The 121,896-nt window shown below is 39.3% G+C and overlaps 3 long non-coding RNA genes across 4 annotated transcripts; 2 read left to right on the top strand and 1 right to left on the bottom strand.

Annotated features, from left to right (window-relative positions):
- Positions 1-5,419: 5,419 nt before the first annotated feature.
- LOC135412912 (uncharacterized) lies at positions 5,420-44,276 on the bottom strand. Of its 2 annotated transcripts, none has more exons than XR_010430026.1 (5): positions 43,947-44,276; positions 39,546-39,631; positions 34,298-36,190; positions 7,335-9,127; positions 5,420-6,706 (listed from the first exon to the last, which is right to left on the bottom strand). It is a non-coding gene; the product is annotated as an uncharacterized LOC135412912 (long non-coding RNA). The 2 variants fall into 2 exon arrangements; XR_010430020.1 differs by having other exon boundaries at positions 9,046-9,127.
- On the top strand, positions 32,561-41,734 carry LOC135412926 (uncharacterized). The gene is made up of 2 exons (XR_010430033.1): positions 32,561-34,511; positions 41,514-41,734. It is a non-coding gene; the product is annotated as an uncharacterized LOC135412926 (long non-coding RNA).
- Positions 42,347-83,871, top strand: LOC135412921 (uncharacterized). The gene is made up of 4 exons (XR_010430031.1): positions 42,347-42,852; positions 74,802-74,904; positions 82,829-82,927; positions 83,538-83,871. It is a non-coding gene; the product is annotated as an uncharacterized LOC135412921 (long non-coding RNA).
- The last annotated feature ends 38,025 nt before the right edge of the window (positions 83,872-121,896 follow it).

Raw genomic sequence — 121,896 nt, 5'->3', positions numbered from 1 at the left:
ATGTCATGAATGTTACACATTGTCCATGAATTTTAACACACTGATTGTAATAGCATCCTTTTTTTAATCTCGCATTTAAGCAAAAGTTCTGTAAACTCATTAAGCTTACTGTGGATATTTTTTTTCTTTTATGAAGTTGGTAATTAACATACCACTGGGTCTTCCAAAAGAGATGGGAAGACGATCAGGTAGAATTCTGAAAACAGTATGGCAAATGGTCTAAAATATTCACTCTGCACCAGCATCTGGCTGTTTGGCAGACCCCAAAGACAGTTGTGCTGGCACCTTTGAAATTCCCTGTGAGTCCATGTAGTTGCCCATGGTTACACAGCAGCTGGGATCTGGCTTCCCTGCTACCACATCCCCCCCACCTCCATTCACCTTTGCTGCCGTAAACCACATGCCCTTCTGCCCATCAGAGATGCCCATGTTGCATCCATTTCCCTCTCTTATTTGCAGACTAGGTAGAAGAGAGTGAGAGTTTACCCTTTCCCACATCCTTTTGTCTAAATCCGTATTGGTGTAGTTTTGTTCACATTTTACACTGATTTTTGTCTACTAGATTCTCAGTTTCTACAATACTGAGCAGCTTTCTGTAGCTCTAGGCAATGCTGACACAAGTTGTGAGAACAATATGATTAAAAGCAGCTAACTACCCAGCTGTTAGTCACATATCTGACAAAAATGTAATTTGAAAAACTCGATGCTGAGTTCTACCCTTCAATTAAAAAAACCCAAACAACTGAATACTGTGACTTCTATAAGTCTTTAATAACAGCAATTTTATTTTGAAATTTTGAGGGTGTATTGGGTTGGCATGGCAAGGTTTTGGTAGTGGGGGGGCAACTGATGTGGCTTCTGTGAGGAGGTGCTAGGAACTTCCCTTGTGGCCAGTGGATCCAATGACAGCCAGCTCCAAGATGGGCCTGCTGCTGGCCAAGGCCAAGCCAATCAGCAATGGTGGTAGTGCCTCTGGGATAAGTGCCTCTGTTTAAGAAGGGGAAAGAGAAAACCAGGGGTTGGAGCAGCTGGAGAGAGGAGTGAGAATATGTGAGAGCAACAACTCTGCAGACCCCCAGGTCTGTGAAGAAAGAGAGGGAGGAGGTGCTCTAGATGCTGGAGCTGAGATTCCACTACAGCCTGTGATGAAGACCATGGTGAGGCAGGCTGTCCCCTTGCAGCCCATGGAGGACCCCATGATGGAGCAAGTGGATGTGCCAGAAGGAGGCTGTGACCCTGTGGGCAGCCCATGCTGGAGCAGACTCCTAGTAGGACCTGTGGACCCATGGAGAGATGAGCCCACACTGGAGCAGTCTGTGAAGAATCTGTGGGAAGGACTCACATTGGAGAAGGTTGGGGATGACTGTCTCCCATAGGAGCAATGCCACACTGGAGAAGGAGCAGGGAGTGAGGAGGAGGGAGCAGCAGAGACAACATGTGATGAACTGACCATAGCCCCATTCCCAGTCCCCCTGTGCCGCTGAGGGGGAGGAGGTAGAGAAATCAGGAGTGAAGTTAAGTCTGGGAAAAAGGGAGGGGTGGGGAGAAGGTGTTTGAAGATTTAGTTTTTATTTCTCATTACCCTACACTGATTTGAATGGCAATAAATTAAATTAATTTTCTCCAAGTCAAGTCTGTTTTGCCCAGGATGGTAATTGCTCAGTGATCTCCTTGTCCTTATCTTGACCCACAAGCCTTCCATCTTATTTTCTCCCCTCCTCCATCCAGCTGAGCAGCAGAATGATAGAACAGCTTGGTGGGCACCTGACGTCCAGCCAAGGTCAAGCCACCACAGTGGGAAAAATATCTACTATGTGACAAATCTTCATAGAAACTTTTATTTCTCCATGAGAATAAAACCAGTTCATTTGAATTAGGTTCATATTATAGATTCAATGCAAATTTCCTTTGGAAAAAGAAAAAGATGCAATTCTTTCAAATTCTTGAATAACGATTTTTTATACACTTTTGCCTAAGTGTAGCTGTGTATTGCCAAAGGATTCCGTTTTGGTTTAAGGCCCTACACTCAGTTTGGAATGTTCAAAACTATTATAAACACTGGGACCCTTGTATCAGATCTGTGTGCCAACTTACCAGTTTGTGCAGATTTCCGCAAACTGGGGATAGGAATACTTGATGTGTTGCAGGCCACGTGAGGAGGCTGGAATGCCACCTTAGTGGATGTTACTGCATGCAGAAAACTTCCTAACTTCAAAATGTTATGGATTTCCTGGCTTTTAGTGCATTTCTTGACAATCTTTCATCCAGTTTTCTTTTTAGAAAGAAATGGTACCTCTTTACAGAGAAAGTTATTGAGTGTCACTACCTCACTACAGAGCCAAAAGCATTACAGTGAAAATACAGAATCTTGTTCTAATTTATTGTTAAAAAAAAAAAAGGTTTAGTTTTATTCACAGAGCTACAGAAATACATGAGCTTTCCATCAGATGGGATCAGATTACCATAGAAGGACACTCAGAAAGAAGGAAAAGAAGGGAAATGAATGCCAGATTATTTAAGCAGAGAACGTAAAATAATTTTGCTCATTTGTAGAAGTGTGATTGTTCGCTCAAGTAATAGTTTTTAGAAAAACATTGTCCAACAACTTACAGTAATTGTTCTTTGATTGTTTTTACAGGCAAACCACCAAAGAAATATGACCAGCCAAGGCAATTGTCTATAACTCTGGAAACAAAAGTGAAGAAGCTGTTTACTGGCTTGCTTTTTGGTTTATTTATGTAACTTCCCAGAACATGAGTTGCTGTCAGATGTCTTTTGTAACCAGGTTTCACCTTTGATTCTCTCTGCTTATCCAGAGAGATATATAAAAGATTTCATAGAATCATAGAATCATAGAATCGATTGGGTTGGAAAAGACCTCTGATATCATTGAGTCCAACCCTTGGGCCAAATCCAGTCCATTTACTAGATCATGGCACTCAGTGCCACGTCCAATCTGTGTTTAAAAATCTCCAGGGATGGTGAATCCACCACCTCTCTGGGCAGCCCATTCCAATGCCTGATCACTCTCTCTGTAAAGAATTTTCTCCTGATATCCAACTTAAATTTCCCCTGGCGGAGCTTAAGCCCGTGCCCCCTTGTCCTATTGCTGAGTGCCTGAGAGAAGAGACCAACCCCCACCTGGCTAGAACTTCCCTTCAGGTAGTTATAGACGGTGATGAGGTCACCTCTGAGCCTCCTCTTCTCCAGGCTAAACAACCCCAGCTCCCTCAGCCTCTCCCCATAGGACTTATGCTCCAGTCCCTTCACCAGCCTTGACACATGGTGCCATGTACATTGAACAACTTAGTTTTGCTGAGATCTTGTGTAAATATTTTTTGTAGATTTTCCCTTCTTCAGCATTGCTGTGGCTTAGATAAGCCCTCTCTTGAACTTTGTGCAGAACTCATTCAGTAAAGACTTATGTTAAAATCACTCACCCAGAATAAACGTCTACTAGCACTAGATGACACCTGTGATCTTTCATGGAGGTGTCCATGGGGTGGAATATGTTAGATAATGCATGTGTGCATCCCCCACACCTCTTGTAAAAAGAACTCAGTATCTGTTGAAGATTTTGAAATATCAGTGTTAGTAAAATTCTAATCAACTGTCCTCAGCAGAGGAACCATGATCTTGTATTTCTATTGTTAACAGACATTCTCCTCTAATAGTTACAGGCCTTAACTTTCTTTCAGAATATCATTAGATTTTAATATAATTTATCCCATGTACTATTTGGCACCTCACTGAGGTAAGCTAGGCTCAGTAGAAGGAGAGAGAGACGTAGCTCAAGGGTGTGAATTTTAATGCACCAGTACAAAACCCAATCAACCTAAGTTGTAGGGCACCTAGATTGCTAACTTAGTCACTTCAGTTACAGTACTAAAGTTAAACAGGATGAATCACCCTCAGTAAGGTTAAAGTCAATGCAGATATAAACCCACTTCACCACTCGCTGGCATTCTGGGGTGTCACACACTAAGCTGATGTGAGACATTATCAGCCCTGAAGAGAGGGCGGTTTATGGATATTCCATACTCAGTGAAGCACTGTATGAAACAGCAGCCTGATGCACTGTGCCAGATCTACAGTCTTCTACTAAAAACATTTCTCTGAGGAAGGCCAATATTCCTGACCTTGCCAGGTATGGAACTATTGGTTTTAAATTTCTACTGTGTACTTTCATTCTTCACCAGAGTCCACAAAGAAAAATTTCAGTAAAAGTATTCATTGTGTAAAAATGAACTCTGGCTTATTAAAATATTCAGTAAGCTAAAGAATACTCTAGAAGACCAACTTGAAAGTCTGATAAGAGCCTGTGTCACATCAGCAACGCTGTAGCTGTCCCGTGGTACAGGAAGAGCATGTGGCTTTTGGTGAGCGTACTTAGCTTACAATATTAGATGAATAATTGTTCTAAACTTCCCTTAAAAAGAGATGCAAGGCATAGCCTGGAAAATGTCACAAGCAGTAAAGCAAATTTTTGATCTATGAGCATATGAAAAAGGCAAAGTGTGTAATAAAGACCTTTTATTTACAATAAAGTGATTTTTTTATTGTCTATAATTTTCCCATTTAATTGTTCACAATGAAGGAGTTAATGCTGAAGAGAGGAGTTTCAATTAGCTCACACCAAAAAGTCAGAAAGAGAGTTTGTCTTCAGAAAGGTGTATCACTATCCTGCAGTTCCTGCAATCAGTGCAGTGTCAGACATGTGTCTCCTGAAATCTCAAATCAGCTTACCGAAAACACATCTACCACGGTCTTACAACAAATCATTGAGGAAGCAAATTTATGCGATAGTGACTGACTGTTACACAATTAAATGTGATGGCATGAGGTATCAGAATAACATGGAAAATTTGTCCGTTGCTATATGTTATGTAAGGGATGATTCATCCCTGAAAATATCTCAGAGAAGAGGTGCAACTCAATCATCTTCATGCCAACTGCACCTCTGACATGATTATTGCTCCTTTGAAAGCAGCTGAGTTCTTTTCTAGTGGCATCATTAATTTGTGCTATTATAAGGCCAGTATGAAATTTATGAAGACGAGTTGGCATATAAATACACGTCCAGAAGGAATGTGAAAAGGAAATACGTTGAAGTATGCATGATTTCAGGCATCTATTTCATTGAATAGGGCATGTCTTGAAAAGAACATTTATGAAAATGTTCCAAATGGTGATTGCTGGGGCAATGGTGGGGTTTTTTTCCCATTTTTTAAATGTTTTGTTAGCTGCTGTCGTTGGCATGATGATAAGGAAGAAAATGAAGAAATGTGAAAGGAGAAGAACAAAACTGACAGCTCATCTTTTCTAACACTGATATATATATTTGCTATTCTAATATCCTATAATGCATTGTTACAACGGGAATTTTGATTGGTTCATCCATTCACACACTTGGAGTCCGTGGATTTGAATAGTCTTTATTGGAACAGAACATTGTAAGCAACCAACATAAAGTCTGACCAGGCAAAAATTTGACCTTGTAAAGTCTGCAACTGGACTACCTTTTTTGACTTCAACATAGATCTGTGCTGGAAATATGCTGGAAAACCCAAACAACTATTTTACTAGTTTGATTGCAACATCCTAATGAAGTTTTCCTGCTCTGCTGGTTAGAGTGTCTTTAAGATTATCTGACCAGAAACTGGAGAGAGAAGAAATACCATCAGACAGAAAGCTTTAAGTTGCTAATGCTTTTTATAAATGTTTTATAAATGTGTCAGAGAATCCCATGACCCACTCCCAGAAAACCTGTAAGAGAGAGAAAAGTCACCCTGTGTAGCATCAAGAAAAATGTAAACCCCAGAGAAATTCCAGTTAGGTTCTGAAGTTCACGATGTGTCAGGTGGACCCTTTGTATGAGGCTGAATCACAGTCTAACAAAACAAAGCTCTACTGCATGAATACCACGGTAATTGACATTATCTATTTATCACTGCTTGCAAGGGCTTTTTTTTCCAAGAGATATACTGAACTCTGATTAGAACCAGTGATAGAAATTGGGGAGCATCGGTGTAAATATTTCAGGCATACATTTTTTTAAGGACGTAAGAAGGGGTAAGAAAAATTTTCACACTCTTTTTGCATCCTGCTGGGGTATTGATCAACCTTTTGTATCTTGAATACTGTGGGCCTCAGCAATAAACCATATCAGTCATTTTAGACTAAAAAAGCTTCTGGCATGGGTCAGAAAAACCAGGCAACAGATGCTGCACACATAACTTAGAATGTGTTCCCCACAAAAGAGTGAAAAAGTTTAAAAGCCACAAAGGAGAAGTGCGAGGAGATAGTTACCTCCTTGCTCAGTGCATAGGTGTGGATGAGTCAAGTGAACACACAGCACGAAGCTGGCTCTTAATTTTCCCAGTGCACAGGCTTGTGTTTATTAGTAATTCCTCCTCACTTTTGTGCAGGCACCAAGTCTGCACTCTTTAGCTGGCTGCCAGCAGGATGGTAGATTGGGCTGGGGAGGGAAGGGCTGAAGAAGGGAACGTGGGAGCCCTTGCTCTGGGAGGGTGGCATGGGGCTGTCAGAAGTGAGCAGGCGGTGCCGCAGACAATTGCAAGGAGGGGGGAGAGTACACACTTCTCTCGTGGCTCCCTTTGATGCCTGGATCAGATCGTCTCTTGGACTAGCAAACTCTAACACCTCTTCTGAAATCAGCTCCAACTGGTGATGAGCTACATCTGGCCTGTGAAATGAAAATAGCAAAACCTTTGATTGAGTCCAAGTTAAGTGGATCTTCATCATCTGCTCAGTCAACTTTTGCCAAGATGAATGATACTATGACAGTATTCTAATAATTTCTGAGGTGGATTCCCTCCTTTTTTCATCCATCTGCAAAGAACAAACTGCAAACACTTGGAAAATTTACTGCTCTCTAAGGGAGAAATTTTGCTCTTTTTGAACATATCCATGGCATTTCACTGAGTGAAATGGAGCGCTACCTGGAAGCCTGGTTCAACATAAAAGCACAGACCTCAGTGTTGAAAAGGAGATCAGACTTTTAAAAATGTCACAGTGCCTGTTTTTACATCGTTGATATGTCAGTGTTCTTCCTATAAGAAGTTGTTATATTTAACTGGACTTGGATATCTTCTTTTCAAAGAGCTTTATCTGTGGATAAAGTGCCCTGACAGAAAGAATACTCTCCATTTGCCACATCTATCACAATGCAAATAAAAAGGTATCTTTACTAATACATTCACAACTGAGGTTATCAAACAAACAGAAACTTTGGCACTTAAGAGTGCAGCTGTACAATGATCATTCATGTTATTCTGAAAATTTGCTGGAAAGCACTGGATTTCTGTACTTACCATACAGTGCATTGACTGTCCAAGTGCGGAAAGTAATTACTTAATGGCTCCAACATAATTTTCCGTGTATGTATCAGTATTTCAGTATATCAGAAGATATTCAGCAGCCATGCAAAGCAGACACCCACAGCTTGCTTGCCACGGTGCCTCTCTGTGGCAGATACAGCACATTGGGACTCTGCTTCCCTCCTGGCCTTTCAGTTTCAGTGTAGGTCCTGTTATTTTTCCAAATGAGATAGCCAGATATCTACATAGTGATAGGAAAATTCTGCCAAATCCTAGATATGGGAGACTACGACCCACAAAACTTGTCTCTCCCTCTGGGCTCAGGGAACAGTGAACTTTTCACCTGCCCCAGTTCTGCAGAGCATGCAGAGAGCATTTGCTTCACAACACACATTTAAGTAAGTTAGGGCAAGATTAAAGCTACAAGAGGTCAAGCAAAGCAATACGGATGGCTTTTTGCCAGGAACCATGGTAAGACCTTGTTTATCTCAGCTCTCCACTTTAGTGAAAAGTAAGAGTTTTACCACCCTGCAAAACAGCAGCCAAGCTGGCATTTCTCTTTCTCACTGTCCCTCACAGTCTGATGTCTGCCCTGGCTGGTTAAACAATACTAGCTCTTTCCTGACACAGGAGAGTAGAATAATGCTGTAGCCTGTCACAGATTTCAGTAATGGGATGTTTCTTTTCCCTGCATCAAGCAAAATCATGTTGAGCTTTGTTTTCCTTGAGCTGATGAGCACATTTGACACATCTTTGCCTCATATCCATCCTCTCACCAGCTTTAATTCCTCTGTTTTTCTCTCTTTATTTCTTCTGTCTTCTGTTTTTTTCCCCCCTCCTTCTCTTTGTGTTCATTCTTTCCTTATCTCTTACTTGATTGCCTTCACCTTCTTCAGACCCACCTGCTGTCCCTATCTGTCTGAGGTCATTCCTGAGGTGCTGCTGGTTGTTCCTCTTCTGTGGGAACTACAGTCATGGGCTTATATTTATTTCCTCCTGCCCCAAAGGTGGATTGCAGCCAACTTCCAAGCTTGTGCTATTCTCTTCTAAAGGTGCCTTGCTGCAGCCATGTGTCAGCATTTCTCCTGGACCATGGTGATTTTATTGTGCCATGAGCTGAGATACCATCTCACCAGAGAGTGTATAGTTATTTATCAGTGTTAGATTTGACCCAAAGTGCTTTTGGGGATCAGTTGGTGGCTTTGAAGATGAGGATAAATGCTTTGAAGGAAGGAATGATAGTTTTGAGCAAATCAGCTTTCTGTTAAATTATAATCTGCTATAATGCAGTCTCCAACAATGACCATAGAAAATTATCTTTTCTTTTCTTGAGTCTGACCTTAAGTAGTTGGAAACAATAGTACCAATATATGGTTAAATAGATAGTTATGTATTACATTTTGTTATGAAGATGAAAATACAGAGTGAAAATGTTATCACTGGGATTATTCAGAGTCAGATTTTAGAGGGAAAGACTAGTAATTAGTCTCAGTTTAATCGCTAGTGGGAGATAGTTCACATTACCAAATGATTTGATGTTTCAGCACAAATGACAAACTGTGTTCAGAGAGGTCCAAGACTCTGTCAGCATGGCTGGAGACTAAATCACCTTTCCTCTTTATAGTAGATTGGGTTGTCCTTCCAAATCGGGGTTAAGGTCATTGGCAGGGCAGTCTGGGAATGAGAGCACCTGTCTGAAATATACCTGGACTGCGGATGTATTCAGAAATTCAATTTCTGATGCTGCCAGTCCCTTGACCTTCACAAGCACATGTGCTTACCAAAACCTATGAAAAGGAAAAAAAAGAAAAAAAAAGCCTTGATATTTTTATTTGACTTGAGCTTCAAACTCCTGTGAATAGACCAGCAAGAGCTGCTGGATAGCATACATTACAGAGCCAAAAATAATCATGTGCCGTGGAGAAAAAGTACATGCATTTTATCTTAATTCTAGCTTAGATGCTCTGTTTCCCTTCTTCACATGCACAGACAACTCTGCCTGCAAATTATTTCAGGTCCTCTCATGGTCCATTGACGACGGCTAGACATTTGCTAAAGTCCTTGAGCAATCATGCCTTGTAGTAGATACACTGAAATTGCCACATCAAACAGACAAGCGCAGGAGTCCTAAATACACATTTGAGCATTTTTCCCTACAAGTTGATGTTGGGAGGGATGCTTTGCATATGCTGATGAAGTACAGACTCCCAACTGCCTGGGGAACCAGTGTCCCTCGCAGTTGAACGGTGGTGGCTGCTCCCGGGGGGCTGCAGGGCTCTGGAGGGCCGTGCTCGCGGGGGCTACCTGCTTTAGCTCCGTGCAGCAACAGTGAGAGCCATATGTGGAGCTGCAGGAAAACAGATGCTGTTTTTCCATTTGTGAAATCAAGTTGTTGGAAAGTAGTCAGCTTTCCGATGTACAAGAGAGAGCTCATCTGATCAACCTGCAGAGACAGCGTGAGCTTGTTTTTTTAAGAAACATTTGTCAATATTTCTAAATTACTGGTGACTTAGAATAGTGAAAGAAATAATGGTATGGAAATAATCAGCTGATAAATGGCTTTAACAATAGGCAGGTTTTTGATGACCTGTGATTTTCATAAACAAAGGAGCTGTGCAACCTGGATTTTGACTGCTAGATCTGTTTCCAGGCATGCATCTCTAGATCAAGTGTAGGTTTACTGTTTTCATTATACAACAGATATAACCACTCAGTTAGATTTCTTCTTACCATTAAACAATAACATTATTCCCCTAGAATAAAATGAGACAGTGTTGTGTTCTCAGAGAAGCCTCAAACATGTTTGTGTTAAATCCAAAATAAATAGCTTTTGTTGGTTATTATCAACCAAAAATGTGTGCTCTAATAGTTCTTAAATAAAAAATGTTTATAATGTGAAGTGATTTTCTAAATCACTGTGGCATAGTGAAATATAACTCTGTGTAATTTGTCATCCTTTAAACATGCAATTTATCTTATCAGAAATGCAAAGATTTAAAGTATCAGCTGGCTCCAGTGGCTCCAGACTCATAAAAGGCATCTTTTCTATTACTCTGATTAACAGGACAGTTTAAGATACTTGAAACAAACAAAGAAGACTTACTGGTAAATAGCAAACAAGGACTAGTGTTCTTTTACCAGGATTATGCTCTTTAAGACTGTGCCAAGATCCCTAGGATATTTTGTCAGCATGTTAGGATCCTTCACATTTCTCTACAGTGTATCTATTTTCCACTATTTCAGAGCTATGGAAATCTGTCCTAACTTTAGTATCAAATCTACCTCTTTTCAGAAATATAGCCCTTCTGTTAATTGTATAAAGAATTTAGGATATTAATTGCAAAGAATTTAGGATATTAGTTGCTCAGAATTACATCTTGGATGTCTAAAATAGATGGGGTAGGAAGTATGTAATCAGAAGTCAGACTATTTTGAATTTGTGTCAAAGGCAGAAGTTATGCTAAAGCTAACTCCAAAAGATTTAACTGCATGCAGATTTTGTCCATGTCTTTGGAATTTCTTTAATTAAATAAACTGTGTCTCACTGTTGTGACGCAATCCTTGTTAAAGGTGAGGATCACTGTCACACCAGTGCAGACATCTCTGTTCAAACAAGGAGTCTTTTACAAATTGTAAAAGACGCGCCAGTTCAGCTTCCTTTGCCTTGATTCCCAACCAATAATATTACACAAATTGCATAAATTAAGCTAATTCCATGTTAGTCCCTGGCACAAACAATCTTCTAGCACAATAACAATTTCTATAGAAAAGATAAAGATCATCTTTGCAGAGAATGAAGAATATCCAAGGTCAGTGAGCATCAAATGCTCACTTGCATTCAGAGAGCAAGGAACTTCCCACTGACTTTCCCTCCTCTAACCAGCAAGACAGGACGTGCACTCTGGGAAGGTCTGTATGGAACTGTATGTGAGTTTATCTTTTTCTCTCTCTTGAATACCTGCATGTGCAAACATGCTTAGAACTACAAAAGGGGTAATGGCTTAAAACTGAATGAGGGTTGGTTTAGATTAGATGTTAGGAAGAAATTCTTTACTGCAAGGATGGTGAGGCACTGGAACAGGTTGCCCAGAGAGGTTGTGAGTGCCCCATCCCTGGAAATGTTCAAGGCTAAGTTGGATGGGGCCTTGAGCAACCTGCAAGGTGTCCCCGTCCACAGCAGGGGCGTTGGAACTAAATGATCTTTAAAGTCCCTTCCAACCCAAACAATTCTATGATTCCAAGATACTGTAAGGAGATACAGAGATAGGACGCATGATACATACTATGTCACCATTCTTGTTACTTCTAAAAAAAAAAAAATATAGCTTCACCCTTTTGGGGGAAAGGAGGAAAGAACAGACAGAACACATCTGGCATGCTTACTCATGTGCTGTTGGATGTTGGTCAGATGTTAAGATTAAGAAAGCAGTAGAATATAGAGCAACAAAAAGTCTGTAAAGCCCAGATTTCTTCAGTTGCACAGACTTCTATATCTTCACATTCCTACAGCTCCAAAAGCAAATCACTCCCATTCTTGTGGCTTTGTCAAATCAGAAGGAAATGCAGACTGAATATTCAGAAATGTTTTCTTGTAAGTGATACACCTTCATCCAAACTCTCAGCTCTTCTACCTCAGTCAATTAAACATTTGATGAAATTGTAACGCATACACTTGCCTTAAAGAAGCAATGTCAGGCATAGGCTATATGCCTTATTTCACAAATGGAAGACACCACCCCATCACCCCCTCAAAAAAACATACTAGCCTGGATAAATAAAATCTGATGGAGGGAATTTTCTGAAATTTTGTTGAACTTTGCTTAAGTCAGTATTTTTTCATTCTTTATCAAATGATAGTAATGCTATTCTAGGTAATGCACACGAATAGCCAAACTTCAGAATTCAAAGACATTTTAAACTTCTGCCTAATTTTTTCTTTCATTTGGAATTGCTACTTCTCCTCAAGTGGAGGCATAGGTTAAAAGAAAAATCAAAGTATGAATTTGCTCCCCCATATTTCATAACCTCATTGACATAGCAAAATGAACTATGGGAGAGTGGGGATTTGAAAAGCAATGAAAGGTCTCCAAAAGCTGTCACCTGCGTTTATTTTTGGTAGAAGAATAGCTTTTCTACAGCTGTTTGACCCATCTTGAAAATTGTGTATCTAAATTCCATGAGTCCCTGCTTATCTGTTCAGCTACAGTTCATACAAGCATCCAGACTTTAGTTATGTACTCAAACTCATGGACATGCTAAGTCCATGGAGGGTCACTCATCACGTTTTTTTCATAGATATAATTCATGCTCAGTGAAACACAAAACTCTTGAGCCAACATGGCTTCAAGTCTGGTCATCACTTTGGTTACACAGAGAACAGGGGAAATGTGAACCAGTCATTCACAGTGTAAGGTGCATTTTCCCCTGGACAGTGATTTCAGGGCTCACTTAAAGGGAAACCCACCTGTCACAGTGCAGGACAGTGCTGGATTCACTCGTGTTAGACCCTCTCTGTACTCTCAGCCGTTGAGCTACATTGAGTTAGCACTAGTTTTACCTAACCCAATACCCAGCTCCATGTGGGACTGCCTGAACATACAAAACCATCTGGGGTCTGATACATGTCATGCTTGAGACTGCATAAAATGCACTGCCCCACTCTTGCCCACATTACTTTAAAAAGGGCTTTTTCAATGGCAATTATTTACATGATAAAATATCTATGGCAATTTTGGAGCTGTGGAGAAAGTAGCTGATGGGTAAGATTAACAGGACTTAGAAAACTTTTTCTATAGAAGATTAGCTTTTTTTTTTTCTCCTAAAATGTATCTCAAAGTCCAAATCTTTTTTTTTTTTTAGCAGTTACTGTTTTTTGCAGCCAATTACAAGTCACTTGTAAATGAAATAGAATTTAAACTATCCCATGAATGAGTTACTACCCTTGTGTCAGACTGGGCTAAGCAGGGTGGGTAGATAGAACTGCTAACCTCTCAGTCAGACCACTGCTCTGTGAGTCATCAGTGCCAAGTTACCCCTGATGATTAATTCTGACTTATAGAAATATTCTTGACCTTGACTGCAACTCTTAGATTTTGTTTCTTATTGTTGTATGTGCATGGGGTTGTTTGGTTTGCTTTTTGAGTTTTTTTCTTGTTTTAACTTTATATCATGTTGGTTTGGTTTTTTTTTTTCATCTAATAAGAAAAAAAGGAAAAACAGTTTGAATCATGTGCCCTGTTGTGGGGACCAAGTTAATTAAAATCCTGATGTATATATACAGCTGATACTCCTCACCCTAATGAAGAACATTAATTCTAGAACATGTGTGGCTGTAGTCACATTGCTACAAATTACTGGACTCTTTCCTTTATCTGTTTCCAAGAAAGTCTCCCCCGGTTAGTTAGGAAAAAAGAAAAATATGATGCCTTAGTTCTAAGCAGCATAAATTACATGCATCAATCAGAGGAAGCTTAAATTAAAATACACATTTGGCAAACAAATATGAATATGTTGATCTCATCTGTGAATCAAAATGATTTAATGCCAGTACTGACCCCCCACTGATCAACATGAAGGTCACTGCAAACTGCTTGATTCTCATTGAGAAATGTTGTTGTGTCTGTTAAAGATGCAGTTTTATACATTCCCTAATGCTCAATCTAATCGGTAATTCCAATGTAGCAGAATTGATTTATTTTAGAAAGAAAATACAGAATTCATTTTTTTTTATTTATGTAATCCAAAACAGATAGCTAAATTAAAATGTTAAAAAAATACATGTGGTGTATGGGTCTGGGATGAAGGCTTTCCAAAGTGTTTATGATGTTTTCCAATCTAGAGGAATACTATTTGTGAAATAGAATGCTACACCTTTCAGATACCAAGTGATCATAAATCAGTCTTCCCTTATCATCCTGTTCATGCTTTCTGGCTATAGGAATAACTAGTTTAACTCAATTATCAGACAAAATATTGCTCTGAATAATCCAAGGCCAGTTGGGTTGTCACTGCTCTCAGAGGTCTTGTGAAAACTGATGAGTAGGGCAAGCGGTTTTATGGAAAACTCGAACCAGTCTTTGCCTTTTATAATGTTTTTGCCAGCAGTTAAAACGTCTTTGAAGTAGGGCTGGAGAAAGTCATCATGGCCCCAAGGTAGAAGGCACTGGGAAGAAGGGCCACACCATGGGGTAATGATACACAAGTTCAGGAGCTCCTATCACTCAGTTTTGGTGCAGTCCCTGATGGGAGCAGAAGCAACAGGGAACAACAGCAGAATTCACCAATGGGGACAAAGTCCCCAGTGAGGCTCAGAGGACGAGGTCAGTCCAGGAAATGTCTTCCTGCAACAGATCCAGTAGATAGAACTCATGATGTTTAGATACATTCATGCATGTATGAAATGGGGTTTTCCCATGGGTATGAATGTTTTTACATGGTCGTTTGTGAAAAATTGCACTTTCTAAGTAAACATTTCACACCTCTGTAACTGGGGACTACAGCAGTGGTAAAAGCCAGCTTCTCAGTTCTGCTAAAAAACAGAGTCCTTTTTTGGCTACAGTGTGAAATTATGACTTTCAATATCCAAGACTAAACATTTTTCTTTCTTATATAATTCTTGCCTGTCGCTCTACTTAAGAATTATTTCCATCAGAGGATTTGTTCTATTTATTTTCCTCTTCTTCTCCATGTGGAGCTGACACATTCTGCACTGATATTCAATAATCATGTCTTACCTTCTAAAGCATCCAATAGCCCATCTACAGTGTGAAAATCTGTTAAAGCAGACTCCAGTTTTAACTATCTACTGGGAAAGATCAGGAAGGGACACCTTAAAAATGCATCTTGACAGGACCAGATCAAATGTTCACTAAGGAGAAAAATAATTTTGAAATTCTTGTTCGTCTTGAACAAAGCTTAATTCATTAATCTTTTGCATTTAGATGAGAAGAAACAAGAATTCACTCATGTTTTTGTTTAACAAAATAAAACCATCAAAAGCACATGCTACTGCAATGTTACAGTGCAAGCCAAGAATGAGCTGTTTGGATCTTTGACTTTATTTAGGTCTTACTGGCCTTGAAATGCTCAAAAAAAGTATTGCAGAACAATGAGGGATAATACTTTTGAGCTTTTCCTACCACATAAACACACACTACATAATATAATAAACCATAAAATTATAAGAACTGCATGTTTGTCTTTTCTACCTCCCATTTGCTATTTTAGGTAGTTTCCTGCCTTAGTCCATCAGTCAAAAATCCCTGAGAAGTCAGAGGTAGTTTCTATTATCAACTGGATATAGAAATATTATGTATCTTTCTATAAAGAAACAATTTTGTCATTATCAGCCCTTCACACCTCTACGTAGAAGGTAAATTGGACGGCCCCTGTTTGAGTGAGGTATCTCTGAGTTCTAGGGACTAAAAACACTAATGTTTGCTTTGGAAGTTGGAGAGCAGGTAACTATGGCTCTCAGGGTGGTCTCCAGAACTTGGTTTCAGACCAAGGCATTTTGTAATAGCAAGCCACTGAAACTGTGGACTGCATAGCTAAAAGTCCATTGTAGATACACCTCAGCAAGAAGTAGATACACATGATACGCATGTCCATTCTGCACTCTGAGGCAGAAAGACCTTTTCAATGAAGAAATCAAATACAAAAATCCACCTCTTACGACAGAAGTGCAGCATTGCTGGACCACTTCTTCACACCTCCAGTTACTTCATATTAAAATCTGCTGGGACAGGGCAGGTATCACCTTACCACAGTACCTCAGAAAATTTCAACGTCCATAAATTCCAGCACTTTTGACAAACCTGAAGGTCATGAAATTTTATGTAAAGGAACAATGTCCTTATCTCAATTTTAATTAAAAGCACATATCATAAATGTACATAATGCACTGGGAAAGCTCTGTGTCTTTGAAGTAAAAGCTTCCCCATTACCAAGCTGTCAGAAAAATTTCAGCATTGATTATTTGCTAAAAGTCATTCTTTGTTGTCTGTATGGAGCCTCTTTGGTTTAAACTAATCCTACCTCTGACACTGAGGAGTGAGCAGGCCTCACTGTTCACCAGCATTCATGTGTCATTGATCTCAAATGAAGTGTAAAGACACAAACCCAGCTCTAACAGGACAATGGTGTGAACATGGCCATCTTCTCCGCTGCGGCATTTGCAGAGCCAAGTAGACAAGCAGAGCCTGCCAAACTTAAGACATTTTTTTTCCAAAAACTTTATTTTCCTTCTCTGAAGAAGAGAGATGACCTGAGAGAGCATCCCTAACATGACGAAGATGGATCAGAAACTGATGGTACTTCTGCACTCAGTGATGAAGTTTGGTGCAGTCACACACAGAACTAGATAGTCCAAAAGATCTGACCACTGAAAGTGAAGTAATCCTTTGGATAATGCTGCACATTGGAAACCTGTGGCCCTTACCATTGCTTACACTTTAACCAGTATCCGTACCAGATCCATATAGGAATTGCATTCCTGTTGAAGCTGAAGATAAAGTGCCAGTAGCCAGAGACATCATTTCAACATATAAATGAAGAGAAAAAAGACAATGTAAAGTCAATACTAACTTGCAGATGGGGCATGATGCTGCTAGTGAGTTTGCTTCATGAAATTCTATATCCTTGTCATGAGTAAAACTACTGTAATGTCAACTGTCTTTATTTTTTATCTGCTACAGTATGAACAAGGAATCTTTTCCCCATATCTTTTTAATTTCTTTCAGAAGGTTATCTTTTAGCTATTATTTTAATTTTTAGTAAAATTTCAGACCTCTTTCAAAGCAAGCTTTTTTATCTTTATTTGCAAGAGGAAGAAGAAAGGCAGATTTCATCTGTTATGATATCAGTAATTATATTAGCATTATATTAGTAATTTTTTGCTGAACAAATGCATCAAAACTAAGATCCTTTTACTCAACAAGTTCACTTTTGGATGAGTTTCGACATGCTTTCTCTTAGCTATCAGTCATAGATTTAGTCAAGACAATAAATCGTCACAAAATAAACATTATCACTTGCAACATTGATGGATATTTATTTATCAGTAAAGAGGAACGTTGCTCTTTTAATATATGCAGATTAGCTCCTAACTGATAAACAATTTCCCAGCTTTGCAGCTAGAACTGGTTGATCAGAAATAGATATATGTGTCTGAGTGACTTGACCTTCATCTATTGATCAAGGGTAGTTGGCAAGAACTTAAGTAATAGCGTTCTTGGCTTCGCACATCACTTTCATATTGATAGGGTGAATTGTTTCTGAGTCCAATACTTATCTGCTGGTGAAATACGGGAACATATGAATCTAGTCAGTCACACCCAAAATATTGTGGAAACTAGAAGCAACATATGTACTTCCTTGAATTTCTCCCCCTGTATTTAGCATTTGGAAATGCAGCGACTCTTTGGAGAGGCTCTTGTTCAGTATTAGCTAATATGTGGCATACCCTGTTACAATCTGGAAACTGCTTAAACCATTGGGGAAAATCAGCTGGTTCTGTGACAACACAAACCAAAATATGTCTCCCAGCTAAAGCTTCATTCCCAAGCCTTTTAAAATGTCTCTGTTAAAACTACAAAGGCAAAATGAACTCATCTTCGTAAATGCATTAAAAAGAAGGAAATTGGATCCCTCTTCCCTTGGGGTCCAACGTATCCTGCTAACAAAGGTTAGTCATCTTCCGTCACCTTCATCCTCAAACAAACTGTTCTGTAGAGTGTTTCTTGTGCATTGCTGGGGAATAAACAAGCCTTCAGCACCCCACCTGGCACCCACACGGCATGGTGGAAGAGGAAGAAATGCTCACTGTAGAGTCAGCTTCTTCCCCCTTCCTGTCTTTCAGCAGAAGAACATCACCCTCCTTCTTCGAAATATATAGAAAATATTTTTATTTGGTCCAATCTCTCACTGAATACAAATCAGGGTAAATAGCTCTGCAATGGCTCTACAGCTAAGAACTATTATCTATGTATTTTGATCAGTTATAACAGTGAAGGTCTATAGACTGCAATTTCCTGTTCTGAAGTGCTAAAACTTATGAAAATAAACTCCAAAGCTTAGTAAGCATCCTTTAATCAAATAAAATTGTCAGTATGAATATACCTATGCTAGCATAACCTTATAAAAAATGTTTGATGGTAGTTTTTTTGCGCTGTGAAATCAAAAACTGCAGTACACTTCAAATTATGAAGGATAAATTTGATTCATCAGTGATGCTTTGTCCTTATTTTTTCCTTATTTATACTCTTTTTCTTCCTTTCTGTCTGTTTTACAATGTTTTCTCATCCTTCTTTGCGTAATCCTCACCATTTTAATTATGTCTGTTTTATAAAATCATGTCTAATTAGAAAATTTTAAATTCCTCATTACAGCGCATTCTCATGCAGAACTTGAAATAGGAGTGATTATGAACTGTTCTAATAAGCATCAGATTTGCACTCTTTAAAAGACTGGAATTGTTGTTTATATCTGTATGCACATTAGTTTACTTCAAGATGTGTTAGATTACATTAATTATGTTTGCATCTGCAACAGAGAACATTAACAGTCAATGCAAACCTCATTCCTCCGAATTCTTGAAGAGGTGGGGTTTTTTTTGTTTTTCTTCTTGACAACATGTATTTGTCATTCAGGGAAAATTTAAGAGGGATGAGCCGATCTTGCTGCCGGAACCTGCAAGACCACTGTTTTTCATTGTGCTGCAGACTAAATGTAAATACCTGCACCTTTTGAAGAAGTCTGTTAAAAAGTTCTGATTTTGCAATTAGCCATACTTTTATTTCACTTCAATCCTGATCTGTCTCAAAAGCAGGCAGATTTATTGCAGCAGTGTCCCCATGTGGGCTTCTAACAAAACAAATGTGACCCACCGAATTTTGACTCCAGTTTTGATGAAAACAACTCCTTGCTAAGCAAAATACAAATAAATAGTTTTGATAGTTTTTTAACCAAAGTGATTTAAGTAAGAATTGAGAGAAAATAACTGTCAGCCAGTATCTGGAATTAGCCTTCTGGTGCCTCTATTCTGCCTCTGCCTGCTTATTTCAGGCTGCACAAATCCCTGTAGCCAGCAGACATAACCCTGCTGTTATCAGAGGCAGCATGTCCGTTACATACACAGATGCACATCGGGCATCCCAGCTGACCCACGGACACGGTTTTCACAGACTTCTAAGGCTGGCCAAGTGTAGAGAAGAATGCAATATTAAGCAGTTAAACTCCAGCTCCTTAACACTTGCTGTAAGTTTATAAACAGACTCAAGACATAAGCAAAGAAACTTGCTTTAGGGCTCATGAGAATAAATACATCTTTTCAGATCCTTCTAGCCTATGGCCAGAAACGAAGATACTGGGTAAAACGGTCAAATTATATTTCTTTTCTATTGTTTGGCATTTCCATGGCAAAATCTTTATGTTGCAAATCGTACCAGAATCGATCATACCACTGAAATCAATGGGATAAGTTACAAAGCAACTTGCTGCTCAGAGGATCCAAGAGCATAGCAGTCTAAACCTTAATTAGCACTGAAGAGTTTATTTAAATATTTTTACCATATTTGCCTCTTTGTGAAACGTCTGCAGTCGGACCGTAATTCCACAACATTTATTTGTTATTCAAAGCAATTTGATGAATAATTCTGTAATAATTTCTCTCAGTATATTGCGAATATTCAGGATTTGAAACATGAATTGTGATTGCTCTCCTAAATCAAGTGCTGTTTTACTATTTCTTTGGTGAATGACAGTCTTAGCATCAAATGAATGACTGGGGGGGAGGGAAAAAAGAGAATTAAAAGTGAATATTATTCAGAATTTTCATAAATTAACTCTTATGGTGGGCACTCTTGCCATGGCAAAAGCAAGCTCATTTATGAGAAGCAAATATAAATGGCAGGCAGGCATATTGTTAAAACATATTTGTTCAGCAGTAGTACATGTAACCTGGAATTATAGTTTTTAGTTATTAGATGTGCTATAGTCTAAAATTTGACGGAAATCAAAGAGGGGAAAAGACAAGTAACAGGTCTGAGGAGGCATTAAAAAAGAATTCTTGCAAAGGAATTCTCACAAAAGAATTCTCTGTACAGTTAAAATCAGTTTAGGTATTCCCCTCGGGCTCTGGAAAACAGACATTACAACACTGCACTCAAGAACTTCAGTGTTTTATGCGAATGCAGACACATACACACTCTAAATGCAGTGACCTCAGAGGCGAAGGCTCATGTTTGGAGGCTGACCCTTACCTCCTGTTTGTTAAATTACTAATCCCTGCATGTTTCTTCAGCAAGCCTTCCACTATTTTCTGGATGACTGAAAACCACGGCTTGGCTTAGCTCTTTTGAGTTTGGCCTGTGAGCAGTGGTGATATGGTGATGCTCGAGGGTGCAGCTGACACCACTGCAGCTCCAGAGGCAGAGGTGCTTCTGCTGGGTGGGCACCAGGCTTAGCAATGAGCCTCCCACCATCACCTACCCTGGGGAGGAAACAAACTGCAACTATTTCTCCTAGACATTCCTGGGCTGCATGAAAAGAAACATGATGTGGTGGTTTAACCTCCTCAGTTGGACAGAGGAGAGAAAATACAATGAAAGGCTCATGAGTTAAAGGCAGGGAGACATCACTCCCCAATACTGTCACAGGTGAAAGTACAGTGACATTTCCACTTGTGAATTAAAATAAATTTATATTTGATTCCACTTACGAATCAAAATAAAACCAGAATAATAAGAAGTAAAACAAGCCTTAAAACACCTTCCTGCTACCCCTCTGTCCTTCCTAGGCTCTACCTCTTACCCCCCTGCGGTGCATGGAGACAGAAGATGGGGGTCCTACAGCACGGGTTCTTTCCGTGGGGTGCAGTCCTTCAAGAACAGCCTGTTCCAGCACAGGTCTCCCAAAGGGTCACAAGTCCTACCAGGAAACCTGCTCTATCATGGGCTCCTCTCTCCATGGGTCTGCAGGTCCCTACCAGGAGTCTGCTCCAGCATGGGCTTCCCACGGGATCACAGCCTTCTTTCAGGCATCCACCTGCTCGGGCATGGGGTCCTTCACAAGCTGCAGGTGGATCTCTGCCTCGCTGTGGACCTCCATGGGCTGCAGTGGCACAACTGCCTTACCATGGCCTTCACCATGGGCTGCAGTGTTGTCTGACTCCTGGAGCACCTCCTCCTCCTCCTTCACTGACCTTGGTGCCTGCATAGTTGTTTCTCTCACATATTCTCACTCCTTTCTTCTCTGGCCACCATTACTTCTGTGCAATAACATTTTCCTTATTAAATATGTTATCACAGAGGTGTTACCACCATTGCTGATTGGCTCAGCCTTGGCCAGCGGTGGATCTGTCTTGGAGCTGGCTGCCATTGGCCCTGTTGGACAGGGGGCAAGCTTCTAGAAGCTTCTTAGAGAAGCCACTCCTATAGCCCCCACTGCTCCCAGAACCTTGTAATGCAAACCCAATACACATGACTAGCACATCGAGTGAGATGATTAACCCCCTCTGCTCTGATCTCATGAGACCCCAGTTGGAGTGCGGTGTCCAACTCTGGGGACCCCAACATAAGAAGTACTTGGATCTGTTGGAGGAAGTCCAGAGGAGGGCCATGAAGATGATCAGAGAGCTGGAACACCCTTCCTATGAAGACAGGCTGAGAGACTTGTTCATCTGGAGAAGAGAAGGCCTAGGGAGACCCTAGAGCAGCCTTCCAGTACCATCTGGTCCCATAGACTTGTGAGGATCCAAGTGGCTCAGCAGGTCACTAACTGTTCCCTCGTGGATTATAGGGGGGCTATTTGGCTTCCTGCCTCTGTCTACCAGTTCCAGAAGCCAGTTGTCCTGAGGACAACCTGTCTTACTGTTGAAAATTGAGGCAAAGGTATTAAGTACCTCATCCTTTTCCTCATCTTTTGTGACTATGTTCCCCCCCATGTCCAACAAAGAGTGGAGGTTTACCTCGCCCCTCCTTTTGCTGTTGATGTATTCGTAGAAGCACTTCTTGTTATCCCTAACAGAAGTTTCAAGACTGAGTTCAAATTGTGCCTTTGTCTCTCTAATTTTCTTTCTACATGACCTAACTATATTCCTAAACTCTTCATGAGTAGCCAGCTCTTGTTTCCATAGTCAGTAAGCTCTCTCTTTCACCCTAATTTTCTTTAAAATCTCTCTGTTCAGTCAGACAGATCGTCTTCCCCTGCGGCTCGCCTTTTGATACACTGTGACAGCCTCCTCCTGTGCATTCAAGACTTGGTTCTTGAAGCATGTCCATCCCTCCTGGACCCCTTTGTTTTCAAGGGTTGTTTCTCAGGGTACACTCTGAACTAGTCTTCTGAGTAGGCTGAAATCTGCCCTGTGGAAGTCCAGGGTAGAAGTTTTACTCATGGCCCTCCTTGCATCCCTGAGTATGAAAAACTCTATTATTTCATAGTCACTGTGCCCCAGATGGCCTCCAACCATCACATCTCCCACCAGACCCCCTCTGTCTGTGAACAGCAGGTCTAGTGGGGCCCCACCCCTGGTAGGCTCATTTACCAGCTGGAGCAGGAAATTATCCTCTACACACTCTAGGAATCTCCTAGACTGCCTCTTCTCCACTGTGTTGAGTTTCCAGCAAACACGTGGCAGGTAAAAGTCGCCCAAAAGAACGAGGGCTGGCAATTTTGAGACATCTACCAGCTGCTTGTAGAATAATTCATCACCCTCATCAATCTGGTTGGGTGGTCTGCAACAGACTGCCACTAGGATATCAGCCTTGTTGGCCTTCCCCTCGATTCTGATCCTCAGGCATTCAACCTTATCGTTACTGACTTCAAGTTCTACAGTCAAGAGACTCTCTAACATACAGAGCCACCTCTCCTACCCTGCCTATCCCTTCTGAACAGCTTGTAGCCATCTATAGCAGCACTCCAGTCATGTGAATCATCCCACTATATTTCTGTGATGGCGACTACATCACAGCTTTCCTGCAGCACAGTGGCTTCCAGCTCCTCTTGTTCATTACCCATGCTGTGTGCATTGGTGTACACGCACTTCAGCTGCGCTGCTGATTTCAGTCTTAACTTAGGCTTTCCACCCTTAGGCTTGTCTCTGGAGAGCCTGGTTTCAACCCCTTCCCCCTTCGAACCTAGTTTAAAGCCCTCTTGATCAGCCCTGATAACTTAGAGGCTAGAGTCCTTTTGCCCTTGCTAGATAAATGAAGCCTGTCTGACTCTAGCAGGCTAGGTACCATAGAATTTGCTCCATGGTTGAAAAAGCAAAATTCTGCTGGCAGCACCAATCCTTTAGCCACCTATTGATGAGTTTTCCTACTCCTCTCCTCATTCATCCCTGCTATTGCAGGAACTGAGGTGAACACCACCTGTACTCCTGTCCCATTAACTAATCAACCCAGCACCTTCAAGTCCTTTTTAATTACCCTGGCACCTCTGTCATTAATGTCATCACTGCCAGCCTGGACCACCACCAGTGTGATAATAATCAGAGGACGGATTAGCTCAGGGAGTCTCCTAATAATATCCCTCACCCAGGCTCCGGGAAGGCAGCAGACTTCCCTGTGGAATGGGTCCGGTTGGCATATAGGGCCTTCAGTTCCCCTCAGAAGGGAGTCACCTACAACAACTACCCTTCTGTTTTTCTGTATAGCTGTGGTTACAATCTGTCTGTAGATGGGGTGCAACCGGGAGACCCTCCAGACAGATCCTCTTCTTGACTGCCCTCTGCCTGACTCTCTGGGTCCAGGACCTCGTACCTGTTCTTTAAGGGAACCATGGGAGGTGATGGGGGTCAGGAGGGGATTCCTTTAACTATTCGATTGGGGACCTGTTTCTATTCCCCCCCATCTACTTGGTTTGCTCCGTCTACCTGACGGCAGGAGGGGCAGGGCTTCACCATCTCCTGCTGGACTTCTTTTGGGGCCAAAAGGGTACAAATCCACCAGCTTATTTCCCTTTCACTCTCTCTAATACTTCTTAGCCTCTCCACTTGTTCCTTGAGCTCTGCCACTAAGCACAGCAAATCATTCCCCTGCTCACATCACACACAGGCGCCTCTCACACTGTCCTCAGGAACTAATGCCAAGCTCAGTCACTCTGTGCAGCCGGTGACCTGGACAGCTGCATCCTTCCTGGGGGTCCTGCCTGGGTTAGCACAGTCCCCCTGAGAGCAGCAGCAATGGCTTTTGCTCATTGGAAACCATTGCTGGGTCGAGTTGAGTTGCAGGGGAAAAAAAAAAAATAAAAAAAATACCCACAGCCACACACCTACCTCACAACCCACCAGAGAGAGCTGGAAGGGTGGCTGTGCCCTTCCCGCCCGCCCTGCCTACGCAACCCACCACACAAAATGCCATACCTCTGTTTGCCTGCTCCAGGTCACCACCCTCCCTGGAGCAGTTTGTATCCCCTGGAAGCAACCTCGGCTCCACCCCCTGGTCAGCTGATTAGGCCTCGCAGGACGGCTGGGCCCTGAACTAGGAAGAGAAAATTGCAAGCACCGGGAAGATTTTGCGAGTGTGTTATCTGAGGACTCTGGCAAGTATGGCCCCACAGCACCTGGGCCCTTCATGACTCCACCGTGCTGGGATGTGAGGACCCTGTAGCCTGTGCATCCTCACAGCTGTCTCATGAGCTGGGAAATTGCTATCCTTTCTACTTTACAGGTTGGCAGAGAAAAAAAGTTTACTTAGGTAGGGTTTCAGGAGTCTGAAGCCAGGAGAAATTTCTTCCTGAGTCAAAAGCAAATCTGTCAATCACAGGAGACATGAACTGTAGAACCTGCTTGGGCAGGAGAAGATACTGTGTCTGAACATTCACCAGTCTGCTGTCAGGAAATAAGCGAAAAATGGCCAGATCAGACTCATTTGTAGTTCTTGAGCTCACTGTTAAAGGCAGGGCTGTATGAAACACCCCACTGTTTTTATTTCTGTAGGACGAACTGGTGGAAAAGCTGATTTATTTTTGACTCTTTGATACTCCTTTTGGAATGTCCATCAACATATGACCATTTCTGTGCTGATTGTGGCCATTTTCCCTAATAGTTAGACCCAAGGAGCAGATGGCACAGAGGGCCACAGCTTTGTCAGGACATGAGGAAAGCAGGAGACCAGGCACTGCACCTCTGTGCTAAGGGAATCCAAGGGCACCACCCCCAAACATATGTCACTCATCATGGCTAAATCACAGATGTTTTCCCCTTCACCAGGAAGCCCTAGGTTAAATAGGTAGCAGCATGGTAAAGCCTCTTTCTGCACCTTCCACCCTGCTTCTGGGAAATGAAGCTACTGAATGACAGAAACACTGTTTAACTGTTTCTGAAGAGCTTGGTTTTGAGGTGGTGTTCAAGTGTCTTAGCAGTGGGTAGGGCAGAAGTCCTCAGTTAGTTAGGATAGATGCAATATAATAATAATGACAATAAAAACCCAACATCTGTCACACGTCTGAGATATAGACTGCTTCACTACATTTGTTGTAGCAAACATATCAATAGACACGTTCAGGTAACTGGTGGAGTGACACAGTAAATGGTGCCTAAGAAATTAGGAATTTCTTTTTTATAAAAATCCTGCCCTGCTATAGGATTTGCCTACCAAATCCAAAAATCCCATCCTGGAACCCAAAGTTCCAATTCCAATTGCCTAAAATTTGCTTACTCAAATCCCATTTTAAAAAAAAAAAGTTCAGAAAGGAGAATGCTGCATTGTTCACCAGTATCTCTTTTGGCAGGGAAAGCCAAAAGTGCTATGATCAGTGCTATGATGTTCTATCCAGGCTGGTTGTCAGCATTGGTCCTCACAAAGCCTGAGCAGTAATCTTTCACTTCACTTCAGACACTGGTTATTAATGTTAATTTAATAGTTGGTTTTGGCAGTGCCATGGTATGAAGGGGTTTGTCACTTGTGTGAATAAAAGTTGTGGGGTTTGGATTAGGGCTTCCTTTGTACTTGCTAAAATGCAGGCAAATATTGATGCAAGGGCTGGGCAACAGGCTGCTCATTGTGAGCTGCAAGATTGGCTTGTACGCAGCTCCCACAGGGATTTTCTCTTCATTTCTAGTAGTCGTACTTCATGCTGAGGAACAGTGTTTGCTCTCTTAAGTGTTCTCTCAAATTCAGTATTATTACCTCCACTGCCAAATCAGCCATTTGCCCAAAGTCACGGAGCGGACAGCTTTCAGACTGTGAGGGGTCTCTGGTGATGTCTGTCCTGTGCTACCTACAGGCAGCACTTCTCTCCTGGACACCCATGGGCACTAGATACACAACACTGCATATTCTTTTCCTTCTTGCTTTCAGAAAAGCAAAAGGAAAATAAGATCAGAAACTTTGCTTATAACTGGAACCAGGATTTCAAAGTCAGAAGTTTAAATTTAGGGTCTTGAATACACACGGGGACATTCAGAGGAGATCCTGAGTGTTAGAACTTCCCATGGAAGCCCGTGGTACCAGAGCTCTGCAAAACATGCTTCAGACTGGATGTGGCCCAGGACTGTTTGCACACAAAGCTTCACATGCTTTCAGAGCACATTAAGGCAAACAGCCTTCTCACAGTTTAGATGTGATTTACGGTCAAAATGATGTGAGCCACAGAAAAAGGTATGACCAGGTAGCAAGTCCCTGCAGCAAACCAGTGACTCTGGGACTGCTGAGGACACAGAAACTGAAGAAACATCTCTGACAGCCTTTAAAATGTGTTACATGATGGTGCTTGTGACCCTGCCTTTGCCCCAGGCTATGCTATAGCTGCTAGAATTTCAAATCTCTTTCAGTGAAGGCTGAGTGGTATCTGGGCAAAGAAAAGAAATAAATAGGTTTGGACATTCCACATTTTCCATTTGGGGAAAGTTAACTTTCCTCAACTTTTGTTCCCCTTGGTTTATTTTATTTCTTTTTCTTTCTAATATTTGAAAGTTTTTTTTTTCACATTTAAAAAGTCATATGATTACTGGTATCTCAGGTTACAGAATGTCAGGTTACAGAATCCCAATGGCTTAAAATGGCTTCATCTGTAAAGGCTGGAGACCACCACTTTGTCGTCAAGGCCTGATAATACTCAAACATTTCAAGTTCTCATTTGAATCAATAGGGGCATCCACATTTTCTGAGCATACTATAGTAAGACCTAACACTGACTTTGAAGTTGAAGGTCGAAGTTTTTGTGTTAAAAGCCAGATGTGGCACAACCAACATGACGGTAGCAGAGAATGTCTTGTACCATATTCTGGTTTAACCTTGTTCCTTTTGTCCACACCTTTGGTTTTTTTACAATAAGTGTTCTTGGTAGATGTGTGTGGAGAGGGGGCAGGAGGCTAGAGGAAGTGTTTTTTTCCTTTTAACAATAATATCCTTCTTCCATAAAAGATATGAAGCAGAAGACTGAACAGAAAATCTAGCTATTTTATTGCCCCAAGGCATTATTCATTTTCCTGACACATTATGTTTTTAATTAAAATTGCACATGAGTTAATTAAAATGTTCATTCAGCTTTTTTTTTTTTTCCTTGCATGGGTGCCTTGTTACTCTCCCAGCATTTTAGTAGAAGGCTGTTACATTTCAACAAACTGCTGGCTTTATCAGCTCAGACTTCTACTGACAGACTGTCATGTTCTCTACACCTTTTTATCTCAGATGTTCTAATTTTTTTAAATACCTTCTCTAGTGTGGAGGTTGGTTTTTTTACAAAAGTATTATTATTATTTTGCTACCAGCACCTTCCACTAGTTGTCTGATAGTCTCCTTTATTAAGGAGACGTTGTCAGGAACGGGCAGGAAGGTTTCACAAATGGGAGTCACTGAAGTGTTATCCCATAAGAACCAGGGAACATTGTCAAAGCTCACTCTTACGGAAACTGCTCAGATTAATCTGCAATACAAGTACACAGTAACTTGGGAAGCAACACTAAAGAAGAGGAGCATTCAAAGAAAATAATCCTCAAAATCCTGCAGACACCTTGCTTACATTGAAATATGTGGAATCCTTCAGATCTATCCATTACACGTACTGAATTTTTGATCACTAGTTTGGAAAAAGGAAATGCTGTAAGACAGACACAGACTTTTGTCCACCTTGTCCAGTCTTAAACTCTATTTTCAAAAGGTTTAGAATGATCTGAACAGTTTGAGAAAATGTTCCTTTTAAGCTGAAAATGTTCTTGGTGGTATATTAGGAAGGGCAAGAGAGATTTCTTAGGCTGTGGACTAGTAAAAGCTGCTTTACTCCGTTTTCAGGGAATTTATTTCTATCCTTTAAATTCCCAAGTCACGAGTGGAAGTCTGTCCTGATTCCTTTATCCTGGCTACATAATATGCTGAAATGCAGTTATTTCCCCCAAGCACCACCAGAATTCATTTTGGGAAGGGAGCCACTGTAAAAAGTGTTCTCTGCCCCAGGTGTCAACCAGCTCCTAGAAAGGAAGAGATTTCACAGGTGGGTCATCTCTGCATTCCACAGAGGTTGTAAACATAAGTGGTGCACTTGTTAAGAGTTATCCTTATTGAGCATCACAGTTTAGAAAGACATATAAGACCAGTAAACTATAGCAGGGGTAAAAGATAGAAAGCTCACAAAGCAAATGTTTTCTGAATAGGTGTACAGTAAGCTGTTGTGCCTTTGATGAAGCCTTCAAAGCTTGCAGAAACACATCAACGTTTGCCACTAACATCTTGCATCCCGGCTGCTGAGCCACCACGTGCGTGGACAAAACGGAGCTTTCAAGGGAAGATTTATGTTATGTGTAAGTGCCATGCACGCCTTCTAACAGCAACACTGAAGCCAAGTTTAAAAATCAGACCTCAAAACAACAGCTCCCATAACTCAAACGGAGAAGGAGGGATGGGCTGAGAGGTTCAAACTTTTGTCTCAGCTAATATGCATTAGTGCCATTTGCTTTTTTCACACAGCATGAGTTAAGGACAGACTGTCAGCTGTAACTTCGAGCTTCCTGGATGCTGTCAGCTCATTTCACAACCTTCATATTCTTCATATTATTGAAGTGGAGCTTTTTACATTTTATTCTTTGACTTCTCGTTGTATCTTCATAAGAATAATGTGATTTTGAGGGAAGTGTTGAAAGGTTTGAATGTGGTAACTAAACATTTACAAAAGATCTTTAGCCTGAAATATGTAAATATATTTCTGTCAGTGGTTCAGATAGCAGTGTTTAATTTTGCAGAAAAATTGCAAAGGTTTCTTTTTATTTTTTATATTGAATTTATGTTTTGATGAAAAGCACTTCAGGAAGTAGAAGAAATTATTTATTTTTAAAACTCTCTTAATATGGCATCTTAGACATTTTGCAAAAGGTGTGAAAGATAAGGTTACCAGTCAAGAATAATGTTTTACAACATCATTACCCTGATAACACCCAAAGCAGCTCTCTTTGAATCATATAATTTGATATATATCTATATTTTGAATCAAATAATATCCTCCTTGGTTATGCTAATTTTGTTGTGTAGGCATCAAGAACTGCTTCACTGAAAGTCAGGTAAGAAACCCTATTGCTTTCCAAAAGATCAAGATTTGACTGGTTTGGTTTCAAACATACCTTGATATTTCATTTGTTGTAAGACTATACTTAGTTCACAGGTTATTAAAAATTCACTCCTTTATTACTCTATATTATCTGCACATTGAGTAGAAAAGAAACTCCAAAATATTTCTTTGCAACTTATATTGAAATTTCACATTAGTGGAAGTTTTCTTGCAGAACACAAAAAACAGAAGAGGGGGAGAATATACCTTATGCCTATTGTGCAGCCATATGTAAGCACAGCAGAAATAGCCAGTGGCTGGTGCATTTATCACCATTCCTAGGCACAGACTTGAGAAACCTTTACTACTATGTGGAGTTCTGGGCCCCAAGATTTAAGAAGGATGTGAAGGTCCTTGAATGTGTTCAAAGGAGGGCAACAAATCTGGTGTGAGGGCTGGAAGGCATGTGCTGTGTGGAGCGGCTAAGGACTTTGGGCTTGTCAAGTTTGGAGGAAACAAGAAGACTGAGGGGTGACCTCATTACTCTCTCTTCCTGAGAAGGGGAAGTGAAGAGGGGAGTGAGGATCTCTTCTCCCTGTACCCAGTGACAAGATGCGTGGCAATGGTTCAAAGCTGCACCAGTAGAGGTTCAGACTGAACGCTGCAAGCATTTCTTTGTTGAGAGGGTGGTCAAACACTGGAACAGTCTTTCTAGGGACATGGTCAATGCCCTAAGCCTATCTTCTTGCCATTACCGTTTTCCACTACTTTCTGACTTGTGCTGTAGGGTTTTTTTTTTTACTTTCCTGTCTCTATTCCCAATTTTTACTAAAGTCTTCTGGTCCTAGTAAATCCCTAGCCCTTCACAGACTGAGCACCTGTCCCTACCACAGTCACCTGTGTAAAATTTTTACAAATAAGTATCAGTAAAACTGAAGCATTTCATAAAGTTGCATTATTTTTACCAAATTTTTCATTTAGGAATATTAAAAGGTTCAGAACAAAATGAATTATTTTTCTTCAGCTCTTTTAAACACCAGTTTGAATTTGTGGGTTTGTAATAATTAGTTCTTCTTGGTTTACAATGTTCTTTAACACCAGTGAAAATCATTTTAAAAACAAAGGGTTTATTCCATATTTTTTTAACAGTTCATCATGCTACCAACATTTCAAAAACACTGATTTGGAGATGGCCTGGAACATTTTTCCAACATTTTAAAAAGGCTCTAAAATTTAAAAAAAAATCCCTTTTCTCCTTATTTTTACACCCTGTAATCTGGGTACCTTGAACTTCCCACATAGCATCAACCTTTTGTACTTTCATGTAGGAAAAGTCAATGTTTAATCATAAAAGAGTTTGAGAGTCTATATTAAGAATACAATCTAACTTGGTATCTGCTGTTTGAGATCCTGCACGCTATGAATTTCATACAGTAGGAATTAAAATCTGGTATAATTTCATGACCCATATCACCTTCTCCCTCACAGACTCCAACTGTGTGAAGTTATTTCCATAAAGAAATGTGGGGATATTGTAGGAAGCAAACTGGATTTACCAACAGTGCAAAGCTGTGGTGAATATTACATCTAAAGCCAACTCCTCTTATTATAGATATGTTTAACACTTCCTGAAAATTCCCTTCAAAAAAGTAACAGTAATTTTCATCAGCTCTGGGAAAAGAGTCATCAAGTATCTCCAGGTGTAATGTATTTTTAGTAGAACTACCCAAACTGTTAGCCACAGTTGTGAACTCCGCTGAGGAAGTCTCTCGGTGCTGCAGTGGCAAGCTATCTGCCCACAGGCAGTTTGAGTGCTCCAGATAGAGGTGCAAGACCTTAAAAAAAAAATCTAAAGCCATGCCATAAACAGTAAGCATTTTTAAAAATCATTTTTCCCCAGTTTGGAAAGGAATGGAATAATAGAAAGAGAAACAAACTGTTCTGAGAAAGGCGCAGCCTGAGGAGGTCAGCTTTGCTGCAGGGTCATTGATCCTCCCCTGCTCTACCTCTCATTTTCTCACGTAGGCACTTACCTAATTCTGGACCTGCAGAAGCCCCTTGGCTTTTCTCTGCTCATGCTCTGCCTCCCTCACTCCCTTTATGCTTTCCTAGCAATTCCCAGGAAGTTGATTTCCAATAATCACCTAATTTCCTGCATGAAGCGGCACAGGACGCCCCAAGACTCCCATCATCTTGCATGACCACTTTTAGCATGCTCAGACTTGTAAAGTCCTGCTGCTTTCTGCCCTTGTAGACACAAAGGTTAACGGAGATTAAGCAACTTTTCTTAATTGTCAAACTCCAGCCATGAAACTGGGAAAAGAGGATTTATAAGAAGGACATTTACAGCCCTCTCACGTTTCCCCCCATTAAGGGGCAGATCTGAGATGAGAAGTCCGGACTGGCTCCAAAAGCTGAGCTCTGTCAGAACAGACTCCTTTTAGAGATAGTTTCCTCTCCTAGAAATATAGGAGAACAAAAGAGTAAACAAACAAAACTCCAGCCATGTTGGACACATTTCCTGCATGCTCAAAGATCATCCTGCCTAAGCACAGTAGTATTGACAGCCCCTGGCCAGGCCACAGCAACACCATCCAGTCCTGCTGGAAATGCAGCAGGTGGTAACCTCTGCAAGGGAGATAAAGACTTGGAAATGGCAGTGATTTGTACCCTACAGAGATAAAGCAGAGTCACTGTATTTGGTTTTTTTTCTATTTGTTCACTCAGCTTGAGTAAAGCCAGTTGGGGAATTTTTTGTTTGCTTTTTTCATTTTACTGCTCTTATTCTTCTACATCATACAAGACTAAAACCTTGCTATGAGTGAAAATATGGAGCTGAAAGCCTTTTTTTCGTATGCACAGAGTGAGAGTTCCACTGTGCAGACTCGCATCTCTCTTCGCCTGTATGAAGATGCAGCAGGGCCAAAGCACAACTGTCACCCCTTGAACTCTCAAGCTGGCAGTACAAAATAGGTTTTCTTCTACACTCAGTGAATTTGGGGTTTCTATGTATATATTTCTATCTTTTTACTTCTCAGTAAATATGGATGGTCTCAGACGAATAGAGAAATAAGGCAATAAAATATCTGGTTTGCTGTCCTAAATTTCATCTATGTATAATTTTAAGGCCTTTGCTACATTTCTTACTCCCATTTATTCCCCTCACTCTCATCAGTAGGTGTGGATAGCAGGTTTACCTACTGACTTGCCATTGTATTTGTTCAACAGCTCTAACTCAATGACATCATTTATTAGAAAGATAAATGAGAGCAATTAAGCATCATGGCCATAACTGGTGAAACTTTCTGCAAAGAGAGCATTATTAAAATGACAGAGTGCTTGTCTGTGCCTGCCCAAGGTGTATGATTCAGCCTTTCTCCTTTGCCTGGTGGAGTGACCCCCAGCAGCACACCTCATGTGCATTGTTTCTATAGGGCTATATATAACCTCTCCTGTAAAATAGCAATGTCTATTGATTGATGTCCGTTTAATTTTTAAGAGCCATCTTCCGCTATATTATTTAGAGTTAAACAGGACAGCTATTAAACATTACACTTTAGTTCATGTTTGTTAAACTACTCACTTGAATAACCTCCTCAGATGCTGATAAATGGCACCTTCACAAAGAAGAGCTGTTACTTTTTCACATAATATACTGGTGTTTAAGGCTTCTTATAGTACATCACATGCACAGCCTCACTCTGTCATTCAAAACCCGAATGACATTTTATTAAAACTGTGTTTCTTTTTAATCCTATCTGGCTAATGTTTCCAATAATTTTTAATACTGGGTTTGGAGGAAGGAGGAAAATTGCCCTGAGGAGAGGAAACTCCATTCTGCCAAACCAAACAACTAGGTTTCAAAATAGGGCTTGTTTCCCTTAAAAAATTCAGTTCTCTGATTTGGGCAGAAAAGTGGCTGTAAAAGTGTAGAAAGAAACAAACAGCAGGAAAAATAAGACCATCAAAGGAAAAAAAGTAGGAGTAATACATGGAAAGAGAGGTAAAGATGGTCAAATACAGTCTGAAGAAGGAAAAAAAAAGCAAGAGAGAGAGAGGAACTAGAGAAGGTGCTCCAGACTTCCTCCAGTATCACCAGGTTATAGGGCTGAGCTGTAGGACAGCAGCCTTACCAGTTTGAGGCATCCCTGCCTGCTCCTGCCTTCCTGCAGTAGGGATGTGATCTGCAACCCAGTGTCAGGAAACCCTATCATCTCTCATGGGACATGATCCCGGCATGGGAGCCCTGTAAGGCTTCTTGGGAGTCCTGGTCTGGCTGCAGACATGCTATATATGTACTGAGCATATATATGCATTGAAATGCATACAGATGAAGCAGCTGTGATGGCAGATCCTTGCCCTTTTTAGATGTCATAAAGTAAATGTATTGCACAGGCTGTGGTGTGGCTGGCAAGAAAATGGAGACAATATCCCTCTACTCTTGGATCCAAACACTTCATTTTATAGAGCATATGATTTACCTGTGGTTTGTATCCTTGTAGGCACTGCCCAGAGCACGGTGCCCAGAAGCCTGTTTCCAACATGGTTCCATTGCCAGGAATGTCAGGAAGGTTGAAATGGGAGCCAGGACCAGTGGGGTAGTGCAAGCTGAGGCCAGCTGCACCCTGGCCCCCAAGGGCTGTCTGGGAGAGGAAACCTGAAGCAAAGCATCACTTAGAGGAATCTCTTCCAGGTGTGTGTGGAGGGAGACAACCCTGGGGTCTCAAAGCCAGAGAAGAAAAAGAGGCAAATTAAGGCTGAATTTGAAAACCAGACAGATACCTACTTTGGAAAGATTTTGCAGATATGTTAAGCAGAATTTAGAGTAACCTTCCTCTGAAATGCTGCTCATTTTTCTAGATGGCAGGATATCCTGAATGCATTTATTGCCATCCTTTCCATCCCTGCCAAGCCTGCAACAGTGGTGAGCCTGTAGTATGAAGGTGCAGAGAAAGATGTAAATGAATTAATGCTTTATTCTTTAAGGGTGTCTTTAAGAGTTGTTCACAGACTTGAAAGGTGTCAAAGGTTAAGGAGAAAACATACAGAGGGGTGCTGGGGAGAGGTGATGTGTTTACAATGCCAGAGAAGGCATGGAGGGCAATGGGATAGGGGTAGCCAAGATATGTGAAGTAAAGAATATATTTTTATGTGCTCCAAAACATGCCTAAGTGATGAGAAGGACGATGCTAAAACAGACACAAAATTAATCACCTACAGAAGGGATATATGAATAACCACGCCAGGTCAGACCAGCAGTCCATCTAATTGGCCTCTGACATGTCACAGCAAGATTTAAAAACCAATATTAAGTCATCTCCTGCACTAGGAAATAATGTCCTAGCCAGGATGAAAGGGCAATCAGTGTTTCATACTGTAGGATAGGAGTACTCATACTCTTAGGAAATAATTTATTCTAATGTAATGTGACTGAATGCTCTCAATATCCTCAGAAAGGCTTTATACATTTACTGAATCCTGCTGATTTTTGGCTCAGTAATATCTGTGAAAAGAGTTACACTAGTTATTAAGGAGTTACATAAAGACAACGTTTAACTTTGATCACTGTTAAACTATCTGCAATTCAGTTTCATGTATTGCTCCTATTTTATGCTGTGTTTGTGGGGAAATTGTTGCTTCTCTAACCTCCACTTTTTGCTTACCCATCCAATAGTTATCTTTCTCTTCAAGGAGCCAGAACTTCTTTGTTGTCTATGGTCAACACTTTTGTTTGCTGTTGACTTAAGCCAAATAAAAAAGCAAACTCAACCCTTGTATTTCATGACAGGAGAAAACTAAGAAGAGGGCAGTGGTTGTTGCTGTTATCAAGGGTACGTTTGCCATGTGGTGCTATAAAAATGCACAACCCCATAATATCCATCCTTCCTGTTTCCTAGAGGAGATGATATGCTGGGAAAAAAATGGATTCTACAATGAAAGCCAATATACATGGTCTGTATTTCCCCAAGTGTATCTGCATCTTTAAAATCAGATAGCCTCTGGCATGCAATGAAATCAGTGCACCCGTGTCAGAGATGAACAGATTAATAAAGAAAACATCTTCCTTCTAGGGAAATACATAATATATATATTAATTTTAAGTTTATAAGAAAGTTCTCACCTGGTTACTTCTGTCATACCCTTTAACCCTGGATGGCGCCTGTCACATCTCACTTGACCTGCATTATAGATGAGTTCCTAGTCCTCAAAGACTGGGGAAGTTTCCACTCTCACCTGTGAAAAAGTTGTAGATACATAGATGCTGAAGGATAGGTACTGCACATGGGATAACCCAGTGCCCAGCTCTAAAATGGGATTGTGTATCTTGCTTTTTTCATCTAGACATCCTTCAGCTGAAAGTTTTCTTCTTATTGCTGTGAAAGAAAAAAAAAAAGGTTGGATTATTCTTTTTCAGAAACATGTTGATAATGTGAGCCCAGGATAGGATGATTTGTCAACAAATTATAACACAGGTTGTTTCATAGAGAGTTCATTCAATAACAAAATTTCATATGTTAGTACCAAGCCATCACTTTATCACAATACATTTCTCTTGCAGTTAGAATTTACCCTGTGCAGTTAGAATTTGTCCTGCACAGTGAATAGATTTTCATTAAAAGATTTTAAATAAACCTTATCTTTTCTCAGTAACAATGAAGAGAAGTGGGTGTCACATTTTGCCTTTCACCTCCATCCTTGTGCATTTTGATGTAAGGCAGCAGAATGCCTTATTTAATTAAATAGGAATCTGGATTAACTCCAGCTGTGGGCCATGCAATCAGGGCTTGTGTGTGTTCAAAAAGGGGTGCTTTCCCTGGCTCATATTTCATTCCGTCATGGAAATCTGCTCTCACTCAAACCTGTCCACATGCTGCAGCAAGTGGTCTTCCCTCCCTTCTGAATCATACACTTAGGCACCCCCCACTACAATTCTTTGAAGAGAAACAAAAAAGCAAACAGCTTGGCTTGTCCACTTACACTAAGTACTATTTAATGATGAGGGGCTTTGCTTGTTCATGTATAAATCTAACATTTATTCAAGTTTATATTGTCATGACTGTAGGATCTCCTGTATTGTTTTATTCAGATTCTCTCCAGATGACCAAAATTTAATTGTCTGGTGCCAATCTCTTAAGATGAGCTTGATGCTCAGAAGTAGTTTTACCTTTCCTTAAACAGGCATATCACCATCATGAATGATAGGCACACTTTCAGTTCTTACTACTTCTCAAAGTATTTTTGCTACCATTCAAATAATAAATTATATATAAAATAAACATGATAAATCTGACTGAAGTTGCAAATCTTTTTCTTTCCTGAGAGAGGAAAATTATCACAGACCCATATATGTATTTTGGAGAGAGTCTACTACACTCACAATATCTATGTGTTCTCAAGTCTGAATATGAGTGTGCAAATGTGTGTATAAATTAATGAACTGACACATCCATGAGAATTTGTGATCATATTTGATTTTCAATAGTCTTTCTGAGTATGCACTTTGCCCCTTTAGATGTCATCATCGATCCATGGTGGTGCTTTTGACAGAATATGTCTCAACCAACAGAAAAGACAATTGTCAAATGATGTTGCTCATTGTTCATTTTCTTAGACTGGAAATCTTTTTGCAGTAATTTGATATGGCAAGTTTTCTCAGGCTATAAGCAGAGATTCAGACTACAGATGATAATGAAAACTAAATCAGAGTTCACCATGCATAAAAGATTCTGAAACTTTGAATTTTTAAAATTTTGTAGCTTGTGTGGAGGTTACAGATGGGTAAACTCAAAACGTTTGGCCTTACCACAATATTAGATTTTCTGGCCAAACGTCACCTGCCAAAACAAACTAGAAATAAATAGCTCTCCATTTTCAGCAGAACAGAGCCATTTTCCCTCCCTTTTTTATTTCTCTTTTAGTCTTTCTTCCAATCCATCAGCATGAAAAGACTGTTGAATGAAATTCTATAAATACATCCAATTATTTTAGACTTTCTAATAAATTCCCTCAAGGACATTGTAAATGGCAATTTTGATCACCATAAATTTCCTATTTGTTGTATAGGAATATATAGTTGCATGTGGCAGGATGTTTCCTTGTATCCCATAATGTATCCTGTAATGTCTCTGGGGGAACTGAAATTTTAGATCTCTCTTTAGTTCTTTGTTGGGGTTTTTTTTTTAAAAACAAAGAAGTAAAATTTTTCTCATTTTCTTTTTTCTCTTCAGGGTGTTATCTAATTAATTTCTTGATGTTGTTCTTCACTGATTTTCCACCTACCCTTCATGCCAGTCCTTACAAAGAAACTAGTCATTATGGTACTGTCTCTATAACATTTCTCGTCAAGACAGTGGGTGAGAAAGTTTTAATGTCAGTTCTAGAATCTGCTCTGATGAGATTCTAATTAAGTTGCCAGTATAGAGAAAATTAGAAAATCACAGCAGTTTAAAGCTTAACCTTCAAGGAAGCTTGAGCAGATATGAATAACGTTATTTCTGAAAGGCAGTGTGAGTGCAGTTGCGGGCGCTAATGTGAAGCGATGCATGTTCAGTACATCATTTTTCCACACTGTTAAGTGGAACAAGTCATAGCGCAAGTGTATGTTTAAGTGCTTGAGGATCGAAGATATACTCTTATTCTTGAAGGAAAATGTGGTGACAAAGGCAGTTTAAATGAAATCATATGGTCAAAAGTACCCTTATACCTTTTATTTGTCTCCAATCCAGGTCATGGTTGGGCTGCACCTACATCATTTCACTGTTACCAACTCTCACCAGCCATGAACAACAACCAGACAAGTTTGTATGACATCTGAATATTTGAAGTAAACTCAGATTTATGATTACACTTCTATCTAGTTTCTCATTCTGGATGGAGAGCTGTTTGTCTCAGATTTTACATCATGTTCACCATTCTAATTTTAGCAGCATATATATAAGTTGTGGCAACTACATATATGCTTGCATTCCACTCATTTGGAGATGAGGACATCTAAAGCAAACTTTAAGTGAAAACCTGCCCATCCACATTGTTATGTATTATCATTTTATCCTTCTTCTGAGTGAATAAACATTGGAACTGCTCTGTACAGATATCTCAGTGATAACTTGCAGCTTTAACAATACTCCAGATTTTTGCCTCCACCTCTGTTTTTAATACTGCTGTGGTTTTCAACTGAAAAACCAGTGCAAGTCAGCCAGGCAATCCCATGACAAACTCCACTAAGGACTTCACAGTTAACAAAACAATGAATGAAACATCATTCTGGCACACAGAGCAGCTTTCTGCTGTCTTCTGCCGCCTTTGCTTTTTTTTTTCCCCAAGTGGAAAAGCAACTTCAAAAACAAGGTGCTGTCATTTTAGCAAAGGAGAATTAGGACTGTGAAAGGATGAAGTGTCCTTGCACAGAAAGACTGCAGCTAAAATTGTATCAATATTCCTGTTATAAACTGATAAACACAGAGCTCCGTGAGGTCAAGTTGTACATGCTTGAGCTGACATGCCAATCTGCCAGCAGTCATATGGTTCTCATATGGCGACACGCCACAGATGCCAGGAAAATGTGAGAAGTTTCTGGCTCATTTCATTTCACTCTCCTGAATGCCATGTTTGCCTGCACACACACACACACACACACACATACACACACACAGAGTAGATTTTCTATTTTAAATAGAGCTGTTATAGCCCATGTATTCCCATTTTCTTAAAGGATATGCGATAACTCACCCAAACTGATTCCTGAGACTTCATAGCAAGACTTGTCTTGGAAATGAGAGCAGTTTTTTTTTCTTACAAGCCTTCAAAACACTCCCCTAGCCATTTTTAAATGACATCAAAAGACAGAATTAGAAAAAGAGACAGACAAGATAACAACACATCGTATGTGGATGCATTTTGCACTCTTATAATATACATTTAGGGAAAAGAATCTGAAAAGTTTTAGTTGTCTCAAATGAGACGTCTTCTAATCTCTAACAACATTAAAACAGCTCTTATTAACGCTTGAACAGCAGCAAGTATTTCTTTCTTTGGTTCTGTTTCTTCAATGTCCATTTTTGTATCAAAAATATAATGCCTCTATCTCATGGACTGACATGATAGTACAGTAACAATTGTCTACATTCATGTTTGGTAAACAGACCACAATTATTCATTGAGTATATAATGCACAATTTACAAATTGTTGAAATATGTATTTCCACATCAGACCATCTTTCAAGCTTTTACATTCTTTTATGTCAGGTTCAATTGTCTTCAAGATGAATCGTTTTCCTTTTCCTTCTTATAAACTGTTACTAAAGGGAAAAGGCTAAGACAAATATAACTACAGCCATTTTTAATGAAAAGACTTACTTCTACAACTGAGAGCATACACTCCACCCATGCCTCACCAAGTCCTGCTACTGTGATTTTAAATTAACTTACTTCAAGCTGTTAATGGAAAAATATAAACTGGTTTTAGGCTTAATACATGAAAAACAAGAAATTCACAATGTATGTGTGTGTGTATGTGTGTGTGTGTGTCTCCACACACATGCAACTGTACAAGGAGTGGTGATTTCTCCATGCAGGACCATGTTTGAAATTAATTCACCTCTGGCACCTCACCTACCTTTGGTCAGAAATCCACCCCTTCAAAAACATTAAAATACCACATTTCTGACAGCCTCAAACACTTCAGATTAGTCTATAGGGAAATAATTTCTGGTTTTCCAGTATTAAGTCTTTCCTCCTTAGGCTCACACTTTCTAAAAGTTCAAGAACAGTAACTTTCTCATGCGTAAAAAGGCTAGCATTTGGTAGTAGTAGCCTCTAAATTTACAAAACCTGAACTAAAAAATTCAGAAAATTCTCTGTGCTCTGAAGATGTGAACATTTCAATAATAAATATTTAGATTTTTTTTTTTTTCATTTCCATTTACGTGTCACTTGTAAATTGAGAGAGGAAGACAGTAGCCTACAGTTAAGGAAAAGCAGCTTTGACTCCTTGCTTGGCCTAAAGTTTCCTGCACAATCCTGCTCATTAGTCTCTAATTAACTTCCCCCCCATCCCCTTCCCCAAACCTGTTAAGGTTTGGCACTTGACCTATAAATGTAGGGAACCAGGAATGCTTCTGATATTGTGGGTTCAAATTAATGTCCTATCTGCATCCTGGTGCTGGAGAAAAACCCTTATCGTTCTTGCCAGCACCCTAAGTCTCATGGAAGAATGAGTGCAGATGCCAGTGAGAGCGTAGTTGGGCTTTGGTGCAGTCCCACATCTTGTCAACAGGGAGGCCATGACCTCAGGGCAGGGCATGTCACATACCAGAGGTCAAAGTCTCAGCTCCTGGCATGCCTCACGTGGATGCACAGACAAAAAAAAAATAAAATGTGATATGAGAGTTCTGCAAATCCTGACATGACTTCTGTTAAGTATCTGAAAGACAAATACTAGTTGTATTAAAACTAAACCAAGTAATTTCCCTACTAAGTCGGGGAGCACTACTGGAATATGCTTCAGTAACAAATTCCTATTTTCCTTCCCTCAAACCATAGTTTTAACATTGCTTGCATAGGTCTTTCTATTTTTTTTCAGGGTCTTGCCTACCTTCTCAGGCTTGTCAAGGTAACTGCCCCATAGAGATTGCTTCAAAAAAAAGGGCTGTTCTCAATAGAATGATGAAACATTCCTGAAATATTTTTACTTGCAAGTATCATCAAAAACCAGTATTATGTGAAACAAGAGTCCTCAGTACAAGTTTGGAGTTTCCTGTTCATCTTTTTCTTGAGGTCAATATCTGTGAAAAATGTCAGAAACACAAACTTGGATCTACAGTCTTTTTTAAGAGGTCTTTTTTTTTTTTGGCCTAGTGTATTTACTCAATGGACCCTTGTTACTGCAATAAAAATAATAAAGAAGCTGAGGAACAGAACCCCAGTTTGTTTGTTGCTCTCTAAAACACATATATTTGCACAAATGTTTTGGAATAAACATTTGTGTTTGTGCTTGCGCAGCAATTAACAGATTGTAAATACCATCCAAAGTAAGCCATTCTCTTAGACTTATTGCATACACAACCCCTACTTGGATTTTGCTACATAAGACTTGGGTCCTGATTAGATTTCACTTTCCTTTTATAGTTAGCCATCAGTGAAGATAAAGGAGTTCTTAAATGCAGTCAATCTGATTTAACTCAATGTACTTCCTCTTGAGATTATATTAATGGAATAAAAACAGCAGCAGTTTCAAATATTGATTTCAGCATTGCAGACATTGTATATTGTGTATGTGCTATCAATACTATGACCTCCTTCCAGTGATCAGAACAATTTCTGTCCCCAAACAAATGAAAATATTAGAACGTAATTCAGACGACAACAAACATTGTTCATGTAGCTCTATCTTAATACTCGAATCATAATTTTTTTTAACTTAATTTGTCAAGTTCATAACTATCACTTGAAACTTGCTGACAAGGAACCTGATAACACATCATATCAAATTCCATTTTACAACTGTTTCCTTGGAAACACAGGCATAAAAATGGGCCATGCACAATGGAACGAAATCAAAGAAATTAAAATAAACCTTAAAGAATTCCCATTAATCAGAAACTCTTTGCTTTGTTAAAATTAATGAAAAACCAGGGTTAATGAGTATTACAATAAGAACATCATTGATCCCACATTGCCATAGACTTGTTTTGGTCCCGATCCATCAAATCACTTTAACATGTATGCAACTTTAAATGCATGAGATATCCCACTCAACAGAATGAGTCATGTGCTTAAGGTTATTCATGGACTTAAGAACTGCACAAGAGGTGGCTTTGTCTCCAGAGGCTCACTGGTTATTAGAGAGAGCACATATACACAGACAGATATATATAGAGAGATATATAGATATATATATATGCACATTGCAGGCTATGCATACCTCCTTGGAAGCCATGCTCAAGAATAAAAATAACATATAAAATCCTCAAGTCTTCATATACCATAAGCTATGACTTCTGATTATTTAAAACCATGAGAAGATAACTGGATAAAGGTAGGAAGACATTAATTTTAAGAAATCTGTTTATATAGGGGTATAAATTTTATTTAACATAAAAATTGCATGCCAGTTCAAGAAGAAAAATGACTTTTTGTTGACCTTTGGGATTTTCTTCCATAGGTTTGAAGTGACTTTAGAGTAAGATTATAGGTCACCTGATAAGAGAACTGTGCTGAGATTTACAGCTACCTTTCTAAAAATTTCCTGCCCATAAAGTTTAGTTTTGTAAATTATCAAGCAAATCAACGGTTTTCCTCCTTTTTATTGTAATCATTATGATAAAGATGGGTATGTAGATTTTTGTGCTTGCATTTGAGACCTAGCGCATCAGATTTATATGGCAGGACTATCAAAATGTAGATATTATGCTGTCAAATATATTCTTTCTCCAAGTAAAACAGTTACTATGTACCAGATAACATGTTAATTCTACCACTCCTAGGATTAAAAAAAAACAAACAATCTGATCAGAGGCTTTTCAGAATACCATTCGTCTTTTTTTCCCGTCTACATTTAGGTAAAAATGTTAAGAATAAAGAGGAAATTTCCCTTGGGGAGTTTATTCCATATTGTACATCGAAAAGTATCTTCTGTCTTTCTGTAATATAAGTGGTACCAACAATTCACTACTAACTGATAACAAAATCTGGTTATTATGTAGTATGTTCAAAGATTTCAGATCTCAAGGTATTTTGCAAAGGAGTTATTACAGTCTCATTTCTACAGACAACAAACAAACCAAGTTCTCATCAGAATTATTTATTCCCCACAGATCTTAGATTTGCACTGAGGTATTTTAATTTCACAGATTTTTCAAGGATCTCACAGCAATCGGACTGTAATGGATATCTTACTTGACCTAGGTGCAATAAAGAGATAAAACTTAAGCTTGCAAAGGGAAAGATATCTAATATAAAGAAGAAAATAGGTACCAAATGCTGTTGAAAATGAAGCCCCTTTAGTGTGAGTGCTTCAATTTCAGCATACAAGTCCTGAGACAAGGAGAGAAAATTCATAAATACTTGAATGTTCACTTTTTCTACCTTTACTCTTTCCCCATATAGTTAATAAATGTTAAAAGTACTCACATATCTCTCATGAAACTTTTTTTTTCCAGTATTTTTGCCTCATTAGCAGAAAATGTGGAATATTTTAATCACAATTTTGTATTCATGAGAATTTATAATCAGATATCATATAGTTGATATTTCTTTGGTAGTATACATCCAACTTTCCAGAGTTCACTTCCAGTTTTAGAAGTTTTTTCTTATATCTCTTAATGAAACCAAACCTTCCTTCCCCAAAAATCATGACTATTAATTATTTCTTGAATATTATCTATTCTTTGCATAGCAAGTTGACCCTTAAACTTTTGAGATAAAAGCTATCTCTCACTAAATATTTGTAAAATGTCTGCTAACCTTCACATCTTCTGACACAAGTTAATGCATAAGAATTTGCTTTAATCATTTCAAAACTCCAGAATCTGTCTCCTTTTTTTTCTTTTTTTTCTTTTTTTTCCTATTGTTATGTTTACTTTCACTTCAACAGCAGCCAGCTGCGGCAAATCTGATTTCCAGAGCCTTGGGATAAATGACTGAAGGTGTAAAACATCTCAAAGTCTCTTGAAATTGAGTTATTTACTATCTATTCCCTTATTCTTGCGTAGAGTGGCACTCTATTATTAATGTTCTCAAATGTTTTTTTACTGCTGTTTTCCTCCCATGATTTCTGGCAAAATTTGTACATATAAGTGGAATACTGTGTGATTTTTGTTAAAGTTAAACTTAAATCAGGTATATATAATATGAAGAAAACCACGAAATGCAGTTGCTAGTTGTCACTGTTGGCATAAATTCAAATTGGCCAAGAAGGGACGCATGGGAAAGTGTTCTTCTTAACTGCCCTCACAGTTAAATGTGAATGCAGTTTCAGTGTTTGCTAACTAAAGGTTTAGAACAGGATTTGAAACTGTTTTAATAGAAGTCAATAGGAATTCGTGCCAACTGTAGAGAGAATCCTGAGAGTGCCCAGTTTCTTTATTTCATAGGACCTAACTTTACATAAAGTTTAATGCTCATTCTTGGAGATCTTCTGTGAACCAAAAGAATGTTATTACTTGCACAGTAGAGAAATACCTTTGTATTTCTTGGTTGCTAATAGGTGGCAACAGCAGGCAAACTGAGGGTTCAACCCATGGATTTAATTTTAGCAGTTGCTAAAATATGGGTACATGCTTCAATGAAGAATGTGTCTTCTCACAACTGCACATGGCTATCACTGTTTATAGCAAAAGTTACTGGTACTCAGAGATAATTTTGTGTTGAGAGATGTGCCAAAATCAGCATGTATATGCTTGAATATTTCTGGAAAATTGCAAAATTAATCCCAGTTGAGTATAGGATTTAATATAGAGCTGCCGTCTCCTACCAGGGACTAGAGTGTTTCTTTTCTAGCATAGTGGCTTTTGGTCTCTTTCTAGTTATTTTCAAATTTTATCCTACACATTGTGCCAAATAAGTGAAATGAACAGTTTCAGAAGGCTTTAAATTATGTTAGTAACTAAATATGTGTACAGCAGATTTCTGTAAAAATCATAAGGCCTTTTTTCCCTGGAAGTCCAACAGAAAAGATTTTAAGGCTCCTGTTGGACATTTCAGTCTTTTTTTGAGACTTAGTTTTACTGAGATTTCTGTTGGCCCTCTTTCCTCGCCTTGTTTCTTCCTCTTCAGCTGAAAGCTTTATATCTCAGGAGCATGTAACATTCCCCACCTGTGTGGGAACTATCAGCAGTGTGGGAGCTGCCTTTTACCTCCTGATCCCAAAGCAAATTGCTTTTCCAAATTCTCTGTGAGTTCTACAGGGTAATGATGTGGCTGCCCAAAATCTGTAGAAGGATCTCCAGTGTAGGATAAAATGATGTAGACCATCAGCAAAGAACTTCCTATGTTTAATCCTACAAGACTCCAGACCTCTTGGTATGACAGGAAAGAGAACTGCAGTCACTGTCCATGTAACACCATCAGGAATCTCCCCATGCAAAATGTGGTTAGTATCAAATCACCAAAATTACACAGATAGACTTTTTTTTTTTTTTTAAAATCCACTGCCTCTCACGTCTCTTTTGTTACTTAGTTTCTGAACCTTCTTCCCCGTCTCTGGGTCCTTAAGCATTTAGCTAGTCACACCTTAAGGAGAGTGATTCACGATGACTGAGAAAGTCAAAAGTCACTAAATTACCAAAGGAATGAAGTATTAAAATAAAATCTCCCTAAAGGTTGTTGATTTCTAATTTTATGTACAGAGAGGAGGGGCGGTGGGGAAGGTTTTGCTTTTCCCTTAATTCTGCCATATTGTCTGATTCACAGCCGGAGACAAACTGAAATGGCCATCTGGTTGATGTGCATACAAAAGGAGTGGTTTGCCAGACAAAGAAAGTACCTTTTATCATACAAAGCAATGCATCTCCTCTTATCAGGCTTCCATTCTGTGGCTCTGGTGGAGCTGCAGGTAAGTAGGAGCAGACCCTATATACCACCTAGATGTAGCCCCTGCTGCTAAAATAGTAATGCAAGGACATAACAGTCCAAGGGCTCTGTGGTACATTCATAACATGAAATATACTGCAATCAAGCTGAATATTTTCAGCTCCTGGTTTCTGATTTTAGCTAAACCATTCCGAGTTCACTAATTTTCTCCTATCACAGGAGCAATTACGGCATTTTATGTTCAAATAATGATTAGAAATCAGGCTGGGACCACTGTGTAAATGGACCTTTCTAAATAGGGACATGTTTTTTGTAGCTATTTAATACTGTCCACAAATGCATCTGTCTACTTTTTGGGATGGTAATTCTGTGTCCACATGCATAAAAGAAAAAATTGCATAAAAAACATCCTGGTTTTGCCCAATATCAACTTTTGCATTTTTAATCAACACACCTGACTACTTTCAAATGGACACTCCATACTAGTTTGATTTAATCTATATTTTAGTTTATAATGCTAATTGCAGTGTATACACCACTCAGACAAGACATGTCCCAGAAATTTTAAAAGAAAAATTGACAGTAGAACATTATGATAGCCATTCTGCTTTCATGGTGATAGCTGAACAGAGGAATGCAAGAAATTCATGTTAGTTCACATGCACAAGATATCTGCTGTGTTTATGACTTATTTTCCCCCTCTATGAGGTACATTCATTAGATGAAAGACAGTCATATGTATGAAGCACTGGCATTGTTGATCAAAATCAATCCTTTATTTCAATTTTCTCATCCTCTCCTCTCCATTTAAACCTCCTGCTCTTGATACTGGGCTCTGTTGACCTCCTCTTAAGGGGGTTTTTCATTGCCTTTGCCGAGATGATAACTAGGGAAGTAGAACATCCCATTTCCCCATAAAGCTGTCCAGGGAACTGGAATGGAAATTGCCCTGAACTGCCAATGGAAGAGACTCCACTCCTGAGAGTGAGTTGTTTGATGCTGATATTCCCCTTCTCCTGATTTCCTTTCATTTTAAATGATTTGTAAAAAAGATTGAAGCAACATGTTTTTCTAACTAGAATGAGGGTCAAAGAGATAAAGCAGGCAGACAAACAAAAGAAGGGTAGGGAGTGATCCCACATTTCTAGGCATTGTTGGGAAGTTCATTTCCCTGGTATGTGGCAGGCATGGCAATATTATTAAATGTTCCCCAGGCAACAATTGCTAGGCTCCAAATTCTGTATTTTTATTCCAGAAAAGAAAACATTTTCCTTTTACAATCAACTTCCCTTCCATCAATACATAACAAAATAAAAGCTGTTTCATTTCAGACAGTGACTTTCACTGTATTTATGCTGTTGTGATATAAGGTCATATTAAAACAAGGAACAATCAACTTAAAGATTTATCACAGAATATGGGAGTGTAATTGCGGAAAATATTCCAGTAAGATTTTACAGGTCCAATGCATTATTTTGAAATAAATGTGCACAAAGGATGTCTTGAAAGATGTTACTGAATTGTAAGTGTCAGTCATGCAAGAAGTAGAGATTTAAAAGCAGTCTTTGTATTCACAGGTCCATGACACAAAGTCCCTATTTGGAATGCGATGAAAGAACATTCAAGGACAAAAGCATTTCTGGCCCTAAATTTCCCTTCACTTCATTCAATTATCTAGAAACCTATCCTTTTCTTCTCCTCATAATATATTACTTTAAATTTCTATGCATTAAGTGAAACTTCCCTTTGCTGGGGAAAGCCCTCCAGATTTCTCAGCCATACAGTGGCAAATTTCAATTGGGCCAGGCTTTTTTCCATTGATCTAATGCACGTGTGTATTGAAATTTGCTGTGTATTACGTGTCATGCATTGTCACCCACTGAACAAGAAGTAAACCCATTCATTATACTCAAACCAGTCTCTAAAGGTGATTTCACATTCCTCTTCCCATGCAGGGACTCCTTCAAGCCTCTCCTCCAACAGGAAATAGTGTCCTTGTAGAGATCCTCTGAAGATCATGGTAGGAGAAAACAAACTCTGCAATAAGGGCTCTCCTCGCTGTAGGTGTGGGCTGGGGCTTGTCAACCAAATTACCTGATTTGGACTTTGCCCTCTTTACCACAGGAGCAAAGCAGACTTCCCTGCTAGTCCCTCTGTGATCATCATGAGAAATGATCAGAAAATAAAATACAGTGAGGAGGTAGCTGAAGACAGAAAATTACCAGGGTTTAGCTACAATTTAGAGAGATCCCAATTCGGTGTTGCTTGTAGCAAGTGCATTATTTTTTCAAAATAATCAAGTTCCAAAATCTTAGTGACCAATGTCTAAATGTCTCACCATGCAGGTTGGTTGCCATAATAAAGATATCAGGTATTCAGATGTTTTGACAAGGTCCACACAAGAACCTCAAGCTTATAGTATTGTATTTATTATTTTACACTGTTATATCAGCTCTGTTTTGGAAACTGCATCATAGGAAATGCCCCTGCGATACTCAGATGTTTCCCTGGGTTGTTGTTCTGAATGAACTGGACACTAGCAGCACAGTCAGCTGTGAGAAGATTCAGTTCTGGGAGAAGTTGTTCGTACACCTGATCTGCTGTGCTCCCTGTTATCACATAACAGGAAAAAGCAGTGCAAGACCTTATAATCCCAATCAAACTTCTCAACTGAGAAAGCAGAAACCCTCGGGAGTTTATCTCTAAAATTCCCTCCTCGTTCTTCTAGCAGCACCTCTTTGTTTGTCAGATCAAGGTTTTGCCACTACCTCTTTATCCAACCCCCAGATTGCTGGAGCAGCAAAATACCATTTTGCCAGGTCAAAACAATGGGCTTACACTGGGCCATTTCTGTCACAGTCTCTTGGCACCTGTGTACTCGTGAGAGGGAGCATAGCTCTTCTCCCATGCATGCAAAAAGTCACGTTGGTAGAGAGGAACAGAGGTAGCTAGTGCAAAGGCAACCTATTTATTTGTTTTCCAGGCATAAAATGTGCAAGCCAGGATGGTCAGCTATATGTGCAAAATCAGTCAGATGGAACAGAAACCTGGAGTTTAAAATGTGACCCATGCTCCACACCCAATCAAAAAATAAAATACAAAAAAATTGCCTTTGATAACGCTCTGTTTTACAGAGACGTATGTACCAAGCACTTATTCAGACCCAGTGAAGTTGTTGAAAAGACTCACTGCTGTTAACAGACTTTGAACCAGGCCAAAAGACTTTCTAGAATATTTCATGAGTAACGAAGCTAAAAATGAGTAGCTGGAAAGGCTAAGGGCGACAGGGACATTTTAAAATGTGGTGGTAGAAAACCAAACATGCAAGCAAGCAAACCGAGAAAGACAGTGACCATCTGCCACACGGAGCAGGGACGCAGACGTCGATCCACTTCTTGTACCAAAACAGGCCAGGAAGATCTTGGGGCAGGATCCCGCGGGCAGGAGGAAGGCTGCCCTTCACTTCCTCTGTCACCTCTCAGTGTGTCCTTCTTGCTTCAGCCTGGCAATAGAGCTTCAGCCTGGAAGTTCTCATGTGCAAGGTTGAAAACAGTGACAAGCACATTACTTTATCTTCCTCTAAAAAGAAAGAAGCCATAAAAATTAAGGACACCATAAAAAGACACCATAAAAAATAAGTATAAAAAGTGGAAAGAATTAGGAAAAATAAAGGAATGGATATGTGTCTTCATCACCATTTTCAGATAAGCTCACCTAAGACCCTTGGCTACTCACACAGTTGTACAAATGACAGAAAACACCTGGCAGGTACCACTCTGCCTGTATGAGGGAGGCAATTGGGCATTTGGAGCTGCTGGTGGTGTGGGTGTTGGCCAGGGAGTGACAGAGTGCTGTAGAGTCTGACCCCGGCAGAGTGATCCTGTAAGGTACTGATCCACCCTGTCAGGGCTGTTGGGATTCTTGCAGGATTGGGCCCTCAATGCCTATACTTTATAAATAGTCATGGCAAAAGGACCGTAGTCAGATATTCATACAAAAACAGAGAAACGAGAATCACTGTAATTAGCAGTAGATGTGGAATTTTTAGCATAAATGGGAAAACCCAGCATTTAATACATACCGCAAGGTTCATTTGCAGCCATGTAATTGCTGTAAGCTAATGTCTGATAAACCTTGCCTAAATTGTGTTTTTATTATATCTATTTTATTATATATCTGTATTTACTCTGACAAAAGTTGGACAAACTTGTCCAAAAGACTAGGGGTCCATTTTATGTGCTTGGGTGTCCAAGCACCTGCCAGCTGTTTGTCCCTTGAATTGAGGACATCATGTTTTCAATTTCCTTCAATAAAGCTATGAATCTGGCAATTTGCTGGCCTGCTTCAGCTAAACAGAAAGGACAATTTGAGAAAGATCATAGTTCAGGCTCAGTCAGACGGAAACGATTGAAAACAGAGAGCTGGCTGCTATGTTTCCCCAATGCAGCTTGCTGTCGCAGTTTGACTGACAAACTGACTTTTTTGAGGTGCTCATGCCCATTTCAGTCAGAGTTTATTGAAGGTGATTTTGATCTTCTCCATGAGGCCACAGCAGCGGCCATGCCATCTGTCACCTTGATTGCATCGTGGATTCTCTGGAGAGAGTGCGATGGCTCCTGATCATTTACAGATTGTGCTGCTTTCGCCTCCATAAGGACCACATGCACAGAGCCAGATGGTGAACATACACGCTTATTATAAGTCTTTATCTCTGTGCAGGAAGGAGAGGCACCATTAGATCTCCCTCAGGAGCTCCGCTCCTCTCTACCATCATGCTGCTCTTCAGCAAATACAGTCTTCTTCAGCTGTCATCAACCTACCTCTGAAAATTAAAAAAATAAACAATAATTCCATCAGCGCAGGCACGAGACGTACAGACACTGCCACAAAGCAGCTCCCCCCGCCCCTTCCCCCGGCACACACACACACTCGGGCTCCTGCGACTGTCAGCGTTAGGTGGAAACAAGTTTGTTCGCGAAAAGACAGTTAATGTGCAATTAGGAGAGACTTCTTTGTGAAAATAAAGCAATGCCATCCTGGTTGTTCTTGGCACATTTTTAATTCAGCGCGTTCTCTCTTTAAAGCAAAGCCTCAGCGCGCGATTGCTGTTTTTCCAAAGGCAGCTTTGTGTTTGTGTCTGTGTTTCTCCTGTCGGAGAGCAGTGATGGGATTCTGGTTGCCACGGGTTGCGTGGCTGAAATCTGACTGTCGGAGCTGGGGAAAGGAATGGGCTGCAGGGAGCTGTGCAGGGGCTGGGGCCTGTTGGGTGAGGCAGTAGGGCAGCCACCGGAGAGGCGATGGCAAATGCTGTGTATCAGTGGGCCACTGTAAATAGATTCGTTGAGTCCTCTCAGCAAAGAACGATCCTACAGTCACTCTTTGCTGAGGGAGAGGGGAGGTTTGGCAGCCTGCACATAGCACAGACACTCATCTCAACTCGTTTAATACACGTACCACACACATGACCTCAGGTAGGGGTTGACAGATTGCACAGTTTGAGCGTTTCTGTCTCTGAGAGTTCCGTTTTGTTTTTGCAGTTTCTGCATAACAAACGCTTAATTCCTGGTAACACAGTTTTTCCTTGTTAGCTGCTGTGTTTCCACTAAGTTGCAGTTCCTCCTTTAAAGAACTGTAATTATTAAATTTCAAAATCTTAGCAAAAGAACCATTGCAGATACACATTTCTGGGCTTTGCCAAGCACAGAGCATCCTTCAGAGTGAAAACCTGGCCTACTTCCAACTACAGTGTCTTTCCTGAAGCACATGGAGATTAATTTGTTTGTTTCTTTCTTAAAAGTGCTTCTTTTCTGAAGACTGAATGTCAGGCAGATAAGATTCAGACACGAGACTGACACCTTCCAAAATGCTAAGGGAACTTGTTAAGGTCACTATCCCAGATACAGGGATAAAAATCAGGAAAATGAAAAGCAATGGATTAAGAAAGATGACGGTGATAGATGAAGATATCATCAGTTACATTGATTTTTCTTCACTCTTTTTCTTTTCGTGTAAAAACAGGGCTCATATCAATGTTGTCTATGATTTCTCTGTATTAATCATTGATAGAAATACTACAGTTGTTAAGTAACTTCTACTACAGGAAAACTTCAGCTTCAATATGCTGAGATTCCACTCCACTTTTCCCTTTATTCAAATAATGGGGAAGAGAAATGCACGTTTTCTTAAAAAATAGTAGATATCTCCACAGGTAAAGCCATGTTTAAATGCTAGCTTTGGCATCTCTCACAGATGATGGACGGCAAATCCTTTTTTTCCCCTACTTTCAATTAATTTACTGTATCAAATTTCCAATTTTGGCACAAAGCTTTTAAGATTTTACAGAGTCATTCCCCATACTTTGTGTTTCAGACCCTGGATGCTGTGGCATCAAAAGACAAAAAAAAAAAGACCTTCTCCTCACAAATTAAAAACAAGGCTTCAATGAAATTAAATAAGGAAAAACACATGCATAAGCTTACTGTATACCAATCATAAGCTTATATCAGGGCATTATATTAGTTGTTTTACAGGATTGTGTAGGCTACTAGGTGATGCTGGTGTTAGATTTTGTGAATTTGTAATTCCACTAGAAAATATAAGGCCTCTACGTGGTATTACATGTGCAGTACATAGAAAAATCCCTGTGATAACTAGCAATTTTTTCTACCTTCTTTTGTCTGGGTCTGTCCATCCCTAGTATCCCTTCCAAATTAGGCTACCATGTGGCTATCATGTATCCCCTCTGCGGATAGAATTATATATTGTGTTCAAAATCTCTGATTAATCTGATTAAGCTAGTGAGTGACTAATCCTTTAATCTCTTTGAGAGCACTGTTATGTCTGCTGTGTGTCAAATTTGTAACTAGTAATCAGTTAAGCAAATGCTAAAAGTTAAGCAAAAACTATTTTGGACCCACTTTAGCAGCTGCTTTTGGTTAGTGACCTTTATAGTTGAAATTGTGGGAGAACATGAGTGAAAAGAAGAAGTTGCCCATGGTGGCAAATCTTGCAGTTGCAAGCATATCAGTCGCAAGGACCAAGTTGCTGGTGCTCCCCTAGTCTTCAGTTAATTACAAATAAACAGGTAACTTCCCCTTTGCTTTGCTTCTTTTGCTCTGGAAAGCAAATACAACACATGGTTTCTGTGTATTTATAATTTAGAAAGGAAATTCTGTTGCTAAGTAATTTCCAACTGTTTGATTAACTCTTTCTGTTCACTAAAGTCATCATTACTGTGCTCGTTTTTGATGGGATAGAGTTAATTTTCTTCATAGTAGCTGGTATGGGGCTGTGTTTTGTATTTGTGCTGGAAACAGTGTTGATAATTCAGGGTTGTTTTCAGTGTTATTGATCAGTGCTTACACACATTCAAAGCCTTTTCTGCTGCTCACCCCACCCACCAGTGAGCAGGGTGGGGGGTGCACAAGGAGCTGTGAGGGGACACAGCCGGGACGGCTGATCCTAACTGACCACAAGGATATTCCATCCCATCTGGCGTCATGCTCAGCGTATAGACCTGGGGGAAGAAGAAAGTGGGTGACATTCGAAGTGATGGTGTTCGTCCTCCCGAGTCACCGTTACGTCTGATGAAGCCCTGATTCCTGGGGATGACTGAACACCTGCCTGCCCTTGGGAAGCAGTGAATGAATTCCTTGTTTTGCTTTGCTTGTGTGCATGCAGCTTTTGCTTTACCTATTAAACTGTCTTAAACTCAACCCACAAGTTTTCTCACTTTAAGTCTTCTGATTCTCTTCCCCATCCCACTGGGGTGGGGTGAGCGAGTAGCTCTGTTTGGTTTAGTTGCCGGCAGGGGCTAAACTACAATTGCAAAACCTTTACCTGAGCAAACACAGACACATTTTAAAAGCTGCACTAAAAAAAACCCAAAACAGTTTCACCTTAATAAAAGGAAACTGTGTGGAAGGAGATTTGGGGCAGGGGAAGGAAAATGTGCAATCTTCATATAAAAAAAATGTGTAGACCTATTGCTGGCAGATGTAGAAGCATCAAGTCAATATGGTAACAAGGATCAATATGCCCTCAGGCAAGATATGACTATGACAATGCTGAATGCATGTATAAATTTACCACTCCATCTAGCTGCCTAGGAATAAATTCAAACCAACCGTGCAGAGAGAAGTAAATCTTGAACCTGGTATGAAGCTCAGAGAGGTGGCCAGGGCACCAGGTGACATTCAAGGGGCTCAGTGGGAATATTCCAGAGGACCTGGCCCTTAGCACTATCCTTCATGTTATCACCCAGGTCCATATTCCCCACAGTAGTACCCACTGGGAATGCACAAGGTATGTTCAGTCTGATTTTCATGGGGGCTACATCCCGAACTGGCTTTTCCTGGTGTTCTATATTCACAAATTATTTCATCCAGACAATCCTTTACTCCTAGATAAGCCACCTGAGTGAAGGGGGGGGGTTGATCCTGTGTCACAGAGGCAGCAGAATGTTTCCTGAATGTCTCCTTTCAGTCATTTTCTTTGGGGAGGGCAGCAACTTACAGGCAGCTGATGACTGACAGAGTAAAACTTGTGGTGAAACGACCATGTTTGCTCACTTTGTAGGAGAGATCATCCAGGCCTGTCCAAAACTACAAAAAAATGCAGAAACACTAGATTTCTGTAAACCCACTTATATAGTGACTTTTCAAGGAAACCTTGTATGAAGAACATCCATTGCTTACCATCAAAAATAAAAACATTATAGCACTAGATGTCTTTTGTATTTTATTTTTTGAAGAATATCTTTAAATGTGGTTATTTTGCCTCAATAAAAAAGAGAGTAAGTCAAGTAGACACGAGAAATATCTAACAAGGAACATGAGCACAAGAGATTTTAGGCCAGGTTCTTCTTTGGATGCACAAGCTGGTCTCCCACAGATTTCTATGACAGCCACATTGAAGGCAGTGGGAATCAGGCACACTCATCCAAGGGCATAATTTGGCCCATAATGTATGAGGTTTGTCCAGCTTGTAAAAGCAGCAAGCAGTGTATTACAAATACTGCCTGTGTGTAGCTTACCGGGGGTTTAAATCCTCAGTGGCATTTCCTGTGCCTCTAAAATACATCTGATAAAAATAGCAGAGGCTGCTTGACTCAGTACCTGTTGAAAGAACAGACCTGCTAAAAAAATTAAAATTTGTTGTAACAGGGTTATCCATTTAACAGGTTTCTACTTGAATAACCAAACGATCCTCATTTTATAGCCTCGCTAAAGCCCTGGTGTACCCACTAGATAAAGTCTGATATTTTCCATCCTTGATTCTTAAGCCTGTCTTTGCAAATGTTTTCTACCCCTACTTGCAGCAATTTCTTTTCAGCCGTACAATGATAATGGCTTATGTAATTATGACTTTGTACTCGAGCTGAACTCCCTGTGGATGTTTAGACTCTTATTATCTTTAACCTCACCCACCTCTGTCAATGAACTCTCACCTCAGTGGCTTGTTGGAAGGATTAGCTGGTGGCTGAGAGGACAGCAGGGTGGTTATGGGGCCTGGAAGTTGGGCAGGCAGTTCATTAACCCTTAATGGGGTATGATCACCCCCATCCCAAGGAAGGGAAGACTGGAAAAGGTCCTTTTCTCTCCAGTTCTGCCAAGCTGACTGACATCACTAGAAGCTGTTTGCAGCCACCTCTGAGAATCCAATCCACTCAAATGTGAGTTTGGGGATCAAGCTCACCAGGCTGTGGTTTTGCTTTGCTAAGAGATCCCATGTACTGCTTGGGAGACCTTGACAAGCTGTTGTTGTTTTTATTATTTTTCAGTTCCCATGAGATTAATTCCCACTTTTTTCCTTGCCCAGATGCACTGGACAAGAGATTCAGGGAGCTCTCATGAATATTAACTGCTCACCCTAGGATGCTATTTGCTTTCTCCTTCACCCCTTCTTTCTCTTGCATATACTTTCAACCCGTGCCATTAACAGCAGCAGTAGAAGAAGTGTCCCCATAGCAGTGAGGTAAGGCTTCCTTCTGGCTAAAAATGTGGCTTGGGAAACTGGTGAACTCATCACAGACTGGTCCTTATAACAGGAACAGAAAAGTCCTGTCACTACGAGGGACTGATCCCCCAGTCTGAGCTGACTGTACTGAAGTAGGTTCGAGTCCAAGTAAAACATAGTTTAAAGCTATTAAATGGAAACCCATGGAAAATTTTTCAAACCCTGCTGAAGCTTTTTGCTCATTCTGAGGTTTCTTAGTTCTTTTAAAATAATTTTCCCTTCCTATAGCTATATTACCCATTATATGAGAAATAAAAATCAAAGCAGAAATGTTACAGTAAAAGTTTTCTGAAACTGAACAACAACAGGAGGTGTGATTTGTAAAATTTTTGACAATTAGTTTGAGATCTCGGTCCAATTTCTTCTGGCCATATTAAACACTGAATTAGTGGAGGTTTTCTTTCCTAGGAAAAACAATCACCAAGATTGAAAATTGGGAACTTAGTTAACAGGGATCCAGACTGCTAAGATCCAACCTGTGTGGCATTTCTGATCCCACTGAGCTTCTGGCATTTTTCAGTCACAATGTATTTGTTGGTGATTTTCAACCCTCTTCAGTAATTCTGTGTTAGTGCACGAGTTCTAACAGTCATCCTTTTTCATGGAATTTTGAAATCAACACTGAATGCTGATTTATAACATTGAACATAAGCTACATACATGGCATGTTAAGTGACCATTGAACCAAAACTCACAGTGATATAAAGTCCAGGTTTTCACCAAGATGTGCCCTCATCCATATGGGCAAGCAAGATCCAAAGTCAATAAAAAAATTGCTGTTTTTTCTCTCGGACTTTACTGAGCTTTGGATTTTGTGTACATCGTCAGAAAATGAAATCAACAAAAGCAGTACAGCCTACATTGTGTTTTCACACTGTTAAGTATATAAATGACCTCTCTGTATGAGAACCACATGTTAATACATTTTTGGTAGTCTAAATAACTGCTTTTTTTTTCTTGTCCAAAGCAAAAACAATTCAACTACAGCAACAGCAATAATGAAGTGAAATGAAACTGTAATTCCAATATTGATCCATTTGAATATTTGTCATGGTTTGAGATAGTCCCGAAATCCAATTCCCTAGTTCCATCCCCCCTCCCACATCTCAACCCAATGTGAGATGGGCTTTTCCAGACAAAACACACCAGACTCAAAGTGGGGGAAAGGGAATATATTACAATGACTGTACAAATAAATACCATATCACATTATACACACGATCACAAACTATCTCTACCATGACATATAGTATTTACAGTGGATCAGGTCTCCTCTCCCCTCCAAATAAAAGTTCAGGAGGGAAAGAAGGACAGATCCCTTCCAGTCCTTAAGCAGCAGCTCTTCTTCTGTCCTCCATGCAGCAGTAACTGGGTTGTTGTAGCTGGATCTCTGTTCAACATACACAAGGGGGTCTCCAAGCCCCTTGGCTCTCCTTCGGTCCAAGCGAAGGCCTCACCTGTGGACTGCCAGCAGGGACAAGACTCGCATCACCACAGGCATATCACGAAATGCAGGGGCATCTTCGTGAAAGTCCCTTCCTCAGGGGATTCAAGGTCCCGTTTGCAGAGCTCCGTGCCCTGTCTCTCAGGCTGCCACCGCGGCAGCAGTGCAAGGGGGGGGGGAGCCAAGGTCAACTCCCCCCGCATTCCATCTGGCCGTCCCGGTCCAGCTCCGGGACGTCTCTTGAGCTTCTCAGCTCCTCTCTCTCTCCGGTGCTGCATGTCCAAAACTCTTCTCCTAAATAGGAGTCCATGTCCCTCTTCTCCAAGAGGGTCTCCAAGAGAGTTTTGGGGAATCTGGTACAGTCTTACCCCAAACTCTGTCTCTCAGCTGCTGGCTCTCTTTCTCCTGGCTCTGTCTTCCAGGAGTCTTCTCTGTGGTGCTGCATGTTTCTGTTGCTCCTTCAGTTCAGGTCCTTATCAGTCCTGGCTCTCTGCCACCGTTTCTCTGGTCAGTCCCGGCTGCTGTCTGTGCCCATGGAGAAAAGCATCTCCCGGCATAACTACAGGCACCTAGCCCAGCTTTATGCTGTTCCAGGTCCCTGCAGCCCCCCAGCTGGGGCTGGGAGGGGGCCAGAGGCCCCAAGGGGCACAGAGCCCCTACCTCATGGCTCACAACATGGCCACCTCTCCTACACAACCAAAACTACAACTCTTCTCTTCCGGTCTGGTTGTGATATGTTTACATTTCTGCAGGAGCGCCCATTGGGCAGAACTTCAAAACTTCCAAGGGTTTCCACCCCTTGGGGTCTACCACTTTTCAGCCTCTGGGGAAAACAAGGCCCAAACCAGGACAACACTATTATAGCAAACTCCTAGATCAATTAAAAATCACACTTCGGTGCACCATTTTAAAAAAAAAAGGAAAAGAAAAAAAAACAGTAAATCAGATTATACCTAATTCCTTTAATCTAGCAATTTTCTTATTTTTTTCAGTATGAAACTTTTCATTACTTTTTTTCTCCATCTGCCTTTATGCAATTGCAACACTGCTTTGCACTGTATTCCTCTTGTATTTTTATTCAAGGATGAAGTGTGCATGCCTGCTTTGCATGGATATGTAGGAATGGCTTGACAAACCATCTCAGGATGAACACAAATGCAGTGTGTATAGCATTGTTCTTGATGGTGGAATTAATAGCCATATATTTAGATTTGCTTTCTGCATCCCATTGTCTGAAGAGATTAAATGCCTATCACTGGTGCAGCAAAGCTCATTCATTTTCCTATAACCTTCTACTTTAATGGTCAGAGAGGTTCTGTGGTTGCATTTCTCAGAACTTCTCACCTCAGCAGGATATTCTTTCTGAGGTACTCATCATTCCCATGTGCCTTTCCTCTTCAGTGTTAGCAGCTGTGGCTATTCTGTACCGAACACTAGTTGGATATAAGAGCACAGAGGGTTGAGCAATAACTGGAATAGTTAGTGTTGATACGTGGTGTCCATATGGACAGTACAACTTAACATTAAGGCCTTTCTTTACTGGGTTTGATCCTGGCCCCGTGAGTCAAACTCTAGCTGTCAGGGGATTTGTTGTAAGTAATGGTCATTTGTGTTTCATAATTATCTTGAATAAACACAATTAGTTCCACATTCTGCTGTTTTCTTCCTAAGGCATCTGTAAACATTCTGTACTATTCTAGCAAATGGCTTTTGGCAATCATTAGAAAAAAAAACCTAAAGCAAAATGGTTCTCAGTGGATCCTTTTAATTTATTCTAAGGAGCATGCCCAGAGGAGTAATGAGACCTACTAGACAGTAATGGCAAAGGGATATTATCTTTCACTTAGTTAACCATTGTAACCCACTTTGAAGTATCTCCAATCACAGTCCTCATGTGGTTAAATTAGAACACAGACTCACGAGTTTTCACTTCAGGGTTTCTCCCGTAAGCCAACCTAATGCATTTGGTATAGAAGTAGTGTAGGCATCCTACTTCCATTCTCCCATTAAAGAAGATATCCAACAAAGCTAGCTGAAAGTGTTACTGAAACAAAAAAAGGAGTGCAGAAATTTTTTACAGCACTAGGCACGCACAAATCTGTTTTTTTCTCAAGGCTTCTGATTCTTTGTATCCTTTGGGCACTAGACAATTTACTTGTCCTCTCTGTGCCCCTTTTATTCTGTCAGTGACATAGGGATACAGAGCATTTTTCTACTTTTGTAATTCTCTTTCAATTGAAAGCATTGCAAATTCATAGTAATACCATCCCCTATATAATACTGGGATCAGGTTTATGTATGGTTGAGATAATAGAATAATATTTCTTCAACATAATGGACTCAGGTTTGTTTTTTAGATTGTACATTAGACAAACAGAAAATCAATAGTCCCAGTCCATTAAAAAGAAATAAAATGTTTTAAAAAAGGATTATTGAATAATGAGAAAGAAGCAGCGTAGTTCTCGTTCTAGTAAACAGGCAGTTAAAACTACGAGGAAAGTGTCAATTGGTAAAATTAGCTAAAAAAGTTACTGTGAGTTTTTGCCCTACATTTGGACTATCAAAACTGAGGCAAACTTTTCAAAGCAAATTGCTGAGGATTGCCAAGTTAACAAGCTGTTCTGTGCTGCAAGGGACATATTTATGGACATACTTTCAACAAGACGTACCTAGTGCTACCAAGCTGTGCTGTACTAAATAGCAGTAAGCATCAGATAAACTGATTTTTTTTTAATAAAAGATTTCACACATGAGAATGATTAAACACAGCTCAAATATTCAGAAGTGTACAAACCTTTCCCTCCCCCCAAACCCACTCCCCTTCTCTGCTACAATAGTGTCTAAACAAAGCAAGAAAAGCCAGGAAATTCAAAGATAAGAAGATAAAGAATTTTATAATTCATGCACTTGTGAAGAAGACACTGAAAAGTTAATTATGGATGAGTGCTAGGTCTTTAGTAGTAATTTTTATTTTAGTGGGGTTGTGTTGTGTGCAGCATCTTTAATGACATTTCAGAGTATGCCTTTTAAATTTATCAGTTTTTTTTCTTAAGGGCTATGTTTTTAAAATGTTTCACAACCTTTTCTCAAGAAAAACACTCTAAAAACTATTTCCAGCCTACAAGACTAACAAAGCTAATACCGCAAGCAAGAATAGCTAGGCAAAGAGCTAACTTCTGGTCACTTTTTATGAAGAGCAGGGTTTTTAATGGCAGTGTTCTTCAAAATCAGCCTTAACCATTTGTATGCAAGGGGCCATATATGCAGAATTTCACTGTAAGTGACTACCAAGGCAGATATTATCTCCAGACACAGGATTTTTTTGCACATCCAGGTTCCTTTGCAGCTTCTAGACCTCAGGAACATTAGTGGTCCCAGGTGGGAAAAGTACTGAATATGTGTACCTTTCCAGTTACTAAGGGCATGTTCATGCAGGGTACCTGTAGCTGGGCAGACACTCAGTATCCAGGCATCATATATCTAAGCACACCAGTGGTGTTGCAAAACCTGCAAGAGAAAATCTAAATAGCCCATAAACAAAGACAACTTTAACTAAATACACCATTTGCCTTCAACCTCATTTGTGCTCCCTGGTTCAAATTAGAAATGATGCCGTGAATAGACAAAGATTTGTGTTGATAATTGCATTTCAAAGCTAGCTGGGCATTTTGGGTCTACTTGTATGTCCAGAAATACTGTGAGCTTCACTGGTATGTGTTAGATATTTTTCTGTCTTAGAAAAGACCTATTTTCTGGTGTTATGCTTTTCTGAGAGTCTTGCAATGTCCTTCACTGAAGTGCAGGAGCTCAAGAGGAAGCTTATTCCAACCAGAACCAGAATGTCACTCACCAGGAGGTAACTCCAAGATTTTAAAAATGCCTTGAGTAATTTCATTTTTTCCTGTAACCCCTTTCTTTCATGTAACCTTAAGCATGTTTCTGAGTATCTGCAGTCTCCCATGTCATTTGTGTATTGGAAGTGCCGTATAGAACATTTATGTGCATCTTCATTTAGCCTGTGTATCAGCTGAAGCAATTCTATTCAGTACACCTCTTAATACTTCTGAAAGAAGTAAGAAGTTAAAATTTTTGAGTCGTGAACAAATATGAGGTTATTTTTCATTATTTTAAACCACAAAGCTCCTAGTTAACCAAAGCTCCTAATGGATTGAATAGAAGAAAAAAATAAAAAAGGAATTTGAATTACAGGAGTGCAAATAACAGAATTTAATCTAAGTAATCTGCATGTAACACAAAAACCAGAACATTGCAGAATGTTTTCTCACTTTCCTTCTGGACTCCTACTGTTCTCAAAAAATGGTTTACTATTTACATTTAAGAATAACCTTAACCTTAGGGGCTTTCAGAGAGATATATTGATTTACCTACAGCAAACATAATAATATCCCTTACTAAAATATCTGAAAATACATTTATTCTTGAGTCTGTAAGACAGATTCATGCTTTTTAAGTGTAAACTTGAGTTTTAGAGGATTTTTCCCTCCTAGTTTTGGTAAGAGATATTTAAGCAGAAAGAGCAGCTTGTTTCCTTGACAGCAGAGAAGCAACTGTTTTGGTTTTCTTTGTTCCATGTCTGCTCAACATACTGTATCCATAGAAATAGCTGCTGTCCCAGAAGTTCAAGCATTTTGTATTATATATACCCAAAGGCTAGGTTAATGTTACCTTAACTTTACAGAGTTTCTATCATAAAATTTCAGAAATTAAAGAAATTAAAAAAAAAAAAAAACACAAGGAAAGCAAAGGTTCTCAAGGCAATGCTGTACATTCTGTGTGTTTTCTGATTTATGTTTAACATTTAAAAAATATCAGTATTAAGCTACACATTTAAGAAATAAAGACGAATGTAATGTGTTGCTTATAATCCATGTTGCTGACTGCCTGTGACAGTAGAAACTGCTGCTTTTGTTTTTGTCATTTTTGTGATGCATAACATGATGAACTGCTTGTTTGCACCAAGCATGCTAGTTTGCAGTACACCTAATACTTCACCAAATATTCCCTCTTATTTCAGAAGTGAAGTAATGTAAAAACAGGTACTCTAGGTTTTATATTTGAGGGCCAGTCTCACCTCAAAGGCAAAAATGATGAACAGCTGAGGAACAGTACCTGCAAGCACCCCTATCTTGCCTCCCTCCTTCTCAGCCTCCTGCACCACCCATCCCTACCCCTGCACAAGAAACACCACATAAACTGCAGCTTTTTGCACTCTCTGAGATGACAAATATTTTGATGATTAAAGTTGGAAAGGTCTTAGCTAAGATAAGGATGAGAGTCTTGGGCTCCACGTTCTCCTCTAACACAGCATTTTACAAAGACACTTTCCACCATGTGGCAAGTTTTACGGGGAAGGAGGACTCCCAAAGAGCTATAAAACAGTGAGAAGGGATATGGCAACGAGGTTATAACTGAAACAGATTTGTAACTTCTGCTCCCATCTCCTTTGCCTGTAGTTGTTTACAAAACACTTGGGTGTGCATGTGGAAACCACAAAAGCAGCTCCTACCCTCCTGAAGAACAAACCACCCTCCAGGTTTCAGGATTTAGATAGTCCCCTGTCAGAAGCACCCAGGCTGCTCCATGATGGCTGGTGTATGGAAAGGGGCTTAATTAAATCACAAATCACACAATTCCAGGATGAGGCCTAGTTGCTATTTGACTCAGGATAGACTTATTTTTCCCCCAGAAAGCAAGCAATCTCCCAGCAGTGTGCTACCCAGCTCAGAGTGGCTCTCTTGGCAACCCTCGGGTGAGGAATTGAGGAGGGGGATGTGAGATGGGGCTGGCTGTGCTGTGGGAAGTGAGAACCCCCATGCACGCCTGGCCTTCCTGGGTGGTGGAATATTGATGAGCTGTGAGAAAAAGCAGCGAGGCTTGTTCCCGTGGTTTGCTGTGCCTGCTAGCTCTGTCTCTCTGTATATATGTATACATGTTTATGTGTGTGCTAGTGTGGGAGTAAGTACATATTCTCAAAATGTAAATAAATACAAATAAGCACGCATCCACATATCTGCACAAATATTTATAAAAGAAGTGGAAGGGAAATAGTGATGAAGATCAGCACTTTTGCTCAAAGGACTACCTGTGCGTGGGGGAAAATGTATTGGCAATGGATTTTTTTTCTCCTAAACCTCGGCTCAACTTCACAAAACCCGATTTCCAACATGGCCTCATACAATTGCTTTTATCACTTTCTCTCATTGTGTCCTTATGTACAAGGGTAAAGACTATTCTACTGCATCCAAGTACAGTGTGCTAAAGGGAGGGTGAGCAGTGGGGAGCCGTGCCTGTGCCACTGTCCTTTGCCTGTTCCTGATTCCATGGCCTGAGGCAATGGTTTGCATTTTTAGGACAACAGCCGGCTATCTGCAAGCAGGAGACCACTCGTCAGGCTTCATTACTGCACACAAAATGACACTAGTGAGCCTGTGGTCACAACTGTGCTTATGGTGCGCTGAAAAGCCATTACATCTCATTGCAACAAAAAACTGCACGAATGTACAGGCTGACCAGCCCCATAAATTGCCAAAAACCTGACAGGTCAGCTTATTTATGCAATGTAGTACCTGCGGTACAAATTTCTGGATAGAAGCAATAGTGACGGACTAGGAACTAAGAAATCTGTTCATCAAAAGTGTTATAATTTAACAGGCAATCCTTCTGTTTTCTTTATTGAGTGCTGAGAAAATAAAGAATTTGATTCTGCTGCATGCTTGCAGCATTAGGCATGGTCAGCCGAAGTGCCTTCCCCATCTCCACATTAACAACCCTAGAGCATAGTTAAAATCTAATGACTAGCATGAATGGATTTTCATGTTTGATAGTTATTTTTCATTGTTTAAATTTTTGGTATTATACAGATCACATTGACATATCTGATACATAGCATTTTAGCTCAACCATAAGTGAACTGCTTTCTGCTATAATTATGGACAGTATTATTTGTTTAAGTCAGGCAATGAGTGAGTCTAATAATGTTGCATGTAAAAGGTAAAACTCAAAGAGACAAAGAAAATGCAGCCATTAGGATTCTGGAATATTCCCTTCTAAAGGAAATTCATATAAGAATGTGACTAGGATTTATTTATGTTGCATATAGTTGGTACTCATTGGCGAGTGCTGTGAACAAAAGAATTGTGGGCCAGATTCTGATCTTGTGTGAATGTTTATGTGCACATATAAAGAGAGACAGGAAATAATTTTATCCTGGTGAAGCAAGATTCTGAGGTCAGAAGCTATAGCTGGGGGAAACAGGCTTACAAGTCCACAGCGGCTTTCTCAAGTAATCCTACTTCCCTAGCATAATTTGTTGATTACAGTTATAGAGGTGTTGAATAACTTGAGATCTCTGATGGAATTGTGTCAGTGCATGGACATTACAACTGACATCAACAAAGGATGCTTCTTTATTAATAAAACTGTTCTGCACTCATCAAATATTAGTACATGTTTTCCTTTCCTTAAAATATATTCCTCCTTGTATTCTAGTATACAAATGATCACACACGTGCAGGTAGCAATAGGTTATTGTGATAGGGAGAAATTTGTTATTGTTGTCAAAAGTCCTAACTGGTTCTTCCAAATGTAAGGGTTTAACCACAGGTCTTGCACCCAATGTCTTAGTGGGAGGCAGAGCTCTGTAAAGCACATATTTATATTACAATAATATCTGGCCTTCAGACTTAGCCTTTCATTTTCTTCAAATGTAAAGGACATTGGGTATGTTAAAATGTGGAGGAGGGGAGTTCTCTGCAGAAAATACTTCAGGGGACTCAGCCATGTGGATTGAACTTTACCTGGAAGCTGCATTAAACTTTTCCAAGGCCTTTGGGGTTCAAAAAATGTAGGATGCTGTCACATTGATTAAATATCTGGGTCTTGACAGAAGGTCCATCAGCTGTAACTTTGAAGGCCACAGATATGATGATGGGAGTATAAAAGCAGCCCATGGATCTGTGGATGGTAATGCATTACTTTAAAAAGATTGATATATTGTCATAGTAACACCTAACAGTAAGAGGGACTAATATGTCAGAGGTTTTTCAGCCTTAAGTTACTGAGTTGCTCCTATAGAGGCTCTTGCTACAGATACTGAGTTATGTGGATGTTGGCATCCTGTAATGTACTTCTTCCCTCACATATGGAGCAATGTATAGGTAATTGTTTTCAGCAGTTCACATTGGTGGCAATAAGTGTAAATTTTATTGGAAACTGCAATTGTCATGTTTGATAGTTATTTTTCATAGCATTACTTTTGTCTTGATAGCTTACACATAACCTCTTATAAATAAGTATCATGTTCTCTAGAATAAAAGTGGAATGTGGGCAAGTGCACTCGTGGTTAAAAAGATTTCACCAGTGACCTGAAGATCCCTGGGCTCAGTTGAGATGCAGTAACAGAACAGGTACCTGGTGCTAACCAGCAGTGCTATGAAAGATTCTGCATAAGCCATCTCCATGGCACTTCATTTTCAGCAGAGATGTGAGTTGACCCATTTTCCTTATGTTGTGCCTGATAAGCACAAGTATCATGTCTGGATATCTCGATTGGCATGGGGTGTGATGGAGTGTGTTATGGAATTAACCACTGAGAAGGAAGCTTTGCATACAAGGCTAACAGGAGACAGGGGCTTGTCTGGTCACAGGATCAGAGTCCTTTATAGTCTAATGACTATTTTAGTTAATTTCAGAAGTTTAAACATAAAGCCAACTGAGCTCAGAAAAATTACAGGTATACAGCCTGTAGTCTATTAGCCTCATCAGTTTGGAAGAGAATACCTACAGGCTTACCCATTGTATATTTAATAACATCTGAGATAGCTGCTGGGCAATAGGATAACACCAAATTGATTAAGCAAAAGGAGTATCAGCAACTGGTCTTTTGTCATCCTCCACCTGTAGCACCTCCTGGAGCCCAAGAGTCTGAAGTTTAAAGGCATGAACAAGAGTAGCAAATACTTATCACTTGTATAGTGCTACAGCTTGCATGTTAAATATGCTGCCTGTATCTTACTTGAAGAGGAACCACAATGTCCCATTGTAGGAAGTGGCTTTCAAGAGATGAGAAAAACTGAAGTAGATAGCAAGTAATTTGTATTTTCATACAATAACAGCAATATTTCCTGGGCCTGCAGAATATCTTTCCCAAGCATCTTCCAAGAGCTTCCTATAGCTCTAAAGCAAAAAAAAAACTTCCAGAAAGACCAGCAGTGACAGACAAGGCTCCTTGCACAACTTAGCACCATCATGGTTACCTTCTGGCATTTGTCCTATCTTCCTCGCTTTGCCCTGGGATGTAAGTTGGGATGTATTTTTATATTTTTATGGAAGAGTTAAGTTGACCTATTCAGTGAACCAGTGAGCAAGCACACATGTGCAAAGACACATGATAATTTGCCTTCTGTGTTTCTAAAGTTGCTGCACTACTGGGCCTCTGGAGCCCAGTTAAGCCAGCAGCTGAATTCCCTGTCTGTGCAATGAGATGAGCATCAACATCCTAAGCAATGCAAGTGGGGAAAAAAAGCAGATTTGCAGAGGCTTGTGGGTGGTTATTTGTGCAATACTAACCCATGTGCTAATTAGGACAGGTATCACATTCAGGGCTTGGCAGTTCCGTCTCTCAGCTCGGCTGTGACTTATACCATCACACATCAAGCCCCAGTCCCTAAAAACCAAGCTACTATACCCCAGTGCAGCTAAGTTTAAGCAGAAGAAAAAAACTGTAGTCATTTCACTTCCCTTTTATCTTTACAAAGCATATCAGTTATGCTCTGTGATGGGAAGGCTGTGCAACCTTCGATTGAATTCAAGATGTTTTCTCCATCAGAAATATGGATGATTAGAGCTGCCCTTCTCCCTAATTCCATGTAATGTAGTTATTCCCCTTCTAGAGCAGACATGCCTCAAGACACCGCATGCTACAAGTCAGCAATAGGTGGTTCACAATGCTATGGCCCCATAGAGATTTCCAACAGCTGGTATGAGTAGAGAGAACCCAGAAGAAGAGAACCCAGAACATGGTACACTCCTTCCTTGCTTCTACTCTGGCATCAAATCCTGAAACATTTTCTGCATCCAAAAGGTCTTGCTGAGAATTTTGTTGTCATCAGTTCTCCACTCATCCATGCCTTCAAACTTTTTAATGCTGTAGGGATAAGAGATTGTTACACTACCTACAGAAAATGATGACATAATAGTGGTGCTGTAGAAAACTCTCAAATATATGGATATTTCAATTTATTTTAAGTGTTCCATCTGGAATATCATAATGCACTATTTACTGCTGTTCCTGTATTTAAAACTGATAGGCTACACTTAGAGTAGCTGTTAAGATAATAACCAATGGGGGACAGATTGATATATAACTTAATATGCCAGCCTTTTAAAAGCTCTTAAAATAGTTCAAACCAATTTCAGCTTCAAGGTTTACACATGTGCAGTGTTACAATTTCTGGGGCGAAAATCCCTTATGACTTACTGAGCCTTTGAAGCCCAAGGTTCAAAGACACGTAAGACAATCTGACCTAGGAATACTGTGTTTGCCAAATATCCTGATGTGTCACCTTTAAAAATCCAACAAAACATGAGTTCCAGATATGGTTTTTTTCATCATATCAAAAATTATTCCTCTTTTCCCTTTTCCCTTCTACCCTTTTTAATTCTGAGCAGTTAAGCTTCATCACTGAGATTGATTTTTCACTCAAGCTTGTACTGAAAACTTGCTGAAGTAAAGTCAGCACAGAGATGCAGACCAAGACCCATGTTTGCCACCTCAAAATTCTTCATTCTGCTATCAGGGCACTAGTCCCCTCTCAGGAACCAAACACGGGGCAAAACTACCATGCTATTATGAACTAGATGAACATCATATTGATGTGCAGATACAAATTTCTTACCCAGAAGACACTGGGAGTCATCTTTACTTCTCCTTTACACTACCAGGACCTCAGAAAATATGGATAGGAGCAGCACTAGGGAAATCTGTCACTACCTTTTTCCATGACAATTGGCACTCCAAAAAGAAGTATCAGGCTTTAAACTGTAGAAATGGAAATAGATTTGATCTTGGAAAAAATCTGATTGAATCAACTTTATTGTATTAGAAGGTTTTAAAGAAGAAATTAGCTAAACACTTGCTGTCACTGCCACCTGTACTCAATGGCTGTGGCATAAGCAGCCCTGTTTGGGGACAGTCTACTTGGACTTTTGAACTCTTTCCTGTTTTTCATCTGTATTCAATAATACTTGTGGTGGGGAATTTAACCCATTACTACATGGTAAAGTGAAATGTAAAGCTGGAGATGATCAAATACTGGAACCCAATAGTCTATCTCCACTTTCTTGGCCCACAGCTCCCTCCTCTATTATTGCTATCATTGTTCATCTATTTATTTCCTTCACCTGATTTTCAGATGATCTGATCTCTGGCTTTCCCCTCTGGCTTGAACGGGAGCAGCCAACACCCAGCACTCAGGGTTTCTGATGAGACTGGCTTAAAAGGAATTACTTCTCTGTCAATGAAACTGAGAGCACATTTTTCAGCTCCTTCTCTCTCGCACTCTCTTTTTCTCACCACTCATCCCGCTCCTGCTTTAGGGTACTTTAATGTGATAAGGTGCGATACACAGTTAATCTAAGCGGCTGTTTTGGAATTGTTAGTGAGAGCTAGCTAACGTGCACTGTGCAGACATTTTAGTGTTACCTTTCCAGCACAATCAAGTCTGTCAAGGGAAGTATGGCTTTATTTTACAGTTTTCCATTATATTTAATGTTTTACACCTCAGGAATGTTTTATGAGTAGGGCATAAGTTGTAGGAGCAATTGAATTCAAATCAGATGCGCAGTCTAACTCCAGGTCCCCTATTAACTTTTTTATCTCCCTGCAGAAGTTGTTTCTGTCCATATTTTTATTTCAGCTGGGCTGAGTGGGAGAAAGAACTCTAAGGGAGGTCTTAGCAGATGGTTGTCACAAACTGCATACGGCAATTGAGAATTAGTGTGCAAGCATATGCAACCTGGTACAGTATGAAACATTCCAGCATATGAACACTGAAGTAAATCAAGCTTGGACAGGATTATTTTTTTTTTTTATGAAAATTAGAATTTAGTTTCTCTTTTCATCTATGCATATGGATCTCAGGGCTTTGCAACATATGGGGCCAAACTCTGGACTTTAGTGTGACTCCTTGCAAACCTAGGTAGTTAAATTAAGTACAAATTTAGTTCACTAAGATTAATGTAAAAATAAAACATGCACAAATACAAACACAGCCATTGTGTGTGTGTGTGTTTGTTTATAGGTATGAATATATGTATATATATTAAACACCTAATTTAATCTTCATTATTTCCCCTTCTCTGCACACTGGGAAAGAAACCTAGCAAAGAAAAGAATGGAGAAGAAAGGCGGTTCCAAAAATTGTAACTTGTGTGCATACATTGTTGAGTTTTCTTTCCCTTTAGAGAAGCAGCACGTTTGCTGGAAAAACTGACTGGAACAGGAAAAATATCAAGTGGGTGAGCAAACACCCTTTTGTAGGTCATGTTTTAAACAAGCAGGAGGAAGGTTTTTGATATTTTGCCTTGAGATACAGCAATGTTCAGGCAGGTCTCTGACTGAGCAGGGGTTCAGGTAGCATCTGTTCCCCCATGTCCTGCTTTCCAGGCTGCAGGAGTGACCCCAATCCAGGCTGGTGACACCCACCTCCCCTCACCTCCCTCCCCCTGTTCTCTCTGTGCTCAGGGTGCAGAGCAGGGGAGCAGGGGAGGGGTTTCAGGAGTGAATTTTGCTGTGAGGAGGTCTCCCAGAAAATATGCCTCGATTCTTTCTTAACCTTCCCACTTGCCCTTCTCGCTAAGTTATGGTGGACAAATAGAACTGAAATGGAGAGAGAGGAAAGAATGAAAATACTGGCACACAAGGAAATACTGAATTACATATTGGTCGACCAAAACACAAATCAACTCAAAACTACAGGAGTCCACCAACATGCACATAAATCATTTATAACGATAATCCAAGGCTAGGTCCAAATCTCATTAAAGTATATGAATCCTTAATCTATTTTGGCAAAAAAGAGCCAATACACATTTTTTCTTTTTATCATAAATTACAGTTCTGTGGCACTGTGCAAATATTACCAAGCTGTAAGACAGCTGTGCTCCATTAAAATGTGTAATGGTCGCTGATTTCTTACAGCACATGGTCATCAGGCTGAATCTACAGCCAGTAATTAGGAAGATGAAATGTTTAATTGTGCCTTAATTTTGATAAAATTTATCTGTCACACATCCCGTAGTCAAGCAGTATGCTCACAAATCAATGTCATCAGGCCTGAGCAAGAACTGAAGCACCACACTCTTGTTTCTGACAGATTCATTTGAATATCAGACTGCTCCGGATGAGCCACTAGACTAGCAAAACAAATAAAAACTTTCCTGATGAGCACAGCTCCTGTAGCACACATCTCACTACCTAGGCTAAAAGACATAGAGGTCAAAGCAAAAGGCAGGTAGTTTTCTTTCATCTCTTGCTCAGCAAGTTCCCTGGGCACAGCAAACCACCTAAAATTTTTAAAAAGCAAAAAACTTCTTATTGACTACTTAATCAAGTCTCAAGGGCTGGGAGGTGGTGGAGTCAGGCAGAGGTTTTCATTCCTTATTTCCTCTCCTCTTATTTGTTCTCCTGCTGAAAAATCATGCGAGGCAAAGCCAGTGCCCATTGTGTAGGCGAGAGGCAATCACTCACTTCCCTGCTGGCAGTACAGCAGTGCACATTACAGCAACCAGTCATGTGCAGATTATTACCACACATATGCATTATTATTTTTTTCTCTTTTTTTACATTGGAGTCCACATGGCATGTCAAAATGGCAGCACACTGCCTGAATAGTGCCCAGTTCCATTTTTAAAAAAATGCGTGCTTTGCATTTAATACATCAAATATGGGACCCATTTTGTTCATTAATTGTTTTCTTTTTCTTTCTTTCTTTTTCTTTCTTTCTTTCTTTCTTTCTTTCTTTCTTTCTTTCTTTCTTTCTTTCTTTCTTTCTTTCTTTCTTTCTTTCTTTCTTTCTTTCTTTCTTTCTTTCTTTCTTTCTTTCTTTCTTTCTTTCTTTCTTTCTTTCTTTCTTTCTTTCTTTCTTTCTTTCTTTCTTTCTTTCTTTCTTTCTTTCTTTCTTTCTTTCTTTCTTTCTCTTTCTTTTTTTTCTTTCTTTTCTCTCTCTCTTTCTTTCTCTCTCTCTCTCTCTTTCTCTCTTTCCATCAGACTAATGGAAAGAGAACCCAAGATAGACCAGCTACTTTACCATGATCGTGGGCACACTGGCGTCTGCTCCACAACATTTCCTAATTGTTTTCAAAGAGTCACTGTTGATATTGCCCAGTGTGTTACTGGAGGATAGAGCTGTAGTATGATAGTACCCTGCTACAGGGACTGAATACAGCAGTGCTGTGTTAATGAACATAAGCCTTCCATTGCCTGAGACAAAAGACAGTGCCCGTAATTTCAGATGCTATAGCCGATCCAGAACCATTGATACATGGTCCAGACAGACTCAGGGAAGGAAGAATAGCATTGGTCTTCCTCTGGGTCACAATACAAGAGAGCCTACATGGTGGCATGAGTGAGAGCAATTATCACCTCCCTGATTTGGAGCAAAGCCACATGAATCCTCAGTTATCTTCATATGATATTGGGGTTAGAAAAGCTTACCACCGTGTGTTCATTTGACCAAACCTCCTAGTGTTTGGAATCTGGTTTTTCCCTTTTGTACCTATCAAAGGATGAGCCTCTGTGTGTCCCAGCAGACCAAGAGTCCCATTTTTGTTGCCCTAAATTACATCCCTATACACACAGCTTTGTATTCTGCAGATAATTGTAAAGAGAAGATTATTGAAAAACTGTCAAAAAAGGCAACTTGGTAGCACCTGCAATTTTGATAGCTAACTCAGATGAAAATTTAGGACTGTTTTTGAGACAGAACACTGGGTTGCTTACTACTCTCATTTTCTCTACAGTAGTCAGGTGCCTGTCCTTCTTCTAAATCTAAGAGCAGGGTTTGCTAACACACTCCATAATGTCCTGTTAACCTACTCTCTGACTGTATTGCTTTTGCAGCTTTTCCACCATTTGTACTCTAGAATATGAAGATCCTCTGGAATGATTGATCAAAGGTCATAGTTGGGTTGTCCCATGAAAACTTCTTATCCCTCTCTCTGCTTAACCTTTACATGAGCTTGATTTTTAAAAGTGTAAACAGATGAACGACTAGAAAGTTAACATCTATGCAGTAGCAGTCATAATTAAATGTATGAAAATGTTCCTGTCTTGTTTGTAATCACCTCGGTGTTGCATTTCTGCTGTGAATATAAAATGTGTATTTCTTCTCTATGATCTCTCTGACACTGCCTCAGTCTTAATCTGAAGCATGCCATCTATCTGAAATGAGTTATTTTTTCTCTGTTATAGAGTTCTGATATTCTTTTTCACAACCAGATGCCATCTTTAGCAAGTGTTGGAGGATCGGAGACCTGGACTGTTTTCTTCAATAACATCTCACATAACGTTTTTATTTAATTTTACAATAGAACGTTAAATAATCAGATTTGCAATCTAAGAAATAGTTACATTCTTTGAAAATCAGTTAGTGAATAGGTCAGTTGCTGGAGTTTTTTCCCTACTTAGAAACATACTTGCTGATAGATACTAACTGCTTGTATCAAATAGAAAGTTCTCCCCTTTTTTGGTTTGTTTGAGTTTGTTTTTAAAGTACATGCATATTGAAGCTTCAAAATCTTCTAAAAATGTAATGGGTGAAAAAAGAGCACAAAACCACCTAATGGCATTATATTTATCAAAAATCTCACAATTCTGTCTGCAAAAACAATAACTGAGGTATATAGTCTAGCTAAGCTCAACAGCTCCTTCTACTCCACCTAAAAGAAAAAGTACAAAAATAGTGATTTTGTACTTCTAACCTACGAGGCAATTTTGATGTAAACAACAAGAATGTACTAAAACAGTCATTTGATGTAAAAAAATCATTGAACAGATATGCAGGATTTTTAACAATGGAGAAAATTATGAGCTCTGCCATTCAGTCTCCTCTGGTTTTATTACTGTTATGCAACATCTGGATACACCTCTGCCCCACATGACAGAGCACTCTTAATAAACATTAGTGTGGAGTAGATGTAAGATCTTCAATTGTAAGTCCTGGAAAGGAAGTCTGGAGATAATTCATCACAGCTTTCATTTCATCAACCTCTTCTGAAATGTTCTTGCTGTCCTTTATTCCCTCTTGTATTTCACAACAGTGCTGGAGGCTATAGTAAAAAAAAAAATTATCTTTTCTTAATAATTTTTCAGTTTTGTTCGGTTTGGTTCCAGTTCTTTGATATTAATGAGATTACAGATTTTAATAGTGATTATGACAGTGTTAGCAGCCTATAATCTGTCAAATCTTTCTGAATTCTGTTTTAGCTAAGGTTTCTTATATAATTGTCTGTTTTACTTATTTAGTTAGTTAATTATATGAACTTATTGCCTTTTTGTAACATCTCGAGATAAAATTGGCAATCAAAATATTTTTGATTACCTATCTTAATTTTAAAATCTTTGAGGTAGTCAAGCATAAAGTTATAAATCTCTTCTGGGGCAATCAGACAGGCAGGTAACTATGTTACTACTATCAGTGTTATCAGAAGATGGTAGTCCTTCTTTTTATTTTTTGGAATTATTTGTGGTTTTTCACCAGACAATCCACAACAGGGGGTTTGGTGGGGGAAATTTTCAACTCAGTGTGCATAAACTCTGTAGTAGTTTCTTCATGGGTTTCTAGATCAATGCAAATGATCTGTAGACAGAGTACTAAAAGGAGCTACAAAGGTCTTTTATTATTTATTTATTTATTTATTTATTTACTTACTTACTTACTTATTTACTTACTTACTTACTTACTTACTTATTATAGTACCTACCTGCACAGATAATGAAAAATGGGTGCCTGCCACAGACAGGTCACAGACTGGCTTTCTGAAGGGACAAAACAGATGATGGAAAGGGACAAATCGTGGGTAAGTGAGGAAACGAAAAAAAAAAAAAATGTTTTGCTGTGTAAAAAATAGACTCCTCTCCCTGTGCTTAGTCATTGTCAACTGGCATTCTTCTGCTGACACTGTGTTAAAAACTAATTGTAAAGATGAAAATACAGGAGCATAGCATGGCAGATTTCTGGATTTAGACAAGCTTTTCCCCAAGCAAAACGAGCGCTGTTAATAAGAGAGTAATGATGCTCATTGTCAAAATCACTGAATTTTTCAGACAATATCAGCACTTTCAATGCAGTAGTCTGTGATCTGTGATTATCCTTCCAAACTTCAAAGTGTGAATTCCATCTGATAACTTCCAATTAAAAACAAGATGCTCCTGTAACCATAAATATGATCATTCTACAATTCAACTGATGTCAAAGCTAAAGCCATTAACTATTCCTTTGCACCATTCTAGTGCAGTTTCGGTTTGCAACAGAAACAATCAGTGTGAAATACATCAAATACTGGCTTGGGCTAGTTTGTGTCCATCAATCTTGCTTGCACATTATGCCTCTTTCTCTGTCTTTTTCTCCCAACTTTATAACTGGCAGAATATGAGAATACTGGCATTCCCATGGGAAGCTCGTTTAAGGTCAATGAAGTGCCAGTGGATGCAGCAAGCTTCTTTAAATACCAGCAATTGCAGAAATGCTCTAGGACTGTAGACTCTGTGATGTTAAAAATCAGTGCTCATCTAGTTTTTGTGTTTGTAAACAGGGTAGCACAATGGTTCCTCCTTGATCAGAAGATGCATGAAAATTGATCATCAGTAATGTAATGATGTTATACAAACCTACATTTCACTTGGTAGCAGCTGAACCAAAAAGAGTCATTAGAATTCAGCAAACATGCTAAAATAATTTGTAAATGAGCATATGAGAGGTCATAGCTGTCACAGCCAATATCATAATCTTACTTCAGAACAGTTCATTGTCCTGCTAAAATACCAATGGAAGGAAAAAAATCTATGTATCTTTAAATCCTCACATTTTGGGGAACTTTTTAACTATTTTTTTTGCAAGACCTCAGGAAATCAGTATCAATGGTTCATTAAAATGAACAGTAAAATGTACAGGAATGACTGCAAGGTGTAGAAAGTTCACTTCAAAATCATTTGGAAAGCAAGAAATGTACTGCTTACATAAAACTCAAATTAGTCATTTTACAATAGTTTTTTAGCATGTTTTCCTTACCCATATCTTGTGGTCATTCCATTGTACATAAAAGTACTACTATTAAACTACATATGTATACAAGTATCAGTATTAAGAAAGTAGTGATAATTGAACTCTTTTTTGTGTATGAGTTTTTTACTCATCTAATCAAAGAGGAGGAATAATGCAACATAATCAGAAGACCATGAACCCCCCAAAGAGGGAAAAGACATTTCTAATAATTTGCAATTAAGTAAACAACTTTCACTATTTGTAATATCACCATACAACATTTCATATACTGAACAAATCTAGAAAACATCAACTGTTTTTAGGAAAGCCCTTAGAAAAGAGGGGTGAGGTGATGAACATAAACTGTTCATCCATTTCTATTTAGGATTTATTTCTTAGCACCCTGGTATAGAAGGCTACAAGCCAATACTTGGTTGTAGTCCAACAACATCCCAGATCCTCCAGGCAGATGATTTTACATTATAATAAATTAATATATTTTAAAACAAAAGCCACACATGAAGCTAAAAAACCCTCTGCCAGATTAGGTGCCCTTACTCCTAGGAAGCACTTGAAGCCTGGGACAGAAAGGTGCAAGGTACCCTAATTTTAAGGAACATGCTTAAATTCAGGATTTTCTGGATTATCAGAAACTGGCACAACCCCAAATGTCTGAAAGCTGCTTCCTCAGAAAAATGGGCTCCACAGTACTGACAGCAGGAACAAAGCCTCATCTCCAGCCTGCGTAACGCAGTGTCCATCTGGACTGTGGCCATTGTGGCAAGTGATGGGGACGAGTGTAGGAGTGGGTCCAGCCTATGGGTCCCCACTCGAGTGAGCCGGTGGTAGCGCACCTCAGCAGAAGAGGCTCCGCTTGGGCCAGCCAATCTGCCTCTCTGCAGTTGTATGGGCTACATACCATAACGCCACAAGCTGCCATGCTGCTGCCTGCACTGCTCTCCCCCAGCAGCGCCTGCTCAAGCCCTGTCACGCCTCCTCTCTGCAGTTTTACCCTGACCGTGGAGGGGGAGCAGTGGATTTGTCCTAGAAAAGGACAAAACTCCCCTCAGACCTGTTGGACCATTTGTTACCAACTGTAAAAACTGAAAGTAAGGAGGCAAATGCAAACCTCATGGATCAGTTCCGTGGTTACAGTAAAAACACATTGAATTTATACTGTATCTTAAGACAAGCTCAGTGTCTAAACTCTTAACCTGCCTGGTGAACGTGACATTGCCCAATCCAACGGTGTGTATCTGCCAACGTATCTGCCATACAATCACAGCGTTGCTTTCAGGGAGCACTGCTAAATTTGTCGTACGTGCAATAATTGGCTTTTGTTTGAGCTTCTTGGACCAGAAAAAAAAAACACAACTTCTCCTGCGCTGACCCTGGGCGCCAGCCATATTGAAGAGTGAAGGGTTGTTGGCCTGCGGTGCCAACATACTCCACCTTCACGGGGAGGCCATGCCCCTCACGCTCCAGCAATGCCAGACGGCGCTCGGATGAGGCGGGCTGGGTCTGGCAGGTGGCGGCACAGGAGGTAGTAAGTGAGAGCAGCACAGCATAACTAGCTGTAGCATAGCAGTAGAATAATATTCTCGCGTCCTCAAAACTGTAGGAGTGTTTTTGACTTTGACTGCTTCCAATACCTAACAAATATGAGATCATGGCTTCTGGCATAAAAGGGACAAATTCGTACCCATGCCAGTAAGACTGCCAGTGGTGGGAGGAGGTGTCACCTACCCTGTCCAAACAGGTAGTCTATTGACTTCAAACCAACATGTTTGCTCCTCTGTATGCTGCCCCCAAACACTTTATATTCACCCGGTCTACACCCATGCAAGCCAGCAGCTCCCCCAAAGGAATCTTTCATGTGGCAAATCCCCCTTTCTTTTTAACTGGGAAGGGCAGTGTGGTGTGCAAACTCCTAGGTTGGCTTTGTTTGCTTTTTTAACTCTTTGCAGTAAATAGCTCTTTGTTCTCAAAATGTGTTCCTTCTAAGGAACATAGATCTGTGGAAGCCAATGAGCAAAAAGTGAAATATGAACAGAGGCAGATGAGCTTACAAGCACTGGGCCCAAAGAGCCAGACAACTTCACTATGCAATAAAAGTCCATGAATAATTGATTTCACTAGCTGAAATGAAGATTTGTTTTTGAAAAGCTGATTTTGGTATCAAAAATAGAAATACACTGGACTGGAAAATGTTGCAGTGCAACATTTTAACAAAGTTGTCCTCCAAAATGTGTACAAATGCCCCATTTTCTAATTATGAATATTTCAACACCTAACATTTTCTGCCAGAAAATCCTTGTCTCTGCCAGCTAGTTTAAAGAAGAGCAAGTTTGAAGCAGGGGTTTGCACTCTGGAGGATCTATCTATCCCATCAGTAACTGTGTCTGTGATTCATGGGTGAGACTGCCAGAAGGTAGGATTAAGCGAATGGCTCTAAACTTCAGTGACACATATTGTTCTATTGGATGTATGCCCAAAAAACAGAGGAGAGAGTGTGTGTAAGTGTATATGTATGTGAGTGTGTGTGTAAAAAATGTTGCAAATTCATATGATCATGCTGCTATTTGCATTTTTTCTTCAATACCAATAGAAAAATAGGTATATTTGAATTCTCTGCTGTAGTGAGAATATAGTCAGGAACTGCATTTTATGAATCTTCCAGACTAATTTGGCCTTTCATTTTGTCAACACAATGGTGAGATGCTGAGGTACAAGGAACATGTCAGAAACATACAGGTATAGTAATAGCAGTATGAATGAGACATCCTGTTTACATCAGGTAGCAGGGAAGGGTGTCAGCCAGTGGGGATTTTGGATCACAACTATATACTCTAAGTGAAACAAATGAAAGTTCTGAAAGGTCTTTCATTCAGTTATTTGGTGTCTAAAGCAAAGAGACAAAATGACATTTATTGAAAAAGCTAATTTCTGGTTGTTCCTGGTGCAAAGAATTCTCCCACCGAGAAAGTACAGTCTAGACAGAGGAACCACACGTATGCCAATGGAAGGTCATCTGGGAGTTTGCCGGAAAAGCAATACATGGCCTATAGGAACTTCATCCAGAGAAATTTTGGTTTATCCTAAAAAAAAGCTTGCAAAATGGAGATTGGCTGCTGTTTTCATGGTTTTGCTGCTAATTCATTCCATTTCCACTTGCAAGCCTTCATTGGTATTGGCTGTACTGATGTTTGCTTTTGAGATCAGGGTAGCAGCAGATGTGTGATTCTCTCCTCTCACAGTTAGCACAGAGACATTCAACAGGAAAGCCTGAGGAATTGTGTTGCACTTTGAGGAAGCAATAGAGGGAAGGGAAGAAGGGTAAAGTAAATGACAGATAAAACCAATGAGACCCTTCCATTTTGGAGAATGAGCCAAATGTGAACAGAGCAGGAAAAAGGTTAAAGTCTGCAGAAGTTTGAAAGCTAATGTGCAGCTCTGGGCACAGGTTTCTACATTTCTTGCACTTTATGCTTCTCCCTTCTGAATCCTTCTGCTGGCAAGTATCATACATTGTTATCAACTTCTGTGTTACCATGGAGAAAAAGAGAGACAGGGAGAGAATGAATGAAAAAAGACAGTGATGAAGAACAATTTATTTAAAAAAAAAATCTTAGCTTTTAGAGTCAATATTTGTCTTTGAAGGTACAATGGAATCACTTTAAACCAGCTCCTTACTTTTAATGGAAAATTTGCATTAAAAAGTATTTTTAAAGTAATACCATAGTAGAAAGGTACTTCTGAAGAAATTCCTTGCAGCTATGGAGTTATGTAACTGTTTTGTGGAAAGATGCTAAAAAGATGTACAATGGTCCTCTGGGTTTTTTGTCTTCAGGAATTCTCAACTGAATTTCTTTAGTTCCAAAGTAAGAAGGCACTGGGCATTTGTTGCTATTTATAAATATAATTTCTGCAAATGTAATCTTAGATCTGAAAAGAAAAATTATATTCTTTCTGGTTTGAGTATCACTACAAACAGAAAAAGGGCTGAAAGGCATGTTCTGTTCCTAATTTACCTCCGTGCAGTGCCATAAAATTCAGATAAACCAGAATGCAAGATACAAGCAAAAATCCATTTTGCACTGATATCTGCACTAATACTTCAGCGGGTATGAAAAGAAAGAGGAGTCAAAATCGTAGAATCAGAGAATCAACCAAGTTGGAAAAGATGTCCAAGATAATCAAGTCCAATCCTTGATCCAACACCGCTGTGGTTTTTAGACCATGGCTTTAAGTGCCACATCCAGTCTCATCTTAAAAACCTCCAGGGATGGTGAATCCACCACCTCCCTGGGTAACCCATTCCAATGTCTGATTACTCTCTCTGTAAAACATTTCTTCCTAATATCCAACCTAAACTTCCTCTGGCGCAACTTAAGGCCATGCCCTCTTGTCTTATTGATAGCAGCCTGGGAGAAGAGACTGATGCCCACCTGGCCACAACCTCCTTTCAGGTAGTTGTAGAGAGTGATGAGGTCTCTCCTGAGCCTCCTGTTCTCCAGGCTAAACAACCCCAGCTCCCTCAGCCTCTCCTTATAGGACTTGTGCTCAAGTCCCTTCACCAGCCTTGTTACCCTTCTGTGGACCTGCTCCAGGACCTAAACATCCTTCCTGAACTGAGGTGCCCAGAACTGGACACAGTACTCGAGGTGTGGCCTCACCAGCGCTGAGTACAGGGGAAGAATCACTTCCCTGGACCGTTGGCCGCACTGTTCCTGATCCAGGCCAGGATGCCATTGGCCTTCTTGGCCACCTGGGCACACTGCTGGCTCATGTTCAGCTCTTCTTTTTGAAGAACTCTTCTTTTTGATAAAATACATATGGTTCTTACTCAAAGTAGACAAAGATGTGACGCACAACAAGGTTCTTGGCCTAGAATGAAATCAAGCTTTATGGTGCAGTGAGATTACCAGATCAGAAGTTTTATTACTTCCCATGGGAATCATGCCTTCTCTTGTCAGCATACTTACAAATCATAGAATCATAGAATCATTTTAGTTGGAAAAGACCTTTAAGTTCATTGAGTCCAACCATTATCCTGACAATGCCAAGTTCACCATTAAACCATGTAAACACCTACAGGGTTGGTGACTCCACCATTTCCATAGGCAGCTTATTCCAATGCCTGAACATCCTTTCAGTGAAGAAATTTTCCTTAATAACCAATCTAATGCTTCTCTGGTACAACTTGAGGCCATTTCTTCTTGTCCTATGTCTTGTTACTTGGGACAAGAGACAAATCCACATCTCACTGCAACCTCCTTTCAGTTGTAGAGAGCAATAAGGTCCCACTGAGCCTCCTTTTCTCCAGGCTGAACAACCCCAGCTCCCTCAGCTGCTCCTCACAGGACTTGTTCTCTAGATGCTTCACCAACTCCATTGCCCTTTTCTGGACATGCTCCACTGCCTCAATGTCTTTCTTTCTTGTAGTGAGGGGCCCAAAACTGAACACAGGATTTAAGGTGGGGCCTCAAATGTGGTGTACTCAGCACTGCAGAGTACAGGGGGAGTGCTGAGTACAGGGGAACAATCACTGCCCTGGTCCTGCTGGCCACAGTATTTCTAATGCAAATGTTGGCAAGTGCTTGCATTTGCCTGAATTTCTGCACCAATAAATTTTTCTATTTAAAATATTGCATTTGGAATAATAACTATTTTATTGGGAAATAAGCACTGCGAGTTTGACTAGAGTGTTTTGCTAAGGTTGGGCTCAATGAGCGTATGTTGATTATCATGTCACACACTGTAGCTGATAGGTCTGTTATTTGTTGAAACACTACATTCATCAGGTGATGAAGCCCTGCAATAAAGGGAAACTGATGGAAGCAATTAAGAAAGAACACCTGTTGGTGGAAGACTGCAACCCCTACATTGACCATAGCCAGAAATTGTTCCCAATTGTTATTCACAACAATGGAAGACCCCTGGGCTGTGAATGCAGGCAATGATGGACTGCAATAAAATTTGCAAATGAGTTTTCACATTGTCCCATAAAATTCTATGACTTTGTCAATCTGTGTTGACACAGATCAACACATGGCTAAGCAATAAAATGATGGAAGAAAGGTCCTAATTGCTGTTGTTGGTGAAAAGTATCTTTGCAGTTCTGAAGAACCTGGGTCCAAATTTTCCATTTGTCACAAATCGATCTGGGTATATTTGTTCTGTTCTAACCACTGGTGGAAGTGGTTATGAAACAGGCCTTATGAAACAGGCTAGGTCATCTAGCATTCTCTGTTCCACATCCAGGACCACACAACAAAGTTATTTGCTGCCACAGCAGCAGAGTTGTAAGGAAAATGTCTTTCTACACTGCATGGCATTAGCCAGCAGATAACACAGAATTGCCCATTTTACTAGCAACGCATTTTACTTGTTACCTGAAATATTGATATGAACTGTCCACAGAAGTATTACCTTTTGACTTTAAGAACTAGAGGTATTGTTAGAAAGAGTTATTCAGGTAAAAGCATGTGCTTCTCTTCCAGTTCTCAGTTGGACAATAAATATTTGGCACACATTTTAAATCCTCACAAATGTGGATAGAGCCTTCCCAAATCTTCGTTCGCGAAGCCTAGCCATGATGATGATGATGATGATGATGATAAATCCTCAGCTTTCCCTGTGAAAATAAGGAAGGGCGGGAGATGCAGTAACAGTATTAGAGAGGGAGGAAGGGTTGTGGGGAGAGAAGAAAAAGAGAAGAAAAAGGAATCTGTTTGCAGTGATGTCCACAGACTCAGCACACTGTAATGCATGTGAACCATGAAAGACCTATGAACATCAGATCTTCACGTCCTTCAAATGACCATGGTGTCAGCAAGGTATGTTGGCACAAGACCTCAGGTAGAAACCAGAGAAGTCAGTCAAATGTTGCTTTTTAAATTCTTATCACCAAAACATCACAGAAAATATTTCTCCTAGTTTATAATTGAGCGACTGTTTTTTAAATTATTATTATTATGTAAAATGTATATTGTAATTGTTTTAGTTAGAACAGGCAATTCCCTTTCCCTTAAATATTCCTCCCCTTACTGCTGTAGTGTAACTAAATGAGACTATTTCATGCCTCCAAAAAAGCCCAACCACAGAATGAAGGTTTAATCAATAGATTTAATTTAATTCCATAATGATGAGCTGACTCTCTTCAGGACCTAATTTTCTCTTCTCTACAGAGAGCAGAACCAAATTTTTTGTTAGTGTAACTGTTTACATACAATAAGACACAAGTATATATGTAGAAATTGATCAATTAGAAATCTATTAGAAAAATATAAATTGTAAAATAATTAAAATTAAAACAATGCTGGGTTTGCTTGAGTAGAATCTTGCACCCATAATTTAAATGTGATTTTCAGAAAGTATATAATTACTACTACATTTCATTCTCTCTCCTCTTTTCTCTATCTCCTCTCTTTTTATTTCATTTTTCAGGAACCAGGTACAGAATAAGTTTCTGCAGATATGCTCGCAGTCTGAGATATTCAACATGACCTTTCAATTGAGTAGACCACTTCTGAGAATAGCTTTCACTCACAGTGTAAAATTCAAAGCCTAACAGTGATTTGTAGAAGAAACATACTACCTGCTCTCTGTTTCAACCAGTCCAAAGCATGCAAGGCTATTCCTTGTCTGGTAGTTGTACAATTTTCACACATAAGAATACAACATCTTATTGAATTCATCTGAAACTGTGTCTTAAATTCCCACTAACATTGGACAGGAAAATAAAGGGTTCCTTGGTATAAAAGTTTTCAACAATAAAGAATTCAAACAACAGATTTACTGAAGGTTCTGTGATATGAATATATATATACATATATATGTACAAGGATTTTGTGTTTCCTCTGCATTACTCTTTTCTTGTAGCAAGCTATGAAAGTGAGAAATAGTAGAAGGGAAATTAACATGTTCGCCTCCTTCTCCAAATGGGGGAATTCATCATGCATTTTGTGAGATAAGTGCATAAACAGTCGAGGATGAGCCAGCACAGCACCCCTTAAACAGAAAAGTCCAGCCACATGCAATCTGGAAAGCAGATCTTAGCAGTATACAGAGGCAGCACATGGGCAACAGGCACAAGTTGTAATGAGGAAAACTGAAATGAGATACCAGGAAACAATGGTTCCCTGTGTAGGAAGTCAAACACCAGAACAAGTCACCCAGAGAAATTGTGGAATCTCTGTCCTTGTCCAGACAAGGTAACTGATGCAAAAAGTCTGGTGTTGAACAGGGGTTTAGACTAGATAGGTGGCCTTTTGAATTAATTTCATTCCTAAAATGTTCTCTGTAGACTTTTTATGAGTCTACAGAGCTAGCTTGCAAGTTGCTGGAAAGGGGGGGAAAGCCCTGCCCCCACACTTACAATCGAGTTTCTTTAAAATAATCAGGAACATCACCCCTTCCTTGAGTCACTGTGAAACAAATGAAAATGGTGTTTATAATGGAGCAGTCTGCCTATCTGGTCATGTGCACAAAGTTTGTTGTAGTTAGGAGGAAGATGAAGCCAAATTACTCACTGCTAATGCTTGAAATAAAAAGAGGACTGAATATGAAGCAAGAAATTAATACAAGCCCCCTCTTTTCCAGAGAGGGAGATGTATCAAAGTTCTCTGGACATGCAGCTCCATAGTGAGCTCCATGGTGAAAATATGAGTCATGATGAACACCTCTGGGATTAATTTTTGCATGAGAATGGTTCCTGATCTCAGATAATGGCAATCATGTTTAATGATCATTTCATCAAATGGGATGGTCTTACCTTTTCCTTCTCTTTCTCTTTTTCTTTACAGAAATTCTTCTCATCAGCAAACAAACATGCAAAATAGACAGACTGATAAAAGACTGCACGGGTGCCAATAAACCTTTAACAAAACTTAACACCTTAATATACCATTAAAATGGAAAATAGCCATTTGAGTTACAGGCAGTTGTTTTACTTGAGCCACATGATAACTAAATATTCCTCCCAGAAACATTTCCAGCATAAGCTTTATTCTGAGACATGCTTGCCTTGTTTGCAGTCTGGTTCTTTTGTCTCATAAAGTGCTAATGACCATCATGGATAGGGCTATTCACCCAGAGGTTGTTGAATGTCATGTAAGAACTTCAGTCTTCTCTCTTGGTTTGTATCTTCCTTGGCTTAAATCTAGGTTACAGCTGAACAAATAAGAACAGTTTCTTTTTAGGATCACAGACTGGCAGCCTTATTCAAATTGAACAATTCTTTGCTCTCAGAGTGATCTCCTAAAATGTAGAGACTCTTAGCTTGTTCTACAGAGGTTGATCTGCACAGGACAAGGTGTGAGGTTAGAGCTTGAGGTGGGACATCTGGCAAGCAAGTGTGGAACAGCACAGTACTCATGTAGGGTAAAATCATGTAGAGTGAAATTACTTCTGATTTGCTTTATGCACAGAGATCTTCCTGCATCAAATCTTGAAGAATGGCCTCAGTGGGTACTTGAGCAAACAACTAAAGCCCTGAGCTTTGATTTTCACCACATATGTGCTAGTATTTAGAAGCATATGTATTTAGCATGCTGACACAGAAGTTATGGTTAAACCCTTTAGTATTCAAGACAACAGTTGTGAAACTTTTATTTTAATTTTCTGCTTATGAAAGGAAGTGGATCAGATATGAGAAGGCAGAGAAAGATAGGGAGAGGGAATATGCAGAAAATCTTTACAAAAATTATTCCGTAAATAAAAAAAGATTAATTAAGATGCTAGCCCAAAAAATAAAGAAATCTGGCAACTGCACTGCAACGCAGCATCACAGATATATACTAGAAATCAAAATCAAAGGTTGTTTGTACATTCACCATAAGACAAGGTATTCTTATGAAAGTAACAAAACTATAGAATGTGTCTATGAGTATTTTGAGTTCAATATACAAATTCATATGAAATACGTTCTTCCATTTAAATTTCTTTAGTTTCTATGCTGCATTTCTGAATTTATTCTTTATGCATAATAACCAGGAATTATCTGAAAAGACCTCACAATACTGAGACAATCCCCCTAAGTTCCTGATTAGAAAGTATTTACCAGAAATTGGATTAATCTCATCTGAGCATTAGCCATGTCTAATCAGTCACTCTAGTAATTGGAGAGAATCCAGCTTTTCCAGGGCATGTTTCATCTGGTCTCTAGGACAAGCACTTTAGAATGAGCTGAGCACCACCAAAGTATGACTTACCCAATATGCTTCTGTTAGGATAGAAGGATTCCCCTCCTGGAGTCATCTAGCTCTCTTCAATGACTTCAGAGGAAGTACACACAATTATTTGTGATTCAGTGTCTGGCTTTCAGGTAACTGAAGTATATGCACAGGTTAGTAAATATCCACCAAATGTTATTCCAAGAAAATTTTCATCATAGCAGTTGTGGAAAAAACAAGTTCTGTTTCCAGCGCAAAACTTAGTATCCCTAATATGAGGTTATTAGAATAATAAATATGATACAACTGAACGAAGTAACACGAAGGGGGAAATAATTCAAATTTTGCCAGGAATCATATCCAGGTTTTGCATTACTCTTTCAGTACCCTAATGTGTGGAGCCCTTTCCAATACGTCTCCTGTCCCAGTTGCCACCTACTGCAATGACTGGCAGGCAGCAATGACTCCATATGGCCTTTTCATTTCTTATTGTCATTTCTGGCATGTATCACACTAATTTTTGGCCCACCAGAAAGGTGTGGCTGTGCTGGCATACAGCAGTAGGGCAGGAAGAGCTCACTTTTGTGAATGTTGAAAAGGCCCCTCATTCTGGTCACAGTCACACTGGGCATCTGTGATCGAGCAGACTTTGTCAAAAGCCTTGGATCCACTTACTCTGGTGTCCTATTCACTGTCTTAAAAAAAATAAAACCAAATTATTAGCAGCAGCATTTCTACTATATTATATATTCATCCCTGTAACAGCAAGATACCAAATTATTGCCCAGGTTTTGGAAATAGCTTGAAAGACTTAATTTCCTTTTGTTTAATTTAGTTGACATGTTTAGGTTGACTAAGAATGACTTTTAGTATTTAGTACAGTAAAACTTAGTCTTGTGGGGCATGGGAAAAATTTATCCCAGGCATTGACAAACAAAGGAATGTATAGAAAATATCCGTGTATACAACAAGATCTCAGTCTGCAGTTGGCCTAGTCATAGACAACTACTGCTGAGAAGTCAAGGTCATTTCCAGTGTGTTAATCTCAAAGCATCAAGACAGGATCATGATTTTAGTCCAGTAAACGTGGAAAATCCACATAGTTGCTGGGTAATTAAAACATTGGGTGCCCCATTGGTCATTCCTAACTCAGTTATCAGCAAGAATCTCACTAATCATAAGTCAGGGATGAGTCTGTGCATGTGCTGTACATGTGGCTTTCTGCATATGTCTGCACATCATTTCACAGGAAACTATTTCACACTACACCAGCTTGGTGAGTAGCTGTTGTTCACACCCACCAAGAAATAAGTACATGTGAGAATAGTACCTTTACAACTTTGAAATGTCCTTAGACAGACTTTTAATCTCCAGGCCATCAACCTGCTGTGAACTCTCCTCCTGACTTTTCACACTTACAGAGAACAGGAGTCAAGCAACACACCATAAGGCAATATGAAAAGACAGAAAAATTCTGGGAAGTGCAAAATTAAGTGTAAATAAAAATATGTCATCTTTTAAAAATATGCAGCTATTTCATCATATATTTAAACATAAGCATGTATATACCGACATAAATTGGATTAGTAAATCATGTTGCAGTATTCAAAATGCAAGATGATACTGATGCATTCTAACAATAGTCTTCAGTTCCATCTCCTTGGTGTCTGCTCCATATGTCATGGCTGGCACAAAAACACCAGTAGTTAAAACACCTGTGTTTTCACAGATTTCCTACTAATGTTAAGTTTAACCTCTGAAGGTCTTTTCATTCAGTCTGCTACTATTATTTGTAGATTGAATGAAATATATATCTCACTTAGTAAGGATGTAGCACAACAAAGTTCCTGACCTCGGGATCTTTCAGCTCAAGGCCTTGATATGGTGCTAGTGTAAACCTTGATATCAACACCAATTGATCATTTTAGAGATGAAAACAAAAGAAGGAAAACAAAGGCAGTGCCTACTGACCTGCATCCTTTTAAAGAGGGAAAATGAAAATATTAGGGGCACATCATGCTGTGCAGGAGAGTTAGTATTTAATGACAACATGTAAATATTTGTAAATATTTATTAAATATTTGTAAATCTTGTGTCTTAATTTATGTTTTTTTCTGGTTTTGTTATTTCCTTGGTGAGATAAGGGTCTATTGATCCATGATATGGAGAAATGGTCACTGGCAGGTGAAAAGCATCAGTGTGAGCTAAGGATGGATTTGAAAGAAGAAGGTCTTGATGGTTGGCACAGTGGATGAAGAAGGTTGTTTCAAGGGGACGTAAAACCTCACACAAAGGATAATGGGAGGAGTGCATGGATGAAGAAATGAAATAGAAAGCACACTTGTAACAGTAAACCAGAAATAGGAGGAGGGAGGAATCCAACAATTTGGACATGAAGAATCTTAGTCTGGTAAAAGACAACGATTTCAAAGGAAAAGGAAGAAACTTCAAGTCATCATCAATGGGTTGTGGCCTTCAGGAAACTGGGAGAAAGGGAAAGGGAAATGGGGGTCAAAATACTGTGTAGATCAAGCAGGAGTGACCACAGTATCAAGAGGCGAAAAAATATGAGGCAATGTAAGTATTTCAGTGAGAGAATTACTGAAAAAGTCATTTGAAGAGTTAGGTAGCTAAATTTCAAGAAAATAATTTATGGAAGGAGCATGGGCATACATCACTATGCCAGGTTAGCTTGAAACCTAAATTTCTGTCTGTGAAGAAAGGGTTTTACAAACCTTCTTCTCTTATTCTTCCGGGAGGAAGCATTCTCTGTTCCTTAGTTTGCTACAAAGGAGCTAATCCTTGATCCTAAGACCCTTGATCCTTAATATCATCGAGATTCACAAAACCTGAGGGGGAACTTCAATCCTTTTAACAAGTTAACATCAGTTTTTCAGATGAACGTTTAATTTTTCTTTTTGAGTTTACTTACACAGGACAGTAGAAAGTTGAAAATGTAATTGCCTAACAAGGTCAGCCAGGTAGAATTTTATTTTGCACACACTACTAAATGCCCCAAATTCTTAAGATTTACCATTTCCTTTTCCTCTGAAAGTGAATCATAACACAGGCTGCACCATGAGCAAACCCGTTTCCCTAGATGTAGCAGATACATATTACTTTTTAAATTACTTGGTTTACCCAACCTTCTGTCTAAAATGGATCTCCTCTTCCTTGTCACTGTTGCCTCTTGAATCTTCCTAGTCTGGATAGCAGAGGAAGTTAATACAACATCTCTGAACACAGTGCACAGGTGGGACAGCCCACCCAATTTTATTTTAGAAGTCAAAATGGCAGTCGTTTCCACTGGACTTTGGACATTTGCAAAGAATGCCACTTGGAAGGACAGTTTTGGTCTACTTTAAACAATTCACAAAAATTTCACTCTATAATTGCCTGCAATAAAATGTCACCTCCCTGTAAAGAACGATTAAGACAGGCAACACTGAACTTCACAAACAGGCTGTCTGACAATCTTGCTCAGTCAATACATGCTAGGGAATCATCATCCAAACAAACCAGACAAGCTGTCTCTTTTGACATCTGCTCTTGTTTCAGTACATGAATAATCCTCTTGGGTTATCCCATTTTCAGTTGCTTCAGCACTGATGCCATCTCATAACTTACCTATTCCAACAATTTGTCTGTCGTTTCAACTGTATGCATAAGTAAAGGAATAAATAGAAAAAATAGCCAGAGAAACATCACTGACATTTTCTGGGATGACAATTATATGATGGGAGCATGGAGGGCTATGGGTTGAAATGGATTTTTAAAAATTCTGTATATGTCATTAATAAAAGGTTTAAACAATCAGTACTCATAGTCTGTGAATATGTGAAGCAGTGAGATTATTCTGTTTATTGTCATTGCACTAGTAATTAATGCCTCCCCCCTTCTTTTGGCATCTTTTTTTAAACTAAATAGTAAGGATTCTGAGAGAGCACAGCATCTCTCTATTCCTCTGAACAATTCCAGGGAATGGAATTTCGATCTCTTGTTGACTTTCAGGTTCTTTTAGGACCATCGTTATTTATCATAATTAATGACATAGACAAAGGAATCAAGTGCGCCATCAGCAAATTTGCAGATGACACCAAGCTGAGTGGTGCAGTTGACACACCTGAAGGATGAGATGCCATCCAGAGGGACCTGGACAAGCTCGAGAAGTGGACTCATGGGAATCTCACGAGGTTAACAAGACCAAGTGCAAGGTGCTGCATGACCCCTAGTCACCCTAGGGGATGAACTGATCAAGAGCAGCCCAGCTGACTTGGGGGTGGTGGTGGATGAGACACTGGACATGACTTAGCAATGTGCACTTGCAGCACAGAAAGCCAAGCGTGCCCTGGGCTGCATCAAAAGCAGCGTGACCAACAGGTCAAGGGAAGTGATTCTGTCCCTCTACTCTGCTCTGGTGAGACCCCACCTGGAGTACTGCATCCAGCTCTGGGGTCCTCATCACAGGAAGGTCATTGACCAGTTGGAAGAAGTCCAGAAGAGGGACACCATGATGATTAGAAGGATGGAGCACCTCTCCTGTGAGGAAAGGCTAAGAGATTGGGATTGTTCAGTCTGGAAAAGAGATGGATTTGAGGGGAACAGAAAGATTCCTCATCAAACTACACAGGCAAAACTTTTGCACACTAGGAAGTAACATTTTCTGGCAGTAGAGTGATAGTTTTTCTTAGGCCATGGCTTGGCTCAGAAAGATGGAGAATGTGTACATGAAGGATTATTTAGTAGTGTAATAGGAAATATTCCTAAGAGTAACAAAGATTCAAGTACACATGAAACCACATTATATGGGGGAATGAATCAAAGTCACAAAGTGGACCTGGCTTAGTCCAAAATCAAGGATGTGAGTTCAAGTCCACCTGTATGAGTTGGCATTACTGTAAGTTTTGCTGTAACTCTCAAGATGCACAATACCTGAAAAAGTCTCATTTGCACTGTGACTGAGAGGAGTGCCATGATCTTTCAATAGGAAAGGGTGACAGGGTTTCTGAGATGCAGTAACAATCTGGGTAATAATCCTAATTTTTAATGTTATGAACCTCTCCATTTAATATTAAATTGTTAAAACTTAAGTGGTGCACTGATTTTTCCCAGAAGTAACCTGTGTCTAATTTCTTGATTTTTTTCACTTTGTAGATGGGGAGATTGTGCCAAACAGATAAAAAACCCCAGAGAGATCACCAGTATACCATCAAATTTCCAAAGTAAGTCACCAATAGACAGCAGAATACAAGTACCATAGGAGCGAGGACTGATATACATGGTGTATAGGAATTCTGCTTTCTTGATAGAGCATTTCCTACCCAAATCCATGAGTATGGTTCATTATGTTCCAGACAACTCCCAAAAGAGAGCTCAAATTACTGTTTAATGGGTTCCTATGAGCTCAGCAGTGCTATTGTGTAAGATAATGTCTTACCATTCTTTAACATCTGCTTTTTATATTGTTATCCCCCTTCTTCATTCTCTTTGTACTAAGAGATTTGTATTCTTGCAATTACAGAGAAGGACCAATTAATGGAATTAGACTGGAGTAAACACCACAGATAAAACGCTTGTTTTGTTTTTTCTCCTTCTCTACAAGACAGTTAATCAGCTGAGTATTCTTCACACTCCCTTCTTATTACTTTTCCCCTTCAAGGGCATGATTCCATCCAACAGAATCAAGCAGACCTTACTGTGAAATAGGATCACAACCAGAGCAACATGGGATTCAGAGTTACAATGGAAGGACTGACGCCAAGCACTTTATTCTTGCCGCCTATGTTTTAGACGGAGGCTGACATAGTCAGACGAGGGTTTCACATCAGCGATAGACAATTTCGTTAGACATACGGATAGTGCGTTATTCCAACTGAGCCAGAGAGCAACAAGGAGTGCATTCTGCCCTCACAGGGAGAAGTACAAATAGTACAAGCTACGATGGAGCTGTAGTGGTGCACAAGTGGTCTGGGATCAGAACGGAGACAGACTTTCAATAATATCTGTGGGTTTACCCTGTTGGTTACAAATATTTCTACTGGTTCACGTTAGAACATAACCTGCTAATGTTCTAGTACAGAGGAGATCATTATTTTCTAGTGTTGCTTGCCTACTTTCATTCCTAAAACCTCTGGACTGCCCTCTTGTTACTCAGTACATTTTGAGTAACTTTATTTAGCACTCTTTCAATGACATATTTGAAAAGGTTACAAAAGTCAACAAGATTTTTTCTTTTTTCTTTTGAGCCAGGACACAGATTCTTGGACTGCTACGTGGGTTGAGTTTTTACCATGCAGCTATAAATGATGCAGAGCAGTCAGTCTGCATCAGAACTAGCAAAGTAATTCTCTCACTGACCATTTTACAAATTACATCAGTTTCTTTCTAGGAGGCACTGTATATTTATTTATTTCCAGTTGACAGTCTCTTGAAGCCATTGTATGTGCAGTAGCTCTGGAACATGTTCTGAGCTGGGTGTTAGCCCATGAGTCCAATGGCAATCTCATAAAACAGATTTCCTCCCTTAGACAGCACAATGTTGATGACAAATCTCTAGATGTTTTTAACATTCTATCTGATGACAAGATTTCAGATTGGAAAACTACTAGGTCAGGCCTGGTTTAGGATTAAATGTATCTCTAGAAAAGAAACAGGGAGTGTGAACAAATAAATGCTCAGAAATATTTATGGGCACATATATTCTGACTTGAATCTTGCTTGAACAATATAGCCAAATGCAATGTTTCTGTCCTTAGTATAACTCAAAATCCAGCGTACAAACTCCGTCAAATTTTATATATTTATTTAATTGTTACTTCCTTTTTATTTTTTTCATTCCTCCCAAGGTAAATTTCTGCTTAGAGAACTTTATAGTCAGTCTTCACATAAAATGAAAGTTTATTTACCTAAATCCAAAATTACAATTTTTACCACCTTTTAATATACTAGTGATTTTTTTTCTGTGAAACAACAAAATTTATATATTTATTATTTTCATTTTAATAGTTGTCATTTCTTACACCAAGACTCTTCCTTAGGAAGGTTAATTATTATATTCTACTGAATGTGACATGTAGTGTAATAATGAAAGTGCCTCGGTACTAGAGAATTAGAGTACTGTCCACAGCTCTAGCAAACAGAATGAATAATTGAAATCCAATGCTTTTATGCTTCACTGAAAAAAAACAATATTTCATGGCACATAAAGTTATTCAGCTTATTTGCATTCAGGTTGAATGATCACCACTGACCAAAACAGAAGCAATGATGGTACCTTGATGTAAGTGGCAAAGAACATACATAAATATTCTTAGGAAGCAAGATGTACCTGCATTTAATCAGTACTTATTAAAATTTTATTCCCTATAGTTATTCAACAGGATCTGTGGTATAAAAACATAATTACAAAAATCAGATTTGAGCTCATTTGACAACAGAAGGGTTTTATGGTGACCTATCTCCAAATGTTCCTATTTGTAATTAAATGCAGCGATCAGCAGTAAGGATTTTGAAGCTGTTTTAGTAGTTCCGCTATTCTGCTTAACATGTGGCACCCGTAATAATTAAAATGATACTAACACATGCACAATTTTATGGCCCTTATGGTGCAACCCATTATGCCAAATAAGGGCCTCTGTTTTCACAGCATACTGCACATGGTCTCATTACACCCACTTTTCTTTTCCTGTCTTCACACTAACAACTGTTAAAGTGAATCAACACACGAAACGTACTATAACAGCTTAGTGTTTATGATATGTGTGCTGTTAGTCAGTGAACAGGAAAATCTAAACATTTACTGTTTATGTAAAGAATAGCGTTAGTGTTAGCGAATTGCTTGGGTCTGCTTCCTTTATTATCTAGATCACAAATGTAATGACGGGTGTCAGTGGTACCTATATTTCCCCTTTGCTTTGCTCTCCTGTGTAGATGTCTATAAGAATTAGAGGAACCTCACATTTGCAGTTCTTGAAATGGTTTATGTTTAATAGTTTTCCTTTTCTGCATTAAAGTGGAAGAAAAATATTTCTATCATAAACTCCCAATATATAAAAAATATTTCCGTACATTTTCTCTTTCTCTTCAACATATTGTACTTGGACCAGTTTGGTTTATCCAAGGTGTTAGAAAGTTACACATTTTTCCTGTGACGCCTCAGGAAATTCTACAAGATACTGTGAATTCTAGTTTAGTGCTTTTTTATCATGAATAATTTTGCAATTACGCAGCTACTCAAAGACCTCCTACACTCATTTTACAGTCATCAGTTTGGAATGGCTTTCACTCTCTTGGTCTGGGATCCATTCCAAGGGAAGTCCCATAGGTGGGACACCAATGGATTGGACTAAATCTATCCTCTGCATTTCATATTATAGCTTTGTGTGAACATTAGTTGAAAGTTCATATAAAGAGGAACAACCTGTCCTTTCATTTTCCCCTCTTTTCCCCTGAGGATTGCCATTTAAACCTAACAGTGTCAGGAATTTGCTGTGTTATCAGTGGTAGGGGAAAACTAAAGCCCCTGAATGCAAATAGTATATTTGATTTCAAAGACATAGTGGAAATCATCACAAAATTACAGTGATTGGGCTCCAGATATGATGAAAACAGAGAAATCAACCAGAAAACACTAAAATGTGTGATATGTAGGGCCTACATACACACTGGAGTGCAGCTTTAAAAAAGTACATCTGAAATCGTGATTTTAAATACCAATATCAGTGCCACAATGCAGGAAAATGGAATAAAAGCCAGAACTGGACTCCTTTCATGTCTTCATGCCCACTGGTGAGTAATACTGTGCAGAAAACTTGCAGTTTTGCTCTCTGAAGATTCAGAAGGAGGATATGATGGGGGGAGATGCGAGGGAGAGGACCAAGGCAAAGAAGGACAATACCCTTAATGTTGTAACAACTTCTCTGTGGCCTGTTCTGAAAAAACCTTGCTTAAAAACAAAAACAAGCAAACAACAACAACAACAACAAAACACCCATATCACTGACATTCAAAAAGACTAAAGGGAGAAAAACTACTTGATAATTACGTTCTGTCTGAACATCAGGCAAGTTGAGTTCCACGATCTCTTTTTCTTTGATTAAAATGAATGTTTGTTATCAGCATTACTATTTACTACCCTATGATCAAAAACAAATAACCCACTTTGTTTGTTTCTTACTGCAAATGAATTAAATTAGACGCCATTAGGAGCACTAGCTGTTTATATCCTTGTTTCAGCAGTGGTAGTATTTGAAGTTTCCTGCGGTAAGTTCATTACTCGTATTTTGTCCAGAATTAGTGAAGCGTGCTGAAAATTGCTAATGACAGATGTTTCTCCACTCTGTCACACTTCTTGTATCATTTGATTTGGAAAGCAACATACGGTGTTCTGCTCTATCAGTATGTCACAGACTGTCTGTAAACAGCTGGTCATAACTCAGTTCAGTGAAAACCATTACTTTCCAATGAAGTGCTGGACACCCTCCAAATTGCATTTTGGCATGGCCTGAGCTGCATAATGCACAAAGTTCTTCTGTTCTGAGGTTACCTAAGGAAGGATTTTTCTCCCCCTTCCACTTGTTTATTGTGTTTCAGGAAACAAAATATCTTTTCAAATGGTTAGATAAGGGATGAACAGCACAGGAAATAAAAATGCTTTTTCTTCTCTCAGGAACCCATAAAAGCTGTGACTGGTGCTGTGCTAACAGAAAAAAAATGCAACCCTACCTCACCATTTCTGTTTGTGCCTCAGGTTGAATGGGGTGTATTATCGGGGTCAGGGCACACAAGATGATGACAGATTGAAATGTCTCCTATCAAATAGTTGTGGCATTCTAACATTGCTATGACTATGGGGCTATTCCACAGCTCCTAATCACAATGAATCCTATTAAAAACATCTCCCTGCGGTTTATGTGTTGGTCAGATGCAAAGAAATCCATTTCACTTATGCATGTGAGAAGCACAACACACAGAGGGCAGATTTAATGCCACACACATGGGGATATAAGGTACAATCTGCTGTTTCTTTCTAACAAAACCACTTCCTTGGTTGTTTTAAGATGATATAATATGTTATTAGTGTATATTTAACTAAATATGTATCATACATTTCATGAATACCGGTATCCATTTCTGAGATAGAGAGAGTCTGGAATAGTTATGTTATTTATAAAGTAAGTATAAAACATTTAGACAGCATGTTTTAATAACTGTGTTTAATTGACAATAATTACCACTTGTCTTGTATTTAAATGAAATCTTTACGTAGATCCTCATGGTTTAGAGCATGACAGTAGGAAAAGGCACCAAAGCCACCTGCAGTCCCTGGAGACTTCTGCAATGCCTGCACATTACCAAGGGAAGAACATCTTTCCAACTACTATAAAAGGATGATTTTTACATTTAAATTTAGGATAATAAAAAAAATATTTGAAATCATGAAACTCAAAGATCCTGTGGAAAAGCGTAGAGATAGATGTCAAGATATCCAACCATTTCTGTATCCTATACCAAGGATAACATAAAAAAGATTGGGAATAAATACCAATTTATTGGTATTACAAATAAATTTGGATTTTCTAATATTTGATAAGGTAACATAGCATTTGTCCTCTCATAAGATGTTATCAAAAGTTATCCTTGAGGAGCAATCCACTGATAAAGAAAAGAGCTCTCATACACAGAAATAAATTTTCCAGACTACTAACGCTGGGGAAAAAAAGACATCTCAGTGTCTCTTTTATTTCTTTGAAATGTATCAATTTATAAGAATAACAAGGCCATTACATTAGATAAATTTTTAATTTTTTTTTTTTTACATGTTGAACACTAATGAACAGATGGGCTTTAGTGAGATCTGGTCTTACAGAAAGCGTTCATCTGAGTTTTGTTGAAGAGGATGCAGCTTCTCTTTTGATATAGAACTTTTGTTGAGCTTGAAGTATGAGCCTGCTTAGAGGATCTGAAGGACTCTACAAGGAATAAAAACTCACAAAAGTCTCTACCCATTTTTGTAGCTGTAATACATTACTTATGCAGAGAAACCAGGCAAAATGTTTCACAGATCAGTACAAAACCAAGGTCCTGCCCTCAAGAATTTGTTTTCTCAACAGAATAGGTAGTATAGGAAGAAAAGGGTCATACAACACAAAAAACAGAGCAGCTCAGTTTTGCCATGTATTAATAAAATGAATACTGCATAAGCTACTGGCATCTGTTAAAGAAAAAAGTTTTCAAATTAATATCTAATTTAACTCAATAAGTAGACAGGGAAACTTACACTGTCAAAAATTTAAATAAATAAATTCATTTTCCCTCATCAGTAAGTGGGTACCTGTTGTTCATCATTACACAGGCTGCCTATAACAGGATTATTCACTCCTACAGCTTTTACCTTTTCAGAAAATGTCAAAGGTTTTTCATTTGTCTTAGTATCCCATCCCACACAATAGGTCAGACACATCCTTTAGCTTATGTTATAACTTATAATTCATGTTGTATAATAAAATCTAATTAAGAAACTTCACTTTCTTTTACAGCTATTTTCCTGTTAATTTTGTGACTGTGCCCTCTGGCCCAAGCAAACTGCTGTAACATTTGCAATCCGAAACCCTTGTAATTTGTGTTCATCTCTTCCATCAAAAATAATTAGTCATATAGTTCTGTGAAGTTTTCACCGAAATTGAGGTTTGGACAGAATATTTAATTCTGGTTTTGGAACTGCAGTGATCTTATTTCAGCATAGAAGTTCAGTTGTATCAATAGAAAAATGCTCAACATTCACAAAATGTGAGAAAATGCCACAAACTCTGTCTTATGCTCAGCCCCCAGTGCACATCAGGCAGAAGCACAAATAACAACCAATCATGGCAGGCTTACTGTCTGTGCAAATGAAATCAAAATTAAGCAAGAACACCCAACTAAAGGTCTCTTACTGCTTTACCACGCCATTCCTTCATCTGTCCACTTAACTCCTTGGATTTCTAGCATTCTCCTACTTATTTGACCCTCCAGGACCAACCACGTTCTCTGAGGGTACTGAAGAGATATCATTTAATGGCAGTAAATGCAAAAGAACCTGATGACTGAGCTGTCAAACCATTGCCTGAGATCTCAGCAGCTCTCTCTTGCATCCTACCTCCAAGTTTGACTAAAATAACCTCCAATGCTACAGTATCACTGAGTCTCCATAAGTTTTGATCTAACTAGGCTGAACACATTTAGGTAGCCAGTACTATACATTACTGGGCTGAGTTTCAAGTTCTTTGTTCACCATATGGAGGCAATCATAACAAGACACAAAAGCATGCAGAGTAAGGGGGGGCTGTCTCATATCTCCAATAAAATTTTGCCAAAGTGTGTCAATCTCAGCACAAGTTGCAAAGACACATAAAAAGGAAACATATTCATGAGTGCACCACAACAAGGCAAAGCTCGGATGATGTTGATACCAAAACAGAGGTCTTTGTTGGGTCTGTTGATCAAAGCAAAATTCTATAACAGATTGGCTTTGTGAAAATGGAAATAACCAGTCAAAGTAAATTTCAAAATAGATACTGGAGCTAAATACATTATCATCATTCTAAGCACATGCAAAATTAAGATTGACCTCCCAGTACTAAAAGCAAAACCTAAGTTTTCCTCATAACACAATCACAAAAAGAAGACAGGACATAGAAAGTACGAACTCATACTGGCACAAGATATCTGTTGAAAGATATAAGATGAAGGGAAGTGGTATAACTGTCTACAAATCAGTGTTCAAAAGCTATTCTTAAAGAATCTGATGAGGCAGTTAGCAATCTGCGAGGCTCTAAGAATATAATGTATCACAGTTGCAGAGATTTCAGTGTGCCATCAAAATGCTTGCTCTGTTAGTACTAGGAGATAGAGTCTGAACTTGAGTGAATGATAAAGTGAGAAGTTATGGGCACATTCACACATCAGTTGGCTGGAGTAGCAGTTATGTTGCCATAACAAAGCCAACAGTTAAAGATTGTTAAAATCTATAAGATTCCAACATGATTATCAAATATTATCATTAGCCAATAATGACAGCTGATATGGAGTAGACCCTGACATTCAAAAACATTGTGATTTCCAAATCCAAGCCATAAATAGTTCACAGTGAGGAAAAGTCACTAAATTGAGCAACTTCCCATGCCCTCCTGGTATCTGCCTAAGTGGAAGACTTATTTTCAGACTTGTACCAGTCTTGAAGGTCACATTCTTACAGGGGTAGATTAAGTCCTAACATTTGTTGTCTGAAGTCTTAATTCCTTGATTTTCATCTGTGTTGTAACCCAGAACACTACATACACATAATCTCTACAAAAACGTCCCTTACTCCAAAAATGTATAAGTTTAATTTCTTTAAAAACTAAATAAGGAGATGTTTGCAATGCTTTAATACAGAAAAGGAAGTAATTTTGCATTTGTTGTGTTTTTGGAAGTTCTGATTGTCCAAAACATTCACATATTTGATTTAATGTTGTGATTCAAAACAACTTTTTGAATGTTGGACTTTTGCCATTCAGTACTGAAATATGTACCAAACTGAAAAAAAAAAATATCTAAGAGAGGACACTGAAGGAAAACAAGAAGTTCAGGAACAATCCAAAAAATGACATATGTATATTAGCTCATATTTATGGAGCATGTCTAACTATGAAAGCTGAAGAAGATTTTGACCTAACCTTGCATTTATACTTGGAGAACAAACCGCATGTGACAGATTCTACTCATAATATTTAATGCTCTAGGGGAAAACTCAGGTACTGTGGCACTGTGTGTTGTAAAGAACCTGAACAGACTAGCGTAGCTTTGAAAGACATTTGAATTGTTTCTACCATTGTCCATAACTGTAGATTTTTATGCAGTAGGAAGTCCATCATATCCTGATTATCTTGTGAATGTGGTCATTACCAAAAGAAAAACCAAAAAATGAACAGTTCACAGTGGCATCTGATTGCTTTGCTACAATAGATATGTATATATCCTTCTTGGGATTTTGACGTGGTCCATTATGAGGAGGTCAGATGCAGGAAATTCTAAGCCAGGGTTTTCCCCTGTTACTATGGCGTTGTCTGAAAAATGCAATAATTTTCTCGTCATGAAATACTGGTGAATTTTCCCATAAATTATTCGTACATTTTGTTTAAAAACTGTCAAATGGTACTTGGCTCAAGAAAGGTACAGTAGCTCCTTTGAAGCAATTCCTACTCAATACGTCAAGTTTTATCCTTTTATACCATACATCTTTTAAAAGGAATGAAATAAATTCAATGTAACTTATAGAGGAAAAAATTATGGAAAGAAATCTGCAGGGAAATTTTTAATATTGTCCAAAATCAGAACAATTTCTCTTATTCCTCCTTACATTACAGAGTGCTGTTTCAAGGGCGATTGCATTAGGCTGTTTTGTTCCCTCCTTAATTACTGTTGCATATAGTTATAAATAGTAGACAGAAGGTGAGCGGAAAATGACAAAACAAGTTTATTCTGAAGTCTAACATAAAACACTACAGGCTAAATATGTACAGGGAATTACACAAACAAGCGTTGAACTATATACACATGTTATAACAGAAGGAAAGACATTTCATACATGCAAGGAAAATCTTCCCAAAATAACTTCAGTGAAAATGCCTACTTATCCTTAACTAAACTAGTGATCTAAGAGGCCAGAGAAAGCAGTAGCTTTCTCTAGATACCAACATCTTCTTGAGGGTAGTCTTTTGGTAGCTTCACAGACTTTAGAGGGTTTCCTGCAAGCTTCTCTTCTAATCTATCCTCTCAATCCTTTTGGCACCACTACAATACCCAGGAATCAGTACCCAGGTAAGGCTGTCTTGTCTCTATGCAGGCAATATAGATGGGTTTGCCAAGTTGCGCTGGATCCTTCCTCAGAGCAACCAGTTGTACCAGCTGGTCTCTTCAGGCACCTTCCAGGCCCATATTTCAATTATTATGTTGTCCCTTGCAGAAGATTGTCATTTCAACTCAGTGACTCACAGCAATCAACCAACCTCTTAGGCTGGATTCCTGGTACAAAATAAATGTTACAAGACTTGGACTATCAGATACAATGATGCATTGAATCTGCCATCCTCAGTTTCCATAGAGATGCCATACGGATGCCTCCTCAGGTCTGTTGGTCCCCAGCTAGAGCAGCATTCACATTGAAGAAAGAAAACTGTACTAAATCTGTGCCTTGTCTACACAAGCAAAGCAGTCAGTAGGATCATTTAATATTTGTTTTCTTTTGTTCAAGACTGGAAGATCTTCAGAGAGTTCTGACTATAGTACAAAATAATTTAAAAAAAAGTCATAAACTAGCTATATGAATATGCAACAATCAAAAGCTATCCAGAAAATGCATTGTTTAATTTGACATGACTTATTAAGCTTGGAAAATGCCATATCTAAGGCACAAAATAAAATTACAGATTTCTTGAATAGGAATCAATTAGTGGTTCACTAGGCTTAGACAGCCTTTGCAATGACATATATGGACTCATTTCCTACAGTTGAATCCTCTTTCTAGATGTGATTCTGATAGATGATTGAAATAGGACCTAGGTCTGGATTAGACACATCTGATACCTTACCTGACAAAGTTTTCAGAAAAAAGGACTTCAAAAGAGTTCCAGAAAATGGAGCAGAACAAGTTAGGAATATATTATGTTAAGGAAAAATTGTTTTCAAACTCCCTCAGATTTGGTGCTAGAGCTAGTTTATGTCTTAAAGCACAAGAATTTTATCACCAAAAAAGTGCTTGCATGCTTAATATAACTATGTTCATATCTATAAACATGAATCATCTAAAATCCCAGATTTGTACACCTATTAATATCCTGCGCTTTTGTAATATCCTACACTTAGGTGTGAGTGGTGCAGAGGAGAAGCCTCTTATGCCACATTTAAATGCATCACTTTTCACATTTGTTAAATATCTCTTCAGCTATTACAAAGAAAGGCAAATGTGAATGAAAATGAGAATGTTCTCCTTCCCTTAACCATTCATGACTTACAGATATTTATTATTTTTGCTTCCATTCACCTTCTCTGAACAAATCCAGTCATCCATTCTCTTGTCAGATAGAAGCTTGACATACAACCAATGATTTTCCTCATTTAACCCAAGACCTTGCATTTGTCTCTTAGACCTTTTTTATAACAAAGTTATCTACTACCTTTGTGGTAAGGTATATCAAGCGGCATATATTTGTATATGGGTTTACAATGTTACCCTTTTTTTTCCTCCTACAATTATTTATAGGTGCCACCGTTTTCTTTTGCCATAGTAGTATATCAATATCATACATTAAAAACAAATTTTCATTCATCTGTTACAATTTGAGTTTGGATATGCAAATTATAATTCTTTTGATTCTTTGCAATATACGTAACTTCACATTTACTAACAGTTCTAGTAGTTTAAAATCTGTATGTTTCATAATTCTTCTCATATTGGTCTATACTTGATTGTCTGTACTTGAATAATCCAAACATTATCATCCTACTTACTCTCCAAATTTTGCCACAAGACTCTAAATAGATCTGACCTAAGCATAGGATGAAGCCCAAGGGAAAAAAATGATCCCTGTAATAAAAGACGGCATGTTAATGCCTGCATTTGAAGGGTTCTGTGGCTTGCCAGACAGCTTTAGTTCTGACATTCAGAATTCTACTTTGCTGTGTTAATAAAATTCTTCTAACCCAGGGGGATTTTTCTGGAACACTTCCAACCAACTCCCCCAAAATATCTGAAGCAAATGCCACGATGTGCTTTCAGACTGGCTTCCAAATGGATCCTAGGAAGGGTTGCAGACTAGTGAACAGACCTTCAGCTCACCAGCTAATGATGGACATGAGAGCAACAAAATCTTCTCTCAAGTGCATGAACACTAGTCCCATAGATTCTTGATTACAGCACAAACATGGTGACAGTCAGGAACCTCACTCCAAACACAAGGGAACTGTAATAGGGACTGCCTCTTTGAATTTCTCTTTTGATTGAAGATGTTGATTCACCATTTGGAAAATTAGTTGCAAATAAATATGTTTGAAAGTAGCTTTTACAAAAAATTTGGAATTGATTTTCTGAACAATATACTATTCAGAGGGAAAGTAATTATACAGTTTAATGTACATATATTAATTTTATTTTTATTTTATCGTGAAACTACCTTTCCTATTTACTAGATTATGTCTTTACTCACATTTGTGCATTTGGGTGCATATCAAAATTCAATTAACAATGCAGAAAATTAACATTGCAAATTTATAGTAGTTAAAGAAAATTATTTCAAATATGCTGGATAAAAATATCAATACTGACTGTGCATTTTGAAATTACTATTTTAGAAAAGGTTGATGATCTGCAGTTAGAAATCCTTCAGACAAGAGAACTAACTATTCTTAGACCCTCAAACCTATGTTTAAATCCTAAAAAAAGGGGGTAAAACATAACATTTCCTAAAATTACTTTTATTACATTTTCATCTCCTAAATAGTTTTTCAGTTGCCATTCAGTTATTTAAGAATTTCAAAAAACCTGACCACATTGAAGTCAAATTAGTACAGTCTCCAAAAAAGGTTACAGCTCTACAAAGTAGATGTTTTTTTCCACTTTCTTTTCAGACGCTGAACTAATGATTTCTCCTGGTTTAGCAATCTGATTTACTTTAGAGATGTGCTGCGTTTTACTCATTTTAAGTTATTTAAACAGATTATTGGAAGTTATGTCTAAAGATATGCTGTCATGGTTTCAAGTTTAAATTTTAATATGTTTGCATTTACAAGGAGAGATGTATGCAAAGGCAGTCAAATTGCAGTAAAACACATATCTTAAATAAATGATTAATTTATTCTGCTCCACAGTCAGTAGTTATGACACAGACTTGCAATCTGTAGTGCATGCACAGTGATGGAAAGACCATTTTGTAGGATGGCCTCAGTCGTATATCAACATCCCTAATGCCAATCTAGACACTAAAAATATTCTAGTTAACATACTTATCTTAAGAGGATATCTGGTTTACAGATCAGCTCAGTTAGTTCTGTAAAAGATAAGCTATTTATTTAGGTTTCACTTAAAGATCAAAGAGTGTGATTAAAAACAAAGCCTTCTTGTCGGCTTTTTAAGAGACCCTGGAAATTATCATCTGAGAAATAGTTACTGATACTGCCAACTCCTAAATGTAATGATTTCAGGACAGGTAGTTACTTTTTCCAAAATTTGAGCATAATATGGACTTCTTGCTCAGAACTTTATTTTGATGTACAAAAGCACTCAGAAACCAAATACCCAGGTTGGAGAAGAAACTAGGACAGAAACACTGAAAAAATATAATTCGTTTTAACAGTAGGTGTTTTGTCCTCATTTATTCTCCTCCAAGTCCACAATATTAAGAAGAAAGAGCAGAAATCAAATGAGTCCTAAGAAAGGCAATTTAAAGAACAAGCAGCAAGGTGTTCATTCTGTTGAAATGAAAAATTGATTTATTATTTGCAATGAAGGATGATCACATTATAGATTATATAGAGTCCCTAGAAATAAATAATCAGATTTAGGAAAAAAAATTTTAAGCTATGGACATTTTTTCCATGATTGCCCAGTACAAGGCATTCCACTGTACAGTACAGACAATTCAGCACATAAAACCATGGCCAAAGGTGAGTTGCAAAGTTGAGACACAAGCCCTTTGTTTACTACAATAGAAATCAGCATGAGCATGTCACCTCTTGGGCCAAGCATGCTGAAGGCAAATCACAGTCACTGTCTCATGAGGCTTCTTAGGAGTTGTTGAAAATAGCCACTAACAAAATGCCATGGCAGTGTAAGGCAGAGTGACCTTGGAGACAACAAGTAATATGACTGTGAGAAATCAAGTTTTCAGTTTCTGCTTCTTCCCAAGTGTGGTTCTTCGGCAGCTGCAGAACTCACCTTGGTATCATGCAGCTGTATTGATTTGGTGCCTACAATGACCTCAAGGGAAATGTGAGTGATTCTGCAGCCCAAAATCTGCCTGTTGCAAAATGAGAGGGGAGAGGGGAGCAAATCAATGCACTTATTTCCCCTTTAAGAATTGCAAAGGGCTGAATTGGAAACAGAAACATACCTCTACCAAATTGTTTATTAATGTGTCTGTTATAGCAAATAGCTGTTACTATCTGGCAAATAATTGTCCTACCAGCCCATCCATTATGGTAGTGAATGCTCAGTTTGTACAATTGCATCCCTTTTCTGTTTGGGCACGTAGGAAAATCACCTTCAAAAAGGTGATTTGAACAGTTTCATCCCCTCATGTGAGATCAGAGGTAAGAAGCCCCTATCTCTATTTATTATCACAGTACTTTTCTGCTTGACCAAGAACCAGGTGGTGCTTACCTTACCTGTGTAAAACAAAGCACGTTTCTCTCCAAGGATGCTACACTCTACCACCCAAGAGGACGCATCCACTCTGTTCCTGCAGGAGCCCCTGGAACCTGGACCATGTAACATTGAGCACACCAACACGGGGATGGGATTCTTAGGGCTGGGTGCCTGCTCTGGCAGACCAGAACTGGCCCTCCAGAAACCAGCCCTGCCTGGATATTGCCTAGCTGTGTCTGGCAGGGATTAAGAAGCTGGGTACAGAACTGCACAGGCACAACCTAGCTGTTCCTGCTGGTGCACATGGTGCCAGCAAAGGCACCTCTCTGCATTCTCAGGCCAGGCAGTCAGCTAGTTAAAACCAGCCTGTCATGTTTGCTGAGGCAAAACAGATGTATTGTTAATGCCCTGTGGTGTCATTATCCGAAAATGATGGTGCCACTTCAGAGGTAGGGTTCACATGGACAGGAAAGCTTTGCAGTCACTGGAAGGAGAGACATTCAAGGGATGTTGAGTAATATTAAGCAGGATAGAAGACAAAAGCTTAACTTTTGTTACCCTGAAGGCAAACGAGAATAATTTCCGGTGCCCCATGGAATTGTTTTCTTATGCCTTGCATTGGACATATGGCCCAGAGAGACACTGTACTCCCACACTACACATGGAGTCAAGGATAGCCCTGGATGTTCAGTGACACTTAGCACCCAGCTTGCTGTAACTCACATGTTGAGGTCCTGGCAAGCTGAGAAAAAGCTTGAGAGAAAGCTGTGATCCTAGAATAACAAAAGCATCATCTTCTAGTACATCTATATACAGTGGAAAAGGGAATGGCACAGATATCCCTCACCCTGTAAAACCCCAACAAGTAAGCCTGTATGACACAGTGGAGCTAAGCAAATGCAACAGCCTATGTCCAAGAGAAATTTAGTTATATTTGTGCAGCTCTGTGCCCAAACCACGAAGCCCTGCATCCCAGTATGACCAGATGGCTGAGAGTAGTCTGCAACCACCAAAGCCTTTACACACACTTGTTTTAATCATGTTGATGAGATAAGTTCTCCTCAGATTTTAAAGAGCTTCAAATTTGTCTATATTTCCTGTATCTGCCACTTATCTTTTCACAAGACTATTCCCTCATGCCCTCCAAGGGCTAAATCCATTAAAATATGCAGATGGATTGAACTGTTTCTCTGATATTTTATTTTCAAGGAGACTGCAGTCCCAGGTCACCCTGTAGCCATGGATATTCCAGGTTACTGGTGAGCACAGTTTTATGTGATAATGAAGATACCTCTGTTTGTCCAGAGACACTCTCAAATAATGGAAATCAACACAGATCCTCATTCAATAAAATAGAAATTGTCACCATTTTGCTGTGCTTCCGCCAGAGCAACATATGGTAGCACAGCTGACAAATATAATCTTTTTCCTTTTTTTTTTTTTCCATTTCACATGCACATTTCATTTTGTAGAATACTAAGACTTTACATAAATTGCCTGTTAACCCCTTGCAGTCACAGCACTTGCTTCTTTGGCTCCCTTGAGCTTTCAAATATTTGAAAGATGAGGTTAAAATGCAACAGTCAGGGAACAGTTTATACCTTCAACATGTAGCCTACTTGCCCTTTTCACAAGGAAAATCTGCTCTTTTTTTTATTTCTCTCCAACCCAAACTTTCAATTTTAGGCAATATACTGTATAAACAGTATACCCTAGCTATATGAAAGCTTATTGGTATAGTAAGTTGATAGTCAATTCCCTTGCTGCTTCTCTAGGTGTTTTTCAATGCCATAAGCCAAGTCACACATGCCCAGTGACTTTACACTGATGTGACTCATTTACACTGGTTGAACCAATTTGACTGTATAAAACTGAACAATGTCCAATTTGAGGTGCCAGTTTAAGACACTTTCTTTGTTAATCATTACGTCCACACCAAGATCAACTTCTCCCCATTCAGGTACAAGACCCTTATCGGTGCTTGGTGGCCTTTTCTGCAGTGGGAGACTCCTCCAAGGAGTCCTGCATCTAGAGAAATCTCCTGGACTTTCCTTAGTCTTCACCAGAACTGATTCCTTCCTTTTACTCATGCTGGTTTTCAGTCCTTGTCCAGCCATCCAGGAGATAGACTATGAAAGCTGCATTCATAATTATCATGGATACTAGCAGAGTTGTTCACTTGAGTTTGACAAGGGGAGAGAGTTGTCTTTGTGTCTTTGCTTTTTCACAGGACTTTTTGACACCCAGTAATAAGGCTTAGAGCTACAGAGGGCACACAGAGAAGGTATTCACACTGTCTCACTATAAGAAGTAACTTTTTTTGTGTAAGTTTGCCTAAGCTAATTTATTTCTACTCTGAACCACCTTATTGAGGATCCTTTCTCTCTTTGCTGAACATATAGGGAACCCAAAGAAACTAGCACCTAATTTCTGTCTTGTACAAGGAACCTGAAGCTGAGCTAAATGAATGCCCTCTAACAGAGGTGGCTCCATTCAGAAACAGCATTTGTGTACGGGGAAAGACTTAGAGGATTCTGAAATGGCCCAGTGTTACTGTAAAGCAGAGAAGCTCGCTGTAAGGTAAACCTGCTTTTTCTAAGGAGGATTATTTACAAAGAATAAAACTTCTCATTTGTTTGGTTTAGAGTCAGATTAACCTCAATTACAAGTGACTTTGCTGGTATATCTTTGCATGCATTTGCTACGTAATGTCTTGACACAGATACAGCATGAATCAAAGCTCTGACCACTTCTTAAACACATTTGCATCCAATTTGCGAGCAGAAAAGAAAAACCTGCTTTTCACAAATGTCATTTGCTTCCTGACAGTTTGCAAAAGCACACTGCAACAAACAGTTGCTTTTAAGGACTGAGAGCACCTGCACAAGCTAAAAGGGAAGAGTGGGGGTTGAATCACAAAATTCTGACATGCATGCTAAGTATTCCACAAACAAAGGCTAACACCACACACTACAGGGCTGCCAATATGAAGTGCAACAAAGAAATATGAAGGAAAGTCTATACAGGCTAAAATCAAAGTCAAATATGACTTAACCGTTCATCCAGATTAAGTCAGTTTTATACTCTTTTCTCCATTCAAGTATCAGGCAGCAGCATCACATCTAACTGGATGGGGAGCTTTGGGCTGACTCAGTGTGTATGTTCTTTCGAAGTGTTGATACTTTGAGATACCTAAAAACCTGTTCATTACATGGATTTTAAACCGACTGGAGGTAAGTTTTGCCTGGAGTAGGAAGGTCTCTGCCACAGTAAAACACAGCCTCACTAATGGCAACAAACATCAAAATATTAGACACTATCTGAAGTGACTCATTTTAAGGGGAAAAATATTGTTGCAGAAGCCTTTGATTTTCACTTTAATAAGGGGTTTGGAACTTGCCGTTTTGTTAGCTGACATATCTTGAGCATTTGCTTACTTTTTATGTTGTTCATTTTACAGACTGATACTTTCATATTATATCTAAACAAATTATCAGATCCCATCTCCATGAAAAACTCTATCATATTTTATTACGTACTGTAAGCAAAACTTTTGGGGGAAGAGGCACATTATGTCTTTTACAAATCACTGCATTTTTCCAGATGTACGGTATGTTAGAAAACTGACACAAAAGATGTGAATTGAGTTAACGAGCCCAGCTATATTTCCACCAAAATGGGCTGTTAGTTCATTTGAATAACTTTGACCTTTTCTATTTATTGTCTTTCTAAAAAAACAAACAAACAAAAAACCAAAAACAAACCCAAACCCAAACAAGAATCCAAAAAAACACACAAAAAAATTCACAGCCAATCATTATGATGACCACAAGTCTACTCAGGCACCTTGACAGCTGAATCACCATCTCACATCAAGAGATTTAGCCTTGGGCATCTGACTCAGCTGACACACATTAGTTGGTCCTTTTTACACATTAAATGTCTTTACAGTTTTCATATTTCTTCTGTTTTTACACTATCCAGCTCTGCATAGAAGGAGATAGCTAAGATACATACTGCACAATGAACACCATTAACACCTTGCAATTCTTTGTTGTCTTTAAGAAAAAGCTATACACAAAGTTAGATTTAAAAACCACCCAAAAACTACACGTACCAGATATTTGGACAAGAACAGAATGAAAATAACAAACTGATAAAAGCCTAGAATTATACAATTCCCTGGAGAGTTTCCCTTTTAGTCACACTGCAGGAAAGAAAAAATGAGGTGAAAGCTAAAAGGACATTGTGTCATCTCCCCCCGTACTTTGCATTTCCAGGCTTTTGTTGCCTGGTGCTCTGGAAAAACTTTTTTTTCTAATGAGATGGGAAAAAAACCTTTTGGGATGCAGAAAGATTTACACACGGGCCTGATTCAGCAACCTGACTCACTTCACATGGGAATAGTCCCAACTGGTTTCATCTTCTAGCTATGACTTCAGTGATAGCCACTTTAGCTGGTTTACTCATGCAAACAAACATTATTCCAAGTGAGCAGAGACTGTAGACTGGAAATTTCCCCCTCTGAGCTATGGCCAAATGGAAGAGAAAATGGAGGGAGGCTGAAATATGGGCACCGAAAGGTATTTTTCAAGGCCAAGCTCAAGGGAATTTTTCAATATAGTCAGAAATCTATTTAGCAGTCTCTTTGCATTTTAAAATCTTTGGAAGGAAATTGTCACTTTTCTTAGATTCTACCTCCTTGCCAAGATTTGTATGTCACGAAGCAGAAAGAAAACACAGCAGAGAGAAATAAATGAAAACCCCAATACATCAGCTTGGTCCAGCCACGTTTCCTGGCTGTAATCATTCAAGTTTTTCTGACCATTGAAAATCTTTTACACTAAAACCCACACCAAATCTTTCCTTTTTCTTCAGTGCCATAGTCTTCCTATCCATAACTATGTCTTTTGTGGTCAAAGATGGAGACTGCAAGATGTAAGGTGCCTTGTGGTTTTGATTAACTGAATTAATTAACAAATAAAAATACCAGGAATAAGGCTGGTAAATCTGTTTACCTGTGTTTATTAATTTTGATAGAAGGAAAACTATCCTCTATTTCTTGAGAGTTGATATCACATCCAACTAATACGACACGGTTGCATCTTGGACTCTCTTTAATACTGGTTATCTATGAGCCAGGCAATATATATGGGCTTATAACTTTTACTCCCACACATGGATATGTCTCACACAAGCAGGAGGCAGAAGGTCAATTTAGGCATTTTAGACCCTTAGTGTGTCATGTACTTTGCAAGCCAGTGCTGAGTGTGCAGGAGAATTCCCTCAGGGTGCATCTCATGCAGGCAGCAGACTTTGTCTGAGGAACGCCTGTCTTTTCTGCTGAGCACTGAGACAGCGGGAGCAGAAAAGTTCCTCTGTGTCTCTGCAGCTTCTTAGCCAAAGGTGGTTTCTTCAGTTTTCCTTAAAATGAAGAGGAGGCAAATACACAGTATTGATCTTTCCATTAGCATTGGAGAAAAGTATTGCAGATCTGAAAATAGGAGAATTAAACCATCCACGTAAATGCTACCACTGTATGAAAACGACAATCCAGGATATGTTGATGTAGTCTTCCATACTCTCTTTGTAAAATCTTGCTGATTGCTTTAAGATTGTAATTCTAAAAGTCAGAAACAGCCTTAATTCCTGAGGACAACCTGTGAACTCCATTCCCACAGTAAAAAAAAAAAAAAAAAAAAAAAAGTAAGAGGAAGAGAAAATTTGCCAGGCTGCAAGGGAGAAATATTAGAGCTTGAATAAAAAGTAGCAGCATGTCTATGCTAGGGCAGGAAGGAGAGCAGTGCTCTATCTCTCATAATGCTGCTGAGTCATATTGGTTTCAAGCTGGAAAATGTCCCCACTTTTCTAAAAAAAAAAAAAAAAAAAAAAAAAAAGAAAACTTAGTTTAAGAAAGTTCAGGATCCATATATCTTCATTTTTTGAAGTATCTTCAAGCACCATTGCTGGAGGTTTCCCAGTCTCCCAACTCTGTGCATCAGGGCACTGATCTCAGTGGTCCATAACCCTAATCATGACTCTGAATAAAGGGTCCAGAAAGCTGTTCTGGGCTATACTGTTGAAATGAGGATTTATCGCGTCTCCCTATATTACTATCAATTAACATATCCATTGCATGCCCAGTGTCTTCCATCAGTGAGCTCAAAGGACTTCACATATCACTATTCAACATATTCTATCAGAAGATGAACGGATCCTAAAGAGAGCTCATCAAAATTTTCAGATTTTTAGTATTTCAATCATACTTTTTCAATTGATGTTTCTATTTTGTGTGAAAGATGTGTATAATATAAAAACAAATTACAAATTTTTGGTTGTAACTGTTCCAGTTTTAACTTTTTTCTTAGATAACTGGAAAATACTTCCCTAATATAGCGTTTCTCAAAATCAACAGTGTATTTTTTTTGACAGCATGATGACAAAATTACAAGACATTCAGTCCAGGGCAGGGATAAATTACCTTATTTTTCTAGTGAATTCTACTGCTATTTTCCAACTTGGTATGACTGCCAGAGAGAACTTAGGCAAAATAAACATATAGAGAGTAAAATAAGCCATACAGACAGCAGGGGAGTATTTTTCAGGCACCACTGAAATCTTATTAAAATATTTTAAATGAGAAGGCCCAAATTATCAGCCAAATCCAACTACAGGAAATATGTGATTCTTCATTAACAGCTGTGATTGTATGTTTGTAATAACTGTACTCTGTTTCATGTTCATTCAGGTTGTTCTTCCCCTAATTTAACACCTCTGCAACACCACATCGCTGCCTCCTTTTTGCTTCATCCTCAGCATCAGAAGCTTCCCCACCCAGCACTGCAGGGACCACCACCAAGGGTAATTGAATTTCCATGCCTATTCAGCCCCGGGTCCGCACACGCTGACGCTGCCAGCAGCCAGCTCCGGTTTGTCTCTGCAGAGCACTCGCCGCTGCGGCATTGAGGGCTGCTGCCAAGGGTCGACGGGGTGGTTCTCCTGGGGGGAAAGTACCGAGGAATAAGTAGCTTAACCAGGATAACCAACACATTGCAGAAAAGCTCTTCGCTAGACATTGTATGAACTATCTGGCTACTAGTGACTCCAGCTCGCTTTAAGTCTGAAGGATACATCTGAGGGACCATGCATTTATTTTTGGTTTCTATGAACCATTTACTCCTTTTTGTGTCACTTGTCCCTGTGCACACACATACACAATTACATTTTCCTTTCTATTTTCTTTGACCTGCCAAAAGATAATCTAGAAATTTAAAAGAGCACTGTCATCAGGACAGTCAAGTCATTCACACTCAACAGTGAAGTTTAAAGTTAGTCGGTAAATACATACTGTAACTGCTAAGGAAAAGCATTTGGTGCAGATGAAAAGGGACGTCTTTCTTCTCCCTTATCACCATGGCTAAATATCCTCTTTTGTAAAACAGTTGAGCTGTTAAGTTCTATGCTAAGGCACGTACACACTTTGGAAAGGTAATTTGAAAGCGAGTTGAGCCATGACAAATAGGGACAGCTGGCCTAATTGAATCATTTGATCTAAGACAGCTCAACTTGGTTATCCTCACTGCAGCCCACATTGATATTAGCGAGTGAATCATTAGCCATGAAATCATGTCGACTTTCCCGATGCAGCGTTCTTGACATGACAGGGAACGCAGTCTGCCTTTCATTATAGCACCAATGAGATCTTCAGTCTGTCATGAAGGGAGGAAAAAAAAAAAAAAGAAAAAGTGCTTTGAAAACTTTTAGGCTCAGCAACAGAAAGTAATTTGCTCCTCCATACATCATGGAGCAGCTAAAGGAGGAAAGACCCTTTCTGGTGGGTCTCAGGTTACCTGTCAGCCTCAGCAGAGAGCTGGCATGCCTCAGCCTTGTTCAGCTGCCTGTGGCAGGCACAGTCTGCGGTGAGACAACGGGTGACCATTTAGTAGCTATTTCCTTATTTCCTAGGGCTTAATTCTTTTCCTTGTGTTTGTGAAGATGAGAGAGCCCACAGTGTCATATGCATTTGTACAGGCTGTTTCTAGGAATAACTTCTTATAACTCTTTTGTAGATTGATTAATAAATAGCAGACTAGAGCTGCATCTTTAGCATTTGGACCACAATTTTTGGCTATTTTAAATACTAACTGGACTGCTCTTAATCCAATCCACATCTCAGTACAAAAATAATCACGAGAGTTATTTTCCAAATATCTCCAAGGCATTTAGGAAGAGATACCAGTCTTTAAAGTCCTTCCTTGATTTGCAAACTAATGGGCTCATCCAGCTGCCTTTGAATGGAATAGAAATTTTCTATGGTAACAGAGCCAAAGCCAGATCCCAAGCTCTTTTAACAGGCATAGTTGGAAAAAATTATCTGATGGTTTAGGTTGGGTTATTGGTGACAGGACCAGACAAACATCATTTGGGCTAAACTAGGAGCATGATGAAATTTGTATAATGTCCAATTTAGGAAGAGCAACAGAAGCAGAGAAGTGTTTTTGCAAGTCAGAGAGACATGCCAGCACTGGATGGAGATGAGATTCAGACCTTGGAAAAGAGAACTACCATATCTTACCCTGCCAATAGTGGTCTAAATGGTATATCTGCAATCTACCAGAGAAAGCAACAGAAAAAAGAAAAAAGCACAAGGGCAGGGGTATTTATAAATCAGACTGGGGTGATCCTAAAGACAAAGCAAAACAAATTGCAAGCCTGAAAAGATACAAGAAAGTCTGAATAAGGCCCAAAAATCTTATTTTCTTTGGGGGGGGGGGGGGGGGGGGTGTTGAGGGGTTACTCAGCTTCACGGCAGAATTTCTGTTCTGTACAAATCACCCAGTGCTTAGGAAACTCATCTGGCTGAGTTAGTGTCCTAGCTGCTTGGTTATAATGGAGTAGTAACCCCTAATTGAGCTGCTTTGTGTGAATAACTATATAAATCATAGAGAAGGCAGCTATTTCTCTATTCTGGTGATTAGACTAATCACCTGGGAAGTGGGAAACCTGTGTTCAGGCCTCCCCTGTGCCAGATAAACCATGTTTACACTTCAAGTATATCCCTGTGGTGTTTCAGAGCGTGTGGGGAGACAGGCGCATGGGCTTGGGAAGTGTTCCCGGTGCTGGACCTGAATTCGCAAGTCCTGCACAGGTGCTGTGCTGCAGCCAGCAATCCCAGGCTATGTTCAGCAAATCTCAAGCCATCTCGGTCCGAGCAGAGATGCCAAAACTCAGGTCTCTCAGTCCCATACCCCATTGAGCAAGATCAGCTCTGTGGAAAACCACTTCCAAGAGATGTGTGTCTTAAATGCCTCCGGAATTGGAGCTACCATGTTTTCCATATGTAGTCTGTCCTATGTTTATCCATTCTTCTTGTTAGAAAGATTTATTCACTCTGTAGCATGTGTCTCAGCTGTTGAACAGCTTGGAGACTGTTGTATTTCCCCTCACTTTTCAGATGAAGATGAAGACATCCCTTACTTTCCTAGCTACTTGGCAAAGATAGGGCTGAGGTAAGTTTGTAAATCTAAGTTATGCATTTTTAAATAGTTTGTTGTACTGAGATAGAAAAAGATAACGTATATCCACTAAGTTTTGGAAAGGGATTTCTTTTTCACTCGTTGCAAGTCAGTTACCAGTTTTCTGCCATTCCTCACGCTTTCTAGCAACTGATTAGCTGATGCGGCATATTTGTCAGGATGTTCATTTGCCTGCAAGAAAGGCACAAAGATTATATGTAGGTCAGCCCAAATGTGTGGCAATGAAACTTTCATAGCATCATTGTCTCGCATTCAGTAGATGTCAACATGCCACAGAAAAGATGGTTCTGAAGGATTTTATTAGTTCTGAAGTTTTTCATTAGCAGCATATACGTGCATGTTGTAAAATATGTCAGATTCTTCTATTTCCTAGGGAGAGGAAAACATATATACTTCAGAAATTTCTAGTATGGTCTCAGATGCCTTTTTTAAAACATCAGAAAAGTGACAGTCGCTCTCCTGAGCTCTCCCAACGCAATCTAGGCACAAAAGTTTTATGTTTGGAAAGTAGATTTCCTGCCTTTCTAAAACACAGAGCAAGACCATTTTTTCATTTCAGACTGTTCAGATGGTGGTAGGCCATAAATCCATCCAAAACCCCATGACTATTTCTCTCTCTGAGCTGCAGCACAGTTTTCCAGTGCACACAACCAGCTGCAAGAAAAAAAACATTTCTCTGTCAACCCTTTCAACTGGCTGCTGAAGGAACCAGAATTTGGGCTAGTAAATGGTCAATGAGATGTCCAGCCAGCATGGATCACATCACTATTATCTACATAAAAGATTTTGTGGGTACATGAACACATACGTATACCTTCGTAACGCAGCTGTATCTCCCACTCTTGCCAACTTCAAGCATTAAAGCCCCAGTCATAAGACTGGCTAAAAATTAATAAATTTTATGTATGTCTAAATATATATTTTGACTATAGTAAAGAAAAGTGATGAACCTTCAAATGAATGAAATGGCTTAATTGCTATTGACCCTTTTGGAGATGTCATTCAAGAGCAACTCCATCAATCTAGTTTGGCCAGCTAAGCTCCTGTTGATTTTTCATCAGTATAAAATTAGAAAATAGATAAGGATATTCCCTTCATGTATATACTGCACAACGTCTCTAATGCTTGATAAGATTCCATTTGTTTCGTGTTTCCACCAAAAAATTATTGAAAAACAACAGGCATTATTTTTCTGTACGTTTCTCCCCTCCTTTTCTATCAATTTTCTAATTTTTGGAAGCTAATTAAAGAATGTTCTCAACAAATACAATTCTCACAATGTTTTCTCAAAAATGTATAGTGTCACTTCTTTGATGCTAACAATCTGCCGGAAAACTCAGTCAATTTCAGAGATTTTCTTTAGAAACCTTTCAAAATTACAGAGATAACACCGGCCTTGATTTCTTCATCTGTCCAGTTTCTTCTAACCTAAAGATGCAAGGTTTATTTAGTACTTAAGAAAAGTGAATGTTTGGTGTCTTAGAATAGTCTGATTTATTAGCTTGTTTCAGTGTGAACAGCAGTAATGTAATGCTTTTATTCACTGATGAATTTGAGCAGTACAGCGTTAATCACTCTCACTACTGTATGTCACTTGAATAATCAACAAACCCCAATGATACATGTTCCTAGATCCTGTAGAGTGCCATTTATCACTGAAACAGAGCCTGTTCATTCTTGACATGTCTTAGTTGTGCAAAATAAGCAGAGAATTTACTGCATAAATAATGTTAGGTGGGTATCATTCAAACTAAAATACAAGAGATTTGAACCTATTCAAAACCAGATATGTCTGAAAGAGGTAGAAAAGGTGGGAAAATGGAACTTCAGCAGTAATCATAAAAATACATTTTATTTACTTATAACTTTCAGGAATGAGCTGGTGAACTCTTTTGGGTGGTTCCTAACACTTGTGTAGGTCATCATATTTCCTACGTTGACAGTCTCAACTGCAGTTCAGAGGAAATTCTTTCACACAACTAGTCTCAGGTTTTACATTTGGGGCAGTTTTTTTTGTAATGTCATTTGCATATCCTTGTCTGAGTGTATAAAGATGGTTTTATTCTTTGCACAGTTTTGAGATGGTGGCAGTCTAGTAAAACAGGCACCAAATTACAGGGTGGGGACGGAGGTGACAGTGACATTGCTCCTCACCTCCTGCACTGCCTTACGCATCTGGATGTACAGTATCTGTGCCTGAGACCACTCCTCCCTCCAACACAGATTATGACAGATGCAGGATGTCACATGCTGTGTCTGTTGTTTCTTAATGTCCTACTGGAATTTTGTTCCAGTCTCCAAACTGGTAGAAGCAGTAAAAATCTTGCTCCAGGCTTCTGCTCCTAAGGATTTAAAATTGCATCTCCAGAAGAAATAACCCTAGATATAACAGTATCTGTCTTAAGATTGAGAAACAGCAAGAGGGGGTTATGAAACTTCAGCAAAGTGGCACAAATCAGGCAAATTTAGCCAGTTTTACATGTGAGTCTGAAATCAACCTGTCTGGCAACAGGGAGGATTTAACTATGCTAAGGTGACCCATCCAGCACAAAACAGTAAAAGATGGACAAATATTGAAACAGTACATTTGTATCACCAAAACATCTCTAAGCATTGGACTCAGGCATTGCCTTATATGAGACATAAATCAGATACTTGGTAATCCCTGGGACAGTCCAGCATCTGTAACTCTCACGTTTCTATATGTTAAGTATTTTCTGAGGTGAAACATGGTCCAAAATCTCAAACTTTCTACGTCTGAATCATGCTGTAAACCTAACAAGGTTATTAGCAGTTAATGAAAAGGCAGAACTATGGAAACATGACCAGCCTATGAAGGGGCAGCACTGTACTTCCTGGTTTTACTGGAAAAGTCCTTCAAATGGTCTTGAAGAAGTCTTTCTACAAGCTCTGCAGCCCAACCTGGGACAAAGTAGTAGTTCATCCTGCCACAGATAAACAACTTTATTTAGAAATTTGAGGGCTATTAAACAAGGTGAATTTCCCTAGTGGATCAGCACAAATTTATTAATCCAGGTGTTACTATAATTGTGATTCATTGGGGATAGGAACTCTGTTCAATGGTCCTCAAACTTGCACTTCCATTTAGTGCTGTGTGGCAAACACAGCACTGGGAGCTGCAAGCTGGTTTTAAATCCTACATATTTCCTTATATTTTGCCATTATTTGTACTTAATTGTGTTAGCAATTCTGCTTTTATTTTTCTAGTTATAAAAAGGTTGTTGACAGTCAGATTTGCCGCTCTAATCTCTTTTACCTGCAGTACCATACTTATAATTCTTTAATCATGAAGCTATATTTAAAAGGAGGAAAATCAACACCAAATCACAAAACAGGACTGGGACACACCTCAGTCAGTTAGAGCAGACTTTACTATCAAAGACAAACATGCAATACTAATCCCACTGCACTTGAAAATCACATTTCCTATTCCTTCCTTTGAAGCGGAAGACTGTTTTAAAAAATCACCAGTGCCCTAAACATCTTCCCTAAGTTTCTGGCTATGACTTTCTTATCATGCTGTTGACTCATTATAATCTTTATCATCACCCTTTTAATAGTCTTTTTCCCTCCTGCATCTCTCTGCCATGCCAAAGGATAGCTTTGGCAGTAGTCACTCTCAAAACCATCTTAAAATGCCACTCTACAGCAATGAACCTGCAAAACAAAGACCACAGGCACCACAGAGCAGGACCAGATATCACAGAACATGGTTGCTCAGTGTGATATTGCTGCATATCTATGCAGTGACAAAGTGATTCAATGTCTTATTTTCCACATACTTGGAAAATGTTCAAGGCAGTGATGTTCAAGGAAAAAGTGGATGGATCTATCCTTGCGTATGCATACAGAGATTTAAACTAAATTAAAAATAGAGGGGCACACAATGTGTGTGACAATTCTGTTCCATTGGCATCACCTGTAAAATGCTGCACATAGCTACAGCACCATGGAATTGTCAAGCTGTCACCCGCTAGGACACAAGCATTTACCTAATAGTTTGCAGGAACCGGGCTACTGAATAAACAGATACAATCATGATAGAGGCCTTTCTGTTGCCCACCATCCATTTACTCCCTAATCACTGTGTATCTGTGGGTTTAATTTTATTTGCTGGAATCATTAAACACAGAAACATCTATATCTAGAATGTGTGTGAGGTAGAGACAGAGACTTAGCACCAGTGTGTTAAAGATAAGGGACCATCTCATCTTTTAATACCACCTCTCACTCTACTTGAATCTGTTCAGCATAGCTGTAACTTGCTGCTGGATGTTGAGACTACACTTAGAGGTTCTAGGTCTGCAGTACAATTTCCCTTGGCTCAAACGGGAAGTTTATTTCAGTATTATACTTGTCACTCTCAATGATTCATCTATACTGCTCAAATGAGCTGTGTAGAAAATTTATTCAGGGTACAGGTAGATGTACTGTAAATTTATAGAGTACATAGGTTCAGCTCCACAAATAAGGTAAAGAAAACTAGTGCTCTCTGATGAAATAACCACATGAGACTACAAGGCAAAAACTCTCATATCAGTGCACTTAACTGAGTGTGTAATAAGGGACTTTCAGATCTCTGCACTTTCAACCAGGCTAACACTTCCAGGTGCTAGTTTCCTTCATGTTTGCTTTAAAATTGCTAATACGACATAAATACAACATATAGTTAAATCCATAATTTCATTCCTGGAAACTTCCTGAAGACATCCCCCCTCACTTTATCTCTTCAGTTTACCAGGAAAAAAAATGGTTAGTATGAATTATCAGATTAAAACTGGCAGACTTAAAAATTAATTATAAATCATTTTTAATGGAGTTTGTTCTGAGATCAGTTAAAAAGTCACACAATTGTTTATTCCCTTTAACAGCCAAGATCACAAATCATTAGTATTCTCTTGAATACAGTGCAACTTTGCATCTTTTCAGAGGTCAAAGATTAATCTCTTATATTTTGTTTTGGTGACTGCAGATAGACTGGAAATTACCAAAGCATTTAGGCTAGGATCAGAAACACAAAACACTCATAAAAATTGTCCACAGCTTCCCACAAGTAAATGCAGAAGTGGAGTCAGGAAGCCACTGCTACATCTGAACTTTGTCCAGCTGTAGGGTGCTTGCCCATCCACACCATCCATGTGTGGATTAAACAAGAAAAGGGAAGACTGGGAAAAAATTGAGGAGGAAACTGCATGGTGTCACAGGAGAACTTCGCCAACTTTCCCCTGGGCTGCATGAAGAGCAGCCTGACCAGGAGGTCGAGGGAGGTGATTGTCCCCCTTTACTCTGCTCTTGGGAGACCCCATCTGGAGCACTGCATCTAGCCCTGGAGTCCCCAGAATAGGAAAGACATGGACATGTTTGAGTGGGTCCACAGGAGGCCACAAAGATGATCACGGTGTTGGAACACCTCTCCTATGAAGACATACTGAGAGAGCTGGGCTGTTCAGCCTGGAGAGGAGACGGCTCTAGGGATACCTTAGAGCACCTTCCAGTACCTAAAGGGGCTACAAGAAAGTTGGAGAGGGAATTTTTACAAAGGCATGTAGTAATGGGACAAGGAGTATTGGTCTTTAACTTAAAGAAGGCAGGTTTAGATTGGACATTAGGAAGAAATTCTTCACTGTGAGGGTGGTGAGGCACTGGAACAGGTTGCCCAGAGAAATTGTGGATGACCCATCCCTCCAAGTGTTCAAGGCCAGGCTGGATGGGATTTGAGCAACCTGGTCTAGTGGAAGGTGTCCCTGCCCACGGCAGGGTGGTTTGAACTAGATGATGTTTAAGGTCCCTTTCAACCCAAACAGTCTTATGAGTCTGTGATTTGTGTTTGAGCAGATGCTGATAACCACTCACCCAAAGCACCTCTGTGTTGATTGCTTCAGTCTCCACTCAGTTAGCCACATATTCCATGTGTCACCAGATCAGTGGCCTCAGGCTCCAGCTGATAACCACTTCCTCTGCTTCATCTCTCCTGGTTAGCCAAAACCAGGACAGCTGAGGGCATCTCTTACCTGTTTGAAGAGTTTGGGGTTTTGGAAGGATTCTGTAGCCCCCATATGGATTTGCGAAACATGAAACACTGTACAGTTCAGCCCACAGCGTTAGCTTCACTGATTCTACCAGATTGAAAAATAAATAGAATTCTCTAAAAAATTAGCTTGTGGTTTGATAGATGGTTCCCCAAAGCCTGAGAAGAGGAAGATGTTTTCAGAGGAGCTTACAAGTTCATGTGTAAAATTAGAAAGCCAGAGGGCCTCAACAGAGGAAGAGAGAAATAGGGAAAGGCTGTGACAACTGCAAGTAAAGTGAGATATATACTTTATCTATAATGTAAGGTTGCCTTTTTAATCAATTTGCTTTCATGCAAATCCCCAAAATCCCTATTGCATATTTTTTTAATTGGTGGTTTCTGCTGTTTGTATTTATTTGTACCTGATAAGGAAATTAATTAAAAAAATAGAACTTTGTTTGAAATGACTTTTTAGTTATATCTTTCTATGATGTTCTAAAGGAGTTTTCTAAGGCTGGAACAGCTGACAAAAGCAGTCAGTCATATGTTCATAGCATACTGCAAGTTAGTCTACAGGTGGAAGTCTAAATTACATTTTTTATACAATATTAACTAGTAAAGAAACTCCCATTCAGCTGCTTCCACTTTCCATCATGAAAAATCTCCCCAAAATTTAGAGGCAAAAATT

Source organism: Pseudopipra pipra, chromosome 1 (assembly GCF_036250125.1).
Source record: "Pseudopipra pipra isolate bDixPip1 chromosome 1, bDixPip1.hap1, whole genome shotgun sequence".
In the NCBI taxonomy this organism is placed as follows: domain Eukaryota; kingdom Metazoa; phylum Chordata; class Aves; order Passeriformes; family Pipridae; genus Pseudopipra; species Pseudopipra pipra.
Note: the sequence above shows the minus strand (reverse complement) of the source record. Positions and strands in the feature narration are given on the sequence as shown.